We start from the raw sequence: 144,179 nt of genomic DNA, 5'->3' as shown, positions 1-144,179 counted from the left end.
CATTTTTATTCCCTCCCTCCCTCATGAACCCTTGATAATTTGTAAATTATTATTATTTCATGTCTTACACCGACTGATGTCTTCCTTCACCCACTTTTCTGTTGTCCATCCCCTTAGGAGGGGGTTATATGTAGATCATTGTGATTGTTCCCTCTTTCTCCCTGACCTTCCCCTCATCCTCCTGATTAGCAATTAATAATTAGTGAGTTAAGTACCAAGAGTTATTTCAGCGTGTTTAAATGTAGCCTACCACATCTTTAATATTTATTAGCTATTTATGGCATATCGTGAATATTTTATAGATATTATCATTAAATTATGATTAGAGGAATTTTTATTTCTTTTTGGTAGGCTCTTCTTCCTTAAAAAAATGTTAAGGGGGTGGAAGGGGAAAAGAGAGAAGCTGATACCAAGGGCTCAAGTAGAAAGAAAATGTTTTGAGAATGATGATGGCAACAAATATACAAATGTGCTTGTCGCAATGGATGTACGTATGGATTGTGATAAGAGTTGTATGAGCCCCCAATAAAATGATAAAAAATGTTTTGGAAATTCTGATTGCAACATATGTACAAGTGTGGTTAACACCATCGAATGGTGGATTTTTATAATATTTGCAAGACCCCCCCCCAATAAAATTATTATTTAAAAGAATGTTAACCTGATTGCTCTAGTTAGAACATACAGTCAATTTTTAATATTACTGGTAAAACTGGACATTTATGTTTGTCCTTTTTCAGACGTGGGGTGATGTTTTTGACTATCTTTTTAGGAATGTATATTGGCATATTAATATATTGAACTATATCTGCTTTATGTTGGATTTGTAGAGGTTTTTTCCTTAGCATTAAAAGCCTTTGACTTTGCTTAGTATGTTTCTTTGTCTATTTAGATTATCCTTTTTTTACATTAATTGGTATATTACAGTGCTTATTTTCATGTTAGATGAATTCTAGGATAGATTCCAAGTACTCATCATATGTAATTATTTTCATGTGTTTTTGACTCAATTCCCAATATTTTCAAGAACTTCTTCATGTAGATCCATTATCAATATTAGTCTCCAGTTTTCTTGAAGTTTCATGATCTGACCTTGTTAACAGGTTATTACTGGTCTCATAGAAAATTTTAGTAAGTGTACTTTCACAATCATTGTTATGTTTCACCCAATAATGTGAACTTAGACAAAACGCATAAATTGTTTATTCATACTGTGTGAATACTCTGGTGTCTAGCTGCCAGAATCTTCAAATTTAATCTGTCTTCCAGTTAGCCTTGAAGTTTCTCATGGAATTTAATTGTGATTCAGTTGATTATAGACCTTCTGAACATCCTGAAACCCACTCAACGCTCATGGATCACTTGCTCTGGCTGGATCCTCTAGTCTTGCAGCTAACCCGTCACTCACACCTGAGACTATGGATGGGACATCCTTGAACTCAAGCCAATAAGCCCACTCCCCCAGTGTGTGTTGTTTGCCATCAGTCAGCATTACCTAGAAAGTTTGGAATCCAGAATTTAGGCCAAGATGACAAAATGGTTGAGCAGTCATCTCTTTTCTGGATCCATCTTGTACTTTTAAGCTTCTGCCCACACCTTGGTTCTTGCCATGGCCCATCTACCTTAGCCCTTGCCATTCCTTGACTGTAGGCTGCAGTCTTTCCCAAAGGCTTTAAAATTGGACATCCATAAACACAAGAGTTTAAGAGAGTAGCAAGTAAGGATTCCCCTGGCAGGTTTTCTTGTTTAGGATATCTCTGTGTTGGCCAAGGTACGACTAGGATGTCCTAGTAGTGTCCCTCTGTCTCTTGTTGTCCACCTGTACAACGTTCTCTACTTTCCACACTATGATGAATAAATGGGTACCCAACATAGGCATTTCTTCACACACAATAGATATCATAAAAAATACCCAGGATGCAAGGGGATTGGGGCAGGTTATACTTGATGAAAAGCTCAGCCTACGTTGGAGTGACATCTATGAACATGATTCAGCTTGATCACTTTCACTAGATATGTCAAGGGTTATAGTCTGAGGTGCACTATGGGCTGGTAAAGAACATTCTTCATAAAATATTCCTTTCTTCAGTTAGATTGCTGATGAAAAGAAGATATTTACCTTCAATGGAGCTTGAGAATTTTGAGGCCTTAAATACTTGCGCTTTATTCTAAAATGAAATATTGTGTTTATAGGATGTGAATCCAAAGTTGATGATGATATTTGAGAAATTAGTAAAATGCTGTGTAAAGAGAGTGGGCTTTTATTTAATGCAAACACCCTCAGCTTGGAGTGTGATCTGGATCCCAGTTGGTGGGGGAGGTCACTATTTAGCCCAAGAAGTACAGGCCAAGAACCTGATATGCCTTTTTCAGCATTGCCTCCTCTTCTGATTCAGATCAAAGATTTGCCACAGAGAAATATGGTCCAGTCTAGGGAGCTAGAAATCTGGTACTACTGTCTTGCACATTGAAGCATCACAAGGAAGGATTTCAACTTCTGACTGGGTTGTAAACCAAATCCATTCACCTGACTCCAAGCAGGGTGAGCATCCCTGAGGTTCCTGGGGGCAGCACTGGGCAGAGGAACTTGAGGGAAAGGAGGAGGGATCTGGGCTTCCTGGAGTGTGAATCCAGGAAAGCACCAGTGTACAAGGATCCAGGCTGCCCCATTGGTCAGGGTCTGAGCAATTTGAGCATCTCCCTGAAAGATAGAATTCACTTGTTATGAAACCATTTATAATTATATTAGAACTTAAATTGTGAGCACTCCAATTTCCAAAAGGTTGCTGGCATAGTGGTTACAGATTGGACTGCTAACTGCCAGTCAGAGGTTCAGAATTACAAGTCACCCCTGGGGAGACAGACAAGGTTTCCGATCTTATAAAGAGTTACAGTCTCAGAAATCGACAAAGGGCCGGTCCACCTCCTTTTAAAGTGTTGCTATAATCAGAATCCACTCGCTGGCACTGAGTTGGGTTTAAGGTTTTCGTTGCTGATGACAGTGACAACTCTGTCCATTTGCTGCAACCCCAATTTGATTAAGCTTCCATTGAATTCATTCTGATCATTAACCAAGAATGTAGATCATCTTCCCTTTGGGGAGAATGCCTTAGAAAATAGATTGCCTGTACTCCTCTCCAGCCAGCCCCTTCCCAGGGCCTGCCTACATGTGTCCTTGATGGAGCTCACCTTACTGAGGACAGCACAGTAATTGATTTCCTCAGTTTGAAGGGCCTGGACGATTCGTGTAAGTCCTTCTATCTAATAATGTGCATGTCCCAATTATGGTCCCATTCCTGCTGCTACTGTCCCACCTGTAGCTGTGATGTACTGATCTGCCACCAATCATGATCTGTGACATGATCTTTTGTTCTGTGCCCTATTATCCAGGGTCTCGACTGAATCCTCAGTTGCATTTGAACTACTGATGGCCTCCCTTATCCATATGATTTATGTGTGTGTGTCTTTTGTTGTCTCTTAAAGTTTAATAAATGTCCTCCTTAAATTATATTTGAAAAAGGGGTTACTTTTCTACACAAGGTACAGTTCTTTGGGACAGCATATTGACAGCCACCCTGCAGGTGAGGTCAGGCCCTGCAACCCCCTGGCTTCTGTCCTGAATGGGCAAATGTTACAAAGGTCTTTTCATTCTGCGGATAAATGCTCACTCTGCACCTTAGCCTCACACCAAACACACTCAGCTCTATGTAGGTTGACAAATCAAGTGGCCCAGATAAGTACTCAGATGTACCCCTATTTCACCTCCTAACCTCCTGCCCAAAGGCACTTACGTCACTTGTTCTGTGACCTGAGAATCCCACTGGTCTGTCTCAGTCTCTTGGTTCTGCTGCCACCATGTCTCTGTTGCTGCTTCTCCCCATCACTTCCTCTCTTGTGTCACAGCTCTCTGTCTTCTGGATTGAAGAGTTTTAGTGCTAGAATGTAGGATCCAAAGGCCCCTACTTCTGGCTCTTCTTTTTTGATGGTAGTGAGATCCGAGTTTTTGTCTCTGAAATGACTCAATTAGTCCTAGGACGATTTCCAGTGTGACTGATCTTCAGGTTAGATTTTAGATAGTTTATTTACGTAACCACAATGCACAAAGTACCGATGTATTGTTGGGCAAGATGCCCAGTCCTCTTGAAGCAAAAAAAAAACCAAACTCACTGCCATCAAGTTAACACTGACTCATAGTGAGCCTTTAGGACAGGGTCGAACAGCCCCCGTGAGTTTCCAAGACTGTAACTCTGGCGGAGTAGAAAGCCATGTCACTTGTGGTTGAAAGAAGCCCCATCCTGCTTTTGAGGAGAAATTGGGGGTTTCCAACTGCTGAACTTGCAGGACAGCCCGACAGTCACCACTGTGCCACCAGGGCTTCTTTGCCTCGTTCGCATTGGCAGGAGACAAACCCACGTAAATGATTTGGAAGAAGTTAAGGGGACATAGCTAGAAAGACTATATGTGTATAGGCCAACTGTCTAACTCCGTGATTCTCAACCTTCCTAATGCCCCAGCCCTTTAATACAGTTCCTCATGTTGTGGTGACCCTCCAGCCATAAAACTATTTTCATTGCTACTTCATAACAGTAATTTTGCTACTGTTGTGAATCAGGCGACCCCTGGGAAAGGGTCCTTCAACCCCCAAAGTGGTCTCAACCCATAGATTGAAAACCGCCAATCTTAACTGCATTAGGTACTACAAATAATGCTACATTAAAAACGTTATCTATATTGGGATTCAAAAATGGACTCACTATTGGGGAATGTATACTTTTTCATATATATATAAAAATATAAATTTCAATCTAATAGATGTCATGTAAGTGTTTATTATGGAGCCTTGGTTTTAACATATGCTAAGAGTTGGACTTCTATCTTCAAGGTGAGAGGTACACAGTCATTAGCATCCTGTTATGCCTTTAAAGTCTTGAAAGCTCTGTACAGCAGTTCTCCTGTGTCCTATCTGCAGATTATACGTCTAACTCTACTTGATGGTGAGTTTTAAAGTGTTTCTAAAGTGATTATACAATTTATAGTTCTTCTATAAAATAATCATTAGTTTATAATAGCTCTTTATATAGCCCATTTAAAATGTTTCCAGATGCTTTAATTAACATATTTATCTTAAAGATTCATTTGTTATTCTCCTTGAGAGTCACACAGTAAGGAATTGATAATTCTGTGTGCTGTGAGGTAGGGATTCAAATGTTTTGTTTCTTCTTTCTGACATTTATATTTGATTGCCCAATCTCTATTTGTTATAAAGTAATCTTTTATTCACATGTTTTAAAATTAATGAGTTTTATATTTTTTTGCTCATGTTATAAGCATGCTTCCCAATACTCATTGAGGGGACCATTAACAGTATTGGGAACTTTGTGTGTTAAGAGGGAAAGAACGGGCTGCACCGCGACTTTCTCTCTCTCTTCCGGTCCCTGGCGTTCCGGGAGCTGCAGGCGTCGGTGCAGACATGGCCAAATCCAAGAACCACACCACGTACAACCAATCCCGGAAATGGCACAGAAACAGCATCAAAAAACCCCGGTCACAACGATACGAATCTCTTAAGGGGGTGGACCCCAAGTTCCTGAGGAACATGCGCTTCGCCAAGAAGCACAACAAGAAGGGCCTGAAGAAAATGCAGGCCAACAACGCCAAGGCTGCGGCTGCTCGCGCTGAGGCCATCAAGGATCTTGTGAAGCCCACAGAGGTCAAGGCCAAGATCCCAATGGGCGTCAACCGCAAGCTCAGCCGACTGGCCTACATTGCCCACCCCAAGCTTGGCAAGTGGGCTCGTGCACGTATTGCCAAGGGTCTGAGGCTCTGCCGGCCCAAGGCCAAGGCACAAAGCAAGGCTGATGCTCCAGCCAAGGCCACGACACCAGCAAAAGCTCCCAAAGGCGCCCCTGCCCCAGCTCAAGCTCCCAAAGGCCCCCAGGCTCCCACAAAGTAGAGTTCTTTGTGAGGGCGAGAGGGACTGGTGTGAGCCCTGGGCTGCTGCCTGCATGGCGCTGGTGTCTTCTTGTGCTGTTTGTTGTACAAATAAACCCACGTGGCGCTGAAAAAAAAAAGAGGGAAAGAACAGCATCTGGACCTACAGGTTATGTGTTACTCACATTGTATTCTCCCATCAGCTTTCAGATGGTGCATCACCAGCAGCTTAGAGGAAGGAGGAAGAAGCGCCTGGTATTATTATTTTGGGGATGTCCTCATGAGAGATTGAAATTTGTGAGCATCATTAGCTGATCCAGATAAAATAAACAGAGCATCCCAGTTGCCGGCAGTGTTATAAGGATCAGAGAAAATGCCCAAAGCTCAGGTGATTTTGATGTGTTTTATCCTTTTCTGTATTTCCTACTGGAATTGTAGGAGCCTGTGTAATACTGATTCAGTTCATTGGAAAAGTGGAGATTTGAAATACTAGAAGTTAGAGATAAACTTTGACTCTGACTTCAATATTTGGCTGGAGAAGTTTAGGAGTATATTGATCATAGGATTAACATAAACTATTGACATTGAACATAATATATCAGTGAGGATTCTTTGGATGACATTATCTTCCAACTCATAGTTTATTATTCTATGGCCAGCTCCTGAGAAGCATTCAAATGATATACTATGCATAATTTTTAAGGAGAAATAAAATCACTTTTTTAGGAGAGTTCACTTTCACTATTCCATGGGATTTTGTTTGGGTAAGTTCCTTTAAAGCTTCTTTCTGAAGGTTATATATTAGATAATCTCCCAAACAGCAGCATTCTCATCAATGCATCTAACATGGACCCTGTAGCAGTAGTGGTTTAAAAATGGTTGACAGCAGCTCACCTCCTCGCACTATGGAAGCAGGAGAGAGAATCAACATCAGCTTGGATTTGTATGAGGCAGAGCTTAGACAGACCTGTACCCTCCAGTAGATTTCCAGTTATGACACCAGTATCTTTGCCACAGCCCTCTCCTACTCAGCTCAGTAATTTTTTTTGCAGTTGCCATGGGCTAATTACACTTCAGAGTCACAGATAACAGGGTGTAATTTGATATCAGAATCAATAGGCTACACATTGGCTTTCATATTAAAGAATCATGTAAGCACATTTGCTCTTCTTCAGGGCAGGCCTGTTTTCCCTGTCCTCTATCAGACATTTTTCCTTCTATAGGTTGGTTCATTTCTTAATTCCATCTTTATAGCATCCTCTCAACTTCTTTGGGATATCCTCTTGTTGATCTTGACTGCCACTTTCTTGGCTGAAAGGTCCTTTCTGGACCTGTCACCATTGGCTCTCTCACTGTGTCCCATCTGCCCTTGTCTTTATCTCCATTACACAGCTCTTGATCTGTGAATACTATGGTTCATTTTGCAGGAGCAGCAGTAGACCGGTCCCTATGAAGTAGAGGTTCAAGATGGTCCATGATTTGCTCTCCAGCATTTTACAAAACTAAATAGTCATCAAGTAAATAAATCCCTCTTTATGATGTGGAAGCTGGTGAGTCCCTAATCAGTGTAGAGGTCAGGGATCAATCTGTAAGGTTCTCCTCATCCATGTGTTTGCAAAGGCTAATGAACCAGCTCACCAGGTCAGACCACAGTCCACTGCCTCACAAAGTGAAGTTGTTGAATCTGGTCAGATAATAGGTTGCAGGGACTGAGGAACCCAAATGGGAAGGTCAGGCAGCAAGCTGTTGACTCATAGAGTGAGTGTATTGAGCTGTCCAGTTAGCTCACACAGGCGGCTTGCAGTTGTCATTCAAGGAAATGGCTCATGAATTTCTGGAAGCTGCAAATCCCTAATCCATGGGTTCATTCTGAACTGTGTGGCTACAGGGGCTAACAAAACCAAATCAACAAGTCAGATGACAGGAAATGTCTCTCTCTCTTCTTAAACTATGCCTGCAGTTCTCTCTCTCCCTCTTGATATGATGGCTTCTTGGGTTAACCTACCACCTTCCCTGCCTAGGCAAGGTAAGGAGGGCTCCAGAGGTCCACCCAACAAAACTACGAGTGGCCCTTGCAGAGCATGTGGTGAAAGATGGCAGGTTCAAGAGGACCTTGCAATTAAAATTAAGGCAATACGGTCTGAAGGTGGCTGAGAAGAATTTGTCTTAGGGTTGTCAAGAGGAGCTTGTCCTAAAGTGGCCTTTAATAACTTAGAAAGTTGTTCTGCACTCAGGAAGGGAGATATTGCCCGTGAACATTCTGATCTTGGTTCTGGTTAAAGCTGCTTGTTCCTGATCCCAAGTTGAACCTTGTTCATGAATAGACACTTTGTTCTATTGAGTTTTGTGTGGCCACAGCAGCAGATTACTAGACCCAGAATTGAGACAAAGAGTCATGTGAGAGGAATGACTTGTGTAAGAGTTGACAAAAAATGTTGGAGAGCTGAGGTATGTTTGACCTCCCCCATCTGAAATGTTCCTGATACTTATTGCCACTGAAGGTTCCGAGCCTCTTATAATGGTGATACCAGTAGAAGCCCTAATTCCATTTCATAATAAACAGGTGTTTATCTACTTTGTGGGAGTATAACGCTGAGCAATTTCACTGGAACTCAAAATTCTAATGTTATGAGTGGGTGCATTATTTTGGGGCATGGAGGTCCCCAACACTCGAAAAGTGATCCTCTGGAGTGACATTGCAATTGTGACAAATATTAAAAGACAGAGAGCAGACAGTAGGACACAGGGACTCTCTTCCCAGGTCAGGACTGAGCGTGAATGTATTTTCCAATGGATGTACATATAGTGGAACTTACAGATCTTTCCATAAGGCGTGCATGTCATGCCGTCAGCATATGCATAGTCAATGGGTAATAGCATCAGCGGGTAACAGTATAAATAAGGAAAGTGTGAGTTACCATCTTGAGCTAGTGCTACTTGACTGCAAACCCGCCCTGAGCCCTCCCCAGGCATTTACTACATTTATGTTGGGCCCCTCCCCAGGCATTTACTACATTTATGTTGGGCCGGCTACAGAACCTGATTGCTCTGATCTACAGATAACCTTCAGGCATTGTGAAGTAGCCCCTTACAGAAATGATTAATCTATTATGGTACCTTCTTTAAGACTGCTCCTTAATGGAGAATTATTGTAGGGGGTGGGGGCACATTAGCTGGCCTGGAGAATGTGTATTTGAAAACATTTATTTCTCAGAACAATGGAGATCTTTCTGAAAATTGGGCTAGTTTTCTGGGCTGATGGTTGCGAATATAGAAATAAGGTCAAATATTTTCTACCAAGTCCTCAGTTAGTTTTTATTACTGTTTTGATTTCTTTACTGTAAGATATATATTTTTAAATCTTCAAATGGAAAATACACCATTAAATAGACTCCTCTTACTACAGGAATCACTGACATTCAATGATGTGGCTGTAAAGTTCACCTGGGAGGAATGGCAGCTCCTGAACCCTGCTCAGAAGACACTATATCAGGATGTGATGTTGGAGAACTATCGCAACCTGGTTTCCATTGGTGAGGAGAATTCTCAAGTCATTGGCTCTGTCATTGACTTTTACTATCTTAAGTGTTTAAATCCTTGCTGTGTCTGTGGTGTTCTTAAAGCGATAGATTCTCATTGCATTCTCTGGTCCAAGATTAGTGGGTTAGGCCTTCTACCCTTGAGAAAACACTATTTACTTTGTTCCTTTGAACATTATTTTCCTAGAAATACAACATTCTTCGGGCTTTACAAACTTTAGGTTAATTTTAGTGTGACTAAGATGCTGTAATTTTTCATAAACAGGTTATCTAGTGTCACCTCAGAAGCTTTCTCTCAATTGGAATAAGAGAAATGTGTTCGGTATTAGAAACAAGCTATAGTGGAATTTTTTCAGATGCATGGTCAAAATACCTTAAGGCAATTTGACTGGGCGAGTTGATTCAACTGGTAGAAGGCTCACATGTATAATAGGTGTCAGAAAATGCATAAAATTGCACACTTCTTTGAATTCTTCTAGATGTTGAGTAAAGTAGACATGTAGCTCTTATGAAATTAAATTTCCATTTACTTGTTTTACACTATTATATGTTTGCTTGAATAAGTTTCTTTCTTTAACATTCTGAAATTTCCTCTTTTGCATGCTTCCACTTTACTATGAAAATCCATCTTGCTAGACAATCTCCAAACAGAGAATTCTGAATTTGTGACTGTCCTCTGAGCACAGCACATTCCTCCCCTACTGGGTAAGAATGGATTTCCCTTTGCAGTATGCAGCACCATCTTGGATCTTGAACTCCCACCATAAACAGGTCTCCTTTGTGCTTCCTTAGCTTCCCCCCTTGGAGTTTCTCTAAAGGTTTTGGTGTCCATTTTCTCATTTGTTGTCCTGTTCTTTTAAAATTTTCTTCATGCAGGTGATATAAGTTCTTTCTGTTTTCTTATAGAGATGGTCAAATTGCCTTCTCTGTTGGAATTCTTTAACAGACATGTTTCTCCATATTTTACTCCTTTTGGTGAAACACGTTTATGACTTCTGTTATTTTCAGGTATCTAAAATTATCTTCCTAGCAAAAAAATTATCAGCTTAAAGTATATTTTAGTACTATACCTTAAATTTTTTTCTACCTGTAAGATTTTTTAAAGTTGTCTGTTCCTCCAATAATTTTGGAAGTGGAAAGGGCATGTTTTTTTTTTTCATTGTGCACATGTCTGCTGTGTATTCCTTAGTATGCAGTGTGCCTTCCTTAGGCCCACCCCTTCTTAACAGGTTCCAATACACGAACGATGACCTTTGCTGCTTCTAAAGAACATTTTTGCAGTATATTCCAATAGATTTTATTGCTGTTATTCAAAAAATGAGTAATATATTCAACATTGCTCTCTTTTCTGTCTTTTGAGTAGCCTTTTGGCTTCCATATGTAAGATGTCTTTCGTGTCATCCCACATCTCATCTGGTCTCAGTCACTAGTCTTCAGTCATCAGTCTTTTATTCCTCAAGTTTATTTTTACGTAGTCTCTCAGCTCTGTGATCTAGCTACTTTTCCTTGCTTTTACTTGGATTTGAGCAATTGATCCGTTCGACAGTTAACCCCTAGGCATGTTTTGACTAATGAGCTTTTCCACCATTTCTTTCTATAGATGTGGTTGATTTGATTTTCATTTGTTCCATTCCGAAAGATCCATATGTATAGTTTCCATTTCTGGTGCTTAATAAGAAATTTGGTATGAATTCATCATTAGTCTCAAAATTTTATCAGTAAACTTGTATGTCCTGTCACTACTGTTACATTTTCCAATTACTGATACTTTCCAGAAATTTTACATTCATCACTGTATATGATTGTATGGTTGATCAATATCAGGCTGCAAAACTCATGTGAAATTTTCAATATATATGTTTTTCAATATTTTGTTGGGAGCTCTTATAGATATCATAACATCCCATAGTTCAATTACATGGAGGAGTACTATACAATTGCTGCCACAGTTTGAAACGTTTTGTTCTTAAATTCCTTGGTATTGGCTCCACTTTATCCTCTCCCTCCTCCACCCTCAATTTCTTTATTGTGGAAAACAGAACCTGGATGAAAGCAGCCTTATCTCTATACTCCTGACCACAGAGCATGGAAGACCAGTACTAGTGTTAGAAGAAAACCTTCTCAAGCCCCAAGGATAAAGCTAGAGCTGAAATGCACAATCCCCAGATAGAGTTTTCCCCACAACTGCCCTCCAGTAAGATGTTAGTGTACAGCTCCTACAGGCAGCTGACTTCTTGCTACTCAGCTAAAAGTTGCCTAGCTATAAAAACAATCAGCTTCCCTTTGTTGCTGTCACTCAAGGAATCAACTATCCCTTTGTCTCTTAAATGCCCTCTGAATGTATCATAAAATGTTGTGTAATTGAAGGGCAGCAATAAAAAGACTTTGTATTTTTCACTAATTTATGTAATCTCAGGGCATGCAGCCCCCCTCCCCACCTCACAGACACCTACCTACCTAACAAGGTAGGCAGGATCTTTAATCTGGGATGCCTGAAATAATTGGATGAGCAATTTAAGACCAGTGTTGAGGGCAGGTGGAGTAGAGTAACTGTCTCCTTAGCAGGGCGAACAATAACAACACATCTGCTTTTGTAGTTAAAGCTACTGGCAGATAGTAATTAGCCATGTGCTGGTATGAGGTATCATTAAGGTAACACTATAATGAGAGGATATTGTGGGGATGATTTTTAATTAGGAGAATGTAACTGGGACTCTTCCAGCTTACAAGTGTGAATGCCTCTCCACCTAGATACCAGGCTTTGCAGTCTTCCTTCATTCTGAGAATAAATAATTTGTCTGCACCATTCTTCTTGGCCCTCACCTTCCCACATCCTGATACTTTTCATGAAGTATTCTAAAAGAATTCAGGTCCTGAATGAAAAAATATTTTCTTCTATCATGCTCACCTTCCCGACACAACCACTGAAGACAAAGCGGGTGAATAAACAAATGTGGTGATGAAAGCTGATGGTGACCAGCTACCAAAAGATATAGCATCTGGGGTCTTAAAGGCTTCAAGGTAAACTAGTGGCCATCTAACTCGAAGCAACAAAGCCCACATGGAAGAAGCACACCAGCCTGTGTGATCACGAGATGCCGAAGCGATCAGTTATTAGGCATCAAAGAACAAAAAATCATATCATTGTGTGCCCACCTCCATGATATGATCTGAAGACAAATGGATGCATAAGTCAATGTGGCTAAGAAAGCTGATGGTGCCTAGCTATCAAAAGATGTAGCATCTGGGGTCTTAAAGGCTTGAAGGTAAACAAGCGGCCATCTAGCTTAGAAGCAACAAAGCCCACATGGAAGAAGCACACCAGCCTGTGTTATCACAAGGTGTTGAAGGGATCATGTATCAGGCATCATCAGAACAAAAAAACTTACCAGAGTGAATAAGGGAGGGAGTGCGAAGTGGAGACCCAAAGCCCATTATTAGACCACTGGATATCCCCTTGCAGAGGGGTCTTCGGGAGGTGATCAGCCAGACAGTGTGTGATGTAGCAACGATGAAAAATACAACTTTCCTCTAGTTCCTAAATGCTTCCTCCTCCCACACTCTCTTGATCTGAATTCTACCTTGTATGTCTGGCTTGGACAGACGGTGTACACTGGTACAGATAGGAACCAGAAACACATGGAATCCAGGGTGGATGATCCCTTCAGGACCAGTGGTATGAGTGGAGATACTGGGAGCATAGAGGGAGGGTGGGCTTTAAAGGGGGAACCGATTAAAAGGATCCACATGTGACCTCCTCCATGGGGGACGGACAACAGAAAAGTGAGTGAAGGGAGATGTTGGACAGGCAAGATATGACAAAATAATAATTTATAATTTATCAAGGGTTCATGAGGGAGGGGGGAGCGGGAAGGGAGGGGAAAAATGAGGACCTGATTCCAGGGGCTTAAGTGGAGAGCAAATGTTTTGAGTATGATAAGGGCACTGAATGCACAAATGTGCTTTACACAGTTGATGTATGTATGGATTATGATAAGAGTTGTATGAACCCCTAATAAAACGATTATTTTTGCAGTCTATCTGCAGCAAGGTCCGGGGGTCCCTCAAGGTGGGTAATGGCCGGTGGGCGAGGAGACAGAAACCACACGACTCAAAGGTCACGGGTGACTGTTACAATTTTATTCATGCAAAGCTTCAGCATATATATTCTTTTTCTTGCCTTAAAGCTTATGGCCTGAGATCATTCATCAGGAAATTTTCAGGCCACAAGACCATGACAAGTTACATAAATCACATCGTGATTCTTGGTTAAAAATTAGTACATCTTGAAACTACAACTTTCTCAACTACAAGGGTGATAGACATAAACCTTCTAACAATAACTGAGCACACTTCATCCAACTAGGGTGCATTGTTCTAACTATGAAATCATTAAAGCATTAATACATTTCATTTTCAAAAATTACTTGACAGGCTTTGGCTGTTCTTTATGTTCCTTCTTGGGCTGTTCCTCTAGGGTTTTCATTTCTTGTTCTTTCTTTTCCACCAAGTTCCCATAAATTAAACTCCCAAAAGTCTTTCTGTACCAAGATATGCGTTGCCTCACAATAGGTAGCTTTGTTTCCGTGGACTTCAAACACCACGGGGCCTTCCTCTTGCTAACCTTTCCATAAAACTTAAACTACTAAAATGAACTTGTTCACCTTCTTTGTTAACCATTCTTATGCCATTTTCATTACAAGCCCCTGTATAAGGTAAATCAGGGTCAGGTGCTCTATTTCTCTTTGGGTTATTTCCTGGAGGGGGATGCCGTATTTTAACCCCTATGCTGTAACCAATATAAGGAAAGGGAAAAACTGTGGGAAGAGGATGATAATTTTTTTAAAGTCTTACACAGAAGCTTCCAAAAGAGCCTCTGAGATTTCTGTGAGTTTTGGTTGCACTAGCTCAGCCTGCTCAGGATCGAACATAAATTCCTTAAGTGGGGTTTCTGGCATCCAGTTTCTAGTTTTATTATACAATACACTTTGCTCGCAGTCAGGACATGGATCTTTCCAAACCATAGGAAGGGAAGTAACCTCAACTTCTGGGGAATATTCCTCAGTTGACATCTGTTGTTTCCTAAAAGGGTAAGTGATCAAAATTATCAGGAACCAGACAGCAGCTACAATTTTCAATAATGATATCAGGCTAATAATTCCAAAGGGTTCACGGGGTTCGCTGAAGGGACCTTCCTTGGTGGAGCCTTCTTTAAATGCTCCTTCATGAACTGACTTTGTCAAGGCCCATGGTTGGAAGTGTTCTCGGCAGATTATAATAAAAATTCAGGTTATTCCCACATTCACACTTGTCTGTTATGTTGTGTCTTGCCTTCTGGAGGTTTGCATACCTCGCTACCATATGAACTCACTGTTAAACGTCCTGGCGCTCTTATTCCGGCACCAGAGATGAGGCAACTCTACCGTTTTTGCTGTCTGCTCTATCTTCTTTAATTGCATATGCAATTACTAAGGGCCCATTCCACATTGGGGCTGGATCCCTCACTTTATGTTTGCTTTAATTGGCGCACAAATCTAAATAACACTGGTAGTAAGTGGTCTTGCCTACCACTGACAAACCAATCCTTCAGGGAAGATCTTTCAATGTGCTTTTGGATAATGAATATGATGCCAATCTTCTTGAATTTGTCAATCTCAACTTTATAAACCACCTGATTATCTAATTAAAAATAGCCAGTACCGGTCTACTAAATTTGAATAATGCGTAAACTATCAATCTTTTAACATTCCATTTTGTTTTGACAACTTGCAAATTTTTCATGATTTTCATGTATGCCATTTTCCAATTATTAGAGGATGTTTACAGCTATTTTTTTTTCCTTTTCAATCATGTCATGTCAAGTACTGAAGGTTCCCAAAGCTCTTCTTCTATCTGCATCATTATTGTTGACTGTACTTTGAGGATTTAGTACTTGTTCATTGTTATTTCATTGCCATTAAATCTGAGGGCTGCATGTTCCAGAAGTAGATCACTATGTCTTCCCCCAATCCCTATTTCTGGAGAGTCTACTAAGACCTGTCTACTATGGGTGATCCTGCTTGTATTTGAAATACTGGGTGGCATTGCTTCTGGCATCAAAACAACTTGCAAGCCACCACAGAACAACACTGTAAGATAAGTGGTGTAAGCTAGAATACAGACTCCATAAACATTAAGAATATGTTTCTGTACCATAATACCTTTCCTATATACCTGTAAAAATGCGTTTCTCCCAAGTAGAACATTTGGCATTTTTCACATTCACTACTTTATCTAGTATTTAGTTGTCTTTCAGTAAAGGTTGATGAAATGAATACATCTAACCTCTACCAATTGGAACTAGCAAGCCTTATCACACCTTCAGTCTATTGGTTTCAATTTGTTCCTTCTAGTACATTTGTTGTATATTTTCATGTACCTCTTTAAGCAAATACCTAATCTGTATCCATGCATCACTTTCATATCAACCCTGATTTCTACAAGAACTATTTTTAACATTTGGATTATTTACACAATTTTATTTCATCCAATGGACAATAAGCATTAAGCATAGTGTTTATTTATATTCATACAAGAGGGTTATTACTAAAGATCTACTTTGTGTCAATGCATATTTTAAGGGGTCCATTGTAAATCAAGTTGTTGAAAAGTCAATTTTCTGTTCTTTTATAGATATCCAGAAAGATAATGATCATTTGCTTGAGCACTTGCAATGTGAAAGATACATGGACAGAATGGAACAATGCTATAAATTTAATACATTGGAAAGTACTGTTTATCAGCACAAAAATAATTTCCTACCAAAGGAAACTTATGAGATGTTCAGTTTATATGAAAGAATTGTTAAATCAGATTTAATGATTCTGAAATTAAATCAGGACAGAAGCAACAAAACACAGAAGTCATTTGTGCTCAAGCAAGATGAGGAAACTTTCCTGCACATTGAACAAGAGCAATTTTTTAATGAAATGAAATTTCCTGAGTGTGAACAATCCAGGCTTCTGAAGTCACAGTGGATTCAACACCAGGAATCTGATGAAATTGAGAAACCACACACAGGTGATAAATGTGGGACAGCCTTCATCAAGGAGTCTTTGCTCTATGAGCATGAGATCATTGATAAACCAGATAAGACCTATGAATGCAGTCGTTGTGGGCAAGAATTCAATAAAATGTTCAAACTCAATGAATTTTATCAAAAAGCTCATGAAAGAAAAAAGCTATATAAATGCTTGGAATGTGACAAAACTTATCACAGTAAATCCTACCTCAAGGGATATCGTGAAACTCATGGGGCAGGGATGCCCTATGTATGCAGTGAATGTGGGAAAGACTTCACCAGGAAGAGTGATCTCACTGCTCATCAGCAAACTCATACTGCAGAGAAACTCCATGTATGTAATGAATATGGGAAAGGCTTCATTCAGAAAACACATCTCAAAACAAATCTACGGACTCATACAGGAGAAAAACCCCATGTATGTGATGAATGTGGAAAAGCCTTTCTCTGGAAGTACAAGCTCACTGTTCATCAGCGAACTCATACTGGAGAGAGACCCTATGTATGTGATGAATGTGGAAAAGCCTTTCACTGGAAGAATGGGCTCACTCTTCATCAGCAAACTCATACTGGAGAGAAACCCTATGTATGTGGTGCATGTGGCAAAGGCTTCATTCAGAAAATACATTTTAAAGCTCATCTACAAACTCATACTGGAGAGAAGCCCCATGTATGTGGTGAATGTGGCAAAGGCTTCATTCAGAAAATACATCTGAAAACTCATCTACGAACTCATACAGGAGAAAAACCCCATGTATGTGGTGAATGTGGAAAAACCTTTAACTGGAAGAACGAGCTCACTGTTCATCAGCGAACTCATACTGGAGAGAAACCCTATGTATGTGATGAATGTGGAAAAATATTTATTGGAAAACCTGCTCTCCTTTATCATCAGCGAACTCATACTGGAGAGAAACCCTATGTATGCGATAAATGTGGAAAAGCCTTCAACTGGAAGAGCAGGCTCACTCTTCATCAGAGAACTCATACTGGAGAGAAACCCTATGTATGTGATCAATGTGGCAAAGCCTTAACTGGGAAGACTGCTCTCACTTATCATCAGCGAACTCATACTGGAGAAAAATCCCATGTATGTGATAAATGTGGCAAAGCCTTTATCGGCAAGACTGCTCTCACTTATCATCAGCGAACTCATACTGGAGAAAAAACCCATGTATGTGATAAATGTGGCAAAGCCTTTATCAGCAAGAGTGCCCTCACTTACCATCAGCGAACGCATACTGGAGAGAAACCCTATGTATGTGATGAATGTGGCAAAGCCTTTACTGGGAAAACTGCTCTCATTTATCATCAGCGAACTCATACTGGAGAGAAACCCTATGAATGTGGTGAATGTGGAAAAGCTTTTATCGGGAAGACTTCTCTCATTTACCATCAGCGAATTCATACTGGAGAGAAACCCTATGTATGTAATTAATGTGGCAAAGCCTTTATTTGGAAGGAAGACATCACTGTTCATCAGCGATCTCATATTCTACAGGAGGGTTGTCAAACTGGTGGCCTGTAAGCCACGTGTGGCCCCTAAGGTAAAATCTGAAATAAAATGTAAATAGAAAAATTATTATGAAGGAAATAGCACTTAGGGAAGATCAAGGCTATGCTGTACACCTAATTCCTTCATTAACGCTTTAACTACTGAAGATGAGTGAAATCACAAAATCAAAGTTGTTCATTTTAATTTAGACACCCCTGCTCTAGAGAAAACCCAGTATGTGATGAATGTGGAAAAGCCTTTATCAGGAAGAATTCCCTCACTTAACATCAGTTACCTCATACTGGAGAGAAGTCCAATGGATGCGATGAAGGTGGAAAAGGCTTTATCAGGAAGAAGGACCTCAGCGTTTATCAGGGAACTCATACAGGAGAGAAACCCCGAGAATGTAGTGAATATGGCACAAGTTTCATTCAGAAAGGAAATCTCAAAATTTATGTGTGAGGGAAACCAGCCCCTAACACATCATCATAGGTCCCGTAGCCGCAATTGGACAATGATAATAAGTAAAGATTATGATAAAGTTATAGAGAGCATGAGAGATAGAAGAGAAATTGAAATAATGGAGTCGGACGCATTTCATGTTAGCATGCTCACCTCAGCCTCACTTGGTAGTCCACGTGGAGATAGATTTATTGCTAACCAAGGCTTTTATATTCTCTGGGGATGTGCAACTCCCCAATTACAGGGGAAGACATGTCACAAGAAAGCGTTGTTCTATAGTTAATACCGTAATGGGTGGGGTGGGGGGGGTGTGATATAGGGATATATACGCAATAGGAAGAGGAGGGATTGGGTGACAAGATGGGTGGATCCTAGGTTCAGGATGGCATCCTAATTTTGGATTTCACTGATCCAGTTTGACCTGTTCTCTGGATCACAATAGAAACCATTATCAGTAGGGTGTAAACCCACCCTGCAGGGATCAAAGTGATGGCTGAAAACCTTTAGGGAGAAGTTGCCCATCGTTCTTAACAGCAGGGAGTGGACCCTACTTGTGGTGGGACCAGACAGTAGTCTGACAGCTGACTGCCTTCAGGGAGGTAACTTGACAATCATTTACCATTAGCTGTAAGCAGTGTCCTAAGTCTTAACATGTTTGGGGGAGATGATTTGGGAGAAAGCTTTCTGTTTCCCACATCTATGAATTTATACAGGAGATAAACCCTATGTATGTATTGAGTTTGGTAAAGCTGTTAGCCATAAACCATACCTTACTAGCATATTGGAGATTTCATACAGGATCTAAACTCCATGTATGTGGTGAATGTGGCAAATCCTTTCTCAGGAAGAATAAGCTCATTGTTAATCAGCAAACTTATCCTGGAGAGAGAGAAAACCCATGTATATAGTGAAGGTGGCAAAGGCTTTATTCAAAACTCATCTGTGGAATCATACCGGAGAAAAACATTTTATGTGTTGAGTGTGGTAAAGCTTTCACCCAGCCGTGATGCCTTACAGCACATCAGAGATTTCACAAATGAAAGAAGCCCTTTGCATGAATTAAATATGGAACATCTTCTTTGTGGAAGTCAGGTCTCATTAAACACGAGAAAATTCTCAACAAGAAAACCTTTCATTGGAGTTAGTATAACAAAACCTTCAAAACAAAGGAAGAGGTGCTAGAGTTTGCCCTGGGCCATGTGTGGAAACAGTTGTGATTTACCATATGGGTATCCATGTTCTGTGTTGATGTCCCTCTACTAACATGGCCCACCATTTTGGGGGCAGATGACCTTCCAGACTTCCACAGTGCATGGGTACCTCATTGCTCTTTCAGTGCCCAAAAGAGAGCTGAACCTGGTGTTTCTTGATCACAGATGTACCAACCAGTATAGTAACCACCCAGATGCCAGTTGTGCCTGCCACACTTGCATGCTCTTTGTTTACCCTCCCTCCCCAGACAGCAGAGTAGTACCATAAAATAAGAATAAAAGAAATAGAAGATGTGTGGGAACAATTCATCCTGAAGATGAATTGACCACAGCAAACCTCAGCCTCTACAACCCTGAGACAAGAAGAACTAGATGGTGCCCATCTTCCACTACTAATTACTCTGAAAGTGATCACAAAAGAGGGTACTGAGTTGAGTGGGAGAAGAAAGAACAAACCAAAATCCTAAAATAGATCACTGTTCTGATGGAGACTTGGAATCCCCAAATTATGGACTTCAGCGACTCTTCAGTCTTGGACCTGTACTCACGCCTCTGACTCAGCTTTCAGCCCAACAATCTATAAGCTAGGAGGGGAAGATTAACATCTGAGGTATACTCCTTAGAACAATCAACCATACTAAATAAAAAGAACAGCGTTTGCTTATGGATAAGAACTCTTGAAAGCAAGAAGTGGTAGGAAAGAAGGATAAATAATATAAAAACAAGGAGGGCTGAAGTGGGAAGAATGCTGGTATGTCTTGGGGATTGCCATTAATGTATGAATTGTTGAAACCAATTTACTCTGTAAAGTTTTAAATCATAAAGTTTTAAAAAATTAAGAGCTCATGTCTCATCAATGATTTCATGTAGGATAGTTACCATGTAGCTGTAATGAGTGTGGGTAACAAACTTTTACCTGTGTTTCTCAGTCTTCTTGACAAATACACAAAATTTAAAAACCTTAAGTTCAATCAAGATGGAAAAGCTCTCCACAGGAAGTCAGGTGACATCACATTACCAGTGATCTCAATGACAAGGAAAGCTCTGGCAATATAGTGACTTTGCAAATACCCTCCTTGGTTTCTCTCAGTGTGTCAGTAAACTACATTAGGATTTTAACCAATAAGTCCTGGTTGGCTGGCCTTTAGCCCAAATGGTGTCATGTGACAATAGAGGATTTGTACAGCAGAGAAACCACATGAATACAGGGAATGTGGCAGTGCGTATGCATTTAGTGACTGACAGTGCCTCCAGTATCCAATTACATTTTCTTTGATGTTCCGCAAAGCTCAGGCTAAGCTGATGCACAAACTGCCTAGAAAGGCTGAACGAAATGTCTGCCACATTGTATGACTTTAGTGGAAATCCTGTAGGAAATCCTACGAATACAGAGACTGGGAAAGCCTAATGACTGATGCTGTGTGCATATGTGCATTGATATCAAGACCAATATCTGATTTTACATTTGATCTCTCTTTTGACCCATGTTAACTACATTAACTGGAGAAATACTGTGGCCATAGAATAGAGATGCGAATAGCCTTGCTCTCATGCAGCATTCTTTGGAAGGTAGGTTATTGCAGATGCAGTTAAGTTAAAATATAACCCTTTATCCTTTGAGATACTTTTTGACCCATTTAAAATCTATTGTAGTTTTTAATATTTCTCTTCGATTGAGCTTTATCTCTTTTACTTTGTTGATTTTAAAAATATATTTCTATGAATTCCATGATGCCTAATCTTGGTATTGCTGGATATATGGGATTTCATGTTCTGGTTGTTTTAAGGAGTGCCACATTGTTTTCCATGATGGCTCTATGCATTTATGTCTTCCAGCAGTATATATGAATCCCAATTCCTCCAGATCCTCTCCAGCATTTGTTGTTTTGCTTCTTTGGTTTGGGCTGGCATTGTAGGACTTAAGTGCTATCTCATTGTGGTTTTCCTGAAGGCTAGTGATTGTGAGCATTTTTTATATGTTAATCATAGGTACCTCATTTTTGGTGAACTGTCTGTTCATATGTTTGTCCCATTTTTTTCGTTGGGTCTTGTTTTCTTATTGATATGTTGTAGAGTTCTGTATATATATATATATATATATATATATTTAAGGATATATTTTAAAAATCATTTTATTGGGGGCTCATACAATGCTTATCACAATCCATACATACATCCAACTATCATGATCCCAGTTCTACATTGAAAATCTGGTTGAACCGGTGGTTGTACACTGATACAGGTGGTAACTGGAAACACAGGGAATACAGAGTTTTGTATATTTTTGTAACTAGCTCTTTTTCCAGTGTGTCATTGGTTAAAAAAAAATTACCAATTCGTGGGCTCTCAGTCTTTTTTGTTATTTAAATAATTTTATTGGGGGCTTGTACAACTCTTATCACAATACGTATACAAATCCACTGTGTCAAGCACATGTTGCCCTCATCATTCTCAAAAAATTTGCTTTCTACTTGAGCCCTTGGTATCAGCTCCCTCATTTGTCCCCATCCTCCCCATTTCCCCCTCCCTTATGAACCCTGGTAATATATAAATTTTTATTTTATCATATCTTACAATGCCTAAAGTCTCCCATCACCCACTTTTTTGTTGTCCATCCCCAAGGGTGGAGGTTATATGCAGATCCTTGTATTCAGTTCCCCCTTTCTACGCCACCTTCCCTCCAACCTCTGGTATTACCACTCAGTACTGGTCCTGAAGGGATCATGTGTCTTGGATTCCTTGTGTTTCCAGTTCCTATCTGCACCAGTGTGCATCCTCTGGTCTAGCCAGGATTGTAAGTTAGAATTGGGATCATATTGCTGGGGGTGGGAGCTGCGGATGGGGGAGCGGAAGCATTTAAGAACTAGAGGAAAGATGTGTGTTTCATGAATGTTACACTGTACCATAACTGGCTCATCTCCTTAGGGATGGCCAGTTGCCTACACTAGGTCTTGGGTCCCCACTCCACACTTTCCCTTATTCACAGTGATAGGCTTTTTTTGTTCTTTGGTGTTTGATACCTGATCCCTGCAACACCTTGTGATCACACAGGCAGGTGTGCTACTTCCATATGGGTTTTGTTACTTCTGGGCTAGATGGCCGCTTGTTTACCTTCAAGCCTTTAATATCCCAGATACTATAGCTCTCGATAGCTGGTCCCCATCACCCTTCACCACACTTTCATTTTTTTTAATCATTTTATTAGGGGCTCATACAACTCTTATCACAATCCATTCATATACATACATCAATTGTATAAAGCACATCCACACATTCCCTTCCCCAATCATTCTCAAAGCATTTGCTTTCCAATTAAGCCCTTTGCATCAGGTCCTCTTTTTTTCCCCCCCTTCATCCCCACCCCCCCTCCCTCATGTGCCCTTGATAATTTATACATTGTTATTTTGTCATATATTGCCCTATCCAGAGTCTTCCTTCCCCCCTTCTCTGCTGTCCATCTCCCAGGGAGGAGGTCACATGTGGATCCTTGTAATCAGTTCCCCCTTTCTAAACCACTCACCCTCCACTCTCCCAGCATAGACCCTCACACCCTTGGTCCTGAAGGTATCATCCACCCTGGATTCCCTGTGCCTCCAGCCCTCATATGCACCAGTGTACAACCTCTGCCCTATCCAGTCCTGCAAGGTAGAATTCGGATTATGGTAGTTGGGGGGGAAGCATCCAGGATCTGGGGGAAAGCTGTGTTCTTCATTGGTACTACCTCGCACCCTGACTGACCCATCTCCTCTCCTAAACCCCTCTATGAGGGGATCTCCAGTAGCCGACACTTGGGCCTTGGGTCTCTACTCTGCACTTCCCCCTTCACCCTTCATTCAATATGATATATATATATATATATATATATATATATAGACATATATCTTTTTTTTGCATGATGCCTTATACCTGGTCCCTTTGGCACCTCGTGATCACACTGGCTAGTGTGCTTCTTCCATGTGGGCTTTTTTTTGCTTCTGAGCTAGATGGCCGCTTGTTCACCTTCAAGCTTTTAAGACCCCAGACACTATCTCTTGATAGCCGGGCACCATCAGCTTTCTTCACCACATTTGCTCATGCACCCATTTGTGTTCAGCGACCCTATCATGGAGGTGTGCACCATTGATATGATTTTTTGTTCTTTGATGCCTGATAACTGATCCCTTCGGGACCACTCGATCACACAGGCTGGTGTGTTCTTCCATGTGGGCTTTGTTGCTTCTGAGCTAGATGGCCGCTTGTTTATCTTCAAGCCTTTAAGACCCCAGTCACTATCTCTTTTGATAGCCGGGCACCATCAGCTTTCTTCAACACATTTACTTGTTTACCCACTTTGGCTTCAGCAGTTGTGTCGGGAGAGTGAGGATCATAGAGTTCCAATTTAATAAAAGAAAGTATTCATGCATTCAGGGATTGTTTGAGTAGATGCCCAAGGTCCTTCCACCACCTTAATACTTAACCTATAAATATAGACACATAGATCTATTTCCCCATCCTCATATATATATTTGCATGTACATGTCTTTGTCTAGACCTCCATAAATGCCCTTTGACTCCTAGCTCTTTCCTCTATCTCCCTTGACTTTCCTCCTGCCCTACTACCATGCTCCATCACCACCTGGGCTACAGCTATACCTCTTCTCTACGCAACCTTACCCTTGATCATTCCCCACCAGGCCTGTCACTCCCCTCTGTCTACCATTTTGGGTCCCATGTTGTTCCCTTGTCCCTGTGTTTGTTGACATCACTTCCTTACCCCACCCCCACCCCAAATCCCCCCCGGAACTGTCAGTCCCATTGTTTTTCCTCCAGATAGTTCATCCAGCCTGTCCTATTCAGACAGACCTGTGGAGACACTAACATGCACGAAAACAAGACAGAGGAAAACAAAGCAATAGTATACAACCAGACAACAAAACAACAAAGACAAACCACTGACAAAGAGCAAAACAAAACACTTCACAAAAGAAAAGCTTGTAGTTAGTTCAGGGATCATTTGCTGGCCCTTAGGAGCATTTTCCAGTGCAGTCTGTTGGGGCAACACGCCCTGGCCCCAAAGTCCACTTTCAGCATTCCCTGGGGACCTTGCCACTCCATTCCCTTGCGGTTCCGCTTCACTCCCCCAGTGCTTTGCCTCGGTGTGGTGGGATCAGGTCAGGTGCAATTCCCACACTGTGTCTCTGGTGCTGTCCCCTGTATCGCCCTCAGTCACTGAGGGTCATCATGTCTCATAGTAGGGCCAGCCATGTTGTTCTTTCTGTGGACTGGGTGCTCTACTCGGGAACATCATCCTCACGGCCTGGTGGACCAGGCTGTGTTCCACTCTCTCCTCCTGCCCCTTCATCTGCTCCCATGTGCTCTGATCAGATATGTCCATCTCCCGGAGCTGCAGAGTCAATGATGTCCTTTGGAACAAATTCTTTTTGGGAGAGGGGCAGAATACTCTTAATTTATGGTGAAGGGGCCAGCCTCCCAGACCTCTCCACTGGTTCCCTACTCCACGCTGGGATATTGCATTCAGACCTTGCTGCACTGGGTTGAAGTCTGGTCCCACTTTCCCAGTGGAGATATAAACAATACCCTCCCCTTGGGTGGATTTGTCACCACACTTTCTTATGCACACGTTTGTCTTCAGCCTTCATATGGGGAAGGTGAGAACAAAATGATGCTTTTTTGTTCTTCAATGTCTGATACCTGATCACTTTAACATCTCGTGATCACACAGGCTGGTGTGCTTCTTCCATGTGAGTTTGTTGCTTCTGAGTTAGGTGGCTGCTTGCTTACCTTCAAGCCATTAAGACCCCAGACGCTATATCTTTTGATAGCCTGGCACTATCAGCTTTCTTCACCACACTTGCTTGTGCACACATTTGTCTTTACTGCTCATGTCAGACAAGTGAGCATCATCATAATAGAACAAAGTGTTCTTGTATCGAGGGGCTACTTGAGTGGAGGCCCAATGTCCATCTCCTACCTTTATACTAAACCTGTAAATACATGCACATAGATCTATTTCCCCATCATCATTTATAAATATGTTTACATATCTAAATGCCTGTATTTAGGCCTCTACAAATGCCCTTTGCCTCCTAGTTCTTTGCGCTCTCTCTTTTTACTTTGGTCTTGTCCCACTATCATGCTCAGCCTTCATTTTCATTTAAGTAATTCTCGATTACATTGCTCTTGATCACTCCCTATCAGGCCTCCCAAACCCTCCTTGCCACTAGTTTTGAAGCACCAATTATGAACCACTGATTTGGATCTCTTGTTCTCTTGTCCCTGGGTTGGTTAACACCACTTCCTTTGCCCCACCTTCTCTCCCAGGTTCCTTGGAACATCTTTAGCATTGTTTTCTTCTCCAGATTGTTTATCCATCCTAGCTTATCTAGATTGATGTGTAGAGATAATATGCACATAAAAACAATACTGCACTAAACAAAGTGACACATAAAAACAATGACTGCAGCAATACAGAAAATCCAATGACTTGCAAAAAAAAAAAAAAAACAGGAAAGAAAAGCCTGTAAATAGTTCAAGTTCTGTTTGTTGCCATTTAGGCGTGTTTTCCTGTCTAGTCTGATGGGGTACCACACCCTGGGCGAGTCTATTTATTTTCCCTTGGGTCTTACTTGCTCTGCTCCCATTGCTGTTCTGTTGCACACCCTTGGTTGGTGGGGTCAGCTCGGGCACAAATCCCACACTGTGCCTCCAGTGTTGCCCCCTATATGGCTATGGGTCAGTGTGGGATGTCGTGTGGCCGGGCATATGGTCCTCTCTGGGCATTGGCTGCCCTGAGCGGGGCTATTGTCCTCAGGGTTTGGTGGGCCACGGTTTGCACCACTCCCCGTTTATTTGCTTCTGCTTCCTTCTGGGTATGGTAGGTCAGTTCCTTTCTCTCACCAGAAGGTCTAATGTTATTCTCTATGCACACCCTTCTGTGGTGGTCAGGCTGGTTCTGATTGGGGCCGGCCCTATAGACCAGTCTTTTTATGGATTCCTCCACCTGTTACATTGCCCCCCTGGTTTGGTGCATGGGGACACAACCAATCCTCTCTTCCTGGGTGGCTTAGTGCCTTGTTCCCCCCATATCATCATCTCGGTTTCTCCCCACCGCCATTCTCCTTCCGCCTTCCCCTTTTCCCCTTCTTTATGTTGGACTCATATATTACCTCCCTGGGTTTTGTCTGACCTCCCCCTGACTAGCTGTGATGCCTCCTGTGATTTGCGAGATAAGTGTCTGTTCTTGTATTCCTTACCTCAGGGGACTCGTGTTATACCTGTCCTTTTGACATTGGCTTACCTCGCTTAACGTGATTCCTTCCAACTCTTCCTATGAAACGACGTGTTCCATGTGATCATCCGTGCTTTGTGCTAGAGTTTACTAATCCCCTGGAAACTTAGGCTGTTTCCAAATCTTTGCGATTGTGAATTGTGCCGCAATAAACATTGCATTGCAGATGACTGGTCATGTTTTATTTGTTACCTCCTCTGGGTATATGCCCAGTAGAAGGATGACTGGGTCATAAAGTAGATCAATTTCCATTGTCTTTAAGTATCTGCAGATTGCTTTCCACAGTGGCTGTGCATATCTACGTGACCCCCAGCAGTAGAGGAGGATTCCTATTTCACCACAACCCCTCCAACACTTGTTGCTCTCTGATTTTCTGATTTGAGCTAGCCTCACGGTGGTAGGTGGTATCTCATGGTTGTTTTAATTTGCATTTCTCTTATGCCTAACGACTGGGACCAGTTTTTCATATGGTTGTTGGCCACATGGGTCTCCTCCCTAGTGAAAGTTCTTTTCAGTTATTTTACCCTCTTCCTTAGGTGTTGAGAGAGGTCAGAGGCTTACAGACATCCGCCCTGATGGCAGTTAGTCACCAGACTACAGGGTAGGCCACTAGGGCAGTTATTCACCAGACTACAGGATAGGCCTCTAGGGCAGTTAGACACCAGACTATATGGCAAACCTTCCTCCCTGCTACTGGGGACAATAAACGATTCCTCCCTGAGGCCTGCAACCAAGTGTTCTCACCCTACCTATAATGATCTCTATCAGTTGAGTCAGGGAACAGGCCAAACTGAGTGTGACATCAAAGTTAAGTTATCCGCCCATCTTATCACATGTATACCCCCAATCCCTCCTCTTACTATTGCATGTATGTTCCTAGACTACCCCCTCTCATTGCTGTATTAACTATAACACACCCCATTTCTGTGACATTTGTACTCACCTGTAATTAGGGGGCTTGCATGTCCCTGGAGAATATAAAATGCCTGGGCTAGCATTAAAGATCTCTCTCTCCCTCCACGTGGACCATCAAGTGGGGCTGAGGTGAGCATGCTACTATGAATCATGTGTTACTCCATTTATTACAATACTTCTATCTCTCATGCTCTCTATAACTTTGCTATGATCTTTACTTATCGCTGTACAATTGTGCCTACTGTACCTGTAATGATGTTAGGGGTTAACTGTTTTCCTCCTTTTGCAGGCCATGAGGGTGTTAAAGATTTTAGTAATGAGTTCTTTGTCCAATGTGTCATTACTAAAAATCCTCTTCCAGTCTGTGGGTAGTCTTGTCACCCTCTTGGCCAAGTTTCGAGGCACACAGGGGTTTTATTCTTATTAAGTCTCATTTGTTGATTTCCGGTTCACCTGTGTGTGTACCCTTCCCTATTGCAGTGAACCTATGACTTCCCTGGGTCAATGATCTTAGGTGTATCCCGATTCCCTCCTTGATGATCCTGATGGTTTGGGGTTTTACTTCTAGGTCTGTGATCCCCCTTGAGTTTATTTTTCATGGGGTGAGGTAAACGTCTATTTTCATTTTTCTACATGTGGATATCCATTGTTTCCAGCACCACTTGTTATAAAGGGCATCCCCTTCCCACTTGATGGTTTTGGGACCCATATTGAAGTTCAGTTGTCTATATGCTGATGGTTTTATTCCTGGGCTTTGTATTCTTTTCCACTGGTGTGAGTATCTGTCATTGTGCCAGTACCACACTGCTTTGATCACTGTAGCTGTGTAATAAGTATTAAAGTCAGATAAGGTGAATCCTCCAACTTTGTCCTTCTAGAGTTCTCTGCTAATTCTGGGCTTCTTCCCTCTCCATATGAACTTGGTGATCAGTTTTTCCAATTCTTTGAAGAAGGTTGTTGGTATCTGAATCAGAACAGCATTGAGCTTGTATGGCCGGCCCCATCTTTACTATGTTGAGCCTTCCAATCCAAGAGCATGGGATATTCTTCCATTTGTTTGCTTTTGGTTTCCTGTAGTAGGATCCTGTAAATTTCCTTGTATAGGTCTTTAGGATTTTTGTTGAATATATTCCTGGATATTTCAGTTTGTTCTTGGCTACTGTGAAGGGTGCTGCTTTCTTGATGCTTTCTTCCATGGTTCCGTCCGATGTGCATAGCAAACATACCAACTTCTCTTTGTAGATATCGTATCCTGCCACTCTTCTATATTCCTCTATTGCTGTAATTACTCCCATTGTGGAGCTTTTGGGGTTTTCAATATACAATATCATCTTAAAATAGATGGTTTCACTCCTTCACTGCCATTTGGATCCCTGTGATATCCTTCTGCTGCCTTATGTTGTTAGCTAGAACCTCCAGTAGAATATTGAATAGAAATGGGGACAAGGGGTATCCTTGTCTTGTACCCTTTTTCAGTGGAATTGTTTTTGTCTTTTCTGTATTAACTATGATGTTGCCTGTTGGCATTTCGTAGATAGCTTGTACCTGCTTGAGGAATTTACCTTCCATTCCTATCTTCGTGAGTGTTTTAATTAGGAATGGATGTTGCGTGTTGTCAAATGCTTTTTCTGTATCTATGCATATTATCATATATTTTTTCATCATTTTTCTTCTCGATGTGGTGTATAATTTTGATGGATTTTTTAATGTTAAATCATCCCTGCATCCCTGGCATGAATCCTACCTAGTCAATGTAGGTAATATGTTTTATATACTTTTGTATTCTATTGGTTATTACTTTGTTAATGATTTTTACATCTATGTTCATTGGAGGTATTGGTCTGTAATTCTCTATACCTCTGGGGTCTTTGCCCTGTTTGAGTATCAAAGTTATGCTGGCTTCGTAGAATGAGTTTGGGAGTTTGCCACCGTTTTCTATGCTTTGGAATACTTTGTGGGGAATCTGAGTCAACTCTTCCTTGAATTCTTGGTAGAATTCTGCTGTGACGCCTTCTGGCTCAGAGGCTATTTTTGTGTAGCTTCTTGATGACCCTCTATTTTTTTTGCAATAGATTTGTTGACATTCTTGACCTCTGTGTGAGATAATGTAGGGATGGACTGTTTTTTCAAGTATCTATCCTTGTCTTCCTCTTTTCTGAATTCTTTAGAATACAGACTTTCATAGTGTTTTTGATTATCCGCTTAATCTCATTTGGGTCTGTTGTAATTACCCCTGTGTTATCCCTCATCCTGGCTATGGATGCTTGCCCTTTCCTATCCTTGGACAGATTCAACAGTGGTCTGTCAATTCTGTTGATCCTTTCATAGAAACTGCTTTTAGTTGCATTTATCTTTTGTCTTTCCACTGGTTAACTCTGTCCTGAATTTTATTATTTCTTTTCTTTTGCTATTGGACGGGTCCTTCTGCTGACCCTATTCTACTTGTTGGAGGTTTTGTGATAATATTATCTGTCATAAGTCTCTCTTCTTTTTTTTTCCTTGTTTATTTTTTTTTCCTTCCTTTATTTTATTTTATTTTTTTATTTTTTAACAATTTATTGGGGCTCATACAATTCTTTTCACAGTTCATACATATACATACATCAATTGTATAAAGCACATCTGTACAGTCTTTGCCCTAATCATTTTTTTCTCTTTTCTTCTTTTACATTTTATTAGGGACTCATACAACTCTTACCATAATCCATACATATACATACATCAATTGTATAAAGCACATCCATACATTCCCTGCCCCAATCATTCTCAAGGCATTTGCTCTCCACTTAAGCCCCTTGCATCAGGTCCTCTTTTTTTTTTCCCCTCCCTCCCCAGTCCCCCCTCCCTCATATGCCCTTGGTAATTTATACATCGTTATTTTGTCATATCTTGCCCTATCCGGAGTCTCCCTTCCCCCCTTCTCTGCTGTCCCTCTCCCAGGGAAGAGGTCACATGTGGATCCTTGTAATCACTTCCCCCTTTCCAACCCACTCACCCTCCACTCTCCCAGCATCGTCCCTCACACCGTTGGTCCTGAAGGTATCATCCACCCTGGATTCCCTGTACCTCCAACCCTCATATGCACCAGTGTACAGCCTCTGTGCTATCCAGCCCTGCAAGGTAGAATTCGGATCATGGTAGTTGGGGGGAGGAAGCATCCAGGATCTGGGGGAAAGCTGTGTTCTTCATCGATACTACCTCACACCCTAATTAACCCATCTCCTCTCCTAAACCCCTTTATGAGGGGATCTCCATTGGTCGACACTTGGGCCTTGGGTCTCCACTCTGCACTTCCCCCTTCATTTAATATGATATATATATATACATATATACATATACACATACATACACACACTTATATCTTTTTTTTTTTTTTGCATGATGCCTTATACCTGGTCCCTTGGGCACCTCGTGATCGCACTGTCCGGTGTGCTTCTTCCATGTGGGCTTATTTGCTTCTGAGCTAGATGGCCGCTTGTTCACCTTCAAGCCTTTAAGACCCCAGACACTATCTCTTTTGATAGCCGGGCACCATCAGCTTTCTTCACCACATTTGCTTATGCACCCATTTGTCTTCAGCGAACAAATTCTTTTCGGGGGAGGGGCAGGAATCCACTTAATTTATGGTGCTGGGGCCAGCCTCCCAGACCTCTCCACCGGTTCCCTCCTCCACGCCGGGATATTGCATTCACACCTTGCGACACTGGGTTGAAGTCTGGTCCCACTTTCCCTGTGGAGATATAAACAATACCCTCCCCTTGGGTGGATGAATGCCCCATGACCCCACTACCCTTTTCTTCCTTGTATTCATCCTTTTGTTTTCCTTTCCCCTCCTCCTCCACCATTGCCTACCATGTACATCCCTGGTTTTGGTCTGGTCTCTTCCATACTACACCGTCTTCACCCCTCTCTCTTCTTTTTTATATGCATTTAATGATATCAAGCTACCTCTGATAACTGCCTTCGCAGTATCCCATAAGTTTTGATATGTTGTATTCTCATTCTCATTACTTTCTAGACACTTCCTAATATCCTCTCTAATCTGGGCCTACCCATTCATGTCGCAGGAGATAATTGTTTATCTTTTTTATTGCTCTTGCTCTTCCAATTGATTGCCCTTGCTCTTCTGGATGTACTTTTATTAATGTCCAGCTTTATGACGTGATGATCCAAGAAAGACGTCTGAATAATATCTATGTATTTGAATTTACACGGACTTGACTTGTGTCCCAGCATGTAGTCTCTTCTTGAAAATGACCCATGTGACCTTGAGACGAATGTGAATTATTTGGATTTGTATGGAAAGTGGTACAAATGTCAGGCCCAGTTGCCTAATTAATTTGTCTTTCCCTGATAGTGTTCAAGTTACCTTCTATGATGGTTCAATATGTGATTTATTTTTTCATCTTTTTAATAGTTTGATGAAATTTGTCGCTCCAATGTGTGCATAAATATTCAATATGCTAACTGGTTCTTGGTTTAATGGGCCTTGAGGCATTATGTAGTGTCCCTCCTTGTCTCTTTTTATGGTTTGAACCTTGAGATCCATTTTGTCAAAGATTAAGATTGCCACCATGCTTTTTTTTAAGTTGTCGTTTGCCTGGTATACTTCTGCCAGCCTTTATTCTTAGTTTATTTTTGCCTGTGTGCTTAAGATGTGTCTCTTGAAGGCACATCTTGATGAATTATGTTTTCTGAGCCAGTCCTCCAGTCTCCTTTCTTTCCGTGTATGAATTGAGTCCATTGGAATTCAGAGTTATTATTAAAATCTGTGCATTCAGTGTTCTTACACCCTGTCTTGGGTTTTGGGTGTTTTCCTATCCTTTCATATCAGTGTAGAGATTTTCTATTTTGTCTTCTTTTCTCTCTTAGGCCCTGTTGTCTTGGTAATTGTTACTGGCATTTTGGCTTCTGGATAGAGATGGGGTATATGGTGGTCTGCTTGTTTCTGGTGGAGGTTGAACCTCTGGCCACAATGAGTCAGCCAGTATCTTCTGCAGGGTCAGGTGTTTTGCAGCATGTTCTTTTATTCTTTCCTTGTCCTGGAAGACCCTTATTTTCCCATCTATCTTAATGGATAATTTGGCAGGGTAAAGGATTCTGGAGGAGGCATTTTTTTCTTTCAGCTTTTAGAAGATGTTTCTCCACTTTCTCCTCTTCATAGTGTTTGCTGATATGTCTCAGCATATTCTTACCTGATATCCTTTGTATGTGACTGCCTTCCTTTCTCTTGCTGTTCTTAAAATTTTCTCTTTTTCCTGAAAGGTGGATGTTTTTACTCTTATATGTCTTAGTGAGTTATTCTTGTGGTCTAATCTAGTTGGTTTCGTTCAGCTTCCTGTACGAGTGTCTGGTTCTTACACATTAAGGTGGGAAAGTTTTCTTCCAGAAATTATTCCACTATCTTGGCTGTCGACTTCTGTGGTGTGTTCTCCTCCAGTAGACCAATTATTTGAATATTATTCCTCTTCATAGCATCTGTCATTGATCTCCGGTTATTTTCTGCTTCTTTGATTTTCCTATTTGACGGTCTTTCCCAATTGCATATGTCTGTTTGTGGGTCTTCGAGATCACCGATACCGTTCTCTGCCTCCTCAAGCGTAATCGTAAATTCTGTAAGCTTGTGTTTGGCTTCTGCTACTTCATCCGTTAGCACCTGTGTTTCCCTTTGGTGTGTGGACTTCATCCCCTCTATTGTGGACTTCACCTCCTTTATCATTTTATCCTTATTCTGCATTGCTTCCTTCAGCTCCTGTATTACTCTGAGCAGACTTCTGAAGATTTCCTTCTGTGACAGATCTGTGTCTGATTCTTCTATGAGAGTCATTAACTCTGCTACTGTGTTTTGTCTCTGGATTTTTGTAGGGACTGATGTGGTCTGTTGATTTTTCCTCGATTGGTTCATAGGCCCCATGTTTCTGGGACACCAGGGGCCCCTTAACACCTTCCATTAGTTACTATTAAAGGTGCTTCTGGGGGCTACATATGACCTTCTATAGAGGTGGGTCAGACTCCTTAGTAGGCAGAGTCCATTGATGGTTCAGTGGCCAACAGTGGTAAGAAGTTTCAGTGACTGGAGTGGAGGCTGGAGCCTAAATGTATGCTCCTAGGATCCTTTGACCTGGTCTGTCAGGGCACACTTAGACTTTTTCCTTGTTTAAAAAAAAATTTAATAGGGAAAAACATAAAATCAAAAAAAAAGGAAAAAGAAATGATAATAATGCAAATGGTCAAAGAAAAAAAAAGAAAAACAGATTATTTTCCCCTTTGCCTCCAATTTTTAAAGATGCTGAATTGAAGGCATATGTTGGGGAGAGCGCACTGTCACCCGAAGGGTGCTGATCAAGGGCTCCAAAGCCAGGCTATGTGGGAATGAATGCTCTTCAGATCAAGCATGCTCTTCCCAAGGTCCCTGCAGGTCTGTTTTGTTTAGCCAGTAGGCAGAGGTTAGGCATCCAGGAAATGCACCACAGCAGCGAGCCAACTGCACCAGCCTGAAAGGACTGGGGAAGCAAGAGGTGCTGTGGAAAATGCCAGACCAAGATGCCCACCTCCTCTGCCAGCAGGAACTGGGCTGGGGCTAGAAGGCGTTTGGGGCCGCTGGTGCTGGGGACGCCTTGGGGTACTGCAGTTGCTTGGGCCATCTGGAGTGGACAGAAAGAGCTCCAGCAGGAAACCCAAAGATTGTCATTAGCCTCCTTAGCAGGCAAGAACGCTTATCATTCGGGCCGTGCTGTGAACCCCGCAGGGCTGCACAGGGCTCTGCAGTTGCATGGGCCAGGCCAGGAAAGGGCAGAAGTGGTTCTGGTGGGAAACACGGGGCAGTGGGGACAGCCCTCTGCACTGTGGGAACGGGCTGGGGCAGGCAGGCTTAGCGCTTGGGGCTGCCAGCACTGGGACCCCTCAGGCCACCGCAGTGGCATGGGCCAGCCTGAAGTGGCTCTGTGGGTAGAAGCTGGATGGGCTTCGGCAGCGGGTGCATGCTGGTGGAGAGTTCCCAGCGTTGGTACCTGAAAGGGTGCACCGTCATGCAGCCTCCCTGACAGGGAGCAGTAGCGAAGCTGACAGGAGCAGGCAGGCAGACCAGGGTGCTGGTGGCGAGGTCCCAGGCAACAATGGGGGCGGATTTTCCCTAGTGCAAGTCACCAAGCCAGCTACTGGTAGATTTCAGGTCAGTTACCGGGCCCAGGCAAATTGCTGCCACGTGGGGAGAGGGGAACTGCGAGAAAGGGAAATTTCTCTCCTAGTGGGGTCCCATGTGTGGGCAGCTGTTGTAGGGAGTCCCACCATAGCTTTGCGTGTCTCAGCGGGGCAGCCAAGCAGCTCCTGGTGTGGAGGCCCGGCCTGGGTGTGAAGTGAGTAAATCACTGCTCACAGCAGTGGTGGGGGTGCACTGGGGTCACTCAGCCTGATGAGCCGAGATTTCCCAAGAATCGATCCCAGATCACTGAGTCTACGGCTCAGGACAGATGTGTGGGGTGGGGGTGGGGGGCAGATCCAGGGGCATCTCTCACCAGAATCCTTCCATTCGACTACCAGGACACTTAACCCACCATGTCCAAAAGAGCCTTCAGTATGTGTGGCTCACCTGGTTGCCATCTTGACCCCTCCTCCATTTCACTCTTCTAATGTAGTCTTCTGATGTGCATAAGTGGTGTAATTTCATTTATGTCCAGATTGGGAATCCTTATTTTAGCTAGTGGACTTTGGGAGGATTCAAACTCTCTGAAATTCCCCAAGGCACAAAATGATATTCTGGTAGGTTTATAAGAGCAAAAACCATAGTCGGTTTGGCAATCAGTAGGGGTTGAGGATATTACAAAGTGTAAGCAAAGAAAGGTTGAGGCTTCCACATTTCTTTCAGGAAGCAGTTTATAGAAACTAAGATAAGCATTAATCTTAAGTTTGTGAAGTAGGGTGGAATGGGGTATGAGAAAAAAGGGCACATTCTGAGAAAAGGAGGATATTGACTTTTGGGTAATAATACACTGTGAAGGAGCAAAACTGGGTGTGGAAGAGAAAGGTTACCTATTTTAGTGATTAAAGAGACCTGGACACCATTTTTTCTAAATTCTAAAATCGGGGCACACGAGTCAAGCTTAAGTCCTTACAACACTGCACTCAACCAAATCGTGATTCACCCAGAATACCTTGTAAGTCAGGCTTAATGAATTAGTTCTCAAAGGTCTCAGCCTTTAAAATAGAAATGCAGTTCTGCTCTGTGCAGAATGGGACACAGTGCATCAGAATCACCCCCCAAGGAATCTAAAACAGTACTACATTGGTTTTATTTTGTTTAAGTGCTATGAGCATTAAGAAACCCTAGATGCACAGTGGGTAGGGCATTGACCACCTGAAATCCAGCTTCTAGCAAGGATGATTAAAGGGTGTGCCTCCAAATAATTTGCATTCCAGACCCTACAAGGCTCCTATAAGTTAGAATTGACTTGGTGACTGTGTGTATGGCCTAATTGTATGATTTGAGTCAAAGAAAGTTTCTTCTCATTTGTGGACCTGGTTTAACAGCCCCCAATTGGAAAATATTGCACAGGAAATGAAAGCTTTTTTTCCTCAAAGCTTTAACTATTACGTGGAGAAAAATAGAGAGAGACAGCATGCAAATTGTCAAAGTCATTCCCTCTGTCCTGGGTTTCTGGGACATTTTCAGGATGTGAATTTTCACAGTGTTTTCTACATAGTCATAGGTGGCAGTGTCCTCAGACTGCAGTGTGATAATCTGAAGATATTCTGTGCTGACTGCAATGACTATGGAGAAGACACTTCCTTCTGTAAAGTCCTCAGGGAGAGGCATTGATACAGTGACTGCAATACTAGTCTTAAACATAGCAGATACTGTTTTGCTGATGCTGTGTACTTGTTAGGTGTCCTGTAGTCAGTTCTGATTCACTGTGAATCTGCAAACAATAGTCATAAACACTGCTTGGAGTTAGATTTGGTCAGTCATACTGAAGGTGCACTAAAAAACCCCAATATTCTGAAATGTGGAAATCATGGCAGAAAATATGATTCCAAGGAAAACATAATCTAATTTCATGCAGTTGTGCTGTTAATTGATAAACAAGAATAAAACTTTGCAGATTAAAATTCTAACTACTTTGTTGTTTTGTTTTTCTGACTCTATGACTAAGAGATTGCATGGAGGATAAGGTCCCATTCCAGATCTTATCTAGTGCCGGACTGAAAATCTCACCAGATGGATAAAGCCTCTTCTTCCAAGATGGCTTTGTCTTAAGTCTGGCATGCTGTCCTGGCTGTAAGCTAGGAATGCATACAGGGCTGAAGGTCAGGATCTTGTTCTAGAACCTGGATCTCTCCTTTGGACTTAAATTCCTCCAAACATGATGCCTGAGTGTCTCCTGAAAGTCAAGAGATATAGAAAAGGAAATTTACATAAAGTTATTGATATTCATTTATATTTAATTTAAAATTTTGAAATGAAATTATTTAGATTAATATGTCTAACAATGGTCCTCAATCTGTGGGTTGTGACCCCGTTGGGGATTGAACAACCCTTTCACAGGGGTCGCCAAATTCATAACAGTAGCAAAATTACAGTTATAAAGTTACAACAAAAATCATTTTATGGTTGGGGGGGGTCACCACAACATAAGGAATTCTATTAAAGGGTCATGCCATTAATACAGTTCAGAACCACTGGTCTATAAGAGCTGACACATTATAAATACTTTGGGGGCCTATACAATCAATACCACAAGGGAAACTGTAGACAAGAGTTTTATGGAAAAAAGAACACCTTTCCTAGTTTCAAACACAGGAGCACACGACCTGAGGGGACCTAAATGTATCCTCAGAAATCCATCACCTCTTCTGTCCTGACTCACAGTGGCTGAGGTCGGCAGCGGGACTTAGGCAAGCTAGTTTTTGAGACCCACATGACAGCTCTGATGAGCATTTGTGCCTTGAAGATTCCATTATGCTCTTGCCGGTCTATGCAGGACTGAGCAGATTTTAGGGAAATCTTAACCATCTTATATCCTCTCCTCCCAATTGCAGTTAGTGGGGACAGATTTGAATCAAGGCTGACATGTCCTTCAGCTTGGCCTTGTTCCCTCTTATGATGTGCCTCCGTGTATGGCTTTCTGTCCTTTGAAAATAGAAGGACGTCAGGTCTACTAAACATATCCTGAATGAGTTCATGAGTACTCCCTGAACTATCAAGGAACATTTTAGACTCTTAACTCAGATATACTGGGCTTGTTTTCCAGTGCACCAACCATGGGGTTAGATTTGGTCAGTCATATACTCAGGTGCACTAAGTACTTCAATATTCTGGAACATCAAAATGATAAAACTATGATCAAAGGAATATATAATCAAATTTTCACTAGCTGTGTTCAGTTAATTGGTAAACAAGAATAAAACTTTGCAGCTTCAAATTTTGTTTCTGTTTTTCTGACTCTATCACTAAGAGATGGCATGGAGGAGATGGTTCCATTCCAGATCTTTTCTAGTGCCCGATTGAAAAGCTCAACAGATGAATGGAGCCTTTTCTTCCAAGATGGCTTTGTCTTAAGTCTGGCCAGCTGGCCTGGTTGTAAGCTAGGAATGCATACAGGGCTGAGGATCAGCACCTTGTTCTAGCACCTGGATCTCTCCTTTTGACTGCGCTTCCTCCCAACATGGTGCCTGCGTGTGTCCTGAAAATCATGAGTTAAATAAAATGAAAGCTACATTAAAATTTATTGATTTTCACTTATATTTAAATCAAAATTATGAAATGAAATTATTTAAATTAACATGGTCTCTAAGAGCTGACACATTATAAATACTTTGGGTATTTATACACAATCAAACCCACAAGGGAAAGTGTAGAGTTTCCTCAGGAATAAGTACCTCTCCTTGCTTCAAGCACAGGAGCACACTATTCCAAGGACCCCAAATGTGTCCTCTGAAACCAGTCACTTCTTCTGTCCTGATTCCCAGTCAGTGGCTTAGGATGGTAGCAGGATTTAGGCCACCAGTTTTTCAGACCCACCTGCCAGCTCTGATGAGCAATTGTGGCTTGAGGATACCACTGTGCTCTCGCTGGTCTACCCTGGACTGAGCACATTTCAGGGAACCCCTACCCATCCTATATCCTCTCCTCCTCATAGCAGTTCCTGGGGACAGGATTGCGTCAGAGCAGACAGGTCCTTCAGCTTTGCCTTGTTCCCTCTGCATGATGTGCCTCCATGTGTGGTCTTCTGCTCTTTGGGAACAGAAGGGCATTTCCTCATATTACAATGAAATGTTTTTAATTCAGTGTTTGATACAAACCCACACATCTAGAGAGATCCTCAAGGGAAATGGTAAGATAGAGAGGAAGCCCGAGACACTGACAGGAAGTCAGCTTTTAACTCCTCTCTGTTTGGTCTGCTGGAACTGAGCCCTGGGTCCGAGGGTCCTCAGCAATCATTGAAGTCCAGTGTCCCACTGTAGGGAGTTTTGTGTATAAACATTTAATGATTCCCTTCACAGTGTCTCTTTTATGGTGATACAAGGTTATGTCCTTAACTTTGAGCCTGACTATTTGAATATAGGGAATGTTCTTGTCATTATCTCTGGGGACTGCCAATCAGCCACCCGCTGAGCTTATGTAGGGTGTAGTACCAACATTAGTACTAGTAATTGAGACCCACTGCAGGCCCTCCCCTGGAGCTGGCTGATGCAATCCATTCATAACTGCTGGTAAATGCAGAGACATTGTCTAGTTAGCCTCGGGTCTCCCCCCAGACTCTACCAGCTGCTCTTTACCCTAGACATCTGCAAACACAAAGACATCCTGTTCAGCAAACTATCACAGATATCCACTGTTTCTCTTGTTCATCATCTTTTCTTCCTTTTTATAATTGCCACCAGGGAACCTTAGGTCAGCAGACTCAATTGGAATTTGTGCATAATCATATCTGTTCAGTGAATGGGGAGACCTGGGCAGCCCATGGCTGTGCACTCTCGTTTCTAGAGTTTAAGGGTTAGCCTGGGCTGCTCTTCATCAGCAGACTAATGTGCTCTTTGGGAGATGCTTTCATTAGAAAGATATCTGAGGGGAAGATATGGTGTCCTGGGGCAAATAGTTGGTAATTATAGTGTTTGGAGAAATATGATATCTGATTATACAAGTTTACTGTACTGATTAATCCATATAAACACCAAGAGGAACAGAGGGAACAATATTTTCCCCCATAATACAGCTCCTGTCATCTGCAAGATATAATTGCCTAAGTGTACAAGCGAATGACACCAAAACAGGATGTTATGGTCACAGGTGGTAAACTACTGTAACTTGGGGAAAAGATGTGAGTGTGTTGGGAGGGGAGGTGAGGGAAAAGAGAAAAATAAGTTCTATCCTGGACAGGGTCAGAAATTTTCTCCTGGGCCCATAATTCCCCCGAGGGAGAGACATGGATACTTTTAAGGTCCCAAGCCAGACTTTGGTTCAGAGTGCTCCCTTAAAAATGATCAAAGTCAGAAGATTAGATTAATCACCACTCCCTTTAACAAAGCCACATCACAGAACTAACAATCATCAAATATAATAACCCTGAATGCACCTGAGAGTGCTGGAAAGGCAAGTGGGGTTGGGGGGATTTTTTAAGTTTGTTTCTGGAGAGTGCAAAGCCAAGCAAAAGAAACAAAGAAAGAACTTCAACTCTGATACCCACGGATTGAACCTCTAATAACATTCCCTCCTCTGAATTTGGCTTTACCATTTGAAATCCTTGCATCATACTCTGAAGCCCACGACTCTGGGTTAGCAGTCATCTGCGCCTCCATTCCAGGATATTCCAGCTTTAAGTCCAATGGAATATTTCCGTTCCTTTAATAACAGCAAAGTAAGTGATACTATTAAATTGAGCTGAGCTAGAGTCATGTAACAACATTGCCTGGGGCATCATATGAAATGATTACCTAATCTGAGAATAGGTTTCAGACTCTGTGTTGGTGTTTATGCTGATAGTTGGCTTATGCAATGTTTGCCCTTTTGAGATGGACTGCTTTGACTGAGCATAATGTTCTCTAGGTCTATCTGTGTAGTGATGAGCTTTGTCGGTGTCCTACACATATATAGTATCCCATTCTGTGTATGTACCAAAGTTGCTTTATCTAATCTTCTATTCGTTGGCTTTTGGTTATTGCCAATTTTATGATATTTTGAAGAGTACTTTGATGAACATGGGCATTCATATGTCTATCTTTAATTTGTGATCTTAGTATACCCACTAAAAGCCTTGCTGGAATACATGCAGTTTATTATCCCATTTGTTTGTGGTATCACCATATCACTTTACAGAGTAGTTGGACAGAACTACCAGCAGCAGTGTCTGGGAGTTCCAATCTCTCTGCTTCTTCTCTGGTACATTTATTTCTGTTTTTCTTTCCTTCTTTTCATGGGCTACCATTTTCAGTGTAAAATGATATATCTACATTTTTTTCATATCTGCATCTTCTGTATGGCTCATGATCAGGAACATTTTCTATGGTTGCTGCAAGCCGAGTGCTCACTCGATCAGGAACATTTTTAATGTGTCTATTTGACATTTAGATGCCTATTTTGATTAACCGTCTAGGTATAATTTTTACTGCCTTTATTGTTGAGTTATTTGGATTTTTTCTTATTAAAGTCTTGCATCATTCTATATATTTTAGTGGTATATAATTGCCCCTGTGTCATTGGTCATGATTGTTTTCCAGTCCAGGAAATAATTGTTAATTCTCTTTTTTTGTTTGTTTGTTAATTCTCTTATTGAATTATTTTGATGTATATATGGGTCTTATTATACAAAGAATTACTCAGTTATTTTGCTTCTCTTATGTGGACCTCCTCTGCTGTGTTTGAAACGTGTATGCCCTGTATTTGGGCCCTTAAGTATGTAACTGTTTTCCCACTGGTGATCTTTATGGGTCTGTACATGGAGGTAGGTCTTTGATCTATCTTGAGTTCAGTTTTGTACATGAGAAGTCATATGGGTCCTGTGTAATTCTTCTGTAGATTTAGATCCAATTTTGCCATCACCATTGGTTGTAGAGAATGGTTTCTTCCCATTTAATTGTTGGCACTTTCTTGAATATCAGTTGCCTACAGGTGGTTGACTTTATTTGTAAGTTGTCTCTGCCCCCCCCCCCCGCACCACCACACACACACACACACACACACACACACACACACACACACACACACACACACTGGTCAGTGTACCTATGATTTGATCAGTCCTATGCTGTTTTGCCTAATGTGGCTGTATAATAGGTTTTGAGATTGGGTAGTGTGAGTTCTCCTACTTTGTTGCACTTTTGGTCTTTCTTGCTTATCCTGGGTCTCTTCTCCCTTCATATGAAGTTAGTAATTAGTGTTAACATTTGATTATGGAATGAAGTTATTATTTGGATCAGTATTGAATGGTATTTAAAATTTGTGTTGGGTAATATTGATATTTACATAATGAGCCTTCCTATCATGAGCCAGGGACATTCTTCCATTTGTGTAGATCTCCTTTGGTTTCTTGTTGTTAGGTGCTGTTGAGTTGAGTTCTGTCTTAAAGTGACCCTCTGTACAACAGTGTGAAGTGCTGCTCAGTCCTGTCCCCACCCCTGTCCTTGATAAACGATTTAATCAGTTATTGTCTCTGTGTGTCCAACACTTCTAGACAATTATAATTACATAAAGATAAAAATTAAATGTAAGAAATAAAAGTCTATTCCTAATAAGTTTAAAACAGACAAGGACTTACTCTCATAGAAAAATAAAAAGATATTTAACCCTAGAGAAAATTCAGGTTGAGTCAAGAGGGAAATCAAGTGACCTTGTACCATATTTTTCCATGATTAAATCCACTATAATCAAGTTTACAATAGTATATGTCTGATACTAACACTGAAAGAATTTCTTCAGGGATAATAAATTAAATTAAGGAAAATTTAACATTGTTTATTATTTTAATTGTCTTTAAAGATAACTAATATTTAAAACAATAACAAATTTGTATACTTATCTATTATATTCAAGTGATTTTGTTTAAAAAGGGACAGAAGATAAGGAAGAAAGAATTGGAAATATGTTATTAAATTATCCTTATGCTCAATGGAAGGAATGTATTATTGTCTAAACATAAAATAAGATTGTTAAAAATTCATGTTATAAAACAGGATAGATTTATAAAAGTTCATGCAAGAATAATTTAATAATTCAATTAATGTAAATAATATTTATAAAATACTAATTCAAAGCAAGAAAAAGAGCAAAAACAATCCAATAAATAGAAAACTACTAGTAAAATGTAACTACTAGTAATGTGTTCAGTTTTGATACAAAATGTTCAATATGGTATAAATTTAAGTCTGAGTACTGATTTGAGTTGGAGACATTTCCTTTGAGGCAAATACCTATCATTCTCATGTGAGAACAGTGTATGACTGTTGTAGGATAGGGGCCCACCTGGGTAAAGTTCAATCTGGTGTAAGGGGAGAGAGTAAATTTGGCACACAGTATAAGATTTTTTTTTTCCTCTTAAGAAATTCTCTTGAGGGAAGGGGGAGCGGGAAGGGAGGGGAAAAAAGAGGACTTGATGCAAAGGGTGTAAGTAGAGAGCAAATGCTTTGAAAATGATTAGGGCAAAGAATGTACAGATGTGCTTTACACAATTGATGTATGTTTGGATTGTGATAAGAGTTGTATGAGTCCCTAATAAAATGTCAAAAGAAAGAAATTCTCTCAACCCCAGAGCTGATGAGAATCTTCGTTTAATGAGAGGAAAGGGCCACGTGTCATGTAGGTAAAAGGTATTAGAACAGTCACCCTGAAACACGCTGATGCCACCAAGTCAATTCCAACTCATAGTGAACCAATAAAATGGAGTAGAACTACTCCACAGTGCTTTAGAGACTTCAGATATTTATGGAAGCAGACAGCCTAATCGCTTTCCTGCAAAGTGGCTGGTGGGTTTAAACTAACAACCATGCCATTAGTGGCTGAACACTTAAGCCATTGCATCACCATGGATACTAAGAATTTTTTAGTCATTGGAAAATTCTCATCTGTATAGAGGAAATATCACTTCTGCCTTATAGGACTGCAATAGTGATCAATGAAAGCCACAAAGAAAACACAAACAAAAAAGAGCCCTTGGGGACAAATGACAACAAGGGGAACAGAGGAACAACCAGAAGATAATATTGCTGCACATATATCTGAAAGTATAAATTAAATAAGAAAAAATAAAAAGTAAAACAACCTATCACTTCCTCACACACAAGCCTCAGAAAACCAGAAATTCAAACCAGACACCAAAGATTAAGGTATCTTGGTGAGGATATGATAACATGTTAAATGTCTTTGTCATTAGGGAATTGTAAAGTTTTACAGTGAGTTACCATATTTTTGAAATGAATGAATCAAGCAACAATAAAGGACAACCTAATAATGCCTTATGTTGTTAAGTGTTTTGATAGTTGTTTAAAGGCCATAAACACAGTTGTTCTCTAAAATCTGGTCAGGAATATGCACCACTTGTTTTAGTTTTGGTTTTGTGTTTTAATGCACTGTGGTCTTAAATAAATGCTAATATCAGTTTGATGATTTCCAAAGTATCTGATAAGGAGGGACACTATAAAATACTCAAGAGAATGGTAGACAAAGAACCACTAACTTTTGTGAACATATATTCCCTGAATGAGAGACCCGCTTAATATGTCAACCAAACACGCCAAAAATTGAAAAAAGAAATCACAGCCTCAAAAATTATAGTGGGTGGCTTCAACACACTGCTCACTGAGAAAAATCATAGGGAAAGAAACTCAACAAGGAGGCTAGAGATCTAAACACTACAATTAGACAGTTTGACCCGATAGATATTTACAGAGCTATTCATCCAAATTCACATTCTTCTCAAGCCCACATAGCACATATTCAAAGATAGACCATATGTTGGCATATAAGGTGAATCTACATTAATTTAAGCACATTGATATACAGATCTCTCTCTGACCACTGTGCCATAAGGCTAGAAATCGACAAAACGAAGACAAAGAAAACAAGAGCAAACAATTGGAGGATGAATAACTCTACTGCAAAAGGAATGTGTACTGCCACAGATCAGAGATGAAATTAGGAAATTTCTAAAAACCAATGAGAATGAGCACACGATGTACCAAAACTTATGGGCCACAAGGAAGGCACTTATCAGAGGAAGTTTCATAGTGATACATGCACACATGAGAAAGGAGTAGAGACTCATGATTGATAAGCTTGCACAAAATTTACAACAACTAGAGCAGTCAGCAGGACAATCCTACTAATGAAAAAGAAAGGAAATTATAAAAATCAGGGCTGAGATTCAGGAGAGGGAAAATAAGAAAACTATGGGGAAAATATTGCTGCTAAAAGTTGGTTCTTTGAAAGGATAAACAGAATCGACAGTCCACTGGCAAACCTAACCAAAGAAAGGAGGGAACAAATTTAATAGCAAGAATAAGGGACCACAGAGGACATTACAACAGACCCGAATGAAACAAAAAAGGATACTTACACAGTACTATGAAGGATTGTACTGCAATGAATTGAGCAATTTGGAAGACATGGACAAATTCTTGGAAAATCAATCACTCCCTAGACTATCCTCAATGGACATCAAAAATCTCAACAGACCCATAGCAATAGAAGAAATAAACAAGGTTATCAAGGGATTACCAACAAAAAAATCTCCTGGACCAGATGACTTCACTGGAGAGTTCTACAAAGCATTTGGGGAAGAACTAACACCAATACTACACAAACTCTTCCACATAATAGAAAAAGACAGCAAACTACCGAACTCCCTCTATGAAGCTAGTATAGCTCTGATACCAAAACCGGGCAAGGATCCCACAAGAATTGAGAACTACAGACTGGTATCCCTAATGAGCATCGATGCAAACATCCTTAACAAAGTACTAGCCAACAGAATACAAAAGTATGTAAAACAAATAATTCACTATGACCAAGTGGGATTCATACCAGGGATGCAGGGATGGTTCAATATTTGAAAGACCATTATTATTATTCATCACATTGACATGAAAAAGTATAAGAACCTCATGATAATATCGATAGATGCATAAAAAAACATTCGACAACATCTAACACCAATTCCTGTTTATGACACTTGAGAAGATAGGAATGGAAGATAGGAATTCCTCAAGACAATACAAGCTTTATATGAAAAACCAACACTCAACGTGGTAGTCAATTGAGAAAAGACTAACACAATTCCACTGAAAAAGGGAACCAGACAAGGATGCCCTTTGTCCCATTCTTATTTAATATCGTTCTGCAGGTTTTAGTTAATAGCATAAGGCAAAGAAGAGACATCAAAGGTATTCTTCAGGGGAAGGAAGAGGTGAAACTGTCATTATTTTCAGATGATATGATTTTATATACAGAAAATCCCAAGAGGTCCACAAGGGGAGTACTGGAAGCAATAGAGGAGTTTGGCAGAGTGACAGGATACAAGATCAACAAACACAGTTTACCGGATTATTATTCACATTGGATAAGACCACAGAAGAAGAGATAAAAAAGGTGGTACCCTTCACAATAGCCAGATATAAATGGAAATATCTAGGGATATACCTGACTAAAAGAACAAAAGATCTATATGGGGAAAACTACAGAACACTATTACAAGAAACCAAGAGTGACCTCAACAAATGGAAGAATATCCCTTGTTCGTGGATTGGAAGACTCAATATAGTCATAAATGTCAGTTCTGCCAAAGACCTTATATAAGTTTAATGCCATCCCGATACAATTACCTTTATCTTTCTTCAAAGAATTGGAATAACTGATTACTAACTTCATATGAAGAGGGAAGAAGCCGAGAATTAGCAGAAAACTCAAGAAGAAGGACACAGTGGGAGGGCTTGCTTTACCTGACTTTAGCCCATTCTATACAGCCACAGTTGTCAAAACCACTTGATATTGGTACAATGACAGATACTCAGACCAATGGAAAAGAACTGAAAACCCAGAAATAAAATCATCAGCATATATACAACTGATCTTTGATAAGGGCCCCAAAAATATCAAATGGGAAGCAGATGCCCTCTTTAACAGAAAAAAATGGATATTTACCTGCAGAAAGATGAAGCAAGACCCTTATCTCACTCCAAGCTCAAGGTGGATCACAGACCTTGAAGTTAAACCCCAAACTATTAGGGCCATCAATGCGGGATTTGGGACCAACTTAAGAATTTGGCACAGGGAATACACAGGCTATTAGAAATACGGAAGGACTGGGGGAAGGGAGACTTCGGATAGGGCAAGATATAACAAAATAACGATGCATAAATTACCAAGGGCACATGAGGGAGAGGGAAAGAGGAGGGAGGGAAAAAAAAAGATGACCTGATGCAAAGGGCTTAAGTGGAGAGCAAATGCTTTGAGAATGATTGGGGCAGGGAATGTACGGATGTGCTTTATACAATTGATATATGTATATGTATGGATTGTGATAAGAGTTGTATGAGTTACTAATAAAATGTAAAAAAAGAAAAGCGGAGAAAAAATGATTAGGGCAAAGACTGTACAGATGTGCTTTATACAATTGATGTATGTATATGTATGAACTGTGATAAGAGTTGTATGAGCCCCTAATAAATTGTTAAAAAAATAAACTTTAACTATATTAAAAAAAAAAGAAATACGGAAGGACACAAACACAGAGGATGCACACATTGACAAATGGGATATACTGAAGATAAAACACCTGTGTACATCGAAAGAATTCACCAAGAGCATAATAAGAGAGTCCACGGACTGGGAAAATATCTTAAGCAATGACACATCAGACAAAGGCCTTATTACTAAAATCTATAATACTCTGCTTGCTTCCCAAAAAAACCCCCCAAAATTGATTGCCCACTTGAGAGCTGGGCAAAGGACTTGAACAGAAGTTTCACAGGGGGCAGAAATCTGAATGGCCAACAAACATGTGAGAAAATGTTCCCGATCTTTAGCCATAAGGGAAATGCAAATTAAAACAACAATGAGGTACCATCTAACACCCTCAAAGGTAGCCCAATTAAAAAAATCAGAAAGCAACAAGTGTTGGAGGGACTGTGGGGCGACAGAAACTCTCATCCACTTCTGGTGGACCTGTAAAGATGTACAGCCCCTATGGAAATCGATTTGGCCATATCTAAATAGATGGAAATCAAGCTACCATATGACCCAGCAATCCCCCTACTGGGCATATACCCAGAAGAGGCAAGAAACAAACCAAGGCCAGACATCTGTGCTCCAATATTCATTGTGGCACCGTTCACAATTGCAAAGAGTTGGAAACAACCCAAATTTCCATCAACTGATGATTGGATTAAAAAACTGTGGTATATACATACAAAGGAATACTATGCATCGCTAAGAAGCAGTGATGAACGTATGAAGCACAATGCTGCATGGGAAGTACTGGAGGAAATAATGCTAAGCCAAGTAAGTCAAGCACAAAAGGACAAGTACCACATGAGTCTGCTGAGGTAAGCTTTAAAAAATTTTTTTAAGGCATAGGGAAAAAGCTACTGTATACAAACATTCCTGGGGGGTGAGGACCAGGTAATATGGCAGGGACCAGACCAAATACAGGGATACACATGACAGACACCTAAAAAATAGCTGGGCAAAAGGAAAAAAGAGTAATAAAAAAGAAATGGTTAGTGGGGGCACAGGGCACTAACCCACCCAAAGAGAGGGTATTGTTTAAATCTCCACAGGGAAAGAGGAACCAGACTTCAACCCAGTGCTCCAAGATTTGAATGCAACATGTCGGCGTTGGAGCAGGGAACCAGTGGAGAAGTCTGGGGATCCAGCTCCAATCTCAACTACTAAGTGGACACCTGACCCACTCACCAGAACAATTTATTTCAAAGGTTGGCATTGAATCTGCAGCTTTCGGAGTCGGACATATCTAATCAGAGCACAGGGGAGCAGATGAAGTGGGAGGAGGAGAAAGTGGAGCACATCTGGCCTCACATCTGGCATGAGGACGATGTTCCCAACTAGAACAGCCAGTCCACAGAAAGGACCACTTGGCCAGTCCCACTATGAGACATGACGCCCCTCACTGACCCATAGCCCTACAGGGGACAACACCGGAGACACAGTGTGGGAATTGCACCTGACCTGATCCCACCACACCTAGGCAAAATACTAAGGGGGTGCAACAGAGCAGCAAGGGAATGGAACAACGAGGTCCCCAGGGAATGCTGAAGGTGGACTTTGGGGCCAGGGCATGGCGTACCAGCAGACTGGACTGGAAAACAGTCCTAAAGGCTAACAAATGATTCTTGGACTAACTACAAGCTTTTCTTTCTTGTTATACTTTGTTGTTGTTTTTTGTCATTATTTTGTTGTTGTTGTTTTGTTGTATATTGTTGCTTGGTTTTGCTCTGTCTTGTTTTTGTGCATGTTATTATCTTCTCAGGTCTGTCTAAATAAGATAGGCTGGACAAACAATCTCGAGGAGAAAACAATGGGACTGACAATTCCGGGGGACATGGGAGAGGAGAAGGTTGGGGGAAAGGCAGTAGTGTTAACAAAGCCAGGGACAAGGGAACAACAAGTGATCCAAATCAGTGGTGAGGAGAGTGTGGGAGGCCTGGTAGGGCATGATCAAGGGTAATGTAACCAAGAGGAATTGCTGAAGCCCTGGTGGGGACTGAGCATGATGGTGGGACAGGAGGAAAGTCAAAGGAAATAGAGGAATGAGCTGGGAGGCAAAGGGCATTTATAGAGGCCTAGATAAAAACATGTACATATGCATATATATTTATATATGAGGATGCAGAAATAGATCTATGTGCATATATTTATAGGTTTAGTTTAAGGTGGAGGAAGGACCTTGGGCCCCAACTCAAGTACTCCCTCAATGCAGGAATACTTTCTTCTATTACATTGGCATTCTATGATGCTCACCTTACCAACACAACCGCTGAAGAAAAAGCGGGTGAATAAGCAAATGTGGCGAAGAAAGCTGATGGTGCCCGGCTATCAAAAGAAATAGCGTCTGGGTTCTTAAAGGCTTAAAGGTAAACAAGCGGCCTTCTAGCTCAGAATCAACAAAGCCCACATGGAAGAAGTACACCAGCATGTTCGATCACGAGGTGTCGAAGGGATCAGGTATCAGGCATCATCAGAACAAAAAATCTTACCATAGTGACTAAGGGCGGGGGGGGGGGAGTGTGGAGTGGAGGCCCAAAGCCCATTTGTAGGCTACTGGAGATCCCCTTACAGAAGGGTTTCGGGGAGGAGACTCAGGGTGTGATGTAGCAATGATGAAAAATACAACTTTCCTCTAGTTCCTAAATGCTTCCTCCTCACCCCACTATCATGATCCCAATTCTACCTTGCAAGTCTGGCTAGACCAGAGGATGTACTGTGGTACAGATAGGAACCAGAAACACAGGGGATCCAGGGTGGATGATCCATTCAGGACCAGTGGTGTGAGTGGTGATACTGGGAGTGTAGAGGGAGAGAGTGGGTTGGAAAGTTAGAACTGATTACAAGGATCTACATGTGACCTCCTCCCTGGGTGACGGACAACAGAAAAGTGGTGAAGGGAGACATCGGATAGGGAAATTCATGACAAAATAATAATTTATAAATTATCAAGGGTTCATGAGCGAGTGTGGAGGGAGGGGAAAGAATGAGGACCTGATGCCAGGGCCTTAAGTGGAGAGCAAATGTTATGAGAATGATGAGGACAATGAATTTACATATGTGCTTTACACAATTGATGTGTGTATTGATTGTGATAAGAGTTGTATGAGTCCCTAATAAGACGATTTGAAAAAAAAGAATGTGTCAACTTGTTTTTAAGGGCCTGTGGCATTTTGTGGGCTTGAGGCATTTTGTGACCCCATGAGTAATATTTCAATGTACATTCTGAAGGAAGAGCAGAGACTCCTTTCAGGAGGAACACTAAATACGTTTTTGGTAAGTGATAGTGAGACGTGAGACAGAGCATTTGGTAGCTGTTAACTGCACAAGGAACCGCATACATATTGAGGTGATGAAATTATTTCTAGAAATCTTAACTAGAACTATGATCAATGTATTGTGACTCGTCAATGGCACCACTAGCAGCCTGGTCTGAAACAAGGACACATAAGGTTTTCCATGTAAAGGATATGGCTATGACTCCTTGAAACCACAATTCCTGAGGACATTTGTATCTGATCCAGTGGGTCTCATAGTACTTAGGCCTGTAGCTCTCAGTTTCCTAACATGTTTGAAGTAGCTTTACTCTCTAGGTACCAGGGAAAGTCTATGTGGCCTTGTCCAATTGGCACTTATCAATAGTGGATAATTAGGGTCAAACTTTTCAGATACAACAGTGCGTACTCAGAAGTCTTGACCTTAAAGACCCTGGTTTTATTTTGTTGGGTCTCAACTTGGCCCCAAATTGTTATCCACTTATCTCTTGAATCTGTGCCTTAGCTCTGTAAATGAGAAGTGTGACATTTCATCTACTGGAATCTCCCCATATTAAACCTGTGAAATATTTTAGTCCTTTCTCCTGAAGAACAAATCACCTATCCTCTCCCCACCCCCGCAAACCTTCCCTCTATTTTATTCAATAAAACATACTATTGACGGCATTCACTGCGTCAATCCATCTTTTCCAGGGTCTTTGTTTATGGCCCTCTCCTTAACCAAGCGTAAGATCCCTCTCCAAGGACAGGTCTGCTCTGAAGCATGACCAAAGGAAGAGCGTGACCGCAGTCCCCTACTACCACAAATTATGCAGTCGCGTTTCCCACATTTGGGGAAATCGCAGGGGTCAGCACATCCGGAGTGCAATGGATAAGCCTCGCCCTGGGAAAATCACCTTCGTGATCATGATCTCTCCCCTGCCAGCCAAGACCCACCTGAGATCTGCAATGGTGTCCCTTGCTCCACAACTTCTTCTAAATCAAGCCTGAATCTCTGAGAGTTTCCTGTTAATGTATTTGCATTTGATGTCAGTGATTTTAAAAATAATTTTCACCTTCTGTTGGATAACCTTTCTTTGGAATGAGTGCAAACATGGCTCTTTTCCAGTCAGTTGGATGAGTCACTGTCTTCCAAACTTCTTGGCATAGATGCGTGCTTCAGCAGCTTGTGGAAACACTCCACATGGTATTGCACTGATGTACTGCTGCGACCCTCACTGGGGCATCACTTTCCTGTCGGTTTGTCATCCTGTGGCGCCTTGTGTGTTGTTGTGATGCTGGAAGCTATGCCACTGGTATTTCAAGTACCAGCAAAGTAACCAAGGGAACAGGTTTCAACAGAGCTTCCAGACTGCAAACAAGGAGTAAGTTTTCCCTTTCATATAAATTAGCCAAGGGAAACATATGGATAGCTATGAAACCGTGTGCGATACTGAAATCTGCATGCATAGAACAAGAGCATTGTCAAAGATAGTGCCGAGAGACGAGCCCCTCAGGCTGGAAGACACTCAAAACACGACTGAGGAAGAAGTGCCTTCTCAAAGCACTGTGGACCATAATGCTGTCGATCGATAAAGCCTGAGGGAGGAAAGCCTTCAGAATCCTCATTTGCTGATGGGGCAGGATTCAAAATAAGAAGAAACCACTGAAAATATCATTTAGTCATTGAAACTTGGAGTGTACAGAGTATGGACCTAAGACAATTAGAAGTCATCAAAAACGAAATGGTGTACATAAAGGCAGATACCTAGGCATTAATGAACTACAATAGTCTGTATTTGCCATTTTGAATCAGAAAATCATACAGTTTAATTATGCCAGGAATTACAAAGTCAAGAGGAATGGCATTGCATTAATTATTAAAAATGGTATTTCAAATTTTATCTTGAAGAACAATGCTGTCTGTGATAGGATAATGTCTATCCAGATATAAGAAACTCCAATCAATACAACTTCCATTAAAATTTATGCATCAATTACTAAATTTACTGATGCAGAAATTGAAGTATTCTGCCAATGTGTGCAGTCTGAAATCACACATGCAATCAAGATACTTTGATAATTGTTGACAATTGGAAAGAAAAAGGAAGGAAGAGTAATTGGAAAATATGATCTTGGTGATAGAAATGTAGCTGGAAATCACACGACAGAACTTTGCAAGATCAACAACTTCTTTATTGCAAATACCTTTTGCCAACAACACAAAAGGCGACTATAACATGACCTTCTCCAGATGGAATGCACAGACTGACTCCATCTGTGAGAAGAGACAATGGACATGCTCACTATCAGCAGCTAAAACCAGGCCCATGTTGACTGTGGGACAGGCCTTATAAGTAAATTCAGGTTGAAACGGAATCAAATGAAAACAAGTCCAGGAGAGCCAAAGTACAACCTTTGAGTCTATCCCACTTGAACCTCAAAAACATCTGAAGACCAGACTCGATGCATTGAACACTAATTACAGGAAATCTGATGACTGGGATAATATCTAGAATATCATGTATTGAGAGGCAAGCAATACAGTAAGGGGTTATTATAAAAGACAATAAAGAAAAAGAAAAAAAATACTATTGACATATTATGTTCTAGCCTCCTAACTACAGTACATGATCATCTGTGGATTTATTTTTATGGTTTTATTCATTCGAAACAATTTAATAGTGTTATAGGCATGTAATCCACATATCACACAGTTCAGTAGTTCAATCATAATAAGAGTTGTACACTCATTGCCCAATCAAATTATTTTTGAACGTTCACTCCTGCCTCCATGGTTAAAGCACTTTTAAAATGAGTTGTGTAATCATCATCAGTTCTAAAGAGTGCTCCCTCCCCATCCCACGTGCATCATTTGCTCCCTCAAACCTACTCTCCCTAACTCCCGCCCTAACCTCTCCATCACCTATAAACCCTTGCAGTAGTTCTTATGTTTGTGCTCCTATTCCTTCTGTGCTTAGCAACCTGGAAAACAAACAGAAGCAGTATAAAGAGAAAAAGTTCAATTGCAAGGATAATATAATATTACAGAGATAAAAATACAAATAGTTGGAAAGAAAGAAAAGACCGGCGTGAATTGGTATGATTTCTGTAAGAGCTCCAATAAAATGCTTTCAGGGGGAAATTGTCACACATCTGAGTGTGAGTTTGAGCCCCTGTCCCAACAACCAATTTTTCAAAAAGACATAAGAAAGTGTCCATTTGGGATGGTATCTCTATTTGAAATGAATTCACCTCTTTGTGATGTTTGGCTTAGGATCTGTAAGTAATAGTGACTTTATTAGATAGAAACCAGGCTACTGCCAACAACATGTTGGGTCAAATTGGGGCCAACCTGTTGCTCAAAGTTTACATTTGGAAATCCACAAGGGTTGCAGCGACCAGGAGCACAGGAAGGAGGATGGTGGGGGATGGAAGAAAGACAGGAGACCTGATACAAGAAGCTGAGGCAGGTGGAGCCTGTTCCCTGATGAGGAAGGAGGCTTCCCAGCAACTGCAGCGCATTAATTTATACGGGCAAGGCATAAGGAATTTCATGGCTAGTCGAGGGGAGTCGGAAGCTGGGAAGAAGGAGCATAGCTGATTTGCAGGTCATCCTGCTTCAGCGATGTTATAGGGAACAAGGGGGGAACTGTCAACTGTCCCTTAGGTGAAGGACACGACACTTGTTGCATCCGCTCCTTGAGCTGTCAGCACCCTTCCATGGGGCCCTGCCTCAGCTGAAGGAAGTGATGATCCTGCCCCACTAGTCCAAGAAGTAGACAGTTTTTCCCCCCAAGAGTTTGCCTCCAGCTTCTCGCAGCCTTCACCAGGTGCATCTCACACTGGACACCTGCAAACATAGGGACATTCCAGTCAGCAAAACCCTCACACACATCCACTGTGTCTCTCCACCATGCACATTCACGCTTGCTTTTTCTCTGTAAAATCACTTTTTAACATAGTAACAAGGAAAACCCGGATCAGCACTCAAAGGTGACTTGTGTTCAGTCCTGATAATTGAATTTGGACACCTGGGAATTCCAGAGTTGAGGCACTTCTCCCAGGGCTGGGTTGTTTTATCAGTAGAAGGAAGGGTTGACACCAGTAAGTGAAGTGCATGACTGCTGAGAAGGTCATCACAAGAGCAGATAAGAATGTGCTAAGTATCATAGGGAGTCTCAGGCGTGTTGTTTATGATGAGTGGGGCTGCTAATTACAAAGTCAGCAGTTTGAACCACCAGTGGTTCATTGGGAGGAAGATGAGGCTTTCCACTCCCACTGAGATTTGCAACTTAACACTCCTACAGGGGAAGTGCTACTCTGGCCCCTTGTGTCTTTGAGAGGAAATGACTCAATGGCACTGATGCTTTTTGGATGTGCTTTTGGAAGGACACTGCATTCTGGGTAAAGTAAGGTATGTATAATTTTACTATACTAAATGGAGAGAACACAGCACTTTATTGCATTTTTGAATAAATACACAAATGTGGGTAGAGGCACCATTACCATCTTAACTTTATAGGTGTAAAACTACAAATGGAATTCTTAAAATTTCAGCTGTGTATCCCCCAGAGACTCACCTCATGCTCTTTGACCATGTTCTTTGAGCTCTTAGGGGGAAAAAACAAAGAATTTGAGGTAGGCTACTTCAATGCTATAGTGTGAAATTTGTAAGATTTTCCTATGAAACTATCAGAGGACAACTCTTCATACCTAAAAGAATAGGTGAGCACAATGTCCCAATGGGGAACAGTTCCTCAGTTCTTCTATCCACACATGTGCCCATCATTGCAGGTTTCCATTGTGTTCAGAGTTCATAATGTGTTCCATGTTCTATTTCCTTAGTTTAAAAAAAGTCTTTGAAGATTAACAATTTGATAACAAAATTTACTCATCATAAGCTTCTGAGTTAACTTTTATGTCTTTAATTTAACTGACCCCACAGATAGTTTATACAGCCCCCGTTAGCCATAATTATTAGTATTTTTACCCACACTTGTGCCTCTGGTCTTGGGTCACAAGCCAGTTTTGTGATAAGACAGACTTTAACCTACTTTGTCGTTTATGCTTCTTGCTTCTGCTGTCATATGGTTATTTCTCATTAAATAAAAATTTTAAATCACACTCCTATACTTACTTAAAAATGACTTTATTGTTCATGCTTAGATCTTTGGATATTTTTAGTTGTATGCCTGTGTGTGGCGGGTGGGGGACATGATCTGATACACGGATTCATTCTTCTGCACGTGGAAATCTAGTTCTTTTTTTAGGGGGGGGTTTAAATTTTTATTTCAAAAGCTTGGATAGCTTCAATATCCAGGTCGTGGCAAAATCAGGACACGTGTAAAATACCTTACAATACATTAGATTCCCAAAAAGGTACCAAAAAGTACAGTAAAATTAACACTTCCGTTAACAGGAAATGTATGACACAAATAATATAAAATTAAAAGGTGAAAAAAGGTGACACTGGTTTCCTAAGATACAAGTTTACTCTTTACCCACCAGGGCCTGCAGGCCCCGGATACAGAGCAGCAGCAGGGCGCACACCCACCCCTCGGGTTTGGGGGAACCTGGTGTTAAATTAGGCCCACGATGCTGCTCGGCCTCTGATACACCACACGCTGCGAACACAACTAGCTCTGGAAATAGTAAACAGGAGAGTGATTTCCAGGGGGAAAATTTTAAATAAGATGCACATGGGACAGGCCATAGAAAGTTTGCCAAGTTAAATTTGGTACATAATTGTGTTCACTGATATCCAAACAGAGTGGCGCGGTCAGCTGTCGTGCCTGCCACGGCCTCAGTATGGCTTGTAGTTATTCTGGTGGCCACCACGTCGCTGGCTCTTCCCGTAATTTGTACTACCCTGACTGTAGTCGTAGCCGTAGCCGTAATAGCCATAGGGCGAGTAGTCGTAGCCGCCATAGCCGGGCCCGTAGCCCTGCTGGTAGCCGTAGCCCTGGTTCCAGTAGTTGCCGTAGCCCTGATTCCAACTCTGACTCTGACCTCCACTTCCACCACCACCACCACTGCCTCGGTTCCCTCGGTTGCGGTTTCCACGGCCCCCAGGGCCGTACTGCTGCTGCTGGTAGACCTCTTTGGGCTGGGCCACCTGGATTTCACACTTGCTTCCACTGACAGTGTGAAACTTTTTCTCCAGAACCTTCTTCACAGGTTCCTCTTCTTTATAGGTGATAAAAACAAAGCCTCGTCTTTTGTTAGACTTTGGATCCATGGGAAGCTCAATGGCCCCAATCTCTCCAAATTCGCCAAAGTACTCCCTAATCTTCTCCTCAGTGGCCTCAGGATTCAGACCCCCAACGAAGATTTTCTTCACCGGATCCTTTTTCATGGCCATGGCCTTTTTAGGGTCAATAACCCGACCATCCAGCCGGTGCTCCTTCTGGTCTAGTACCTTCTCCACGCTGGTTGCATCTTTGAAGAGGATGAACCCAAACCCTCTTGACCGTCCAGTGTTAGGATCCATTTTTATTGAACAGTCAACGACCTCTCCAAATTTGGTAAAATAGTCTTTCAGATCCTTTTTGCTGGTATCCCAGCTCAAGCCACCAACAAACATTTTTCCCGCGTCCTCCTCGTTCTTGCTGGCGTTGATCTGGTCTCCCTCGGCGCCATTCTGATTGCCGGCCGGGGTGGCGGCGGTCGCCGTGGTGGCTACAGTCGCGGTCGCCGTCGTGGTCGCGGTCGCGGTGCCGGACCCGGCCGGCGACTCGCCCTCTGGGGCGGCCTCGTGCCCGTTTTCCGTGGCGCCGGTCGTCTCCATTGGCTGCTCGTCACCCGTTTCCGACATAGCTCGGCCGGTGCGCTGCGGCTCAGCTTCCCTCCGGCCCGCGTAGTTCCGCCGCCTTGGAAATCTAATTCTTACAGAATCATTTATTTAATGGTTACTTCACTTAAGAGGATTTAATACTCTTTTTTTAATTAATTTTAACAATTTATTAGGGGCTCATACAATTCTTATCACAGTTCATACATATACATACATCAATTGTATAAAGCACATCTGTACAGTCTTTGCCCTAATCATTTTTTCTCCTCTTTTCTTTTTTTACATTTTATTAGGGATTAATACTCTTATATAAAATAAGTTTACCTCAGTTGTATAAGCATATAATTTTTACTTTAAAATTTACTCCATTGGTCTATGTGGAGTCCCTCTGTGAAGGATTACACTCTATTCTGCTCACCATATAACAGGTGATTCACACTCACCCAGAGTTACCTGAGAGTAAGGTCTAGTGAATCATTTCCCAAAGATGCCTGGAAAGTAAGAGGAGGAGGGACTGCATTTGTCTAAATGGTGAGATTCTGTTTTGCAGGAAACTGTGGATGATAGTGGAGTCCCCAATTGTATTCATTTGTATATCACATTTATTATGTATTTATTGCACATAGTTTTCCTGATTAATAGCCATACAGGTAAACTGAATAAGGAGTGGTATGTATACTGAATGTTAAACATTAAACAATTTAACACTTTGCGAATGTAAAAAACTATAATATATTCTTAATTTAGGTAATTACTTGACTAAACAGCATTAATCTAAACATTCTGCACCACACTTCATCAGAGATGTTGTTGGGTGCTTTGGTGTCAGCTTTGATCATCATGGTTCTATGTACATCAGAAAAAAAACATAAACTGCCACATCTTGGACTGTCCCCACTTATTCCTAGAGAACAATTTTGTAGCCACTCTCTGTATATCTAATTAAGCATTTTCCCCTATTTTGCTGACACTCTGTCAAGTAGGATGTCCTTCTCTAGGAACTGGATTCTCTGATCGCAGGTTCAAAATATGTGGGAAGTCCCACTATTCTCAATTCTAAAGAGCATTCTGAGATGTTAGTCTGCAATTTCTTCCTCTTGTGGCAAATTTGCTATTTTTAAAATTAAAGTTTCCTTCCATTGAATGTTTGCTTCATTATGCTCCAAAGAGTAATCTCAAAAATGACACCTCCAACCAGACGGGTCATTCCAGTTCCCCTGTTTCCTATGTTAGAGATCTCTCTCTGCCTGGAACACTTGTGTCTGCATAAACCGAGACAATGAGTAGCAAGCATCACTAATGACATGTCACAAGTTCAGCCCCAGGTGTCCCCACAGTAATTATCTCAGACATAGAAAATCAGCCAGTCACTACTCACATTGCAGAGGGAGCAAAGCAGTCAGACACCTGACCCTTCAACAAGTTTTGACGAACAGATAAATGATAATAACCATGATAATCTGTATGCCAAGAAGGAAAATTGATCATATGGGATGCCAATGAAGGGTCGGGGTCACTTTTAATATTTGGACTACAAACAGAGAATGCTAGTTTCTCCTATTAAGCCTGCAGTGAGGAGAAATTTAGAGAAAAACTGTCCGGGGGATGCTGAGAGCTAAGAGAGGAAGTGCTCATTCTAACACGTCTGTGCTCAGTGGGTCCTGTGTGCCCCCTGCTGTCCATGTCTCCCCTGCAGGGGAGGTTTGTGTCTGAGCTCACACTGACATCCCCTCACTGTGCTCCTTGCTCAGTAATCCATGGCCGTGTCCTGAGTGTTTATGGAGTTCAACTGCAGGAAGAACTGATTCCTAGTGTGTCTCTGGCTTTGGAAGGATGGGTTATAACTTGTACTACTCCATAGCATATCGCTCACATCCACTGCAGTCCCTTTTTTGAGGTCTGGCAGATCCAGTTCCAGCAGGAAATTCTGGTGATGGAGAAAACTGAGACAGTGCAGGTGAGGGACTGCTTCTGGGAGGGCTTCACCAGTCTTGTTCTCGACTGCTGAGGCTGCACTCCTGTAAATAAAGATAATTGGTCTCTGTCAATCACTTGCAGTTACAACCATCCCTGTAGACCCAGGTCAGATATCTGAATCTCCCACCTTAGGGAACTGTCACTTGGCATAGGAGAACACAGAGCAAAAGCATCTTTAGACCACAGCTCTGCTTTGCCAAGAGACCTAGAGTTCTGCTGAGAACTGACAACTTTCAGTGCCCAAAAGCGAAATTTTAACTTAGTGCCTGAAAAATTATTTGCATGTGAGTTTTAAAAGTTTGGCGTTGAAAAAGTAAGACCAAAAAAATCTATCCATTTGAACTGTGGTCCTGAAGGAGACAGTTGAAAGTACCTGGGATTGCTCAAAGGACAAACTAACTTGGAGTGAAGTGAAGGGGTATGGAAAGAAGAAGGCCTTCAAGGAACTGGACTGACAGTGTCTACAACAATGGGCTGAAGCATGGGAGCAATTTTAAAGAAAGCACAGGACCGTGCTGTGCTTTGTTCTGTTGTGTACAGTTCCCTATGGGGTTGTAAGCAACTGGATGGCAGGTAACAACAACAAATGGGTGATGGTTGTGGTTGAGTCATTTGGATGACAGAAAGCATACTGGCTGGGAAGTAGGTTGACCATAATGCAGAGCCATGTGTAAGCAGAATGGTCACAAATGTGATACCGTGTCTGTAAACTTTATTGTTTAGGATGTGACCCCGTGATTGCAGGAAGGTAGTGAGTCAAGTGGCAGTACAGTGGAGAGGTCTAACTAGAAGATCTTCCAGGTCAGTTAGTAACAGAGAATCTGATGGCAGGGATTCTGGCACCTGAGCTACCCAATGTAGATATCAGGAAAGGGCTGAGAAACCTGCTATCGACTGCCTGTGAGCTAGGTCACATAGCAGTAGAGAGGTTGCTAGTGCAGAGACCGAATGCAGAACTTCTGTACTGACCTGGAGTTAGACCAGTGAGCAGCAGAGAGACCCCACTGGTAGAGAACTGTCCAATGCTCTGATCAAGAATTGTATCAACAGGGAATATTTTTGTTCCAAGGTTTATCTGCTTCGAAAGCTCCCCTGGTTAGCCAACTACATACAATTTGTATCTTGTTACTTTCAAATTTTTATTTTTCTTTAAAAAAATACCTTTTTGGGGGGCTCTTACATCTCTTATCACAATCCATATGTTCCTCACATGTGTCAAGCACATTTGCACATATGCCACCATCATCATTTTCAAAGTATTCTTTTCCCACTCGAGCCCCTGATTTCAAATTAAGTTTCATCCCAATGTATAACCTGTTTTCAACCTCCAATTAACTACATACCTGTGAGTGTGGTGTGAGTCTGTGCAGCTAGTGTATGGATTTGTCAAACCCAGCTGAGCAGGGAGTGAAGCACAGAGAATTGATGGGTTTAGAAATGGTGAAGGAGTTGGAGAACGGTAGTGTATATCTGACCTCCAGCTTATAGTACTCACCTTTATGCTGATTGCAAATCTATTCCACTGTGAATTATTCAAATAATTAAACTACACCATAAACGCGTATCTCCCCACAGGTTATTAAACATTCCTTAAATTTTTATGAGTTTTTAATTCATAAATAAATTAGCAATAACATGATGGCACTACTTTGTGACGATTCAAAAAACAAACCTTAAAATTTACAATCCAGTTTTTTATTTATATTGATCACATTTCATGTGTTAGCTAGACATGTGTTACCACCCTACCAAATTGAACATCAGAGATAATGACCAAGACTTCCTGTTTTATAGCTATGACTGTATAATGAGAAATGTAAAGTATAGTGTGTACATATATGTCCATATATATGTTGAAAAAATATATGAAAGTCAGTGAAAACATCATTTAAATGATCCCAAACAATAAAATTCCAAAACTAGTTGATATTTCACAGCAGAAAAAATATATATGTATTTGAAAGTGAGTGACTAACCTCATGAACCAGAGTGGAGTGATGGATTGCTTTTATATGGCCTTTCTGTCCACTGCTTTGTCCTTCCCAACCAAAGAATGGGTAAGGCCCTGCAAATAAGGTGTATGAAATTAGAACAAGTGGGACACACACACTCACTCACTCACTCACTCACTCACTCACTCACTCACTCACTCACTCACTCTTTCCTCTTGTACAGCAAGTATTTAAGCATGGCGCCCTCCACCAAGTCTGTGAAGGGCGGGGCCGGAAGTGCGTGTCGCCAGCATCTGGCGTGTATTTTGGCCTTTGGCGGCCGCCATAGTCACGCACAGCGTCCCCGTCGCGCCGGGAGCTGCGGCGGGAGTTTGAGGAGGATCCTGCGCACCGGCGGCGCGGCGGAGCCTTTGGGAAGTAGTGTAAGTTGTCGGGACGACGGTGAGTGAGGAGAACAAGTGCGTGTCTGCCTCTGAAACAGGGCGAGCGACGCGCGGACGTGCGGCGTCAGGACCCGGGCTCCTGAGGGCGAGGCGGGGCAGAGGAGCTGGGGGGGGGGCAGCAGGCGGGAGCCATGCTTTCTGGGGTCCGACGGGGAGAGCGCCCACACACAATCACCCGGGGTGCCCTGCCCGTCAGGGCCAGAGGGCTTTGCGCCTCTCCCTGAATGACAGAATTCACTGGATGGACAACCGTTTATAATTGTATTAGAGCTTCTTCAGTTCTGAGCCCTCCAATTTGCAAAAAGTGGTGGCCTAAGTGGTTACAGATTGGGCTGCTAACTGCAAGGTCAGCAGTTCGGAATTACAAGTCACACCTGGACAGAAAAGCAGGGTTTCTACCCTTGTAAAGAGTTACACCTTCGGGAACCCACCTGGGGCAGTTCCAACTTCTCCTAAAGGGGCGCTGTAATCGGAATCCACTCGATAGCAGTGAGTGGGGTTTTAGGTTTGGGTTACTGACGACAGTGATACCTCAGTGTCCATTTGCTGCGTCCCCACTTTGATTAAGCCGCCATTAAATTCTCTCTGATCATTAACCAATGATACAGAGCATCTCCCCCTCCGGGAGAATGCATGAGAAAGTAGATTGCCTGCACTCTTTTGCAGACAGCCCTCTCCATGGGCCTGCCTAGGTGTATGCTTGATGGAGGTCACCTTACTGAGGACAGAACAAGGAGCATTGTCATGAGTCTTGCCTTGATTGCTTGTGTATGAAGGTCCTGGACCAGTCTTGTAAGCTCTTCTATTGAATAAGGTGCACGTCCTAATTATGGTCCCTTTCCTGCTGCTGAAGTCCCACCTGTACCTGTGATGTATTGATCTGCCACCAGTCATGATCTGGGACATGCCTTTTGTTCTCTGCCCTGTTACCCAGGGCCCAGGCTGTGAATACTCAGTTGTTATTTTGACCTCGTGCTAATGGTCTCACTTATCCATACGGTGTGTGTTTGTCTATTGTTTTCTCTTAAAGTTCAATAAATGTTCTCCTTAAGTTATATTTGGCATAGGGGTAACTTTTGTACCCTAACACACAATTTGGATCCTAAATGACTCAAGATACAGTTCTACTTTGGGACAGCATCTTGACAGCCATACCTGCAGCTAAAGTCAGGCCCTGCAGCCCTTTGGCTTCTGTCCTGAATGGGCAAGTGTTTCAAAGGTCTTTTAGTTCTGCAGATAAGTGCCCACTCTGTCCCTTAGCCTCATGGAACTCTGTGTAGGTTGGCAGATCTGGTTCCCCAGATAAATACTCAGATGTATACAACTTCATGTATTAACCTCCTGCCCAGAGGCACTCAGCTCTCTTGTTCTGTGGCCTGGGAATTGCACTGCTCTGTCTCAGTCTCTTGGTTCTGCTGCCACCATGTCTGTGTTGCTGCTTCTCCCCATCACTTCTTCTCTTGTGGCACAGCTCTCTGTCTTCTACATTGAAGAGTTTCAGTGCAAGAATCTGGGATCCAAAGGCCCCTACTCCTGGCTCGCTCTCTCTTTTTTTTTTTTTGGATGGTAGTGAGATCCCAATTTGTGTCTCAGAAATGTCTCCGTTAAACCTAACAGGATGTCCAGTGTGACTCAGCTCCAGGTTAGGTTGTCAGGCAGCTTATTTGCATAACTCCAAGTCTCAAGGGTACCAATCTATTGTTTGGCAATTTTCACAATTCTCTTAAACCAAAAAACCAAACTCACTGCCATCAAGTTAACACTGACTCATAGCAAACCTATATGACAGGGTACAACTGCCCCATGTGGGTTTCCAAGAGTGTGACTCTTTAGTGGACTAGAAAGCCATGTCACTCGTGAAAGGAGAAAGCCCCATCTTTCTTTCTAGGAGAAATTGGTGGTTTCCAACTGCTGACCTTGCTGTTAGAAGCCCAACAGTAACCACTATGCCACCAGATCTCCTTTTCCTCATTCACATTGTCGAACGACACACCCACCTACACATTTGGAAGGAGTTATGCGGCTATCGCTAGAAAGGTGTACAGGCAAACTAAGTGCATTGGGTTATTGTAAATAATGCTACATTAAAAATGTTATTTGTCTTGGAGTTCAAAAGTGCACTCACTATGGGGGATGTATACTTCTTACTTCATATATACATATTTAAATTTCAAACTAATAGGTGATATATGTGTTTAATATGGAGCTGTGGTTTTGACAAGTGGTAAGTGTTGGACTGCTAACCCATTAGCTGCCTGTCGTGGCTCTGTAGTCTTGGAAACACTGTAGAACCGTTCTCCTTTGTCCTATCGGGTGCTTATATGTGTAACTCTACTTGATGGTGATTTTTAAAGTGTTTCTAAAGTGATTGTACAATTTACAGTTCCTCCAGCAAAATAATCTTCAGTTTATAATAGTTCGTTATATAGCTCATTTCAAATTTTCCAGATGCTTTAATTAACATAATCATCATAAAGGTTCATTGATTTGTCATTCTCCTTGAGAGTCACACAGTAAGGAATTAATTCTCTGTGTGCTTTGAGGTAGTGGTCCAGATTTATTGTTTCTTCTTTTTGACATGTATATTTGATTATCCAATCCCTATTTATTGTAAAGTCATCTTTTACTCAGATCTGAAAATTATGAGTTTTCACTTTTATTGCTCATGGTATTAACATGTTTTCTGTCACTCAATAAGGAGACCGTTAACAGTATTGGGGACTGTGTTAAGAAGATGGACAGGAACCCTTACAGCATCTGGAACTAAATTTCTCGCATTGTAGCAGCTTGCAGATTTTCACCAACCAGCAGCTTAGAGGAAGAAGGAAGAAGTGCCTGGTTTGGGTATTATTATTTCTGGGATGTCCTCATGAGAGACTGAAATTTGTGAGCATCATTGGAGCTGATAGAGTTAAGACAAACATAGAGCATCCCAGTTGCTGGCCGTGTTATAAGGACCAAAGAAAATGACCAAGGCTCAGGTAATTCTGCTGCATTTTCTTCTTTTTTGTATTTCCTACTGGAAGTGCAGAAGCCTGTTAATACTGATTTGGTTCCTTGGAAAGTGGAAATTTGAAATAGCAGAAGTTAGAGATAAACTTTGACTCTGACTTCAACATTGAGATGGAGAAGATTAAGAATATGTTGATCACAGGAATAACACTAAACTACTGACATTGAACATAATACATCACTAAGGATTCTTTGGATGATATTAGCTTTCAACTAATAATTCATTATTCTATGGCCAACCCATGAGAATCATTCAAATTTAACACTATGCTCAGTTTTTAAGGAGAAATAAGATCACTTCTTTAGGAGAGTCCATTATTCCATGGGTTTTTTGTCTGAGTAAGTTTCCGTAATGTTTCTTTCTGAAGGTGGTGTTGAATAATCTCCCAAACTGCAGCATTCTCATTAATGCATCTGAAATGGGCCTTGTAGCAATACTAATTTAAAAATGGTTGACGGCTTCTCACTTCCTCTAATTATAGATGTAGGAGAGAGAACCAACCATCAGCATTAGCCCTGATTCATATGAGGCAGAACTTAAACATAAATCTACCCTCCAATGGTTTTCCAGTTCTGACAGCAGTTATTTTTACACAGTTCTCTCCTTCTCAGATCATTCATTTTTTTTCAGTGGCCACATAGAAATTATAGTCCAGAATCACAGGTACAAGTTTTATTAAGTAACAAAATATAACTTGCTAACAGAATCAATAGGCTACACATTGGGATTCATATTAAGGAAACATGTAGGCAGATTTGCTCTTCTTCAGAGCAGGCTTGTTCTCTCTGTCCCTCTCAGACATTGTGCCTTCTGAATAGAAGCTCATTTCTTGGTTCCATCTTTTTCAATTCATCTATATCAGCTCCTTAGTGATACTGTCCTCTTGATCTTGCCGGCCTGTTCCACGATCTTGGCTGGAAAGCTCTGTGTGGACCTGTCACTGTGTCTCCTTTGCCCTGGTCGTCATCTTCATTGGACAGCTCTTGATGCAAGAATCTTACAGTTCATTTTGCAGGACCAGCAGTAGACCTTCACTATGAGGTAGAGCTTCAGGATGTCCATGATCTGCCCTGCGGTATCTCACAAAAGTAAACAGCCATCAAGTCAATAACTCTTCAAGATGTGGAAGCTGGTGAGTCCCAAGTCCATAGGTCAGGTATCACTCTGGAGCAGTGGTTCTCAACCTTTCTAATGCCGCACCTTTTAATACAGTTCCTAACGTTGTGACCCCCAATCATAAAATTATTTTCGTTCCTAATTTGTAGTAATTTTGCTACTGTTAGGAATCACAATGTAAGCAGGATGTGTTTTCATTGTTACAAATTGACCATAATTAAAACATAGTGAGTAATCAGAAAACAATATGTAATTATATATTGTGAAATATTTCTTTCTAATGACAAAAAAATGAAATTTTGTTTTGAAGCATGTATAGCATGGGTAATAGTCTTCACGCCCGGTACTTGAATGTGGGCGTATCTGCATGTGGGTGGACTTCCTGGATACAGATAGAGGAGCGGTATCTTGGTTCCTAAGACCATTGGAAATATGTCTTTTCTGATGATCTTAGGCAAGCCCTGTGAAAGTGTCATTCGACCCCCAAAGGGGTTGAGACCCATAGATTGAGAACCGCTGGTCTGAAGGGTTCTCCTCATTGATGTGTTTGCAAAGGCTGATGAACCAGATCACCAGGACAGTAGTCCACAAGGTGAAGTTGTTGAATCTGGTCACATAATAGGTTGCAGGGGCTGAGGAACCCAATTGGGAAGGTCAGACAGCACGCTGTTGGCTCATGGAGTGGAGCAAGCTCTCAAGTAAGTTCACACAGGTGGCTCAGAGTTGTCATTCAAAGAAATGGCTCATGAATTTCTGGAAGCTGCAAATCCCTAATCCGTGGGTTCATTCTGGACTGTGTGGCTGCAGGGGCTAACAAAACCAAATCAACCGTTCAGATGACAGGCTAATTTCTCTCTGTCTCTTCTCAAACCATGCCTGCAGGCAGTTCTCTCTCTCCCTCTTGATATGATGGCTTCTTGGGTCAACCTAGCACCTTCCCTGCCTAGGCAAGGTTGGGAGGGCTCCAGAGGTCCACCCAACAGAACTACGAGGGCCCCTTGGAGAGCATGTGGTGAAAGATGGCAGGTTCAAGAGGACCTTGCAATTAAAGTAAAGGTAATTCTGTCCAAAGGTGGCTGAGGAGAATTTGTCCTAAGGTTGTCCAGAGGAGCTTGTCCTAAAGTGGCCATTAAGAGCTTAGAAAGTTGTTCTGCACTCAGGAAGGGAGATAATATCTGTGAACATTCTGATCTTGGTTCTGAGTTATAGCTTCTTGTTCCTGATCCTGAGTTGTACCTTGTTCATTAATAGACCGCTTTGATCTATTGAGTGTTGGGTGACCACAGCAACAGATTATCAAACCCAGAAGTGAGACAGAGTGGTGTGGAAGGACTGACTTGTTTTAGAGTTGACAAAAAATGTTGGAGAGTTGAGGTATGTTTGACCTCCCCGATCTGCACTGTTCCTGATACTTCTTGTCACTGAAGGTACCGAGCCTCTTATAATGGTGATGCCGGTAGAAACCCTAATTCCATTTTATAACAAATAGGTGTTTATCTACTTTGTGTGAGTGTAAAGCTGAGCTATTTCTAGAACATTCAGATAATGTTACTGGACCTCAAAATTCTAATTTTATGAGTGGGTGCATTATTTTCGGGCACTAGGGTCCCCAACACTCCAAAAGTGATCCTCAGGAGTGACATTGCAATTGTGGCAAATATTAAAAGACAGAGAGCAGACAGCCGGACACAGGGGCTCTCTTCCCATGTCAGGACTGAGAGAGTGAATATATTTTCCAATGGGGATATATAATGGAGCTTACACATCTTTCCATAAGGCGTTCATGTCATGCAGGTAGCATGTACATAGTTAATGGGTCATATCATAAGCGGGTAAAATTATAAACAAGCAAGATGCTGAGTTACCATCTTGACCTAGTGTTAGTTGACTTCAAACCGGCCCTGTGCCCTCCCCAGGCATTTGCTACATTTATGTTGGGCTGGCTCTAGAACCTGATTGCTCTGACCTCCAGATAACTTTCAGGCACAGTGAAGTAGCCAGGCACAGAAATGATTCCTCTACTATGGGATCTCCTTTAAGTCTGCTCCTTAATGGAGAGCTAGCTATTGTGGGGGCCACATTATTTGACCTGGAGAATGCGTATTTGAAAACATTTATTTCTCAGAACACTGGAGCTCTTTCTGAAAATAGGGCTAGTTTTCTGGGCCGATGGTCGCGAATGAAGAAATAAGGTCAGATATTTTCTACCCTGTCCTTGGTTAATGGCACATTATGGAATGAACTACCACTGTAGTTTTTATTACTGTTTTGTTTTCTTTACTGTAAGAGTTTTTTTTAATTTTCAAATGGAAAATACTTCATTTAGTAGACTCCTCTTACTACAGGAACCACTGACATTCAACGATGTGGCTGTAAAGTTCACCCGGGAGGAATGGCAGCTCCTGAACCCTGCTCAGAAGACCCTATATCAGGATGTGATGTTGGAGAACTATCGCAACCTGGTTTCCATTGGTGAGGAGAATTCTCAAGTCATTGACCTCGTCACTGGCTTTTCCTGTCTTATGTGTTAAAAACTTTGCGGTGTTTGTGGTATTCTCAAAGAGGTCGATTCTCATTGCATTGTCTCATCCTAGGTTAGTGGGTTAGGTCTTTTACCCTTGAGAGAACACTATTTACTTTGTTCCTTTGAACATTATTTTCCTAGAAATACAAAATTCTACAGGCTTTACAAACGTTACGTTAATGTTGGTGTCTAAGAGTCTGTAATTTCTCATAAACAGGTTATCTAGTTGTCACCCCAGAAGCTTTCTCTCAGTTGGAACAAGAGAACTGTGTTTGGTAGTAGAAGCAAGCTATAGTGGAATTTTTTCAGATGCATGGTCAAAATACCTTAAGGGGAGTTGGCTGGGGTAGTTGATTCAACAAGGAGAAGGCCTCATATCTATGATACGTGTCCGAAATTGCATAAAAGTGTGTGCTACTTTGAATGTGAGAGTTCACTTGTCCTAGATGTTGAGGGAAGTGCACCTGTAGCTCTTATGAGATGAGATTTCTATTTTCTTGTTTTACACTATTATATGTTTGCTGCCATAATTTTCTTTAACATTCTGAAATATTCCCTTCTTTTATGTTTCCACTTTACTATGAAAATCTATCTTGCAAGCCTCTCTCCAAACAGATAACTCTTAATTTATAACTGTCCTCTGAATTCAGCACATTCATCCCCTACTGAATAAGAGTGGATTGCCATTTGTATTGTGCAGCACCATCTTGGATCTTGAGCCCCCACCATAAGCAGGTCTCCTTTGGGCTTCCTTAGCTTCCCCCCTCGGAGTTTCTCTAAAGGTTTTGGTGTCCATTTTCGTGTTTGTTGTCCTGTTCCTTTAAAGTTTTCTTCATGCAGGTGACATAAGTTATTCTGTTTTCTTAGAGAGATGGCCAAATTCTTTCTCTGTTGGAATTCTTTAACAGACATGTTTCTCCATATTTTACTCCTTTTGGTGAAACACATTTATGACTTCTGTTATTTTTAGGTATCTAAAATCATCTTCCTAGCAAGAAAATTGTTATCAGCTTAGAACATACTTTAGCACTGTACCTTCAATATTTTTTTACCGGGAAGATTTTTATTTGAAGTTGTCTGTTCCTCCAATCAGCATCTTATATTCTTGCTTTCTTCATTACGCACATGTCTGCTGTGTATTCCTTAGTTTACAGTGTGCCTTCCTTAGACCCACTATTTCTTAACAGGTTCCAATACACGAACGATGACCGTTGCTGCTTCTAAAGAATATTTTTGCAGTATATTCCAATAGATTTTATTGCTGTTACTCAAACAATGCATAGTATATTCAATATTGCTCTCTTTTCTTTTCTGTATTTTGAGTAGCCTTTTGATTTCCATGTGTAAGTTGGCTTTCATGTCATCCCACATCCCATCTGGTCTCTGTCATTAGTCCTCAGTCAATCTTTTATTCCTCAAGTTTATTCTTTACATAGTCTCTAAGCTTGTGCTCTAGCTACTTTGGCTAGCTTCTACTTGGATTTTAGCGATTTATGATCTGTTCCACAGTTAACCCCTAGGCGTGTTTTGACTAATGAGCTTCTCCACCATTTCTTTCTATAGATGTGGTTGATATGATTTCCATTTGTTCCATTCTGAAAGATCCATATGTGTAGTTTCCATTTCTGGTGTTTAATAAGGAATTTGCTATGAATTCATCATTAGTACCAAAATTTTATCAGTAAACTTGCGTGTCATTTCTATTCCTAAGGTCACATTTTCCAACTACTGATACTTTCCCCAAATTTTACATTCATCAGTGTACATCATTGTATGATTGATCAATGTCAGGCTGAAAAATTCATGTGAAATTTTCAATACATATTTTAAAAATATATTTTTGGGGGTGCTCTTAGAGATATCATTACATCCCATAGTTCAATTACATGGAGCAGTACTGTACAATTGCTACCACAGTTTGAAACATTTTCTTCTTGAATTCCTTGATATCAGCTCTCCTTTATCCCCTCTCCCATCAATTTCTTTATTGTGGAAAACAGAACCTAGATGAAAGTGTGAGCAGCCTTATCTCTATACTTCTGACCACAGGGCTTGGGAGACCAGTACTAGTGTTGGAAGAAAACCTCCACAAGCTCCAAAGGTAGAATTGCTAATGCGCAATCTCCAGATAGAGTTTTCCCCACAACTGCCCTCCAGGAAGATGTTAGTATACAGCTGCTTCAGGCGCCTGACTTCTTGCTACTCAGCTGAAAGATGCCTAGCTTTAAAAGCAATCAGGTTCTCTTTGTTGCTGTCACTAAAGGAATCAACTATCACTTTGTCTCTTAAATGCCTTCTGGATGGTTCCTAAAGAAGAGTTGTGTAATTGAAGAGCAGAAATAAAAAGGCTTTGCATTCTTTCACCAATTTATATAATCTCATGGCATGCAGCTCCCCCTGCTACACCACCACCCCCCCACATGCACAGGCAGACACCTACCTACCTAACAAGGTAGGCAGGATCTTTACCTTGGGGATCCCTGAAATAATTGGATGACCAACTTAAGACCAGTGCTGAGGGTAGGTGGAGTGGAGTAACTGTCTCCTGAGCGGGGAGAACAATAACAACATGTCTGCTTTTGTAGTTAAAGCTGCTGGCAGATAGTAATTAGCCCTGTGCTTGTATGAGGTATCATTAAGGTAGCACTATAATGAGAGGATATTGTGGCCATGATTTTTAATTAAGAGAATGTGACTGGGACTCTTCTCCAACTTAGTGAATGCTTCTATATTTGCTTTAATTGGCGCACAAAACTAAATAACACTTGTACTAACTGGTCTTGCTTGCAGGCATATGAATATTAGCCTACCACTGACAAGATTATACATCAGGGAAGACACTGAAGTGTGCTTTTGGATAATGAATATGATGCCAATCTTCTTGAATTTGTCAATCTCAGCCTTATAAACCACTTGATTACCTAATTAAAAATAGCCAGTACCAGTCTATTACAGTTGAATAATGCATACACTATCAATTTTTTACCGTTCTGTTTTGTTTTGACAACTTGCAAATTTTTCCTGATAATATTGCATGTGTGCCATTTTCCAATGATTAGAGGATGTTAGCAGCTATTTTTTTCTCATTTTCAGTCATGCCATGTCAAGCATTGAAGGTCCCCAAAGCTCTTCCTCCATCCACATCATTACTGTTGACTGTACTTTAAGGATTTAGTACTTCCTCAGTGTTACTTCATTGCCATTAAACCTGAGGAGTTCATGTTCCAGAAGTTGATCACCAGGTCTTCCTCCCAGTCCTTATTTCTGGAGATTCCACTAAGACCTGTACACCATGGGTGATCCTGTTTGTATTTTAAACACTGGGTGGCAGTGCTTCTGGCATCACAGCCACCTACACGCCACCAAGGACAACACTGTAAGATGAGAGCTGTGAGCTAGAATACAGGCTCCATTAACATAAAGAATGTGTTTCTGTACCCTAGTCCCTTTCATATATACCTGTAAAAAATGGTTTTCTCCCAAGTAGAACATTTGGCATGTTTTACATTTCCAACTTTGTCTAGTACTTAGTTGTCTTTCAGTAAAGATGGATGAAATGAATACATCTAACCTCTAATCACTGGAATTAGCAAGTCTTATCACTCCTGTGGTCTATTGGTCTCAATGTCTTCCTTCTGTTATGTTTGTTTTATGTTTTCATGTACTTCTTTAAGCAAATATCAAATCTGTGTCTATTCATCACTTTCATATCCAACTTGATTTCTATAAAAACTATTTTTTATCATTTGAATTGTTTACATGATTGTATTTCATTCAATGGGCAATAAACATTAAGGATAGTGTTTTATTTATATTCATAAAAGAGGATTGTCACTAAAGATCTACTTTGTATCAATGCGTATTTTAAGGGGTCCATTGTAAACCAAGATGTTGAAAAGAGTTAATGTTCTGTTCTTTTATAGAAATCCAGAAAGATGATGATCATTTGCTTGAGCACTTGCAATTTGAAAGACGCATGGACAGAATAGAACAATGCTCTAAATTTAATACATATCCTCAGCATAAAAATAATTTTCCTCCAAAGGAAAATGATGAGATGTTTGGATTACATGAAAAAATTGTAAAATCAGATTTAATCATTCTAGAATTAAATCAGAACAGAAGCAACAAAATACAGAAGTCAGTTGTGCTCAGTGAAGATGAGAAAACTTTTCTCCACATTGAAAAAGAGCGATTTTGTACTGAAATGAAATTCCCTGAGTGTGAACCACCCAGGCTCATGAAGTCACAATGCATTCAACATCAGGAGTCTGATGAAATTGATAAACCACACACAGGTAATAAATGTGGAACAACCTTCATCGAGGACTCTGTGCTCTATGAGCACCAGGTTATTGATATACTAGGTAAGACCTATGAATGCAGTCAGTGTGGGCAAAAATTCAAGAAAGTGTTCAAACTCAATGAACATTATCAAAAAAGTCATGAAAGACAAAAGCTATATAAATGTTTGCAATGTGGGAAAACTTTCAAAAGTGGGTCATACCTCAAGGGACATCAGGATTCTCATGTGGCAGGAATGTCCTATATATGCAGTGAATGTGGGAAAGGCTTCACCAGGAAGAGTGATCTCAATGCTGGAGAGAAACCCCACATATGTGGTGAATGTGGAAAAGTCTCAATCAGGAAGACTGCTCTCACTGATCACCAGCGAACTCATACTGGAGAAAAACCCCACATATGTGGTGAATGTGGAAAAGCTTTTATCAGGAAGAGTAAGCTTGCCGTTCATCAGCGAACTCACACTGGTGAGAAATCCCATGTATGTGGTGAATGTGGAAAAGCCTTTCTCAGGAAGGATGTTCTCACTGTTCATCAGCGAACTCATACTGGAGAGAAACCCTATGTATGTGGTGAATGTGGGAAAGCCTTTATCACGAAGACTGCTCTCATTGTTCATCAGCAAACTCATACTGGAGAGAAACCCCATGTATGTGTTGAGTGTGGAAAAGCTTTTATCAGGAAGAGTAAACTTACTGTTCATCAGCGAACTCATACTGGAGAGAAATCCTTTGTATGTGGTCAATGTGGAAAAACCTTTCTCAGGAAGGATGGTCTCACTGTTCATCAGCGAACTCATACTGGAGAGAAACCCCATGTATGTGGTGAATGTGGCAAAGGCTTTATCCAGAAGGCTTCTCTCACTGTTCATCAGCAAACTCATACTGGAGAGAAACCCCATGTATGTGGTGAATGTGGAAAAGCCTTTATTCGGAAGCGTGCTCTCACTGTTCATCAGCGAACTCATACTGGAGAGAAACCCCATGTATGTGGTGAATGTGGAAAAGCCTTTATCTTGAAGCATGCTCTCACTGTTCATCAGCGAACTCATACTGGAGAGAAACCCCACATATGTGGTGAATGTGGAAAAGTCTCAATCAGGAAGACTGCTCTCACTGATCACCAGCGAACTCATACTGGAGAAAAACCCCACATATGTGGTGAATGTGGAAAAGCTTTTATCAGGAAGAGTAAGCTTGCCGTTCATCAGCGAACTCACACTGGTGAGAAATCCCATGTATGTGGTGAATGTGGAAAAGCCTTTCTCAGGAAGGATGTTCTCACTGTTCATCAGCGAACTCATACTGGAGAGAAACCCTATGTATGTGGTGAATGTGGGAAAGCCTTTATCACGAAGACTGCTCTCATTGTTCATCAGCAAACTCATACTGGAGAGAAACCCCATGTATGTGTTGAGTGTGGAAAAGCTTTTATCAGGAAGAGTAAACTTACTGTTCATCAGCGAACTCATACTGGAGAGAAATCCTTTGTATGTGGTCAATGTGGAAAAACCTTTCTCAGGAAGGATGGTCTCACTGTTCATCAGCGAACTCATACTGGAGAGAAACCCCATGTATGTGGTGAATGTGGCAAAGGCTTTATCCAGAAGGCTTCTCTCACTGTTCATCAGCGAACTCATACTGGAGAGAAACCCCATGTATGTGGTGAATGTGGAAAAGCCTTTATTCGGAAGCGTGCTCTCACTGTTCATCAGCGAACTCACACTGGAGAGAAACCCCATGTATGTGGTGAATGTGGAAAAGCCTTTATCTTGAAGCATGCTCTCACTGTTCATCAGCGAACTCATACTGGAGAGAAACCCCATGTATGTGGTGAATGTGGCAAAGCCTTTTTAATGAAGAACGATCTCACTGTTCATCAGCGAACTCATACTGGAGAGAAACCCCATGTGTGTGATGAATGTGGAAAAGCCTTTATCACGAAGACTGCTCTCACTGTTCATCAGCGAACTCATACTGGAGAGAAACCCCATGTATGTGGTGACTGTGGAAAAGCCTTTATCCAGAAGACTTCTCTCACTGTTCATCAGCGAACTCATACTGGAGAGAAGCCACATAAATGTAGTGAATGTGGCAAAAGCTTCATCTGTAAGGGAAATCTCAAAACTCATCTACAAAATCACAGGAGAAAACCCCTATGTATGTGGTGAGTGTGGCAAAGGCTTTATCCAGAAGACTTCTCTCACTGTTCATCAGCGAACTCATACTGGAGGGAAACCCCATATATGTAGTGAATGTGGCAAAAGCTTCATTCTTAAAGGAAATCTCAAATTCATCTACAAATTCACAGGAGAAAAACCCTATGTCTGTGGTGAGTGTGGTAAAGCTTTCAGCCAGACGCAATGCTTTACAGCACATCAGAGATTTCACACAGGAAAGAAGCCCTTTGCATGAATTAAATGTGGAACATCTTATATTGGATGTCAGATCTTGTTAAACATGAGAAATTTTCAACAGGAAACCTTTCATTGGAGTTAGTTTAACAACGCTTTCAAAACAAATGAAGAGGTGCTGGAGTTTGGCCTGGGCCAAGTGTGGGAAAGGACAGTTGGGACTTACCATATGGGTACCCATGTTCTGTGTTGCTGTCCCTCTACTGACATGGCCCACCATTTTGGGGGCAAATGACCTTCCAGACTTCCGCAGAGTGTATGCTCTTCCAGCTTTCAGTGCCTGAAAGAGAGCTGAACCTGTTTCTGGATCACAGATGTTCCAACCAGTAGAGTGCCCACCTACTTGCCAGTTGTGCCTGCCACACTTGCATTCTCTTTGTTACCTCCCCCTCCCCCAGGTGACAGCACAGAAGTACAATAAATTAAAAATAAAGAAAATAGAAGGTGTGTGGGACAATTCATCCTGAGGATGAATGGACCATCAACCACCACAACCCTGAGACAAGAACTAGATGGTGCCCAGCTTCTACTGCTAATTACTCTAAAGGGATCACAAAAGAGGGTCCTGATTCGAGTGGGAGAAGAAAGTGGAACAAACCAAAATCATAAAATAGATCAGGCTTACTGGTCTGATGTAGACTTGGAATCCCCAGATTATGGCCTCTAGTGACTCTTCACTCTTGGAACTGTACTCACTCCTCTGACTCAGGTTTCAGCCCAACAATATACAGGCTCAGAGGGGGAAAATTACATCTGAGAGGTATGCACTCCTTAGAAAAATCAACCATACTAAATCAAGAGAGCTTTTGCTTATGGATCAGAACTTTTGAAAGCAAGAAGGAATAGGAAAGAAGGAGGACTAATATAAAAACACAAGGAGGGCTGAAGTGGGAAGAATGCTGGTATGTCTTGAGAATTGCAATCAATGTATGAATTCAATGGAATACAATTTACTCTGTAAAGTTTGAAATCATAAAAAAGTTTTTTTTAAAAATGAAGAGCCCGTGTCTCATTAATGCTTTCTTGTAGGATAGTTATCATGTAGCTGTAATGAGTGTGGGTAACAAACTTTTACCTTTGTTTCTAAGTTTTCTTGACATAAATCTACAAAATTTAAAAGCCTTCAATTCAGTCAAGATGGGAAACTCTCCACAGGTAGTTATGTGACATCACATACCAGTGATCTCACGCAGAAGGAAAGCTCTGGCTATATAGTGACTTTGCAAATACCCTCCTTGGTTTCCCTCAGTGTGTCAGTCAACTACATTAGGATTTTAACCACTAAGTCCACTGCACTTGGAAAAAGTTTCAGAAAGGGCACAAGCTCAAGGAAGTATAATCTACAGATATAGGCATTTTTATAGATTTTGATATTGAGATATATGCCACAGTAAAATACTGGTAAAAAAAATCTGGCTCAAAGACAGTAAAGATGTTCCACAGGGTTTAGGCTGCATTCTTTACAGAGGAAAGGGGAAGTATTTAAATCAGGCTATTCGGAGGGCTTGCTCTACCTTAACTTTACACATACTTTACAGCCACTGTAGTCAAAACAGAGAGGTACTGGCATAATGACAGATATTCAGAACAATGGAAAAGAGCCAAAAACCCAGAAGTAAAAACATCAGCATACAAGCAACTGATCTTTGATAAGGTCCCAAAAAATATTAAATGGGAAGCAGATGCCATCTTTAATAAATGGTACCAGAAAAAATGGATATCTACCTGCAGAAAAATGAAGCAAGACCCTTACCTCACTTTGTACTTCTTTTTCTTTTGAATTCATTTTGTTGAGAATTTGTTAATAATTATTTGTTTCCTAACAACAGTATTGGCATAGACAATATTTTCTAGGGTGTTCTAAGAGGAAATTATCGCACAATGTGCACTAGTGAGTATTCATTAGAATGAAAAAATTCAAGATATATCTGAGGATGTAGACAAAATTTGAGACAACATGATCATTTTTTAACTGTATTAAATATTTCTAAGTTTGACAACAAATGGCAGTAGGTTGTATCTAAATTGTAAACTGAGGTCTGAGCAATACATAGTGCTCTGAAATCTGCCTGGTGAACGATAGACAAACCCCATTCCAATGAAAAGAAGGCATGGTCAGATGCATGAAGGTTCCCTAGAGTCCATGCACGGTGGTCCCTGAAGAAGTGCTGACAAGGTGGGGAAACCACAGCTTCTGAGAGGAAAGCCTCACTGCCTTCATTCCCTTGTCTCTGCTGAAACTGAGTTTGTGTTTGTGCTCACACTGACTTCCCATCACTGGGTATCTTGCACAGTAATACATGGCTGTGCCCTCAGGATTCACAGAGCTCAGTTTTAAATAAACATGGTTCTGGGTGGTGTCCCTGGTGATGGTGACTCAGTACTGGAGATCTGGATTATACTTTGTGCCCCCATTCTCCCATATCCCAATCCACTCCAGACCCTTTCCTGGAACCTGGTGGACCTAGGTCACATGATAGCAGGTTAAAGAGAATCTAGAGACAGCACAAGTGAGAGATAGGGTCTGTGAGGGCCTTGCTAGTCCAGGGCCTGACTCTTGTAGCTGCACCTGGGCCTGTACAGCTGGGGATAGAGAGAAACACAGTGAGTCATGTGCTCGAATGCTGCACTCCCAGACTTCATGTCTGACTCCCTGAACCACTCACCTCCCGGAGTTGCCAGGAAGAGGAAAACCCACACATGCTTCATGTTCATGTGGATAAGATTCGTGACACCCAGAAAATGCTCTCCGGGTGAGAAGGAATATAAATTTTAAGTCCATGCGTGCTGTGGTTTCCTTTGGGTTCGTGTCAGGCATTTGCGTGTGGGAGGTGCATGGTATGTAAAGGTGGAAAGGGCTGAATGGGGCCCCTGCCTCTGGGACTCACACTAGAAAAGCAATGCTGGTGGAGTCCTTGGGAGAACACAGCCCTCTCTCTGAGGTCTTCACTCTACCAATCATGCGGACAGCTGTGCAGATGTTAAGTTTAATGTAGCTTTACATCCATTACCATCAGAAGTACACAGATGATCTGGTGAAATTAAATACGATCTCTATCCTTACCATGCAATGGAATCAAGACTAGGCCTACCTGAATCGTTTCATACCTCTGACCATGTAGGGAATCAAGTATATGTCATCCCTAAAACTCTTTGTCCCCATAACATTTCAGAATATTTGGGAAGGGGTAAAAGATACTTTGTCATATTATGTTTTTAATATTGGAATAAAAAGGTTTCCTAACAACAAGGTTATTTGTGGGGTTACAGGAACCCACAGAAATCATAAGAAGGTCATTTTTCTTCCCATGGCTTAGTACCCTATGTGGGTGATGGGTATTCTGAGCCCCCTGCTGACAGCAACCCATCACATACAGGAGAGGTGTTTCCTGGGCTTACACTGCCTTCCAACTTCTGCGGGCCACACAGTAACATTTTCTCTGGTCATAAGCATTCAGACTGTTGGTCAGGAGTGTGACCTGGAGTTGTCTCTGCAGATTTCCAAACATGGCAGTGGAGCTACCATAGAGGTCAGCACAGCAGTTCTAACTGCAGTCTTTATCCAGGCTCCTGTGGGTTCTTAGCACCCCTGCAAGTCAACTTTCTCCCTGAGGTTATTTTTTATCTCTGGTCCCTCAGTGTGAAAAGCTTTAGAGGTAGAGAGTGCTACAAGTTGCAAACACTGAGTTGGATATAGTGAAAGGAAGTATGATATACAGACATAGCTACAAAGATTTTGATATTGAGATATGTGCCACAATAAAGTACTGGTATAAAAAATCTGGCTCAAAGACAAAGTTATTCGACAGGGTTTAGGCTGCATTCCTTACAGAGGAATGGGTAAGTATTTAAATCAGGCTTCTATTCAAAATAATTGAAACAGGAACTTTTAGTTAATTATTCGATATTAAGAGGAAAGTTTCTAGCCAGAATTATTTTGGGGGTGGTTTTCTGTTATGTTTGATGGGAAATTTTGCAGATGTTGGTAATTGTTGAAAACAATAATCTAATGCCACTGAACTACACCTGAGAAGAATGTTGCAAATAGTATTGTGTTGCATGTTTCATGAGAAAAATATGTTCCAATGTATGACAGAAAATTTTGCACACATAGCTGGAAACTGATGGAAATCCTTGCCAGTACAACATATCAAATACTGTTTAAAATATTGAACAGGAAAAGGGATTATGATATAAGCCAGTAACTGAATTTACCAAAAAAATTCATAATGAAATAGTCTATGTTTATCATTTTATTTTATTGTTCATTTTTGCCCAAACCAGTTTATAGTTAGCTGTGGTAGTCATATAATCATTTGTCAATTTGACAGGATTAAGAGTGAAGGGGTAGAGTCTAGCCAGTCACTCAGATCATAGCCAGTGTGGCCTCTGTGTTGACATGGCCTTCTCCTGAGGATTCTGGGAACTCCTTTATTCCTCCTTGGATGTAGGAGTCTCTCTGTCTCTGTCTCTCTCTGTTCACTCCCTGGGAGACATTGCAGCTGACAAGACACATGCAACTATGCTAGTGCCCTGAGCTGGAGAAACCATGCCATGCTGGACCCATGCCAGCGCTGAGATGCTTACAATGCAACCGGATCCGGAAGACTTCCCACCCACTGGCCTGTGCTCTTCTTACGTTTGGCATCATTGCATGTGTTTTGTGAGTCTGAAGAAGACTTTAAAAATAGCTATCGGGCATATGGTCTAAGATTGGACTTAAGGACTTGATCTGGACTTGTCTGGGATGTTTTCTCAATATTTGATTGCTCTTGTATATAAAGCTACTTCTCAATGACACAAGTGTCTATGAATTTGTTTCTCTAGTCTACCCAGAGTAACACAGATACCATATCATAACACAGTTCAATCACATCAAGCAGTATTTTATTATTGCTACCACAATCAGTATGAAAACATCCTCTTCTTTCTTGAACTCTTTAATATCGGCTCCCTTTTACCCCACCCACTGCCCCACTGTACCTCCAAGAAACCCTTGTTTGTCTTGCTGCCTCTATACATTTATCAATTCTGGGTTTGTACTGTTAAACAGAAAAACACATAACAAAACTCAAGAGTATTACCCCCAGTTGCAAAATACATCTGAGATGAACCCGAATAGGAATTGGGAGTTGAGGAAGAAGGCAGTCCGAATTTAGTCCTCTGTCCTTCCCTGGAGTCCAGGACTGAGCCAGATGTGTTTCGGATCAATTATGTCAGTCTGGCTACTGGGGTGTGGTGACCTTGCTGGATAACTGCCTTTCCAGGGCTTCTGTGTTCAAAAATACTCTTTAGGTCCTATAGCCTGCCCTTTCTACCTTTGGCTTATCACATGCTAACATCCCCAAACTGATTGTTAAACATATTACAAGAAAAACACAAGACACCGAGAAAACGAACTCCCTGCCTTCCAGTAGATTCTGCCTCATAGCACAGCCCTATTTTGTCATCTTTGCCGGTGAGGAGGGAACACTGTTCTTTTAGCAGCACAAGCGAGGGATGCTTACAAACCACCATCCCTGTACTGGCCGCAGAGTGAGACCGCTGGCTGTGGGGAGTGGGAACCACTCCTGATGATGAGCCGGCTCCATCTCTGTGTGTGCAAAGTTCTGTTGCATGCAATGTCTGTGGGTAAACTGCTTTTGTTGGCGACCACAGACAATGGTTTAACAGAATTATGCTGTTAAGTTGACCTTACACTACAATAGAGGGGAATACTGATGGAAGGAAGAATAAGGCTATTTTTATAAATCTACCTTTAAATTGAAGCACAGCAAGTGAAAAAATATGCTTAAAAGGAAAACCAAGTGTTTGATCGCCCCTGTGAACAACTTGCTGCTGTGGGATCGCCAAATTTGTGGGTGGTAGCTGGGTTGGGAGACCGGGATATAATACCGGGCGTCCTTTAAATTGGTTTACCCACAGAGAGCACAGCTGTGCTCTCAATCATGCCGTCCCAGTTCACAGCACCTTCCTGTGTTTTGCTTCCCTTACAGGTTCTGTGGCAACTCCCGACCGAACAGTTGATACTTCAGGAGCATCCCACAGAAGCCTGCAGAGACAACTGGAGGCTTGATGCTGAACCACAAGGTCCGCAGAGGGAGGAGAGCTCCCACTGGTGATAATCCCTAGCTATGCCCAGCTCCCTCCTGCAGATGATTAGACCAGGCCACGTGGAGAGTCTCAGCACTCGGGAAACAGGAGTGCTTGGAATCTTCCAGGAGCGGGGCTAGGTGTCGGTGGAGGTGTTTCTATTTTGATTTGAGAAAGGAATCACAAAGCTCCTCACCCTGCTAGTAGAAATGGGACCTGGCATTTCCAGGTTTCCCGGCAGTTTTCCTGCACAGGACTGGTACCTTTCAGAACTGGTGCCCAGACTCTAGCCTGATCCACTTCTGAATGTACACTCCTCTTCCTTGGGCCATCCACTGTACTAGAAAACTTACACCCCAGGACCACGCATAAACAGCGGATAATTCTGAGCTGTACAGGAAACCACTGTTATAAGCACAATAAAAGTTCACTCTTCTAAGAATAATTCACAGAGTCCATAAGGGACTCTAGTGGATTGATTATACTCCTCCCTTGCCCCAAACCACAATAACCTCTGTAAATGCAGACCGGTATCTCTCATGAATATAGATGCTAAAATCCTCAACAAAGTCCTGGCCAATGGAATCCAACAGCATATAAACTTTTTTTTAAAGACCAATATTCTCAGGCCAATGAATCAGGACAGAAAATCAACAATAAAAATATCCACATACAATTGATTTTTACAACAACCCAAAAGACATTAAATAGGAAGCAGGTGCCTCCTCAATAAATGGTGCTGGAAAATCTGGATATCCACCTGCAGAAGAATTTGGATATCCACCTGGATATCTTATTCCATGCATGAAAATAAACTCGAGGTGGATTAAAGACCTATATGTAAAATCCTGAGCTAGCAGGATCATTAGTGAGAAAATTAGGACATTGCTAGGAGGCCTAGTTCAGGGAATACATGGGCTGGCAGAATTAACAAAAGAAACATACTTCATAGAAGGTAAAATAGATCAATGGGACCTATGAAAAAGAAAACACTTGTGTAAATCAAAAGTTTATTTAATAAAAGAGTAAAAAGAGAGCCCACAGACTGGAATATGATATTTTCCATCTAATGACACATCAGATAAAAGACTAATTACTAAGATCCACAGAATGTTACAAGCTTATAGCAAGGAAAAAACAAACTTTTGATAAGATGGGCAAAAGACCTGAACAGACAATTCACACAAGATGACAGTTAAATGGCTAATAAACACATGTGGAAATGTTCCAGGTCTTTAGTCATCCAGGAACTGGAAATCAAAACAACAATGTGATACCAACTAAAGCCCAGTACTGTATCCAAATTTCAAAACAAAACATAACTGAGAACAATAAAGGGTGGAGAGGGCCTGGTGGGATAGGGACTCTTGTACACTGCTAGTAGGCATGTAAATATGTACAGCCACTGTGGAAGGAGATATGGCGATACATAAAACAGATGGAAATTGAACTACCATATGACCCACCAATACCATCACTGGGCATATACCCCAAAGAAATAAGAAAGAGATGACGAACAGACATGTGTTCCCCCATGATCATTGCAGCACAGTTCACAATAGCACGAAGCTGGAAACAAATTCCCATCAAGAGAAGAGTAGATACATTTTTTTTAAAACACTCTGATACATACACACAAATAAATAGAATCCCTAAAAAGCAGCAATGAAACACCTCAAGTCGTGGTGGAATCTGGAAGACATGCTGAGTGAAGTTAGTCAAGCACAAAAGGACAAATGCTATCTAAGTCCGCTGCACTTGGAAAAGGTAGCAGAATGGGCACAAGCTCAAGTTTACTGGCCATCAGGTCTTCTGGCTGGGAACTAGATCACCTGGGAAAGAGCTGGACCGGTGCCATGAACCACAAATCCTGTTCAAGGTAAGTACAGTGGAGGTCATTTGGCCAGAGGGCACTTCCTGACCTTATAGCTGGGATCCATTGGTGGCGGGAAAGGGGGCAGGAGGCTGAGTGGTAGCAATATGGATCTGGGGTGAGGTCCCCTGGAGAGGGTGGTGGCCCTCTCAAAGGGGTGAGGCTTAGTGATGGTAGGGGTGGGCAGCTCTGGAGAGTGGGGATGGAACAGTCAATTTTGGGTGAACATAAGTGCGTGTCTGTTGGGGTGTGGGAAAGGAGAGCTGACAGCCAACTGGGGGAAGGAGGGACTGCAGGTGCTCTTGGGATCAACAGGTAGGGAGGGTATTTCATGTCTTGCACTGGGAGAGCAGAGCTGACCTAGGACTCTGGGGTTACCTGGGAAGCTAGGCCAGATGTCACAGAACAGTGGGAAACTGAATCCTGACTCTCAGAGTACAAGTCATGCTGCAGAGCTGCATCTGTGAGATCCCCAAATGGGAACTCCACTGGGGGAATTGGATTCTACCCCAGACTCACTGTAACCTGAGGATTTAAGCAGGAAAACACATGGTGTCGGGTTGAAGAAAAGACCTGTACCAAGAGCTGTGTACTATTGGTTGTCAAACAAACAAACAAGTCTTGGTACAGCGAGTGTGCTGTGTTAAGACCTGTATTATCCTGGCAACCCTGTGTGGCTGTCCTATTGCAGTCTGCTTATACTCATCTATATTAGCCTGTCTCTCAGAGGTGTGCCGCCATTGGGGCTCACCGTCTTGAAGCAGTGTAATTTGTTTTATTATTTTTCAGAAAATGAAACCTAGGGATGTTGAGCCCACAGGGAACGAAAGTATAACAAGGGTTTAGGGTGCTTGAAGGGTGGAGGAGACAAAAGGGAGATGATTTCCAGAAGTCTGGGAAGGAACCCTATCATTTGGAAAACATGTTATGAGTATGCAAGCAATTCCACAATTAGTTTAGACAGAATTGAACTATGGAACAATGAGACCTATACAGTGGTTCCCAAGTTAAATCATTTTAATTTTATCCAATAAAAGGAAATAAAGGAATAGATCAAGGAATGGGTTTGGAGCTTGCACTAAATCCTATCCCCAATTTAAGAACAATCAGTTCTTACATCATGGCCCTGCTTGATCCTCAGCTTAATGAAATGATCACTTGATATAAGGGCGCTACAGCAAAGTGGTGAAGAAACCAGAAGGTGCCTGACTATCAATCAGAACAGTGTCTGCAGTCTTAAAAGCTTGTATTCAAACAAGCAGCCATCTAAGCAAGGAGTCTGCTAACTCCACACTGAGAAAGCACAGCAGCTCGTGTGACCCAAAGATGGCAATTACAAAACAGCAGTACAGTGAGGAGAAAAGCATCAGAGCACACATTGTGAACACCCAATTTGTGGAGGCCTATGGGCATGGTGAGAGCCCCAAACCCATCTGCAGAGCATCTGGTCAGACTGAGCCACTGGCAGATGGCTCTAGTCACAGGCAAGAGTCTCCGTCAACCTTACTGTCAGAGACCATGGTCATCCTGATTATGCAAGGTTGAATTCAACACTTGGCCAGGGGACCACCAAACAGACGAGACTTCAATTTGTTCTGGGCGCAAGCATTTCTTACTGGTTCTATGACAGAAACCTCTTCCCTGGCTTTTTGAATATTTTTGGTGGTCTTTTCCTTCTTGCACATTGTTTGTATGTTTGTCTTTATACTATTATGTTTTTACCCTTACCACCTTAGCGCATTTTTGTTTGTTTTTGTTGGGTCATCCAGCAGTGAAGTACAGGTAGAGCGGATGCATGTTGATAATAATGTCTATAAGGGTCTATAGGAATAGGTAGGGGGAGATCGGGAGGGAAACAGGATTTGGGGAGTAACTAATGAAGATGGGAGGGGGTGGGAGCACTAGGACAGATTGTGATTGCATAAATCATCTTAGAGGCAATTTACCTATGGCGGGGCAGGGGACGATGCTCTAAAATTGATGTGGGGCGATTGTAAAATTCTCCATGACAGGATTGAGTAAATAAACTACAAAATAAACAATATAAACCATTAACATCTTAATAAAAATATTATAAATGATATCATAAGTGATGTCACAGATGAAAGGGCATAATTAAAATAAGAATACCATGAAGAAAATTATGTGGAGACCAAGATAATGGAAAAATAGAACAATTCCTGATAATAATATTAAATACTGTTAAACAAAATACAGAACACACAGAAAACAAACTACTGGAGAAATGCAATCAAAATAAGATACAAATTGGAGACACAATTTCCATAACCCACTGGCACCAAGTGAACCCACACTCACAGTGACCCTCTAGGACCGAAGAGATTGCTCCTTAGTGTTGTTTCAGCCGCCAGAAATCTTTTTCCTTCATTGAGAAATTGACACATATGTATTAGATAATCAATTTTAGACTCCCTTTTGAATGTGCAACTGTGCTATATAAAAGTAATTTTTAAATATGTTCAAAATAAAAGTGTTCTGAAACATTTGTTTATCAACTAAGATTCTTTAATATAGACTTAAAAACACTTTATGATGATCTATTTCAGACATCATACTATTCTATAATTCAGTCCTATTAAGCAGTGTTGTACAGTCACTACCACAATCCGTTTCAAAACATTGTCTTCCTTCTTGAAATCCTTTATGTTAACTTCCCTTTACCTGCCACATCCCCTGCCATAGCCCCCAGAACCCTAATTCTAATTATTGTCTCTGTAGATTCACCCATCCTGGGGTTTAAAAATTTCAAAATATAGAAAAAGACCTAACCAGGAGTCAAAAAAATTACCAACAATGACAAAACACCATAGCAATAAACCTGTACCTGGAAAAAAAAAACCCACAGAAAATATTAAAAACCAAATCAAGCACAAAGGGTATCAAAAGGGAGATCAAATGATAAAGTTTTAATCATTCAAGTCAGATTTGCCATTTTAATTTACTTTAGTCCTTTCTCCAATGCTCTCAATCTGAGCACCAGGTTATTTCCATTCCTCAATTAAGGTTCGAGGGAAATTTCCGGAGGCTTATAACCGGTGTAAATCCTGTAAGTATGTTTTGAGTTTTTCCTGTAAGTGTGTATTGAGTTTTCAGTGTCACCCACAGCTTTCTGCACACCATAATCTCACAATTTACGCCCTGATACTATCCCCCCTTTTGGATTTTAATGATACAATTTATAATCCTGGCACATCTTTTCAGAGCCTTATCACTCTCTCTTGGATTGGCTGGTGATTTTGAACTGCTGATCTTGTACTTGGCATTCCAATGTGAAATCCAATGTTGTATCAGGGAGAGTATATTTGTATATCATGTTTATTACTTATTTATTAAACTTTATTTTCCTGATTATGATAGCCATATAGTTAAATTTAATAAGGAATGGTATATGTATTGAATTTTAAATATTAAATAATTTATCACTTTCTGAATATAAAAAGCTGTAATATATTGTTATTTTAGGTAATTACTTGGCTAACCAGAATTAATCTAAATGTTCTGTACCGCACTTCATCAGGGATGTTGTTCGGTGTTTTTGAGTCAGTTTTACTCACAATAACTGTGTGTACAAGAGAACAAACACATAAACTGCCAAGTCTTGAGTTATCCTCACATGCTCCTAACTTTGAGACCATGTTTGCAGCCACTCTGTCTGCGCATCTAACTGAGCATTTTCCTGTTTTGCTGACACTTTACTAAACAGGATGTTCTTCTCTCGGGACTGGTTCCCCAATAACATGTTCAAAATATGTGAGAAGGCTCACTATTCTCAATTTTAAAGAGCATTCTTAGATATTAGTCTGAAATTTCCTCCTCTCGTGACACATTTGCTTTATTTATTAATAAATCTTTTTATTGGGGCTCATACAACTCTTATCACAATGCGTACATACATCAATTGAGCAAAGCACCCTTATACATTCGTTGCACTCGTCATTCTCAAAATTCATCTTCCACTTGGGTTCCTGGAATCAGCTCGGTTTTCCTTTTTTTCCCCTTCCCCTTCCCTCCCCGCTCCCCCCTTTCCCCTGGTCCCTTAACAGTTTATAAATAATTATTATATCTTATCTTATACTGCCCGGCATCTCCCCTCACCCACCTCCCCATTGCCCATCTCCCAGAGAAGAGGTTACACATAGATCTGCAAGATCGTTTCTCCCTTTCTACACCCCCTTCCCTCCTGGTGTCTCCACTCCTTCCGTGGGTGTTGAGGGGTTCGTCCGTCCTAGATTCCCTGTGTTTCCACATCCCTACTGCACCGCTGTACATCCTCTGGTATAACCAGGTCCACAAGGTAGAATTGGGGTGTCGCACAACACAGGGACAAGGGAACAGCGAGTGGTTCAAAACCAGAGGAGGGAGGGGAGGGGAGGACTGGTAGGGAGTGCCAAGGGCAAGGTAACTGAGAGGAATTACTGAAACCAGAATGAAGGCTGAACATGGTAGTGGGACGGGAGGAAGGAGAAAGGAAATAGAGGAAAGGAGTAGGAGGCAAAGTGCATACAGAGAAGCCTAAATACAGACATGTACATATGTACATATATTTATGATTATGGGGCCAATAGGCCTATGTGCATATATTTATAGGTTCAATAGTAGGGTAGCAGATGGACACTGGGCCTCCTCATGCATACTCCCCCAATACAATAGCACCTTGCCCTGCTAAACGGTCATTGCATGATACCCACTGTGTTGGACAGGGTTCTCTAGAGAGACAAACCAGGTTGCTAGTAATTATATATAAATATACTTATAAAGATAGATATATAATACAAGAAATGAACCGTTAAATTATATACAGATAGATAATACAAGAAATTAACAGTTAAATTATAAAGCAGTGAGACACTAGCAGTCCTTTAAGGCTTGAGAGCTGCCAGTTGCCAGTCCCCTTCTGTAGAGAGAGCTGGGATATATATCTCCAGGCAACAAACAGGAAGGCAGGTCCTCAACTGTCATCAACTGTCGGTCCCCAGCTCCAGAGATGAACATTCCAATCATGTGGGCTTAAAGGGACCTTAACTTACAGCGACAAAGTCCACAGGCTAGGCATCCCACAGGTAGTGTACCACTTTGAATTGAGGCACAGAACAAGCAAGGCGAAGCTCACCGAGCCATTTATCCCTCTGCCCTTCTGTTAATCCTACTTGTGTTTATCGGCCAGGCTGGCACAATAAACTATCGCACCCACCTTCCCGACATGATCACTGAAGACAGACCTGTGTGTAAGCAAACGTGGTAAAGCAAGCTGATGGTGCCCGGCTATCAAAAGATATAGCGTCTGGGGTCTTAAAGGCTTGAAGGCAAACAAGCAGCCATCTAGCTCAGAAGCAACAAAACACATGGCCTAAGTAAATACAAGGTGCTGAATGGACCATGTAGTAGACACCAAGGAACAAAAACAATCATTGTGTGATCACCTTCCTCACATAATCGCTGAAGACGAAGTGTGCATAAGCAAGTGTGGTGAAGAAGGCTGATGGTGTCTGGCTACTGAGAGATATAGTGTCTGGGGACTTAAAGGCTTGAAAGCAAACAAGCGGCCATCTAACCCACAAGCAACAAAGCTCACACGGAAGCAGCACACCAACATAGGTGATCCTGAAGGACAGAGGAGACCAGGTCTCAAACAACAAAGGCCGGGGGTGGTGGTGGTGGGAATCACATCATCGTGAATGAGGGGGAGTGCGTGATGGGGGACCCAATGCCCATCTGTAGACAGTTGGACATCCCTTCCTGAGGGGTTGTGCGGTGGAGATGAGTCACTCAGGGTTCAGTGTAGCAACCATGAAACTCAAAACCTTCCTGTATTTCCTGAATGCTTCCTCCCCTCCCAATTATCATGACCCCAATTCTACATTTGCTATTTTTAAAATCAAAACTGTCCTTCCAAAGAATGTGGACTCTTTATGACTCCAAAGAGGAATCTCACATAGGACTCCGCCAAGAAGATAGGTCACTCCAGTGCACCTGTTCCCAGTGTTGAGGGTCTCCATATGCTTTGTTTCTGCATCAAGGGAGACAATGGGTAGCAAGCATCCCTGAAGACATGACACAAGTTTGGCCCCAGAAGTCACCACAATTATTTTCTCAGACCTAGAGATCTTTTGTCAGTCACTACCCACAGCCCACAGGGAGCAATGCAGAGAGACATCTCCAGAGACCTGACCCTTCAACAAACTTTGATTAAGAGATATAATGAGAATGACCATGTTAATCTGTTGACTATTTGTACTGTGAATTGAGAAGGCTAGTTCCTTCTCAAGCTTTCAGTGAGGAGAAAATGTAGAGAGAAAAAAACACCATCCTTGGGGATGCTGAGAGCTAAGTGAGGGAACCCCGATTCCAACAGGAAATTCTCCCTGTCATCCATCTGTGCCTGTGTAGGCCTGGGTGTCTGTGCTCTGTGGGTCCTGCGTGGCCCCTGCTGCCCAGTGTCTTCCCTGCAGGGGATGTTTGTGTCTGGGCTCACATTGACTTCCCCTCGCTGTGTTCATTGCACAGTAAACACGGCCGTGTCCTCAGCAGTCACGCAGCTCAGCTGCAGGGAGAACTGATTCTTCGGTGTGTCTCTGCTGATGGAGAGTCCAGTTTGGAAGAACGGATTATAATATGTATTACCATCATACCTTATATCTCCCATCCACTGCAGTCCCTTCCCCAAGGGCTGGCGGAACCAGCTCCAGGTGTAAACACTGGTGATGGAGATACCAGAGATACTGCAGGTGAGGGAAAGCTCCTGGGAGGACTTCACCAATCCTGGGCCTGACTCGAAGCTGCACCTGGGACAGGATCCCTGCAAACAAAAACAGATGGTCCCAGTCAGTGACTTGAAGTCACAACCATCCCCATAGACTCAAGTCAGATATCTGAGACCCCCACCTTGGGGAACTGTCACCAGGCACAGGAGAACACACAGCAATAGCATCTTTAGACCACAACTTTGCTTTCCCAAGAGACCTATAGCCCTGTCTGAAGAGGACTGATAGCCTTCTTAGCCCAATGGTAAATTTTACCTTGGTGCCTGAAGAATAATTTGTATGTGAGGGAGCCCTGTCCTTATAAGCAGAAAGTGTTAGAGACCAGACTCCCCTCTTCCTTCTGAGCCCATTCTAGGGTAACTGCTTGCTTTAGCTCATATGCATCTTAGTCTATAATGAAAGAAGGTTTTTCTGAAGAGGTGTGTGGTAAAGGACAAAGAATGTCCAGAATTTCTGAGTCCAGTGTTCTCTTCTTCCAGCCTCTCATTGCCCTTGCCCTACCTTGGACTTCTATAAGTCCTGTGTCCCAGAGAGTGGGCAGGACAGGGTTTGTTGAAAACATCCATTGGACACCAAGGCATCTTCAAATCACACTCTCCAAGACCCATTTTTTTCCTGTCCACCCTGACACCTCCTAATTAACATCCTCATATTACTGAGAAGTTTTACATGTGTGAGAGTAATATCTATTAGAAGCATTAACACCAAATCAGTCCCAAGGAGTTGGGCTTGATAATGTCTCAAAGGTCCAACTCTTGTATGAAGCCATTCAGTTCCAATTCCCACCCACTCCTCCCTTGAGGAGATCCCCTCATGTATCTGGTTTCCGAGAATCACTGCAACATCCACCAGAAATTCATGAAAGCTTGAAGGAATCAATCACGTGGTGGTGGGGTCTGGTCAGTCCAAATTCTGAAGATCAGGAGAGGTTAAACCAGACACTGGGTAGAAAGATATGTCTCACTCCTAGCTTTGCATTTTATTTATGCACATCTGACCTGAAGCCTCTGACAGAATGTTTCCAGTTGGCATTGTCCTGCTACTAAGCTTATTCCGCCAGGATTTTCCCAACCTTGGGTCATGGTCATCACCAACTCCACTTCTCTTACAAGCAATAGACACACCACATCCCAGAGCCTAATGATCGAGGTCACTCTCAGTGTAAGTAAAGAGATTCGAGTGCCAAAGGGTCTCAGGGAAGAACACGTGGCCTATAAAAGTTGGGCTTAAGACAAGATAATGTTTTCACTCTGTAGCCGCTAAAAAATGCAAGATTCTCAATAGACACGCACACACGCACCTTTGTTTTCTGGAATATCGAAAATGATGTCAAATCAGTCGAATCCTGGTTTCAAGTATAAAAATTCAGAAGAGCAGTAGGTGGAAAACCATCATTTGAGAAAATAATCAGAGTAAGAAGAACCAAGAACAGTGTTTTAGATCTTGAACCAAAAGACACTTTCTTGAGACCCAACAGGCACTCTCCATTAACATTAGGTCCATCCATGCAGTTGATCCTCAACATTTAGAGAATGTGCGCAGACACTCTTAAATGTCCCTTACCCAGGGGGCTCTGGTTCAATTGAAATGGGAGCATCTCCAACCAGCGACAACCTCTCCATTTGTGCTCTGGACACAGCCCCATTACAACTGCTCATGGGTCTCACCTTACATTTTTCCCTAAACTCAAGGAGAGTCTACTTTTGTAAAACTGTTCATATTATTGACTCTAGAAGCTGCGCCACTATCTCTAGCCATGCTACTTTCTTCAAATACTTTCTTCATAATGTATCATTTTCAAATAAATGACAGTCAGTATAATGTCTTGATAATTTAGAAGAGTCTTTATTTGGTTATAACTGGATGGCTAGAATCTAAAAGTGATTTGTTGTTTGCAGTCCCAAGTCCACATTTCAGTCAATCTTTTAAAGGCAAAAAGCTTATTTATCCTTTGTCTAAGATGTACTCAAGCATGGACAGAAGAAGAAAGAAAAATTAATGCTACTATTCTTTAGGCTTAGGGAGCATTACAGGGCACAGCATTGATTATAACATTCTGCAACTAAAAAAACCAAGCATGCATTACCAGGTACATTCCTTATCATAAAAGAAACAATGCCAAAATTGACTATAACAACCTGGTTACCATAACCATAAGATTAACTACACCGTTCAGATTACAACATCAAAGGAAGCAATATTGAATCAGAACAAATGATATATTGAAGAATAGTCAAAACTAATTGTGTCCAGAACCTGGGAACATGGGAGTACATGCTAAAATTAATCACAAGCAGATACTTTCCCATAAGAGGAGGGAGAAAGGACAGGTCAACTAGCAGTCTACGTTTTGAGATGGGAGGGAGGAACAGGTAAGTCACTTAGCAGCTCACAAAAATGGAGTTTCTTTTGTTAGCCTCAATAACACAGTTTAAAATATTTTCCCCAGACTAAGCTTTGACACCATTCATTTACTGAATATATATATATATATATATATATATATATATATATATATATATATATATATATACACACATACATATTACAATGGGGAAATCCAAGCACAAGGTTTTGGTTACCTGGACTTCCTTGGGCCAGAATTTGCTGAAGGGAATAAGCAATTGCTTTGAAACGAAGACACATAGATATCAGTACAATCCAGGGGTATAAGCACAGGACACTAGCATTTTTCATGTGGAGATAATTGAGTCAGTTCCCTTGTCATATGTGCACTCGCAGAGCATCACCTGATCCTGTTCATTTTACCAAGTCCCCATCTCACCGTCTACCCTTGGTGCTTGTCTGACTGATTTAAGCTTGAGACCATGATGTAGCTGCACATGAGTTCAGCTCACTTCCATGTCTGAGTTTGACTGCCACAATCATCTCAGATAATTTCATAGCAGTGGTTCATAGGGGTCTCCTTAAATGTCACCCTCATGACATTACCCATCTGCACATCATTTTCCTAACAGGGTTGGTACACATGTTCTCAATGAGCTCCTGGGTGCTCCCTTTACTCTGAAGGAGCAACACATCCAACTCTAGACGCAGATGGGTTTCCTTTGCAGTCCCCCATCTCCTGGAGTTAGGCTTGGTCGGTCACTTAATCAAGGTGCACTGAATCTCTCAAAATTCTGAAAGGTGGAAATGATGAAAAATATGGCTCCAAGGAAAATTCAATCATATTTGCTCCAGTTGTCTATAGTTGTACACGAAATAGACATACAACACTGCAGCCTAAAATTACAAGAATTTTGTTGTTGTTGTTGTTTTATTTGTTGCTTGGTTTCCCCTTTTATTCTTTTGATGCAAAAATGTCTGATTTTTAGAACGTCACTCTCATCTATATTGTTTCTTTGTGTGTACTTCTTTTGCTCTGTTTGACAGTGTACGAGTGCCCTGCAATGGGGCACTTACATGTGTCCCTGCTTCCTTATAGATGGACCCTATAGCTCTGGGATTGACGTTAGGTCCTTGATCATCTTGTGTTCGTTTTTGTACATGAGCTGTAGTTTCAGGTCTCTTTCATCTTCTGAGGGTTGTGATTCAATTGTGCCGGCACCATTGTTGAAAAGAATGTTGCTGTCCCTTATAAATTCCCCTTGGACCTTTATTGAAGATCAGTTGCCTGCTTGTGGATGGATTATTTATTTGTTTTCTATTCTGTTCCATTGGTCAAAATGCCTGTCATTGTATGAATGCCAGATTGTTTTGATGGCTGTGGCTGTAATAATTGTAAGGTTGGTTTCTGTGAGGCCCCTACCTTGTTCTTATTCTTTTGGGGTCTCTTGCTTATCCTGGGACTCTCCGTATGAAGTCAGTCATAGGTTTTTGTTGTCGTTGTTGCCGTTTTCATTTCTTTAAATGATTAAGTTGGTATTTGGATTGGAATTGAATTTTATTTAAATATCTCATTAGGTAGTATTGACATTTCCTTTATATTCAGTATCCTTATCCATGAATATGGCATATTGAGAATGTGAACAGATTTGCATTGGGAAGCATGACCATTCCTGAATCATATCATCTAACTGGAAAAGAGAGACTGAAAATAGATAAATAAAGACACAAAGAGATTTTGGACAGTTCTGAATCTGGCCTGCACACTTCCTACTGAAGATGAGAGTCCTATGGGAGGCACATTCTGCTTTGATGTGGTCCATTCCCTAACTAATTGCCTGCATATCTCTAACCTGGAACTCACCTCCCCCAGTTTCTGTGGAGAGTTACTCTAATCACTATTTGTGATCACTGCAGGCTGTACTGTAGAGTGATTGCCACACTTCTTGGGTAGTGTGTTAGTCTGGGTTGACTAGAGAAACAATCCTGAAATACTCATATGTGTGTATGAGAGAACTTGATACTAATGAGCAATTTTACATTATGAAAACATCCTATTCCAGTCTAGATCATTCCATAAGTCTGGTATTACCCCACATGTGAATACTAGTACATAAATTCTTCTTTAGACGCACGAAGCCATGCAATGATGTTGAATACAGGAAGATCGCAAGCCAATGGGTGAAAAGTCTTCTGGATCCAGTGGTGGTGGAAGCCTCTCAGTGCTGGCATGGGTCTCCATGTGGCTCCTCCAGTTTCAGGTCTCTGGCTCCATCAGCCTAGCTCTATGTGTCTTGTCAGTAGGAAGACGAAGCAGAGAGTATGTGTCTGGCCTCCAGTGAGATATTAATCTCAATTGGACCTCTAAATGAGGTCATCAAGCTGCAGCCTGGGTGACAGGTTAAACTCTACCCCTTCACCCTTAACAGTGTCAAGTTGACACCAGATTTTTTGACTACCACAGATAGGTTGTACTATCTCTGTTATTCGGGAGCTAAGGCTTCCAGGGCATCCTACTAGAGCTCTCCTGCCTTGTTCTGCAAGCCAAGTCTTTTTGTGCATATATCAGCCTCATGCTGGTCTTGTAGACTTATGTCCCTGAATCTCAGCACCTCCATCATCCAAGCTAGCTCCTTGACTGGGAAAATTAGGTCTAGAGATTTGGGGGTCTTCACACAGCCGGCTAGTGTTGAGAGTCGATATCAACGTGGAGTCTATCAGCAAAGGTTACTGATCTTTCACTAAATTTGTGTCTACTTTATGCTGATAATCCTTCATTCTGGAAGTATAGGATATCCCTCTTGCAGTTATTTTCCACTGGTCTTTGTGGAGTCCCTCCCATGTGTGCTACTCAGTCGCCATATTGCTCCGTCTCTGAGATATAGGATATATATATATATACAAAATGTTTCTCTACAATTTTAAACATTTTTACTAAACAAAAAAATTAAAATGTAAAGCTATTCTTCTAAACTTTCCCCCAAAGAATTCTATCCCCCTTGATTGACAGCACATCAGAATGAAAGTTCCACAAGCCTCAAGGAAGTTCTCTTACTTTTGGGGACACCCAGAAATATGCAGGGGAAAGTCAGCTCTTCAGTGTCCATGGTGTAAGGTTTGTCCTTGGTGTAAAATCCTCTATGGACAACCTTTCCAACTCTTGAAGAATGAGCTGGTGTATTGTCATGATAGATAGAAAAGATCTTTTGTGCAACATTCTAGGATGTTTTCTCACTAATGTCATGTTTTATTTTCTTTAAACTTATTCATAGTAATATTCTTAGGTTTTCTATGTCTTATGAGAATTTCACTCCAGACCTACCTGTTAGAATCCATAAAATCGCTGTCATATTCTGAATTGAACTTTATCCCTTGAATATCGACCTAGATGATTCCCTCAGAAGTAACTGTTTTCATTGTGTCTTTCTCTTTGGATCATAGTGATGCATCCAAGATTTATCAATAATTAAGTTTCATTACCAAAAGCTGGCTTCATTAATTTCAGTTTTCTTTTAAAACAATTGTGTAATATCAATATTTTGAGCTCATTGATGTATGTGTACTGGTTTCTGGCACCAATCAAGAAACCAAAATTATCACTTAAAATTTAAAATACAGAACCATGTGATATTCTCACTTCATAAGTTACCTCCTCAATGGTAACTCGACGGTCTTCTTCCACAAGCACTTCATGTCTGCCAGTTTCATCATTTGTAGCAGTTGACTTTTTCCCCTCTTTGGCTCATCTGTGAAGTTTCCACTATATTTCTTATAACACTTGATCCATTTTTTAACTATCATGTGTGCAGAAGACAGACTTTCTGTCGACCTAGTTTCTTTCTTTCTTTCTTTCTTTCACGACTTCCACACAAACATGTATTTTTAATCACCCTAATGAAACCAAGTTGAGTGTGTTACTGAGAAAATATGGCCACAGTCATCCCCTGATAGCAGAGGCATGTTTAAACATGTTTTACTTGGAATAAACACATGAATGCAGAATTTATTTTACTAATTCTTACATAAACTATAGCTCTTCTTGGCTAGGCAAAAATATGTATGAATGTGTGGATAACTGCAACTGTGAATTTATTGATAACATAACCACATATTTATAAAGGGTTAAGCGTTCTAATTTGATTTGGTGAAGATGGTCATAAGTGTAATTCTCATAAACTGTCATTTACTCTGCAGATGAATATTTGTATTTACATGGTAAGTTTTAAGGCTATATAGTACAGTTTTTCAATCTTAGCATAATTGATATTTGGGGTTATATATTTATTGTGATTTTAAAAAAGGAATCCCTGGATTCTATCTACTAGTGCCAGCAGAACTTCCCTAAGTTTGGCAAACTGAGATAAATTTCAAGAATTTCAAGGTATCTCTGGGAGAAAATATTTCCTCTGAAATGTGAGATTGTTAATATCAATGTGCATAACATTACCCAGGTTATTCTAAATATGATATTGCAGTAACATAGATTGATGAGTATTCATATAAATGAGAAAATTGATGATATATGTGAAATCTGGGGAAAGATTTAGTTTTTTATTGTTAAAAGGTCATTTTATTGGGAGCTTTTACAACTCTTATTATAATCCATATATCAATTGTATCAGGCATATTTGTACATATGTTGCCATCGTTCATTTCTAGATATTTACTTTCTATAGAGCCCTTGTTATCAGCTCCTCTTTTTTCCTTCACCCCAGATGTAGTTTTAACAATTCTGCATTGTTTCTAAACTTTGCCATTAATGATGCCTTTTAGTTCCCTGAACTGCAAACCAAAGTCTCACCAAGAACCATTGCTTTGAAATAATCTCTGGGATGATCAGTGGAAGACAAACAAATCCATCCACTTGAAAAAGTATTGTTCCCTGTCAAATTTTCCCTAGAGTTACTGTGCTTGGGAGTCCCCAGGGAGGTGGTGATAAGGTGTGGAAACCACAGCTTCTGAGAAGAAGCCCACACCCAACTGCTTTCCATAGCATCTGCTGAGAAGATAGGGCGCTAAACTGAGTGTGTACTGGGGACCCCAACACACCGTCCCCCTGCTGGCTGCCACAAGGAATTTTTTGTCTGAGCTCACACTGTTTTCCCAACACTATACCTGTCTCTTGCACAGTAATAGACTGCTGTGTCTTCATAATTCACGGAAGTCAGCTTTAAATAATCTTGGCTCTTGGAGATATGCCTGGTGATGCTGACTCAGGACTGGAGAGTTGGAGTATCGTGTGTACTCCCCTGGACTCCATATCATACCAAACTACATCAGCCCCTTTTCTTGAGTCTGGTGGAACCAGTGCACACGATTGCTGGTTGAAGAGAATCCAGAGACCGTGCAGGTGAGGGACGGAGTCTGCGAGGGCTTCACCAGTCCCGGGCCTGGCTCCTGTAGTTGCTCCTGGGACAGGATCCCTGGACACAGGGAGAAACCCACTGAACCATTTGTTCCGAGGTAGAATTCCAGACTTCACAGGGAACCCCTGAAGCATGCACCTCTAGAAGTTGCTGCCAGAAAAAGGAAAACCAACGCATGTTTCATGTCCCTGTGCATGAGGTCTCTGACACCCAGGAACAGTTCTCCACGATGAGGAGGAACCCGAGTTTAAGTTCACGTGTGCAGTGTTCTCTTGTGGCTGCCTAAGAGAAGTTTGCATGTGCGAGATGCATTTGTATGTAAACGTTAAATAAGGTGAAGGAAGGTCCCTGGCTTAGAGACTCACACTGTGGGGAGAATGATGCTGAGAGTACCATTGAGAGAAGACAGTTCTGTCTCAGAGTTCTTCACTTCTACTAGACCAGGGTTCTCTTTATCCACCCCAGGACATATTCAGGAATCCAGATTTAGTTATGGATCCAGGAAATCTCTAGGAATAGGGTAAATGAACTTAGACTCCAAGGTGTGGATGGATATTTAGATAGTGTCAAAAATAAAAGATAGATTGGTGAACACACCTGCAGATAAATAATTTATGTTAGCTATGTGGAGATAATAAATAGATATAAAGAAAGATCTCTCACTGCTGTATGAGTCCAGTCAGACTTAGTACGAATCTGTAGGACAGGGTTGAACTGCCCCTATGAGTTTTGGAGACTAACTTTTTATGGGAATAGAAAGCCTGATCTTTCTCTGCACAGCAGCTGGTGGTTTTCAACTACTGACCTTAAAGAACACAGCCTCACACGTACTCACTACACCACCATGGATCATGTTGGGTTGTGATCCATAAGGTAATCAGTTCAAAATCCTCACCCATACATCAGAGACACTCTGGGCTTTCTACTCCCCTAACAAGCTCCAGTCTTGGAATCTCACGAGGGCAATTCTACCCTGCCCTATAAGGGCCCTGTGAGTCAGCATCAGCTCAATGGCAGTGATTTTTTTTCATAAAGAATGACAGATAATGGTAAATGGAGAAGTAGACCAATAAACATCAAAGAGTCACCAACTCTCCAGGGTTCCCTGAATGCTCACATTTTTAATCATTCCAAATGTCCATTCACTCTTGTTGAAAATATTAAATATTCCAAAGTATTAATAAAGGAATTAAATGGTCCCCAAACATTGACTCATGATGAAACCGGAATCAAGGTGCTATTTGTCATACACCTTGAAACATTCATTAACTTGGGCGAGTAGTCTGCACCAAAAATATCTTTGTAGTCAGGTGCATTGAAGGGTTATTGTGCCAGGAAATACCTCCATGTCAACATAAATTAGATTTTGTTTTTCTCTGCCTATGTGTCTGTCTGTCTCTCTGCCCTCAGTTTACCTCTCTGCCTAGAAAATATTCCCTTTCCCCTGAAATGGAATTTCTTCAGAGTCTGTAGATCATGACCTTGAAGGAGCACTTTGGGAAGCAGAAACCATCAGGACCACAAACAAAGATAATACATGGTCCTCAGTTCACAACTATGTTTCTGAATAACCAGGACTTCATACTTTGATCTCTGATTATTAGCACCTGCCCTGCAGAGTGAGGATTCACTAGCCCTCATAATCCCTGTTATCTTAGCAGCCTGACAGCCACCTGCCCCTATCATATTCAAGGTCAGTAGTTTGAACCCACCAGCCACTACATGGAAGAAAGACTTGGATTTGTATTTCCCCTAAAGAGTTACAGTCCCTGAAGCTCACAGAAGCAGATCTACCTGTCCTGGAGGGATGCTATTAGTCAGAATTGGCTTGATGACAGTGAGGCTTTGTTTCGTGTTGTTTATCATATAAGACATCAGCCTGCCACTTAATCCAAGGATTTGGTACTTGTGAGTCCTCATTTATCATGTGAGCTATTTCTTGATATCAATCTCTGTGTGTATATATATATATATATATATATATATATATATATATATATATATATATATATATATATATATATATATATATACACACACACACACACACATCTACTTCACCAGGTTTATTCCTCTGGGTAACTCAGATAAGTATGTGTATGGATGTGCATGTGTGTGTGTTATTGAGAAGATTTTCAATTCAGCTAACCTAACAGTGACTTATAGAATATTTCACTGCATTGAAATATCACCAAACAAAATTTATATCTTTTTTTGGTGTTTTGGTTTTCATTGTCTATTAACTATGTCTAAAATAATTTAGTGGAATGATGTCCTATGTGAATGACTATATATCCCCAAAATAATTGAAAATGAATTAAATTCAACTAATCGTTCAACTAGAAGTAAAATGCAAATATTTTCAAACAGACAATTTTACACAAACTCATATTTACTTCAAGCCTTTTTATTTTCCAATTACATAGTACTGAAGTTTAATATTATTTCAAGTGGTCTCATTGATGTGAAGTTTAAGCACTTGTTTGTTGGAAAAATGTTCATCTTTCTAATCCACCAAGCTATTTTCCTTAGAACTGAGGCAGGCTGTTGTACTCTACCCGTTGGTGTTGTGATGAGTGGAATATCAACTCAAGTACACCTACCAACAACCGTGATGTCAGTGGCTTATTCGTAATTATTAAAATACCAACCTATTTCTCTTCAATATTAATTATACTGTTTGAGAGTTCATGATTAAAATAGTCATGAAACTTATTTTCTTTTTCATAAAGTGGTAAAAATAAGTGTGCACAATTTAAAGTATACATATTTCTTCCATGAAAAAGAAGAACAAAAATAAGCCAGAATCTTTTCCTGGATAGAATTCAGGTTACAACATTTAAGAATATTTTGTGGTTCTGAAACTATAAATATATTAACCAAGAGCCCTGCATTGTTTTAGGAGACACTCAGAGTGACGGTTCATGAGAGAGAGCTGCCCCGAACGGTTTTCTAGTGTGTGATCCTGATGGGAGCAGGCCATCAGATCTTTTCCCAACTGAGATACCAAGTAGCTTTGCATTGCCCAACTTTTGGCTAGTGTGTTAGTCTTGGTAGACTAGAGAAACAAATTCATGGACACTCACATGTGTATAAGAGAGAGCGTTATATAAAAAAGTAATTTTCCATTAAGGAAACATCCCTGCCCAATCTAGATCAAGTTCATAAGGCTGATATTAGCCCATATGTACAATACCAATCTATAAAGTCCTCTTCAGACTCACGAGACACATGCTATGATGCCAAATGCAGGAAGATCACAGGCCAGTGGGTGGGAAGTCTTGTGGATCTAATGGTGTTGTAAGCCTCTCAGTGTTGGCAGGGGTTTCCACGTGTCTCCTCCAGTTCCTAGGGCACGGGATCTATCAGTGCAGTGCTATGTGTCTTGTCAGTAGAGCATCTCTCAGGGAGTGAGCAGAGAGAGAATGCCTCCTGCCTCCAAGGAGGAAACACAGGAATTCCCAGAATCCTCAGGGGAAGGCCATGTCCACACAGAGGGCTTATTTGCTATATCCTGATTGGCAACCTAGACTCCACCCCTAAACTCTTAATCCTCAAACTGACACCAGATTATGCATCTAGCACAGTTAGCAGTTGAGCGCTTACCTATTCTGCCACCAAGGCTCTCTGTTACAAATTTAACTAGGAGGGAATGCAAGGTGGGAAATTCACTAAGCTCCATGGATAACTTTGAGACTGAAGAAAGGAGCTCTGTTTCTTTTAACCTTTGTCCCAGGTTTAATTCTTTAGTAGAACCGCTGCCCTCTGCCAACACTCATACAATACTAAATTAATTCATTACTTATTTACAAAATGCCTCTATATTCCCATGAACTCTCAGTCCACAGAGTTCTTCTGAACATATATGCATTTTTCCAGTTGTCCTAGACCCTTCACTCTGAACGCACTATATTTCTCATTCCTGAGGTACAACCCATTGCCATGATGTCATAGAAAGTTAATGATGTGCATACCTAGATCCTTTTGATTCTAATTTCTGTCCTATCGTCTCCTACAGAAACCAAAGACAATCTGCTCTCAACTCAACGTTTGGTAAGCACTCTTCAACGGCTAAGCATTACAGATCCCAGACAATCAACGTTCACGGAAAGCAACACAAAAGACAGAAAGAGGAGCGTGGGAAGGGGGGTGGGGTGCTCTCTGCATTAAAGTGGAAAGCATACATTCTTAGAGAAATAGTGCCCTTTTCTTTTAACATAGTTCTAGAATTATCCTAGTGTTTACAGGACCATGTACATCCACGACTGTTTGAATGTCTTCCCCATATATAATGAGAGGTACTGATCTCTCAGATTTCAGCAGAAGAAATGGGATGTGGAGTATGCAGGCTGGTGATAACATGGTAGGTATGAAGCATACTGAAGCGGAAGCGTGAGGAAGCACCCTATATACGTATTTGTTCACACCTACATTACACCCAACTGTTGGTGTGTCTTTGTCTTGTGACCCGTTTTATATTCTCCTGAGGCAAATACCTGCTCACAGCTATATATTAATGAGTTCTGAGAGTGGTCTGGTGACAGCAGTCTGCTCCAGGCAAATATAAATTGCCTTACTTCTCAAGCAAGTGGGTCATTTAGTGGTGTTCCCATGCTCCTCCATTTCTCCCCATCCCACAATCTCCTCCTGAAATGGCTCTGAGAGCTCTGCTCTGCAGCTGTGACTGTCAAGGGTTTGGGGCGCTTCGAGATGTGGTTTCCGTCGCTCTGTCCTCACACAGTAATGCATGGCTGTGTCTGAGACCTTCATGCTGTTCCACTACAGGAAGGCAGTGCTGAAGTCTTGTCCATGGACAAGATATGGCCTTGGAATGAGAATCTATAGTGTGTTCTTGAATCTTAAGGATCAGTCATCCCCTCGCACTGCAGGTCAATCCAGATGAACCAATAGCTACTGGAAAATTTGTATCCAGATGCTTTACATGAGATCTTCAAAGCCTTCCCCCACTGCCCCCCCAAGACCTCTTCACCTCTAGCTCAGGCTGCAGCAGATGTACCTGGGTGAAGATGCCAGTGGAGACATGGGTGAGATGTCCATTCCAGCCCTTTTGTGATGCCAGACAAAGAACTACCCCTGACCTGGGAATACAGAGACTAGGAGGGAGAAACATAGACAGAGACCATCCTTCAAGAGAACAGAAAAGACAGCACTCAGGATGCCAGAAGGGCACTGTAGGAGACTCCTCAAAGGAAGGGTACTGTGGTTGTAGATGACACATCTCTGATTTTACATAGTACAGCCTGACATCCAGATAAAACTCGTCAAGGCTGGTAACCCAGATATCAGGCAGAGCTGGTTTTCAGCTTATGGAGAAGAGCAAAATGTCTCCATTAACACACACACACACACACACACACACACACAAACACACACACACAAGCACTGCGGCAATAGAAAATGCAGAACAGTGCCTTTCCCAATCGAGTGCATCTCTCAGCTTCCTCTGGTGATGAGAAGGGGAACATCTGTGTGGGGCTGCTCCTGAGGGCCATGGGAAAGGAGAAGGGATTTTCAAACTTCTCTGGGTCATCTTTCATGTTCTTTGGTTAGAATAATTCAGTGTTTTCTTGGAGATGGCATCAAGACCTGTGGGTTACAGAAGTTCCTCCCCCCAAATGCTGAGTGTATCATTGCTGTATCTACTAAAGATTAAATAATTTGCAACAAGATAGCGGGCATTTATTTTATTCACATCTTGCCTGTGGCCCGGGGACACTATTCAGGTAGAAGATAAGGTAATCTTTGCTCTACATTTTATTTTATCATTCCTAATTCTATTATCTGTTGCAGCAAACTGTGAAAACACTGGAAGCACTCAGTCTCATGTGCAAGGATATTTGGAAGACAGCTATTTGGTCAACTGACTGGACAATATTTGTGCCCATTGCAAGGGAGGCGATCCCATAAAAATGCTCAAAATATAGAATGCTATTACTGATATTTCAAGCAAGTAATATATTCCTTAAGACCATCCAAAAAAGTTTCTGGCAGCATATTGACAGGGCACTGCCAGACGTTCAGACCAGAGCCAAGAGGATGTGGAACAAGGCATAGCATTCCTGGTGTCAGATGGATCATGGCTCAAGCAGAGAATAAAAGAAAGAAGTTTATTTGTGTTTCCTTGACAATGCAAAGACATTAAACTGTGTGGATCATAATAAACTGGATAACCTTGAGAATGAGGAGAATTCCAGAATATCTAGTTGTGCTCATGGATCAACCAGGTAATATGTTGTGGTTTAAATTCAGGACAGGTGTATGTCAAGGTTGTATCTCTTCACTGTACATGTTCAATCTGCGTGCTGAACAAGTGATCACAGTAGATGAGGGGGAATGTGGCACCAAGTTTGGAGAAAAGCTTATTAACAACCTCTGATATGCAGATGACACAACCTTCTTTGATGAAAGTGAGGAATTGAGACACCTGGATCACGGATCGTGGCCTTCAGTATGGATACAAACTCAATGTAAAGAAGACAACATTCCTCATAATTGGACTGAAAGCTTACATCATGATAAGTGAAGAAAAAGTTGATGTCATATATTTTGTCTTGCTTGTAGCCACAATCAATGCTCTGGGAACAGCAATTAATAAACTAAAAAAAAACATATTGCATTAGGTAAATCTGCAGCACCGAAGAGCAAGGTTGCTGCTTTGAGGACTAAAATGTGCCCGACCAAATTCATGGTTTTCTCCATTGTCTCATATGCATATGAAAGTTGGACATTGACTAAGGAAGACCAATAAAGAATCAATGCATTTGAATTATTGTACTGAAGAAAAATATTCAAAGTACCATGGACTACTAAGAAAAAATATTCAATGGACCATGGATTGCTAAAAGGACAAACCAGTCTGTGTTGGAAAAATGCTGTCAGAATGCTCCTTAGAGGCATGGATGACAATACTTTGTCTTAGATACTTTGGACACATTGCCAGGAAAAACTAATCCCTGAGGACATCATGTTTGGTAAAGTGGAAGGGCATCGAAAAGAGGAAGGCCCTCACTGAGATGTATTGACACAGGCTGTAACAACAGACGCAAACATAGAATGTGAAGGTGGCCAAGGACCAGGCAATGCTTTGTTTTGATCCATAGAGGGCCAATTGATAGCACCTAATAACATTAAACCAAGAGTTTAAACTAAAGCAAACTTCATTTATCTTATAGTTTGCATCTTGAAGCACTCAGATTAGCATACACGTTTATTTTTTTACAGATGTGTTAATAATATGAATATTTTGCATCACCAATTATGAACCACATAGTAACCATGAATTAGATGACATTGCTGAACCAGGAAGAAGAAGAAAAATGAAAAAAAAAACAGTAGGAGAAAAGGAGATGCCAGGTCATAGTTGACTCTGACTGACAGGGACACTTCTTAAGGAGATAAAAGAGTCAGATGTGAACGTCATTTTCCACTGACATGTTACTGATGCTGAACCAGTTGCTGTGGACACCCACCACAAACCCTGATGGTGTGCTAATTGAGGAAAACTAATGGGATCACTACACTGACTCTGATATCTTGGAAACAACTCAACAGAACTGTTCTCTGTCTTTCAGCTACTAGTAGAGTGCTTAACTGTTTTCTTAACCCAGGGACTTGAGATGCCCTGAAGGAGGTTGGAAAAGTCTCCCCGGGTTTCCCTGAGGTTCATTAAACAATGATCCAGGGAACCTCTGGCAACATTCCCAAGATGTGAGACAGGCTCCTTTCTCTGCATGCAACAGTACTTTCTCCTGTTACGACTTTTAGCTTCAGAGATATCAGCAGTAGACAAACTGTTTCAACAATCGGAGATTCCCTGAGGGAAAGTGTGAGATGGAGAAGAATCACTAGAGCACAATAGGAAACCAGTCCAGAAACTGTTCCTCTGTACCTGCTCCTGGGTCTGTATCCTATAATTGGTGGGTCCTGGGCGCCCCCTGCAGTCCAGCCCCGTCAGGGCAGGGAAGATTTATGTCAGGGACACACTGACTTCCTTTCAGGATCTTTCTCACAGAGTAATAGATGCCCTTGTCTTGGAGTTCCAGGCTGTCCATGTGCAGCTACAGCGTGTTCTTGGCATTGTGTCTGGAAATGAGGAATCTGACCTCCATGGAGTCTGCATAGTTCTTATACCATGATAGATGTATTTACACAAGAGACTTGAGAAAAGGTTACATACTGATGTGTTTTCCTCCTCCCCTTTTGGGTCACTGGTTTCATTCCACAGGAAATAAAAGTATTTTTCTTTGTTTCTCATGTCTAAGTGCATAACCAGTAAATAAAGAAAGGATTCAGTTGCTATTCTGGGTCACTGCCTCAGCGCAGCACAGCCCCATCTCCCCAGGTTTTGTGACAATCTCAGGATGTGGGTTTCACACTGTGTCTTGCACAGTAATAGGTGGCAGTATCCTCAGACTTCAGGCTGCTCATCTGTAGATACGCTGTGCTGACTGAGGCGTCCAAGGAGAAGACATAGCCTTGTGTGAAGCCCTGGGCATATGCTGGTTTCCCAGAGTAGTGTAGATCCAACCCATCCACTGAAGGCCTTTCCCTTGCACCTGCCATACCTGCGGCATCCATTCACCATGCTAAAGCTAGTGAAGGGATATCCAGAAGTCCTGTAGGACACCTTGACAGACTCTCCTGGTTTCTTCACCTCAGCCCCCAATTGCACCAGCTGGATCTGGGCACTTGCACCTGTGAAGAAGTGAAACAGAAGATGAGTGCTCTGGAGCTACCATAGCATCCTCCCCACCCCAGGATCTTGCCTAGTTACCTAGGGCAACTGCCAGTGGGAAAAGGAAACTCCATAGCCACTCCATGACGAGTGGACTTTCGTCTTGATGGTTTATGAGTAACCTATATGGCAATGTCCTCGATGGGTGGTGTCTATGGGGAGATGATGTCAGCTTTTTACTCTATAGCGCACTTGTTTTTGCATATAAGCCGAGTTCTGGAATGCCCGGTTCCTGTTCTCCATCAGGTATAAGTAGCACGTTCCTGATGAAGAGTATTGGACACAGCCTGGATTGCTAGAAGAGCAAATATATTTTATAAATACAACCACAATAATGCAGCATTCTTCCTCTGTATTTTGAACATGATTTCATAAGGAACCACTCCCTGGAGATGGGCATCGTGATAGGGGGCGATGTGAAGAGTCAACCCCTATTATTTCATGATGGAACTGTAACAGTTCAGAAGAATCTTAGTTAAGAGAATTGTATAGTTTGCTGAGACATAGCTTGACTACAAATATTATTCCATAGCTGTGACCCTAAGCTCGATGAGGGAATCTGGGGAGTCTAGCCCTGTTATTTTATGATGGAAATATAACATAGTTTAGAAGAATCCTAATTAATAGAATGGTATACTTTTTCAAGACATAATTTAACTAGAAAACTTCCATAGCGGTGATCCTAGTGGGTCACAGTGAGTCAGGATTATCTCCATGGAAACTAAATCTACATCTGGTTGGTTTTTGTTTCTGTTTGTTTTTTAAATTACTATGAGCGTATAGAAACCCTGGAGGTACTTGTACTTAGGGCATTGGATGTCTATAATCCAGTGACTGGGGAAAACTTAAATTATTTGTCCCATGTTGGTTTACATACCAGAAAACAGTATATCAGATTTCTAGGAGTTGGGATTGATTCAATGATAGAAGATGTATGACCTCATAGTATGACTTAAGTCATGAAGTATATCCCTCCCATTTTGTGGACTTAGTTTAACAGCCCATAACTGAAATATGTCACATGAAGTGCAAGTTTCCTTTTTCACCAAAATATAACCAGTAAGTTACATTTTGCAAACACATTGTCTTGTACCTGTCCCTTCCCAGAATAGCTGCCTTACCACTCTGGGGTTCTGACATTTTCATGATATGAATTTGAACTGTTTCCTAAATAGTCATAAGTGACTATGTCCTCAGACTGCAGGCTCTCTGAAATGTCCATGCAGAAAGCATATCCTTCTTTGAAGGCCTCAAGGAGACAGATTGATACACTGGCTAAAAGAGTGTGCTCAAATTTAGCAAATCTTGTTAGGATCGTGTGGTGTTTGCTATTGTTATGTGCTATGGAGTTGGTTCTAACTCACTGTGAATCTACATAGAGTGGAAGAAAACTCTGCCTGGTCCATTGGCCTCCCCACAATTATTATATCTGAGCCCAGTGTTTCAGTTATGCTTCAATTCATCTCTTTGAGACCCTTCCTTCCTTTATTTTTGTTTTCTTTTTAAGGACGGCATAGGACTAGGCATTCTTCCTTCAGTTGTGCATTGAATTGTTATACAATAACAACGGAATGGCTCAAATTTTACTGATCTGCAGGGAGGATGAATGCTTATATCATTAGGCATTTTGTAAATTGCACGGTAGAATTTTATACGTTGAGAATCTTCTTAACACAAATGTAGGCATTTCCCCCCACTCTTAACACTGCTTGAAATAGACCTTAGAAATAATTAGCTTTCATAATTACTTCATGATTCTGTTTCATAATTACTTCATGATTCTGTCTTGCACTGATGTGGTCTTCTCACTGGGACACTATTAAATAAAAATTTTATTTCTTCTTTAGAATGAGGAGGGTAAATTGACTGCACCATGGCAGAAGGGGGGAAAACCTGCATTTCAGGTGGCACAGAATTATTTTTAAAAATAGAGAAAGATTCCCTAGGGAAGCTGTGGATGTAGAAGAATCACTGATTACAAAAGATAGCCAGCCCTGAAGCCATCTGCACCTGCTCCTGATGTGAATCCTGTTCTCTGTGGGGCCTTAGTGCCCCCTGCTGCCAATGTCTCCCCTGCAGGGGAGGTTTGTGTCTGGGCTCACACTAACTTCCCCTCCCTGTGCTCCTTGCACAGTAACACAGGGCCATGTACGCAGCAGTCATGGAGCTCAGCTGCAGGAAGAACTGATTCTTTCTTGTGTCTCTAGTGATGGAGAATCGACTTTGGAATGACAGGATATCTTTTGCATTACCATCAGAGCACTTGAGTCCCATCCACCACATTCCCTTTACCAGGGTTTGGAGGATTCTGGGCCATCAGTAACCACTGGTGGTGGAGTAACAAGAGACAGAGCTATTAGGGAGAACTTTGGGAGGGTTGCACCGGTCCTGGACCTGATTCCTGTAGCTGCACCTCAGCAAGACACCTTGACACAGTGAGAGTTGGCCTTTCTGTCACTATCATCCCCTATAGACCTGGCCTGATACTGAGACCCTCACTTTGCGGAAACTGTCAGCAAGCATGGGAGAACATCCAGCAATGTCATATTTAGACAACTTTATTTGACGAGAACTGAATGCCTTCACAGCTAGACAAGAGAATTCCACCCTAGGCCTGAAGAATAATGTGCTGTGTGGGGGAGCCCTGGACTTATCAATGGAGAAGGACTGAGTTCAGGCTCCACTCTTTGTTCTACGGCCACCATGAGGTAATTTTTCTTTCAGTCTGTAGTGAGAGCGAATTGTTCTTAAGATGTGTATGGTAAAGGTCAAAGGAAAGCCAACTATTCCTAAGTCCAGGATTCTTACCATCATGCCCCCTACGACTCTTCTCTTGCCTTGGACTCCAATATATCTTGTGCATTTCTGAGTGAACAGGATCTAGTTCTTGAAAGGATCAGGGAGTCTTCATTACCTCACACTTTCCCAAACCCATTTTCTTTCCTGACATTCAGGGAGCTCTTAATCTGCTTACTCCAAGTTCTTGGGGGGATCTTTTTTGGATCATGAGCATCACAAACCACCACCATTCCAACAAGCAACGTAAATACAACACCCAGTTCCTGTTTATGTTTGTCTGGATAGACTAGAGAAACAAATCCACAGAAACCCATATGTACATATACATATATGAGAGTTTTATATAAAGGGTAAGTGTTAATTAAGAAAGCATCCCAACCCAGGGCTGTCCAAGCCCATAAGTCTGAAACTAGTGCATATTTCTGACACTGATCAACAAAGTCCTGCTCAAGCTCACAAAACACATGCAATGATGCCGACTTCAGGAGGAAAGCGGAATCAGTGAGTGTGTAAACAGCTCGGCGCTCACAGGGGTCTCCACATGGCAGCTCCAACACCCAGGGCTGCATCCTGGGAGGTCCATGTGGCTTCTCTTCAGGGATGTCTTGCAGGAAGTGAGCCTTTCCAGCTAAAGCAAGGAACTAGCTAAGGCAGCTGCACCCTGGTCCAACCATAAGAGAGCAAGAGACCTGAGCACAAGAAAGCCAAGGCTCACTGAGCCATTTATCTCTCCGTCCTTCAGTTAAGCACACATATGTTTATGGGCCAGGTTGGTGCAATAAACCTTAAGTATCTCACTGATCTATATCCAGTCTCAGCTTCGTTAAATAAATTAAAGTGAACTACAGATGTATCTCACCAGACAAAGCAAGGTCTTAACTCTATAACCTCTCAGATAACTCTGAGAAGAGACTGTTTGTTTACTCGAGAGCACCCAATATAACACTATTCCAGTCGAGTTGATTCTTAAGTTGGCCAGGTCTGCCAGAGCAGTGAGCAAGGAATCAACATTTACCAGAAGGAGCAGAGTAGGAATAAGTGCCAAAACCTGTAAGTCACATCTTCAATGGAAAGACACCTGCTGAAGACTGAATAGAGACTCTGGACTCAAATGTAGGCCTGCACTTCTGACAGGCAACAGGGCCTCAGCATTTGGAGAATGACCATGGACACTTTTAAATACCCTTTACCCAAGTGGTGCTGGTACATCTGAAATGTCAGCATCCTCAAATTCAGTCTCTCCATTTATGCTATAGACACAGCACTCTATTTTGCTACTTACCCAAACTCACAGATTGAGCTTTTCATATTATTGACAATTAAGGAGTATCAACTCAAAACAAGCATTTTAAAAGCTAATTTCCAACAGTGGTTCCCTTTTCATTTCTCTTTTTCATATCCTAGGTCTCAAAAATGGTCCAGAGTTAGAGTTGGTCTCCCTCACTCATTTTCTGCTTGGTTATAACCACTGTATTATATCACAACTAACCAAATTTAAGCCAAATTCATCTGGACTTCTCTGAGCCAGATGCTGTTGAGAGGAATAAGTAACTGCTTTGACAGAAAGAGCCATACATTTTATCAATACCCAGATGTTTAAACACAGTCATGTTTGTGTGTGTCATTGAGAAATTGCGGGATTGGTTCTTTTTTACACACAGGCTGGAATGGCATCACTCGATACTGGTATTTCCAACAAAGTGCCATCTTATGCCATCTGATGCTGGGGGTTGTCTGACCAACTTACACACCAGACTATGTGCATCTAACAACGAGTCCAGGTCACCTTCATCTCTAAATGTGATGGTGATGATTGTCTCAGATAAGTTCATGACAGGGATCATGAAATCTGAAGTGTAAATCTAATGACAGTATCCCTCTGAATTTAATGCTCTTATTAAGCATGCTACACATAATCTTTTCCCCGCTAATTACAGTTAATTTATTTATTTTACACATGTTAGTGGAGGCTAATACAACTCTTATAGCAACCCATATATCCATCCATTGTTTCCTTATTCTCAAAACATTTGCTTTCTGCTTGAGCCCTTGGTATCAGCTCCTCATTTTATTCTCCTCCCTCTCTGCTACTCCCTCCCTCATGAACCCTTACTAATTTTAAAATTATAATTATTTAGTCATATCTTACACTGTCCAATGTCTCTCTTCACCTAATTCGTGTTGTCAGTCTCCAGGGTGGAGGTTACATGTAGATCCTTGTAATCCTTTCCATACCACCTTCCCTCCACCCTCCCAGTATCGCCAATCTCAACACTGATCCTGAAGGGATCATCTGTCCTGGATTCCCGGTGTTTCTAATTCCTATCTGTACCGGTGTATATCCTCTAGTCTAGCCAGATTTGTAAGGTAGAATTGGAATCATGATAGTGGGGATAGGGGTTGGGGGAAGGAAGCATTTAGGAACTAGAGGAAAGTTGTATGTTTCATCGTTGCTACACTGCACCCTGACTAGCTCATCTCTTCCCTGCGACCCTTCCATAAGAGGATGTCCAATTGCCTGCAGATAGGCTTGGGTCTCCACTCCTCACTCCCCCTCAATCATAATGACATGATTTTTTGTTCTGATGATGCCTGTTACCTAATATCTTCGACACCTAATGATAACACAGGCTGGTGTGCTTCTTGCATGTTGGCTTTGTTATTTTTGAGTTAGATTGAAGTTTGTTTACTTTCAATCCTTTAAGAGCCTAGATGCTGTAACTTGTGATAGATGGACACCATCATCTTTCTTCACCATTTTTGCTTATGCACCCATTTGTCTTCAGCAATCATACTGGGAAGGTAAGCACATAATGGTATGATTATTTGTTCTTTGATGTCTGATATCTGATCCCTTCTGCACTTTGTGATCACACAAGCTGGGGTGCTTCTTACATGTGGGCTTTGTTGCTTCTGAACCTGATGGCTCATTGTTTACCTTCATGTCTTTAAGACCCTGGATGCTATATCTTTTGATAGCCATGCTCCATCAGCTTTCTTCACCACATTTTCTTATTCACCTGCTTAGTCTTCAGTCATCAGGTCGAGAAGGTGAGCATCACAGAATGTCAGTTTAACAGAACATAGTATTCGTGCATTGCGGGAGTACTTGAGTGGAGGCCCGATGTCTATCTGCTACCTTAATACTAAACCTATAAATATATGCACATAGATCTATTTCCCCATCCTCATATATAAATATATTTACATACGTATGTGCCTTTATTTAGACCTCTACAAATGCCCTTTGCCTCCTAGCTCTTTCCTCTATTTTCTTTGACTTTCCTCCTGTCCCACTATCATGCTCACCTTCATTTGGGTTTCAGTAGTTCCTCTCAGTCACATACCCTTAATCGTGCCCTAACAGGCCTCTAACACCCTCCTCACCACCAATTTGGATCACTTTATTGTTCCCTTGACCCTGAATTTGTTAACACCACTACTTTTACCCCCACCTCCTCCTCTTCCATGTCCCCCTGGAACTGTCAGTCCCATTGTTTTCTCCTCCAGATTCTTCACCCAGCCTATCTTATTTAGACAGACCTGTGGAGATAATAACATGCACAAAAACAAGACAGAGCCAAACAAAGCAACAAAAGAAAGCAAAACAACAACAATAAAAAGCCAATGACAAAACAACAACAAAGGAAAGCCTGTGGTTAGTTCAAGGACTGTTTGTTGGCCTTTAGGAGTGCTTTCTGGTTGATTCTGATGGGGTGCCAAGTCCTGGCCCCAAAGTCTGTTTTTGGTATTCCCTGGGCACTTTGTTGCTCCGGTCCCCTTGCTGTTCTGTTGCACGCCCTTAGTGTTTTACCTCCATGTGGTGGGATCAGATCAGGTGAAATTCCCACTCTGTGTCTCCAGTGTTGTCCCCTGTAGGGCTATGAGTCAGTGCGGGATGTTTTGTCTCATAGTGGGGCCAGACATATGGTCTTCTCTATGGATTGGTTGCTCTGAGCGGGAATATTGTCCTCCAGTCCTGGTGGGCCAGGATGTGCTCCACTATCTTCCTCACCCTTCATTTGCTCCTGTGTTCTCTGCTCAGACATATCCTTCTCCCTCAGGAGCAGCTTCAGTGCTGTCCACTGAAATGAATTCCTCTGGGGGCCATAAATATTCTTAATAAGCTGTAAAGTTCGTCCTGGACTATGGAAATCAACACCTTGAGCTTTACACTCAATGCATGGGTTTCATTTCCACTGCCCCAAGCCACAGGGTGATATTAGGTCAGTCATTTAATCCAGTTGCCCTTATTACTTTCCAATTTGGAATTTTTAGAGTAATATGGGCCCAATGAAAGGGCAATCATATTTATTCCACCTTTCTACTACTGTAGAGAAATCATGCACAATTCTTTACAGCTTAAAATTACAACTACTTGGTTATTTCATGACTGTGATTAAGACATCACGTGAAGAAGAAGGTCTGTCTTATCTCTGTCCACATGCAGTTTCTCCTTGAGAATCTAATGGGTGAGTGAAGATGGTACTCTCATACATTCACCTCTCTTGCTACTTGAGGCTGTAGGATGAGAGCTAAGCAATAGCTAAAGCCAAAATCTTGTTCCAGCACACCTGGACCACCACTTTTTCTCCTGAGTGTTCTCCCAATGTAGCTGCTGTGCACCTCTAGAAAGCCAAGGAACAAAATGAAAGTTAGTTTAAAATATATACGTAGTTTAAATGATATATTTCATTTAAACCATACTACACGCACGAATTTCAGTGTTTAAATAATTTCTCAATTTGACCTCCCTGTTCTCTGAAGTGCCAACCTGCAATAGAAGCTGATGAACTATTGAGAAATGCCACATACCAGAAGATTTCCAAAGAATTAGACTAAGTGTGTGTGCCTGTGTATATAAGCTCTCTATAGATTTATAATCTACTTAAAATGATAGAACTATTGACATAAGGGAAGAGATTAGTTGTTGAACTATGTGACCTAAATTCACCATCTTGGGCTGTGAGTATGGGAGTCATAGCAGAGAGTTTTATCTCCGCAGGTGTAAAAATTCTATAAAAAATTCGGGACCCTATTCCTCAAAAACAAAAGTAAACCAAACAAATGATCTTCATCTTTACTTCTATGGAAATTCTAAGGAGTACAAAACAGATTTGTTAGTTCTTGAAAGCTATGGTGTATTCAATAATCTTTGCCTATACCATAATTCATATACATTAAGGTTTCATTGGTCTCTTAAAAGTCATTGTCAAGATTTCTTATCCCTGTTAGGTGATAGAGAATGACATGACTAGGGAAAGCCATAACGTAGTCCCAACCATGACATTAAAATATTCAAAGAGGTTTTTTTAGAAATTTATTTTACCTTGTTGTAATTACTGATTGCTTCTTGTATTGATACTGATTGTAGATTTAGGTGAAATGAATTCCTTGACTGAAGTAGTTTCTTGGTTTTTCATAATATTTTTATTGACTCACTTCAGAGGACTAAAGGTTTCTTTATGATGAAATATAAACCACCTGAAGGCTGTAATCATTGGCATCTATCAGTGAGTGCTAAATATCTCTTCACTTTCAGTCAGCATATTGGTGTCATCTGTGTGTCATAGTCATTTGACTTCTAATGGAAAAACGTCTGTTTTAATTAACCAAGTATTTCTGCTCTCTTCCCATGAAGATTTATACTCACAAAACCTTATGCAGCATGGCTGTGGGTCAGAATAGACTTAATGACATTGAGTTAGGGGCACTATGAAAGACACTTCTAAGAAATATAAAGCAAAATCATGAAAAGGGTATATTTGTAGAAAACAACTGAGATAATGACCTTATATACAAAATATGAACTAAGTTCTTAAAACTCAATAAATAAAAGTGACAGGAAACTAATTGTTTTTAGGTACTATTTTTAATGTTGAAGCTATTTGGTTGCTGTGATAATTACCTATCATTTATAATCTTTGTAATGTCCTTGATTCCCCTAATCTCTAACATTATGGTGCACACTTGTTTTTCTCTGTTAAGGCATAAGGGATAGGTATAGATGATAGATTGACAGATTGACAGAGAGATTGCTTGTGTTAGGCCTGGTTGTCTAGAGAATTCAAACCAGTCACTCAAATATGTGTAAGAAATAGCTTCATATGAAGAAGTAATTACATATTGACAAAAACATCCCGCCCAGTCCAACTCAAGTCCATGAGCCCGATACTATTCCATAGTTCCTATTTAGACTCATGCAGCCACATGCAATGATGCCGAATGCAGGAATATCACATGATGGTAGGTGCAAACTCTTGAGGATCCAATGTCTCTACAGCATAATGATGAAGACACAGAGTTGGGGGTGGCGTGGGGTTCCAATGTTCCTCCTTATGAGAAAACCATGCCCACAAGGAGGTACCATCAGTCTGTGACCTCAGTGACAGGCTAGATTTCACCACATTATATATTTTCAATCTGACATGAAATTATGTAACTACCATACTGATAGTGATAGATAGATGATAGATGGTGATGATAGATAGACATAGATGACAGATATCGATTAGATGATAGATGATGATAGAGATAGATATGACATATATTTATAGGGATAAGTATTTTAACAGTTTTATTAGTACTTCATCCACATGTCATACAATTCAATAATTCAATCATGTCAAGAAGAGTTGTGAACTTATCACCACTTTCAATTTTAGAACATTTTCTTCTTCCTTGTACTCATTATTATTCATGAAATTAATTTTTGTAAGTGTAGCAAAAATATACACAAGAAAACACTCTCCAATTACACAATTTCTACATGTAAAATTCAGTGCCATTAATTAAAACATTTCATGTACAAAGATTACTGATATCCTTTTCCAAATTAATCCACAACCATTAACATAAACTCAATGATCCCTAAACAACAGTGCTTTCTCCTTCAACCATGATAATCATTTGTCAAGTTTGGTTTCTTTCTGCTTGTTTGTTTTAGTTGCAATATTCTTCATACAGTATTCAAATATCACACGCTTCTATGTCGAGTTAAATTGCTTTTAAAATGAGTTTCATAGACATCATCACAATCATTTCAAGTGCTTCTTCCCCCCCTCCTGCACTTATTGTATGCTCCCCCAATTCCCTCACATCCCCAGTAAACCATTGCATTACTTATTGTCTCTATGCATCTACTCCTGTGCTTCACAATATGGGAAACCCAACAGAAATCAAAACAAACCGGCAAGAAGAAAATAATACGAATATAAAGATACAAATAAAAATTAAGAAAGAAAATACCACCAACAATATCTTTTTTTTTTTCCCAATGACCATAAAAGAAAACACAACTCATCAAGAAAGGAAAGCTCGTAGTTAGTTCACAGACTGTTTGTTGGCCCTTAGCAGTGTTTTCCAGTCCAGTCTGTGCGGGCACCAAGTCATGCCCCCAAAGTCCTCCTATGGCATTCCCTGGGGACCTTGTTGCTCCACTTCCTTGCTCTTCTGCTGCACCCCCTTAGTGCTATGCCTCGGTGTGGCGGGATCCGTTCCCGCACTGTGTCACCAGTGTTGTCCCTTCTAGGGCTATGGGTCTTTGAGGGACGTCGTGTCTCATCTTGGGCTGGCCATGTGGTCTTCTGTGTGGACTGTCTTCTCGGAGTGGGAACATCATCCTCAAGGCCTGGTGGGCCAAGATGTGCTCCACTCTCCCCTCCTCCCCCTTCGTCTGCTCCGTGTTCTCCATCAGATATGTCCCATTCCCGGAGCTGCAGATTCAGTGCCATCCTATGAAAAAACATTCGGGCGTGGGAGGGGGCACAGGGGGGGGGGAGGATCTGCTCAGATCTTTCGAGGGTCCAGGAGAGGGTGACTGCTCAGCTGGGCACAGGCATATGGGGCTCTGAGCTCTGGCTCCAGACACTGGTTGGGAATGTGGCTTTGTTGTTAACCAGTTGTGTTCCTGTGGGTCAGTGTCTGTGTCTTTTTGAGTGAGTTTTCTCATCTGGAAAGTAAAGGTATGCCATGGTCTAGTGTTCCATGTCACTAAGTGATCAAGAGGGGTTAACCCGAACCTGATTCAAACCATGTGCACATGTCAGGCGCATTCTAGATCTGGGGTGGCGATTCAGAGCCCAGGACAATGATAATGTCCAAGAGGTGATATAGGTGGCTTCGTATTGAAACGGGAAGCCCACTGTGGAAGTTTTGTCCTTCCGCTGATGGCCACTTCAACTCCTGCTAAAAGAGTTTCACTGGCTCAACAGCCGAGCCGGGAGCCAGTGCCATGAAAACCATGTGGCTAACTGGGACATAGGGCAGAGAGACATTTTTTACCTTGATGGCTTGGGAAGCCCCCCAATCTCCATGCAAACCTTCTGGTGTGAGTACTTTGGAAGCAATCATAGGCTGACAGTAATTCCAATCTTTCCTTTGACAATGTGTCCGTTCTCTTTGTTGAACCTGAGAAGATGGTCCCTGTGTCCTCCAAGACATTTCCTGGCTGGCCCCCGACTTGGACAGTTAGCACGGGATCCTGGGGGCCAGTGAAACAGAGCCCTGAGACATTCCTTCAGCTTCCTCAAGCGTTGTTGTCTCTCGCTTGGGTTTTTCTAGGCGAGGACGAGGCCCGTCCTCTCTAGTGGAGGTTTGTCCGTCTCTCCTGGGGTTTTCAATGCAATGGTTTTTCCAATGTCTGTCTCTTCTGTAGTAGGCACCTGGATCCTTCCTTCCTCGGGGCTTGGCGGTGCCACAGGCCAGTCTCTCCGTGAGTGGGCCATGATCTCTTTTCCTGAGTCTCTGGTGTGTCCCATGGCAATTCCTAGTATTTTAGCTATTTCTTTGTCTCTGTCGTGGTAGGGTCATCTGTGTTGTGATACACCCACTAAGACACATCTACCAAATCATGAAGTTTGTTCCCTTCAAATGCTTCCCATTTCTTTTTCATGTCTGAGGCGGACTGAGTAATAAAGGCAATACTTATTTCCCTCTTGTTCTCGGGAGCCTCTGGGTCCACAGATGCTGCCGCCGCCACTGCCATCACCGCTGCTTGTCCCGGACAGGAATCGCCACCTCAATGGCTGCTGCCACCCTCCGTGCACGCGCCTCCGGTGTCCCGCTTCCGGACGCTCTATCCCACAGCCAAGTGCCATCCACCGCACTTCTGGCAGATCCCTCACATGCTTATGAAAGCTGGACAAAGACTGGAAAGTTGATTCTATGAATTATGGTGTTGGTGAAGAATACTGACTATGCCAAAAACTGCCCGGCGCCCCGCGCAGCGCGCTCCGGATCCGATGTGCCGTCAGTAGCCCCAACCGCCGCGGCCGCCCCACTCGGTCACCTCGCGCCCGCCCGAAGCGCCACTACGCCACCCCACCAACAATATCTTAAAAGCAAAAAAAAAAATCTTAAAAGCCAGAGAAGAAATTACTGTAGTGGAAAAAGTGAGAAATATTTGAACCTAGAGCAAATTCATGTTGAGTAAAGAGAGATCACCTGAACAAGTATCATATTATACTATGGTTTGATTTACCATAATCAAGATTACAATGATCTCTGGCTGATAGTAAAGCTGCTCAAGACCCTTTCCTGTGTTTAAAGGGGATATGCCAGAGGATTACTCTCACTAGATGGTTTGAAAATGGATTTGGGGTCCCCACTGTCCTACATACTTTTCTATAATTTTTTTGTTTTGTTTTTCATAATTTAAGCTTTGCTGTTTTTCTCTTCATCATATTTGGATTTTGTTATGATCTGTGCATCACACATGTGTTTCTTCCATGTGGACTTAGTTGACACCTCACTTAGATTGATGATCGTTTGAATAAAGATAGAACACCTGCTCTGACTTCCCTGCAAGATGCCACTGATCTTCCAGGCAAGACGCAGATAGAGGACCTCTGTCTGACCTGCTCTGATCTTCTGGGCAAGATGCTGATAGAAGATCAACTCTGATCTTCCTTTCAAAATGCTGATAGACGACCTGCTCTGATCTTCCTTGTGAGATGCTGATAGACAATGTCTACCACCCTGGACCAGTGATATTGACTCTTGTGCAGACTGTTCATTTGCTTGATTCTTAGCCCTCCCCCTCACTGCTGGCCTCGACCCAGACACAGGGCCACTGGCGGCTGCTAAGTTGGGTAGACCAGCAGTGAGTGGGAAATTTGTCATTTTCCTCACCGCCAGTGGGAGGTTGACGAGCAATCTCATGCTGGCAACCTGTGGGAGATGTTCCGATGTGCTCATGCTCTTTGGCTCCCCTGGGATCTGAGCCCAGGTCTGCCATCAGCTAGCCCACAGATGGGTCCAACAATTCTCCCTCTTCCTCTTCAGCAAACTTTTGGGTAGTAATGGGTTGGGTTCCATTTTCTTTTTTAAAAATCATTTTATTGGGGGCTTATACAACTCTTATCACAATCCATAATTCATCAATTCTGTCAAGTACATTTGTACATTTCTTTTTTCTAATTTTATTGTTTCAAAATGTTTCAAGAAACAAATCAACCTTTATCTGTATTTCATGATTTTACTTCAAAACACTGCCCTAATCTCCCATCTGTTCTGTTCAAGATGCATGCGTATTAAGGGACGCTCTGTGTGTGTTTGTGTATCCAACATACACACCTGTTTGTGCAGTGTCGTGTTTACCAAACACTCGGGAGGTGAGCCAGCCAGTAGTCTGGGTCGGGCAAACAATGAGGTGCGACCTCCTGGTGAATGTGTTCACCTTCCTCCTGACCCTGATCTTGGGAGCACCGCTCGCAGGTGGGCCAGCTCTGGCTCCTCTCTGGCAAACAGCGTCCCCTCCTCCTCCTTTGAAAAGTTCTGGATAATGATTTCATTTCTCAAGTGTATCATTTAAAAATTTTAAGTTTAAAATCGGGCAGTTTATATTTAATTATTTTATTTAAAAACCCGGTGTGTCTGGCATGCATAGAGGGTGATGGTGAGTGTGTGTGTGTGTGTGTGTGTGTGTGTGTGCGCGCGCGCGCCTGCGTGTGCATGCGCGCCAGAAAAAGAGATGAGTCAAGCCCCGGCATGGCATAACCCAAGAAAGGACACACTCACTAAGGTGGTGTAAAAAACACAGCCAAATCCTATGTTAGGATCAACATGCTGATAATACCGACTTGGAAACAGCAACTGAGTGAGAAGACAGGCTAAGCTACTGAGCAGGGTACCCTTGCTGGGGAAAGTTCCCACCTCCACTCCAGAACCAACAAATGAGAGAATTGTCCTTGCAAGACGCTGGTAGAGGATCAATCTGCTCTGCCCTTCCTTGTGAGAAACCGCTCACCTTCCCTGAAAGACGCTGATAGATGACCGGCTCTGATCTTCCCAAAGACGATGTTCAACAGTTGCGGCAGAGGAACTATTTGACAGCAGCAAAATTCTTCTAGTGCAATGGAAATATGGCATTTTGACATATAAAAGCATTTAAAACTCCTCAACGTAGCAGTTAGCCTTCAGTAAGCAAAAATTTTTAAAAGGTCAGGAATCTCAAGAGAGAAATTAGATTATAAAAGTGTTTATTAAAAATATATGAAACAGAGGAAGGAGCTGGGAGTCAAGGGGCATTTATGGAGGTCTAGACAAAGACATGTACATGCAAATATATATATATATATATATATATATATATATATATATATATATATATATATGGATGGGGAAATAGATCTATGTGTTTATATTTACAGGTTTAGTATTAAGGTGGCAGAAGGACCTTGGGCCTCTACTCCAGCACTCCCTCAATGCATGAATACTTTCTTTTATTAAATTTGCACTCTATGATGCTCACTCTCCCGACACAACTGCTGAAGCCAAAGTGGGTGAACAAGTAAATGTGGCGAAGAAAGCTGATGGTGCCCGGCTATCGAAAGAGATAGTGTCTGGGGTCTTAAAGGCTTGAAGGTGAACAAGCGGCCATCTAGCTCAGAAGCAATAAAGCACACATGGAAGAAGCACACCAGCCGGTGCGATCACGAGGTGCCAAAGGGACCAGGTATAAGGCATCATGCAACAAAAAAAAGAATATATATATGTATGTATGTGTGTGTGTGTATATATATATAGTGAATGAAGGGGGAAGTGCAGAGTGGATACCCGAGGCCCAAGTGTCGACCACTGGAGATCCCCTCAGAGAGGGGTTTAAGAGAGGAGATAGGTCAGTGAGGGTGTGATGTAGTACCCCCAGATCCTGGATGCTTCCTCCCCCCAACTACCATGATCCGAATTCTACCTTGCAGGACAGGATACGGCAGAGGTTGTACACTGGTGCATATGGGAGCTGGAGGCACAGGGAACCCAGGGTGGACGATACCTTCAGGACCAGGGGTGTGAGGGGTGAGGCTGGGAGAGTGGAGGGTGAGTGGGTTGGAAAGGGGGAACTGATTACAAGGATCCACATGTGATCTCCTCCCTGGGAGATGGACGGCAGAGAAGGGGGGATAGGGAGACTCTGGATAGGGCAAGATATGACAAAATAACAATCTGGGGATTTTCAAGGGCTCGTGAGGGAGGGGGGAGCGAGAGGGAGGGGGAAAAAAAGAGGACCTGATGCAAAGGGCTTAAGTGGAGAGCAAATGCTTTGAGAGTGATTAGGGCAAAGAATGTAAGGATGTGCTTTGTGCAATTGATGTATGTATATGTGTGGATTGTGATAAGAGTTATATGAGCCCCTAATAAAATGTAAACAAAGAAAAAAAGAAGAAAGAAAATGATTAGGGCAAAGAATGTACAGATGTGCTTTATACAATTGATGTATGCATTATGTATGGATTGTGATAAGAGTTGTATGAGCCCCTAATAAAATGTTTTTTAAAAGTGTATGAAACAATCTCTGAAGGTGACTCTAAGGTGAATAAAGACTGTAAACCTAATGGCAAAATAAAGTGCACACAGCACCTAGTTTTCACTCTATATATTCCATTTCCTTGGCTATGTGGCTCAAGAAATTGAAATTGTTATACATGTACAGTGCAATTGAAAATACATAAAGGGAAATGCGTAATGAAAAATGAAACGAAAATATTCCCAATATAATAAAAAAGTTGGACAATTTTGAACAGTGACAAAACACAATATAGATTTGGATTATGATGTAAAGTTGAAAAACAATATCACTGAGTCTTCACCACATTAATAAATGGTTGAATGAATAAAATAAACAGGGACAGAAAGAAACATCTCCTACAAAAGAATTTCAAGTGACACATACTTGCACTCACGCACACACACACACATCAATGCACCCACATTGAAAGACTAAAGAGTGTCATCTTTCAAGAGCTCATTTTACTTGTAGCCACAATTACATTAAATCACATATTGAATTTGAGGAATAAACTGTGGAAGATCGCTTTAAAGTGCTAATTATAAAGATTTCACCTTGAGGAATGAGGTGCACGTGACAGAAGCCACAGTAGTTTAATTGGCATACACCCGAAAATGTTTGACCATAGATTAGAAAAAGCAAAGAACACTTGATACCTTTGGATGATGGCATTGGGGATGGATACTTAATATGTAGTAGATCCCTGTGTGGGAACTAGTGTTGCCAGAATTCTCTGTAGAAGTGAGCGTGGCAGGACTTCATCTAATACACTTTGGACATAAGATCAAGAGGGGCCAGTTCTTGGGGAATGGCATTATGACTGGTGAAGTAGATGGTCGTGAAAAATGTAAGGCCCTCAGTAGCTGCCGCAACAGGCTCAAACACGGATGGTGACGGTGACCCAGGGCCAGGCAGTGCTTTGTTCGAATGCACAGAGCCCACTCGATGGCACCTAACTACAACAATGCAAACAAACAAACAAACTTAATTCATCTTGCTGTTTGCGTCAGGGAGAACTCAAAAGAGCATACACTTAAAAATATAGATCTTGATATATGAACATGTTTACATTGAGCACATGAACTGTGAACCAGTGCTGAACTAGAAAAGAGCAAACACTAGGGGAAAAGGCAATGCCAAGTCATAGTTGGCTCCAGCCGGGACATTTCTGTGTGAGAGGACAGAGGGTCAGAGGTGAACGTCATTCTGCTCTGACATGTTACTCATCCTAAACCAGACCCTACTGACTTCACCCTGAAACCCTAAGAGGGTTTCACATGTAGTAAGCCACTGAGATCTCTATAATGAGTCAGTATTTCAGAAGCAGGTTAACAGAACTGTTCTCTAACATTCAGCTCGTGTTCCAGTGTTGAACTGCTTTCACCACACAGCACCTCCAGCTGCATAAAATGAGTTTGGGAAAGTTTCCCTGGATTCCTGGGGTTCATCAAACACTAGTGTTTGGAATTTCAGGTGGAGTCATTTCTCTAACATGTAAAACAGGCGACCTTCTCTGCATGGGACAATAGCTTCTCCTGTGACAATTGTTTGCTTCATGAATATCAATTGTAGACCAGGACTCATAAAAATGGGAGAAACCCCTTGGGTGAAACAGTGAGATGGAGAAGCGTCCCCAGAGCACAACAGGAACCAGTCCTGAAACTGCTCATCTGCACCTGTTCTTGGGTTGTAGCCTGTGATCTGTGGGTCCTGCGCACCCCGTGCGGCCCAGATCTCTCCCTGCAGGGAGTTTGTTTCTGGGATCACACTGACCTCCTCTCGCTGTCTTTCTCACGGAGTAATAGACAACCTTGTCTTCCACTTTATAATGTCCATTTGCAGACAAACTGTGTTCTTGCCATTGTCTCTGCAGATGGTGAAATGACACTTCATGGAGTCTGAATGGTTTGTGGTCCTGCGATGAAGTACTGACACAGAGAGATGGGGAAAGTCTACACACCAAGGTATTTTGTATCCTCCTCCCTTGAGGAGCTAATTTCACAGGAAGTCATTTTCTTTGTTTCTCATCTCTAGGTGCATACTCTGTAAATAAAGAGGGGGTTGAAGCACAGCTGCCATCCCTTCAGGCTTCCTGACACTCTCAGGATGTGAGTTTTCACAGCGTGTGTCTCACACAGTCACAGGGGGCAGTGTCCTTGGACTTCAGGCTGCTAATCTGTAGATAAGCTGTGCTACTGGGGCATCCAAGGAGAAGACATAGCCCTGTGTGAAGCTCTGGACATATGTTGACTTCCCAGTGTGGGTGTTGATCCAGCCCATCCACTGAAGGCTTTTTCCTGGTGCTTGTCACACCCAATTCATATCGTAGCTGGAGAAGGTGTGTCCAGAAGTCCTGCAGGACACTTTCACCTACGCTCCTGGCTTCTGCACCTGGGCCCCAGACTTTACTAACTCCATCTAGGCGTGCACACCTGCGAGGAAGTAAACTATAAGGCGAGGGCTCTGGAGCTGCCACAGTCTTCCCTCTGGCCTCATCCATGTCGTAGCTTACCCAGCACGGCTGCCAATAGGAAAATACAGCTCCACAATCACTCCTGATGCATGCACTTCAGTGTCAGTGATTCAAGAGCAACCTATATGGCAATGTCCTAGTTTATTGTGGTATCAGAGGTGATGGCTTCAGCGTTCAACTCCATAGGGCACTTGTATGTACACATAATTCACATCCATGAATGCATTTTTGATCTACATCAGGTATAAATAAGAGGAAACCTGAAGAATTTGACAGAGCCACACACCAGCATAGCTCATCTGCTCATCTGAAATGTGGTCTGGAATCCTGATGGCTAGTGGGGGTGAATCTCATGATCTCATGATGTGGTTTGACAGCTGGTCATGACTGGTATCCATTTATACTCGACCCCTATAATTTCACTGACTTCATAGATGAGATCTGACAAAATCAGCTTCTCATGGACTAATACTGACCAATCAAGGGGTCATTCCTCTGTGTCTGTGATGAAGTAGAGTGATGTTTCACTGACTCACTGGGGTGGGTGTGGGGGAAGTCTTACTCATTTTACTATATCATCTTCACTATTACTACTTATGGAATGAGTGTGTTTTCATAAATAGTCAGCTATATCTTCCATGAACTTATTTTTTCTTACTCAGTTAAATAACGTATACCAAAATATTATTTCATTAGGCATAATTTGCTTACTTCCTCTTTTCACATAAAAACCAGCACACAAAACGTAACATAAGAAAAATTGAAAAACAACCAATTGAATAATACAAAAGTGTGTAAATTATTAAGAAAACATTCACAACCAAGCAATACAATATTTGAAATATAAGGAAATATTAATTTATCACCGTAAGTCTGACAGTATTCCCTAAATAAATTTAATTAATTTGCAAGATATGTTAAAGATACATTGGCAAGATTAACATAAGTTGTAAAATTTAATTTAAAAAATAGCATCAATGTTGTGAAAAAGATTGGCAAGATGCCATAAGATTAGGACATATCTCTACAAACTCAGAAATTTTCTAGAGTGCAGTACCTATTTTCTGGGAAAAAAATCCTTCCTTGCCTGAATGGTCCTAAAACAATTCAAGTGCGTAGGGCTCATGGAAACTCAGCAATCGTTGGAGGCTCTTCATTTCAAGGCCAGGGCATTGTTTTCTCAGGTTTCAACTCAAAGAACCTAGGGACAAAGCATAAGGGTCGATCAAATGTAGATCAGTTTCCCGGTGCTGGACGATGGAACACCCCATACTATCTATCCACTCATACCTCTATAATGTGTAATCACGTGGAGATAATCACAACTCTCTGCCCACATACAAGCTCTAGGCCCTCTCTGGACCCCTGCCCCTCCATTTCCACTCTGGACACCTGCTCTTTCTCTCTTCGTCTGACTCCTCCTCCTCTGAGTCAGGCATCTATTCCGTATTCTGCAATGTGAGCCATGGATGCACTGATGCTGAGAGTCCTTCCATGCACCCATCAGAGAACTGAAGTGAATTGGCATATCGAAAGTCACCCGAAATCTGGAGGAGGTCTATTTAGAGGGGCATGGCTTCATTCTGCTTACCTGAATCAGAAGCTACTGAACCCATGTATTTGAAAAAACAAAAACCAAATAAAACAAAAATGTAAATTAAAAATTTATAAATTTCTAGAGATTGAGTACTGTTTGCTGTGACAGTGTGAAACTATTGGGGCCAGTCATTAGTGAAGCACCACATTTTGTGGGCTTTGACTATAAAACCCCTCCAGATTTTTACGTGAACTTTCAAAATAAGCCCTGGGTTTCAGACACTGGAGAGGGAGACTTTTATCAACTCAAAAGATTTCTCACCAGCGGAAGGTCAATTCCATTGACTTTTCATATCTGGAGGTAAAATATTTTCCCTATCAACCACACACCCCATATCTTACCCATGAGACCTAAGTGTGAGGGTATAGTGAACAAGTATTAAAAGATCCAAGATAAAGAAAGGAGATACTGCAATGAAGTAAAGGAACACGGACAGGCCAAACTATAAACTACACCACAGGCATGAAGGTCAGAGTCTTACTGCCCAGGTGCTATAAAAGATTCAGCCTCAATCAGAAGAACACACAGAAAACTCCCTGTTCTCCCACTTCATCACCATGTAGATTCCCAGCATCACAATCCTGCATTACAATTTAGAGTGGGAAGAATCTGCTCCTCTGTGGAGAAAACAAAACAAAACAAATTACATATAGCAAACATAGCTATAGTCTAACCCTTGCCAGGTTAGCACGAATCCCCACAAAACTTAGTTTCCCACAAAACTTAGTTCTGAAAAATGTTTCTACCTCAAAGAAACACTCATTATTAAGATAAATTTTCATTTATCTGAATACGCCCATCACATTTGTAGACTGATTTTCTGTGTTGCCATACCTCAAATTTAACTCATTAGTCTTATTGAAGGTTTTTAAATTTTATTTTACATTGAAAACTGACCTGAGTATTTTTTCAATGTCTTGTCCAATCAGTATTCTTTACCAAATCGCTGTAGTTTGTCCAATAGAAGTGTGCAGGACACATGGTTCTAGAAATGGAGTGCTGTGTGAAAAAGAGCCCTTATTCATAGACGTGGAGACCGTGGGACAAAATTATTTGCAGAGCACATTGAAATCTGCAAACGAAGTGAAAAGACTACAATGGATGGATGGATGGATTTTGATAAGAGTAGTACGAACCCCCAGTAAATTGATTTTAAAAAAGAAGAAAAGAAATGTCTAGGAAATGATTGTGACATATGTACAAATGTTCTTGATACCATTGATGTATGGGTACAAGAACTGTAAGAGTCCTCAATAAAATTTATTCTTTTTTAAAAAAATAGTGAGGAGACTTAGAGATGATCACATTCTAATAGAGAATAAGTCAAGTGTAGCAATGAATAAAGAAAACATAAATAGCAATTAAGTAATTTCAAAATATAATGAAATTAGTATGTGAATCCAGAGGCCTCAGGATAATCTGCCAAGTTTAAAAGACAAAATGAAAATTATTTATGATACCTAAGATGTATCATAAAGAGCAAACTTGTCATTATCCAAAACAGTTGACTAGGACTAGAATTCAGATTAGGAGCACCAGGAAGAAACATGTGGTTAATATCTTATAGAGAGAGTCCAGACTGCATCACATTTGAGAATGACATGTTGTTTTGTATATGTACCGTCCATTTTGACTAAAGATCACTCTTAATAGAGACTGGAACTGCCCCCATAGGGATCTCTAAACTGTAATCTTTTTGGACACCAATTGTCAGTTTAACTGTGCAAGGGACCTGCTCACCTTTCAAACAGCATCCACGATCTTGAACTTTGTGTCGCCAGGGATTGCTACATCATCACTTACAACTGTGTAGAGAAACACAGTTTACAAAAACGTTTAATTGGCATGTATAAGGTTTAACTGTAAGCAAGGGTTTTTCCATCTCAATCCTATCACCCACCTAATCTGGGTTGAGAGCAGTAACCTCTATTAACAGGAAATTAATCTCTATTAAGCAGTAAATAAAGGGAGAACATGCTTTCTGTGATGTCCATAAAGATGACTTCATTATTTTTATTTCGTTTTTTTAGTATTACACCTCTCTTTCATTTATATTCATGCTTATGCAAAATGAACCACATAGTATATTTGAACATATGAAAACTGTCTTGTCTATCACACTATTAATTATAAAAGTTTATAAGAGAACATGTGTTCACATTCTATTGAAAAAACAGAGTTGTTGGTCCTAGTTAGAATACGAAAATGAAAGTACCATTGCCATGTTCACACTGTAAATCCAACATTCATTATAGAATGTATAATAAATAGAAAGTGTAGACAAGGGTCTTAAATGACTTCAGGGTATGTAATAAAATTCCCAGAAAAGGATAGAGGCATGGGTCTTAAACAGAATTGGAAGTTGTCTCATATGTGAATGTCAGTAGGTTGAGAAATACCCAACTCAATGTAATCAATAGAAGAAATATATCCCTAACATCTATACATATGGTAAGAGGGAAAACAAATTAAAAAACTAGGTTGTCTACATAAACATCTATCAAGAGTGTGCCAGGCCTAAGAATGGCCTGCTATTTTGTCAAACTACAGTGCACACAAAGGACCACGGAACCCATCACCTGCATTATGCAGAGATATCAAACCAAAAGAGGAAGCCCCACTTAAAATGAGGAGCACAAGAAATAGTCTGTCATCTCTAGAGGAGAATTTTCCAATTAGAACACCAATGGTAATGCTGAACCTGCCTTGGAATGCACAACAGTTCATATAATTTCTGCTCAACATACCCCCCTTCTCCTTCCCTCAGGATCATAGTCTTCCAAAAGTTGAGGGAAAAATAGAAAACTTTTTACTTTTTAATTACATTTCTCAGTGAACTATTTGAAACTCAATTATCCTACTCTCATAGATTAAAAGTTCTCTCTTCCCTGGCCTCCTCAGAATGGTATGATTTACCTTTAAAATAGAGAGCCAAGAGGTCATTTCCTGGCAATATTCAGAAAAAAGAATAAGATTTTCTATTCTGTCATTTTTCATCTGCAAATTAATACACATTTTCCTCCTGTCATCATTTATATTCAAGGAATATATAGAGATAATAGTGTATAAGTTTATTAGCTCAAAAAAAGTAGATTAGCTTAATTCTGGATAATTACATGTTACTACTGAAAACGTTCTCTGAAGATCAATTTAATAATAATAATAAGCCACCATTTCTGGTAGGTATAGGGGACCTTTGGGTGGGTCTCATTGATTAATAGCTAATATCATTCCAACATTTCCCAAAAATGCCAAGTACAAGAATTTAAAAATAATTACTAAACAATCCTGTATAATAAGTAGTCTACTTACATCAGACTATAAGCTAATGTTCACTTTCGATGAGGCAAGATAAATGATTTCTAACAAAAGCTGCCTCTGCAATCATTATATTAGAAATAATTATTATGAAAAATATATAGATAGGTCCTAGTAAATGGCAAAATATTTCCAAGACAAAGTTTAATAACAAAAATAAGGGAGGGATTGGCGCATTTAATATAAATACTGAACACATTGTGATAGAATTCTAATAATGCTGGCTTCAGGGAATAACACACTTTATTGAATGAGACTTTTTGGAAAATCAGGGATCAATTCTTCAGTTATTTAAACTGTTCTACTTGAAGACCAAAAACGCGTGGTTCAATATACAAAATAGTTATCAACACAGCTCATTTTAAAGAGCAAAACACGCATCAAATGAGATTTCTGCAGTTGTATTCTCACTGCAGGATCGTGTAGAATATGCACCTTTTTCTAACTTTGGGTTAAAATATCTACAAGACTGTGGTCTTCGAGGCCTTATTCCATCTGCCAGTTCTTGCCGATCCTCAGGAGACAGTAGATGCTCTCTCATTCCACTCATCACCATCTTAAGGCAATCAGGGTTGTCTTGAATGAAGGGTTCAACTGGGACGGTTTTACACCAGAAATTCTTGGAGATGAGAGGAAATCTGACGTTAGCGAGGACATCAATCATAAAAAGCTGGCGATTCGGCGCATCATGTCTCAGTCCCCTGACGGCAGCATCATAAACCTGCTCCTCTGTGCTCACGGTCAGGGGTCCTGATTGAGCAGACATGTTACTCGCTGAGCATCAAGTTAGAGAAACTCCTCAGTTTTGTAAACGTCAGTGAAATGCTGGTGAATAAAGGCGTGTACAGTGGCTTTCAACTCAGGACAGTCTAGACACGCTGCTAGAACGCTTAGACCAAGACAGTTTAAAGCATCCACTTGCTCTTTCAAAAAATCAACACACATGTTCTTCACAGGCTGAATCTGGTACTGGTTTGCTGCATCCAACAGAGACTGCACATTGTTGCTATTCATGGTTGCTATTCACAGTGTAAGCATATTCCACCAGGTGTTCAATAATGTAGGTCAGTGTCTTTGAGTTCTACGTCAAAGGACTTTGATTCCAGCGTGTCAGTTGTGAACATGACATTAAATACTGGCCTGGCTGCAGCCAGGACCACACGATGAGTAGGGATCTCTCTTTCCTGATCCATGAGAGTCACATCACACAAAGTTCTCCGTCTTCACATGTCATTCATGACCGCCATGGAGCCCGCCAACAATTTCGCTTCTACCCAAGCGGCAGGTTTCTTCTCGGTTTTTCTTCGGCTACTCCGCGCCACCCTAGAGGCTGACATCCTGCCTGAGCTCGGCTCGCGTCCAGGGCTCCCCGGGCCGGGCCTGGAGTGGGCTGTGGTCTGCGGACTGAGTCTTTGCAGCTGCAGTCTCAGCCGCAGGTGTGGGCCCTTTAGCAGGGACCACCTCTTCCTGGCTCCTCCCTAAGCCCCGCCCCAGGCGCGCCAGGCCCCGCCCACCCCACCAGGCACCTGTGTTGGTGCAGCAGCAGAAATGGGCGGGACAAAAACTGCCTTGAGAGGAAGTGAAGGCAGAGACCCTACTCCTCCCTGACCCTGCCAGCTCCTCCCACCCCGGGTCACGCCCAGAAAGGGCCGGAAGTGGCGGTGTCTTATTCCGAACTCCAGTTCATGGCAAGGCTCCTACTGTCCATGCTCTGCTCTCGGTGCCAGAGAAGCGCTCACAGCCTGAGCACCTTGTTGCCGGCGCCCCCAGGTGGGAGGCTCTGGGATCGGGGACGTGCGAGTGGGCAGAGGCTATTTTAGGGTGCCCCTGCTGCACACAGCAGTCCTGCTGACTAGGGTGCAAGCGCCCTTTCTCTCCCCAGGAGTCCTGCCAGCGCTTCTCTTGGTGAGAGATGGGCGGCTGTCCCCGAGGCCGGTCCTATTTCCCCACTTTCGGATTGGTTGGGGTTCATGGTGGGATTCCCTGTTGGAGAAAGGGGATCTGGCCTTGGGTTTTGGGCTTCAGGGTTCCCTGATTCTCTCTTTGCGGGTCTCCTAACCCCCTCCCTTGTTTCCTTCCACACAGCGGCGCCTCCTCCCGGAGACTCCTTGAGCCTCCTCAGCTCAAAGGTGAGCCCCAGGGTCCTGTTCTGCTGACCTCCCTCTGGACCCGACCAGACTCTGTTCTAGGTGCAAGATATCTTGCTGGTCCATAAGAGAAACGTCCTCCCTGGCTTTAAAATATTGATGGTGGGCTTTTTTCTTTATGTTTATATTTTTATCTATATATTACTATGTTTTATTTTTCCTTCCCACTAAAATTTGTTTCTGTTCGTTATCGTTTCTGTTGGGTTTCTCAGTTTGTGAAGCACAGGAGTGGATGCCTACAGATAAGAAATGATGGGAGGGTTTGTAGGGGATGTCTCGTTGGGGTGGGGGGTGGGTGGTGTCTGAGTTGGGGAAAGGAAGGGACTTTGGGGAGCAACGAATGAAGGAAGGAGGGAACTGAGCACTAGAACTAATGGTGATGACAGAAGTCATTTTAAAGGCGATTTAGTCATGGGAAAAAAGACAATGTTGTGAAATTATTGTTGTACTAATTGTACAGTTCTTCTTGTGATGTTTGAATGGTTGAATTGTGGGATATGTGCATTAAGTGTCGCAAAGGGCATTCAAAAAGAAAAGAAGGTCTCCATCATGAAAACTATCGAACTAAATAAACTATGCATGAGTCAAAAACCAAAGCGAAACAATCAAACAAAAAATTAGGTAGTACCAATGTGTTTGACTTCTTTCTCTGGGATGAAAATGGAAGTGGCCCTGAAACAGGCCCTTGGGTTTTGAACGTTGTGAGGCTGAAGGTCAATTTACTTGGAGCTGGTGTAGTGGGCATTGGCCCTGGTGCTCTCAGCCATGGCGCGCTTGGCCAGCTGTCCAGGTAGTAGCAGGTACACAGCTGTCTGGATGTCCCAGGCGGTGATGGTCGAGCAGTTCGGAATATGTAGTTGAGGTGCCTGGTGGGTGATGTGCACGAAGGTGTCATTGGTCAGTGAGTTCACGATGCCCATGGCCCTGGACGAGACGCTGGAATCCGCATGGAGCTACTTGAGCACCTTGTGCACATACACAAAGTAGGTCACTTCACTCCTTCGCTGGCATTTCTTACTGTGCTTCCTTTGAGCCATAGCTGCAGCCTCCTTGGGGCCCCTCCTCGGGCATGCAGGGACTTAGTGGGGTCAGGTGGGTTGTTTGACTGGGACAGTACACCTGGAAAAGGTAACACAGGCGTCCTAAGGCGAGCTCAGGGAGGACAGAAACTCTTGTGGAGCAGAAGGGCAAAAGTTTGCTTAATCTTAATTTTCAGTACGAATACAGACCGTGAAAGCGGGGCCTAAAGATCCTTCTGACCTTTGGTTTTTAAGCAGGAGGTGTAAGAAAAGTTATCACAGGGACAACTGGCGTGTGGTGGCCAAGCATTCACAGTGACGTCACGTTTTGTTCCTTTGATGTCAGCTCTTTCTATTGCTGTGAAGCAGAATTCACCAAGCATTGGATGATTCACCCTCTAATGGGGAACGTGAGCTGAGTTTAGACCTTCTTGAGACAGATTAGTTTTACCCTAATAGGGATGTGTTGTTACCATGGTAACCCTGCTCAGAAAAAGAGGAACTGCAGGTTTCCATTGGGTGTGTGTGCTTAGTTGAGGAGCCAATGGGACGAAGCTGCCTTCTCTGGGATTAAGACAGACTCTTAAACTGCAGGGAGGATAGGACACGGCCAGGGAGCCTCCATTGGGCTTGGATAACCTCCAACTCTGCTGGCCTGGGCTGTGGCTGTCTGTGGATGCCAGTCCCCACTATGCGCTGGGACCAAAACGGTAGCAGCCCCCTCACCTGCCTGTCACACACCTCGTGTTAGTGGTGATCCTGGTGCTAGAACATTGGTAGACAATCTGCTTTTGGTCAGGGTTTCCTATGGAGCAGGGCAGCTCCCTCCCTGTGATCTATTGCTGCCTTAACAGGGCCTTCCAGTTGACCTCCCAAGTGGCGACAAGAAAAATAAGTCCCCACTCGGTCCCAGTGGAAGGGGACAAGGCTCCTAATGGAGGTGCCCAAGGTGCACGTACACATCGGAGCATCTCCAGCTGGTTGCCGGAATGGGACTCCTGGTTGAGCTCCCATATAGTGGCGAGAAAAATGACTAATCCCCACCTGATGCCAGTCCATCCACCTTTTGCAGCAGGAGCAGCCTGCGGTCTCAGGTGAGGGCAACAGGAACATTGATAACAGGTTATTTCTGGTCTCCTAGAAAGTATTAGTAAGTGTTCTTTCAAAACTATTGTTATGTGTGAACCCAATAACTTGAACTTAAAAAAAAACAAGGAAAAAATGTTTATTCATCCTATGCGAATAATGTAGTCTCTAGATGCCAGAATCTTTAATTTTCATCTATCTTACAGTTAGTCTGGAAGGGTCTCATGAAATTTTATTTTGATTTAATTGCCCGTCGACCTTTAAAGCAGCCTGAAACCCACTCAACTCTCATTAGTTCCTTGTTCTGCTGGATCCTTTGATCCTCCAGCTGACCCCTCAATGTAGAGGCCTATATGATTTACACTTCCCTTGAAAGACAAAATGTCACTTACGACCGATGACTGTGTGCTGTCCTTACCCTAGAGCCCACATTCATGAAAATACTCTGCCATATGGCGGCCCGTGTGGAGCTTAGAGAATTGCTTCAGCTCGCCTCCAAAAGAATGGTATAATGAGGGGTAGGAAGTCCTCACTGATTTTGTTGTCAGCTTGTTTGTTCCTTTTTTTTAACTAAAGAAACGTCTTCCCTTTTTAATAAGAGAAATAATAACTTTGTAAAAATAACTAGCACACTAGCATGTCTTTATGCAGGCCTTGGGTGTTTATTTGTGGTTTCTGGGGCTGTTGTCATATTAGCTGTCATTGAGTCAGTTCCATCTCACAGGCACTGAGTGAACAACAGAACAAAGCACTGCACTCTCCTGTGCCAACCTCACAATTTAGGATGAACCCATTGTTGCAGTCACTTTGTTAATCCATTCAATAGAGGGATTCCTATTTTTCACTGCCCCTCTACTTTACCCAACTTAACATCCTACTCCAGGGACTGTTCTCTTGATAACTTGTCCAAAGTATCTAATATGAACTTTCACCATCTTTACCGCTAAGTAGCCCTCTGAAATTACTTATCTGATATTCTGCCAAGACAGACTTGTTTGTTACTACGGCTATTCATGGTACTTGGGGTATCCTTGGCCAGGACTACAACTCAACTACATTGATTATTCTTCTGCCTGCCTAATTCAGTGCCCATCTTTTGCATGCAGAGGAAGCCATTGACAATAGCATGTTTTAGTCAGGTGAACCCAATTCTCAAGGTAATATCTTTTTAAAAATCATTTTATTGGGGGCTCGTACAATTATTATCACAACCCATACATACATCCATTGTGTCAAGCACATATGTGCATTTGTTGCCACCATCATCCTCAAAACACTTGCCTTCTACTTGAGCCGTTAATATTGGCTGCTCATTTTCCCCCTCCCTCCCCATTCCCCCTTACCGCATGAATCTTTCATAATTCATAAATTATTATTTTGTCATATGTTATACTGTCTGTTGTCTCCCCCCACGCCCGCCCTCTTCTCTGCTGTCCATCCCCCAGAGAGGAGACTATACGTAGATTCTTGTAATCACTTCCCCCTTTCTACCTCACATTCCCTCCACACTCCAGGCATCGCCACTCTCACTACTGGTCCTGAAGGAGTCATCTGTTCTGGATTCCCTGTGTTTCCAGTTGGTATCTATACCAATGTACATCCTTTGGTCTAGCCAGATTTGTAAGGTAGAATTGGGATCATGATAGTGGAAGGGAGGAAGCATTTAAGAACTAGAGGAAAGTTATATGTTTCATCGTTGCTACCCTGTACCCTGACTGGCTCATCTCTTCCCCATAACCCTTCAGTAAGGTGTGTCCAATTGGCTACTGATGGGCATTGAGAGTCCCCTCTGCACTCACTTACATTTACAATGATATGATTTTTTGTTCCTTGATGCTTGATACCTGATCCCTTTGACAGCTTGTGGTCACACAGGCTGATGTGTTTCTTCCATGTGGGCTTGTGTTGCTTCTGAACTAGACGGCCACTTGTTTATCTTTGAGCCTTTAAGACCCCAGATGCTATGTATTTTGATAGCCAGGCACTATTAGCTTTCTTCCTCAATGTAATATATTTCCAGCACTGTAAAGAGGTGTTATTCCCCTGTTTCATCCAATGTAATGTAGCTGTAGATCTCTTGACTGTTACTATCACCATTTGGGGTGTTTTGGGGGGATTTTCTTTCACAAACTAACTTTTTCTGGAAGGACTTAAAATTACTCAAGCTTAGATTAAGAATGTTGATCAAGGTAGGATTCAGACCATGACAGTGTGTGTGTGTGGGGGGGGAGCTTTTTGGAACTAGAGGAAAGTTGTAGTTTTCATCGTTTCTATATCATACCTGACTGGTTTGTCTCCTCTCCAAGACCCTTCTGCAAGGGGATATCCAGTGGCCTACAAATGGGCTTGCAAGTCTGGCTAGACCAGATGATGTACACTGGTACACATGGGAACTGGAAACATAGGGAATCCAGCTCGATGATCCCCTAGGGACCTGTGGGGTGAGTGGTGATACCGGGAGGACTTTGGGAGGGTGGGTTGGAAGGAGGAACTGATTTCAAGGATCTACATGTGGCCTCCTCCCTGGGGAACAGACCACCGAAAAGTGGATGAAGGGAGACGTGGGACAAAGCAAGATATGACAAAATAATAATTTATAAATTATCAAGGTCTCGTTCGTGAGGGAGGGGCCAGTGGAGAGGGAGGGGAAAAATGAAGACCTGATGGCAGGGGCTTGGGTGGAAAGCAAATATTTTGAGAATAATGAGGGCAACGAATGTACAAATGTGCTTTACACAATTGATGTATGAATGGATTGTGATAAGAGTTGTATGAGCCCCTAATAAAATGATTTTTTAAAAAGAAAGAATGCTGATCAAGTAGGTCCAACCTTGTTCTTTAACCAGCCTGCCTCAGAGCTCTGAGACTGAAACCTGGACTTAAGAACTAGGGGAATGGTGAGCCTTATATTCCAGATATTTATGACGACTGGGCATGACAGAGTCAAAGATAAATTGTGTATTTTTCTAGTAGCCTGACTTGCATGTTAGTTTTATAGGGGCACAAACATACACCCCTGTCAAATAACTGCCACTTCACAACTCCCTGACTAAGAAAATCTCAGGGGGTTGAAAAGGGCAATGCCAATGACATCAATCTAGGATATCCGACTAGCCACATCAGGCTAATGTCTCCCTACTTTATCACAGCTTAGCCTCTTCCCGTCACATTCATTTTGTGTTCCTACCCCTCCAGGCTCCTGGTCGAGCAAGTTTCACAAGTGGTGCCAATATACTAGCTTTTTATCTCTCCCTAGAAATCCAAAACTATGGGTGAGATGTGGGTGTTATAGTGAGATAATCAGGGAAAAGGATAAAAACATGTAAAGGGGAAGAAACTGTTGGTAGAAAGGTACACAGATAGTATCAGCACTGAAATAATTGATCACACCTCATAATTCTGTAAATTTTTAAAGTACATTGTAAATGTTTTATAGCAATAAAACTAGCATAAGAATATTGTAGCATTGAGTTTATTGACTTTGGCTTGAAAACAGATTCTTCCTGAAAATTCACCTATTTTGATAACAAATTAAAGTGTGTGGGTTCCTCTATAAAATCAACCTTTCAAAACCTAGGCCAACGCTCAACTTAAGCATTGAACTCCCAAGGCTATACAGTAATCCAGGGTCATAATTGCCTTTCGGGAAGACCTGGAATCCATTCATCCTCTGAGACTAGGAGATACCTGCTTCTATTACATGAATGTCAATGAAGGGGACCTGACGAAGAGAAGAATGGACTCTATTAGCATAGCGTGTGCTCTGTCATTAAAACAAATACCTCAGGTTGAATCCTAATCTTCAGCTCAGGGGCACAGGGTGGGCACTCCTTAGGGCAAGAAGTGCAGGCCAATAACCTGATATACCTAAGTGATCACTCCTCTTCTCTTTCAGGTTGCAGATTTGCCACACATACCAAAATACAGGCCAGTCTAGGGAGCCAGAAGCCTGGGACTGCTGTCTTGCACACTTAAGCATCACAAGGATTTGAACTTCTGAATGGTTGTGAACCAAATCTGTTCACCTGACTGCAAATGTCCTAGTGTCTCTGCTTTTTATTTAGAGAGTGCATTGATTTTTATTCTAGGAGCTTGACTACAAAATGGTGAGTACTATAGAAACCTAGGGTATTTGCATTATACAAAGTAAGGTCAGGTAGTGATCGCTGGAAACCTGAGGTTAGATTATAAGGTAAAAGTGTGATGGGCGGGGCACAATGGATGGAGCTTTCTGAAGCTGTCTATTGCTAACAAATGCATATGTGGTTCCAAGCACTGGATAACTGTGATGGTCTTCCTTATGTGCCTTGAGGCTTGTTACATAAGGTATCAGCATCATTGTTTGGGCCTTGGTTTTTTGAAATGTGCAATAAACTTCCTGAGTAGAGTCCAGATATAAAGGTCTCCCAGAGGACATGAATTCTTAGCTCGTCCAGAGTCACCATTGCTTCTTCACTACAGTTTTCTTTATTCCATCAGGCAGTGACATATTTTCTTTAGATTTTTAAAGATGGCAGATTTGGCTCTTACACTGTTGGACGTATCTTCTCATGGCTTCATCAAAAGAATGAGTCTGTTTGAAATGTGTCCAGTTGGTCAATTAGTGAGAATTCCTATTCCTTATATTTGTTTATGTTGGTAAAAAGCCCTGCAGAAACATTCTTCACTGGTAATGTCCCTTTCTACAACAGATGAAATCCTTCCTAGGCTTGCAGTATCTTTACCTTGCCTTACATAATTAACACAATTATTGCGCTATTATTAAAAACACAGCCACTGAAGGTGGTTTATTTTGCTTGAACTTTAAAAAAAAAACCAAAAACAATTGTGTCTCTTTCTTCAGAGGATCCCATTCATAACATATCCCATGTATTGAGGTTGATACCTCATCATCTTTGCTTTTTTTTTTAATATGGAATGCTTCACGAATTTGTGTCTCATCCTTGTGCAGGGGTCATGCTAATCTTCTCTGTATCGTTCCAATTATAGCACATGTGTTGCCGAAGCAAACACCATCTTTGCTTTTTAATAGCATTTGTCCTGTACTTCTTCCAAGAGACCAAAAACAAAAGATACAAACTCACTGCCATAGAAATGATTCCATCACAGAGTAACTTTAAAGTTGTGGGTAGAGCTGCCCCAGAGGTTTCTTGCACTGTAACTATGTATGGGCATAGAAACTTTGTCTTTCTCCAGTGAAATAACTGATACTTTCAAAGTACTGACCCAGCAGTTAGCTCACTGTACTACCATTGCTCCATTATCCATGATAGGTTTGTGATAAGAATTGTGTGAGCCCCCTAGAAAATGATTTAAAAAAAAAAACATCTCTTAATTTCCAATGAGAATTCTGGATGTCCTGCTTCTGCAACAGGTCTTTTTGAAGATATTATTACTTATTTTAAAAGGGACACCACTAACTTCCTTTTCTATCTCTTCATTCAGGAATATATCACTTAACATACTCATTGTTTTTTATCCATCTTTAGATATAGCTTGATGGCACTTTTGAAGATATCACAGAAGCCCACATTTTATTTAGTCTGTTAATCCAGAGACCACAAATCTGGGATGATTTCCAAGCTCAGCCCCTTCAAGTGCCTTGTGAATAACTGCCGGCCTGCCTTTAGGAGAACACAAGTAGGTGATGATACTGGCAGTATAATCATTGAGCTTGTATTCCGTTAGTTTAACTAGTAAAATTCAGAACCATGAAAGGGAGGTCATCATGTGCTTCAATATTCTCAATCCCTCTTCAATTCTTATTTGTCTCATTCATATGCAATCCTTGTATGAATATCCTGTGTGAGAACTTTGTATGAATTTGTGTAACCATAAGTTGTCCAGGATATAAGTAGCAATAGATATTGGTTTCAGCATATTTGTTAGTCTGGGTAGACTAGATAAACAAATTCATAGACACTCATGTGTATAAGAAAAAAGCTTTATATACAAGAACAATTGGGTATTAAGAAAACATCCGATCCCAGTCCAGATCAAGTCCATAAGCCCAATATTAGCCCAGATGTGCAATACTAGTCCATAAATTCCTTGTCACACTCACACAGTCAAGTAATGATGGATGCAGGAAGATCACAGGCCAATGGGTGAAAAGTCTTGTAAATCCAGTGGCAGTAGAAGCACCTCGGTGCTGGCAGCGGTCTCCACATGGCTCCTATAACTCCCAGGGCTCTGGCTCCATCAACCTTTCTCCATGTGGCTTGTCAAAAGCGATGTCTAGCGATGGGGAGAGGGCGGGGGTCCCACCCGGCGGGGGTCCCACCCCCAATGAGCTATTTGTCTCCTTAGTGTCTCCAAAGAGGTTATCAAGCTGCTGCCTGATTGACAGACTAACCTCCACCCCTTTCACTCTTAAGTATGTGCTTTCTGTTTTTTTTTTTTTGGGGGGGGGGTTAGGTAAGTTCATTCATTTCCAACTAATAACAACTCTATAGGCAAAAGAACAAACCAGCGTGAAGTATTGAGTCATCTTCATTATGGTTCATAACTCTGAGCCCATTATTGAAGCTATTGTGTCTTTCCATCTCCTCATGGGCCTTACTCTGTTTGACTGTCCTCTACTTTGCCAAGTATGATACCCTTTTCCAAGTACTGGGGTCTCTTGATATCATGTTCAAAAATGTGAGATGAAGTACCATCATCTTGTTTCTAAGGAATATTCTGGATGTACTACTCAAAGAAAGATTTGTTTGTTCCTTTGGCCAAACCAAAACCACTAGCATTAAGTCAGTGCTGACTCATAGCGACCGCCCTGTGAGTTTCCAAGACTGTAACGGTTTACAGGAATAGAAAGTCTAGTCTTTCTCCTGAGCAGCTTCTGCTGCTGGTGGTTCATCAGTTAACCTTTACTCTGCGATCACATGGTTGGTTCCTTTGACAGTCCATGGTAATTCCAATATTCCTCAATAGCACCACAATTCACATGCAATGATTCTTTACTCTTCTTTATTCAATGCTCAACTTTCACAAGAATATGAAGCAATTGAAAATACCATCACATGAATTAAACTTGATATGAAGACACATGGCAGTAAATTTAAGTAAAGACATGGTTACCCAATTTAGCAATCTTTTTGGTGATTTGGATGTTGCCTGACCACACTAGAACATTCCATTGTTTAAATATAGACTAATGTAGGTGTCATGAATCAGAAGAGATATGGCTCTGGTTTGTGGTGAATATTTTCATTAGCTATCTTTTTACATAGTCATTTATCCTCCTTTCTGTCTGGCTGTTTGTTTCTCTCTCTCTCTCTCTCTCTCTCTCTCTCTCTCTCTCTCTCTCTCTCTCTCTCTCTCTCTCTCTCTCTCTTGATATCTATCTCTACCTATCATTGGGAAAAAATGTCCTTGATCTGTGGATGCATATAGCTCCCAGAACAGGATACACTCTTGTGTGGATTAAGAGAACTCTGCAGCAGATAAAATGAAGACTTCAGAAAAAAATCTGGGTTACCCTAAAGGCACTGCTAGCAGCATTCTTTGAGTGGGAGGAGCAGACCCAGGGGCCTCCCTTTATCCTGTTCAAGTTGATTTACAAATGCACCTCCAATATGCAAATACCTCTGGCAGCCACATGAAGCTACAGCACCCGTATATGTAAATTTAAAATCCTCATCACTCTGGAGAGCCTTTTGGGGTGTCATAAATCTTATCCACATGAACATGAAGCATGTGTGGGTTTTCCTTTCTGGTGGCAACTCTGGGAGGTGAGTGCTTCAGGGATTCCTACATGAAGTCTGGGGATGCAACATCTGAGCACATGACTCTGTTTCTTTTCATCGCCAGGTGTCCTGGCTCAGGTGCAGCTACAAGAGTCAGGCCCAGGAGTGGTGAAGCCCTCACAGACGTTGTGTGTCACCTGTGCTGTCTCTGGATTCTCTTTAACTAGCTATTATGTGCACTGGATTGCCAGGCTCCAGGAAAGGGCCTGGAGTGAGTTGAGGTAATAACATGATGGGAAAATATACTACAATCCATCTCTCCAATCATGAGTCAGCATCACCAAGGGCATTTCCAAGAGCCAACTTATTTATAACTGAGCTCTGTGAATCCTGAGTACACAGCCATGTAACACTGATGGGAAGTCCGTGTGAGCCCAGACATAAACCTCCCTGCAACAGGCCATGGTTCCAGGACATGCACGAGAGAGGAGTCAGGGATGCTTTCCGCTCAGAAGCTGTGGGTTCCCCCGCGTTTTCAGCACACCTCTAGGGATTATCATGTATACACTCTGGGGAATCTTCATGCATCTGAATGTGTATTCTTTTCATTGGAATGGGCTTTGTCTATCTTTGACCATATATACAACAGAGTTCACAGTTATATGTCTTGATGAGATATGTTTGAAATTGACTGTACTAACTAGAATTATTTGTTGTCAAAGCCAGAGACATTTGAAAACACCAAACACCACCTCAGTCTATGCCAACTCATAGTGATGTCATTGTGAGTTTCTGAGACTATAACTGTTTACAGGAGTAAAAAGCCCTCTCTTCCAGGGAACATCTGGTTGTTTTAAACTGTATACGTGCAGATCTCAGCCCAAAGCATAACTACTTTACACAAGATGGATCGTTAAAGAAACCTTAATGCAGGAAAAATTTCTCTTGAGTCTCAAAGTTTCTTTAAGCAATCAGATATATTCATACATGCTCCCACATGTATATTTATGTAATAATTTTAACTTACAGTGACCTAGATAATATTGCATGTGTTGCTATTATTAGGTACACTTGAGTTGGCTTCAACTCAGAGATCCCATGTACAACAGGATGAAATGCTGCCCGGACGTGTACTATGCACACAATCATTCCTCTGTCTGGACTGATCACTGCAGCCATTGTGATATTCATCTCATTGATAGTCTCTCTCATTTGCATTGACATTTTACTTTACCAAGCACAAGACCATTCTCTGGGGACTAGCTCCTCATGAGTACATGACCAAATAAGTGCAATGAAGTCTTACTCGAATGCTCCCAAGAAATATTCAAGATGTTGGACAGCAGAAAAGTGAGTGAAGCAAGACGTTGGACAGTGTAAGATATGACAAAATAATAATTTATAAATTGTCAAGGGTTCATGATAGAGGGGGAGGTGGGGATGGAGCAGGGAAATGAGCTGATAATAAGGGCTCAAGTAGAAAGCAAATTTTTGAGGATGATGGCAACAAATATACAAATGTGTTTCAGACAATGTATGTGTGTATGGATTGTGATAAGAGTTGTACGAGCCTCCAATAAAAATATTTTAAAAAAAGAAATATTCAAGATGTGTTTATGTGAAAACAGACCTGCTTGTCCTTCAGACCACCCATGATATATTTAATGGTATTCCCTAACACCATAACCCAAATATATCAATTCTTCTTTGATATTTCTTACAGGGTTTGGGCCATAATTGGAGTCACTCTTAGTTTTCATAACTGCGGCAGCTGTTTCTGGCACTACAGATAGTGTCTGAGGTGCTTCTAAAATCATACAATTCATAAGGCAGCACCACGCAATAAACACTCAGGAGCAGAAAATAGCAATAGTGCTGACGTTGAAGAAATCTATGTAATGCCTAAACATGGGGCAACAAGAAGATAAACATTCATCTGCAGAAATAAAGGTCGATGCATGTAAGTTATACTCAGGTGAACCTGGACCACAAAATCATGTGGCATGATGATTAAATGCTCAACTTTTAGCCAAAAGGGTGGCAGGTCAAAACCAATCAGTGATTCAGTTTGTTAAAGACATGATTACTTTCTCCCATGAGTATTATGGAAAAGAAAACCTTTTTCACACAGTTCTTCACTTTCATGGAGGATCTAACAATCATCCTACACCCAAGCAACCTTGGACACTTAAAGTTCTATAAATGTTGACAAGACATTTTCAACCAACAATTAGCCAAGACACTGAGCTTCAACATATAGGCAATGATCAAGACAGTGTATTCTGTTACAAGTTTCCCGTTGTTAGGTGTGTTTCCCACATAAAACATCTACCCTTTCCCCCGGCATTGTTATCCAACCTGAGAAGAATCTTGTGTGTTTTGATTTCTTTTTTGATGTTAAATGGAGGAAGAGCTTGTTCATTTCCTAGCTCAGTTGCTTGCTATATTGGTTTTCCCTCAATGCAGAAGAATGGCTGGGGTGTTCATAGCACTCAGACCTCAGAAAGAATAAATTAATGCATATATTAGTGGATGCATATGTTCAAATCAAACAATAATGCTGCACTGGAACTCATAATTTTCTAATTGCAAATACTGGAATCTAAGGAGTGTACTAATTCAAGGTATGCCTGTGGGGCACATCACTCCCATCT

The 144,179-nt window shown here is 41.6% G+C and overlaps 2 protein-coding genes, 2 non-coding genes and 1 pseudogene across 4 annotated transcripts; 2 read left to right on the top strand and 3 right to left on the bottom strand.

The window, feature by feature from the left end:
• Positions 1-5,404: 5,404 nt before the first annotated feature.
• Positions 5,405-6,055, top strand: LOC142427757 (large ribosomal subunit protein eL29-like). The gene has a single exon (XM_075532897.1). It carries the CDS (start codon positions 5,471-5,473, stop codon positions 5,951-5,953), a length of 483 nt encoding a protein of 160 aa, XP_075389012.1. The 5' UTR covers positions 5,405-5,470; the 3' UTR covers positions 5,954-6,055.
• Positions 6,056-51,653: 45,598 nt separating this feature from the next.
• On the bottom strand, positions 51,654-51,817 carry LOC142428174 (U1 spliceosomal RNA). The gene has a single exon (XR_012780146.1). It is a non-coding gene; the product is annotated as a U1 spliceosomal RNA (small nuclear RNA).
• A 4,661-nt stretch (positions 51,818-56,478) lies between these two features.
• Positions 56,479-57,680, bottom strand: LOC142427851 (heterogeneous nuclear ribonucleoprotein A/B pseudogene; annotated as a pseudogene).
• Positions 57,681-61,824: 4,144 nt separating this feature from the next.
• LOC142427662 (uncharacterized) lies at positions 61,825-130,342 on the top strand. The gene is made up of 4 exons (XM_075532829.1): positions 61,825-62,029; positions 72,983-73,051; positions 73,406-75,070; positions 130,203-130,342. Exons 1-4 carry the CDS (start codon positions 61,825-61,827, stop codon positions 130,340-130,342), a joined length of 2,079 nt encoding a protein of 692 aa, XP_075388944.1.
• An 8,404-nt stretch (positions 130,343-138,746) lies between these two features.
• LOC142428342 (U6 spliceosomal RNA) lies at positions 138,747-138,853 on the bottom strand. The gene has a single exon (XR_012780263.1). It is a non-coding gene; the product is annotated as a U6 spliceosomal RNA (small nuclear RNA).
• Between the last annotated feature and the right edge of the window lie 5,326 nt (positions 138,854-144,179).

This window comes from Tenrec ecaudatus, chromosome 15, assembly GCF_050624435.1.
Source record: "Tenrec ecaudatus isolate mTenEca1 chromosome 15, mTenEca1.hap1, whole genome shotgun sequence".
In the NCBI taxonomy this organism is placed as follows: domain Eukaryota; kingdom Metazoa; phylum Chordata; class Mammalia; order Afrosoricida; family Tenrecidae; genus Tenrec; species Tenrec ecaudatus.
Note: the sequence above shows the minus strand (reverse complement) of the source record. Positions and strands in the feature narration are given on the sequence as shown.

What these genes read in the sequence shown, in the direction of transcription:
- LOC142427757 (XM_075532897.1), top strand. Translation starts at nt 5,471, where the DNA reads ATGGCCAAATCCAAGAACCACACCACGTACAACCAATCCCGGAAATGG.
- LOC142427662 (XM_075532829.1), top strand. Translation starts at nt 61,825, where the DNA reads ATGGCGCCCTCCACCAAGTCTGTGAAGGGCGGGGCCGGAAGTGCGTGT. An exon ending in CCAGGTTATTGATATACTAG is followed by an intron (nt 73,052 to 73,405) that starts GTAAGACCTATG and finishes AATGTGGAAAAG; the next exon opens with CTTTTATCAGGAAGAGTAAG. An exon ending in AGAGAAGCCACATAAATGTA is followed by an intron (nt 75,071 to 130,202) that starts GTGAATGTGGCA and finishes GTTTTACACCAG; the next exon opens with AAATTCTTGGAGATGAGAGG.